The sequence below is a fragment of the Homo sapiens genome, chromosome 16 (genome assembly GCF_000001405.40).
Source record: "Homo sapiens chromosome 16, GRCh38.p14 Primary Assembly".
NCBI lineage: Eukaryota > Metazoa > Chordata > Mammalia > Primates > Hominidae > Homo > Homo sapiens.
In genome coordinates, this window is record NC_000016.10 from 29,299,941 (window position 1) to 29,424,905 (window position 124,965).

The 124,965-nt window shown below is 48.4% G+C and overlaps 1 protein-coding gene and 1 pseudogene across 5 annotated transcripts, besides 7 other annotated features; one reads left to right on the forward strand and one right to left on the reverse strand.

Annotated features, from left to right (window-relative positions):
- The first annotated feature begins 2,346 nt into the window (after positions 1-2,346).
- On the forward strand, positions 2,347-65,119 carry SNX29P2 (sorting nexin 29 pseudogene 2; annotated as a pseudogene). The gene is made up of 9 exons (NR_002939.3): positions 2,347-2,448; positions 12,410-12,649; positions 20,988-21,155; positions 26,407-26,543; positions 28,622-28,684; positions 55,847-56,028; positions 59,325-59,395; positions 61,310-61,555; positions 64,744-65,119. The product of NR_002939.3 is annotated as a sorting nexin 29 pseudogene 2 (transcript).
- Positions 13,254-13,962: an enhancer, noted in NCBI's record as "H3K4me1 hESC enhancer chr16:29324515-29325223 (GRCh37/hg19 assembly coordinates)". NCBI's record gives its function as "activates a minimal SCP1, AML or CMV promoter by ChIP-STARR-seq in primed H9 embryonic stem cells {active_cell/tissue: H9 hESC(primed)}" and the evidence as "EXISTENCE:reporter gene assay evidence [ECO:0000049][PMID:30033119]".
- Positions 19,656-20,156: an enhancer, noted in NCBI's record as "H3K4me1 hESC enhancer chr16:29330917-29331417 (GRCh37/hg19 assembly coordinates)". NCBI's record gives its function as "activates a minimal SCP1, AML or CMV promoter by ChIP-STARR-seq in naive H9 embryonic stem cells {active_cell/tissue: H9 hESC(naive)}" and the evidence as "EXISTENCE:reporter gene assay evidence [ECO:0000049][PMID:30033119]".
- Positions 28,606-29,467: an enhancer, noted in NCBI's record as "H3K4me1 hESC enhancer chr16:29339867-29340728 (GRCh37/hg19 assembly coordinates)". NCBI's record gives its function as "activates a minimal SCP1, AML or CMV promoter by ChIP-STARR-seq in naive H9 embryonic stem cells {active_cell/tissue: H9 hESC(naive)}" and the evidence as "EXISTENCE:reporter gene assay evidence [ECO:0000049][PMID:30033119]".
- Positions 29,468-30,329: an enhancer, noted in NCBI's record as "H3K4me1 hESC enhancer chr16:29340729-29341590 (GRCh37/hg19 assembly coordinates)". NCBI's record gives its function as "activates a minimal SCP1, AML or CMV promoter by ChIP-STARR-seq in naive H9 embryonic stem cells {active_cell/tissue: H9 hESC(naive)}" and the evidence as "EXISTENCE:reporter gene assay evidence [ECO:0000049][PMID:30033119]".
- Positions 35,733-35,782: an enhancer, noted in NCBI's record as "active region_10656". NCBI's record gives its function as "activates an Ori minimal core promoter by ATAC-STARR-seq in GM12878 lymphoblastoid cells {active_cell/tissue: GM12878}" and the evidence as "EXISTENCE:reporter gene assay evidence [ECO:0000049][PMID:35858748]".
- Positions 65,120-81,226: 16,107 nt separating the features above from the next.
- Positions 81,227-106,771, reverse strand: NPIPB11 (nuclear pore complex interacting protein family member B11). Of its 4 annotated transcripts, none has more exons than XM_047434577.1 (9): positions 103,743-103,862; positions 94,008-94,136; positions 90,309-90,408; positions 90,001-90,196; positions 85,855-85,915; positions 85,710-85,745; positions 83,907-84,349; positions 82,599-83,540; positions 81,229-82,220 (listed from the first exon to the last, which is right to left on the reverse strand). In XM_047434577.1, exons 1-9 carry the CDS (start codon positions 103,860-103,862, stop codon positions 81,506-81,508), a joined length of 2,742 nt encoding a protein of 913 aa, XP_047290533.1. In that variant the 3' UTR covers positions 81,229-81,505. The 4 variants fall into 4 exon arrangements, with proteins under 4 accessions (XP_047290532.1, XP_047290533.1, XP_047290534.1 ...); XM_047434578.1 differs by lacking the exon at positions 103,743-103,862 and adding an exon at positions 98,422-98,911; XM_047434576.1 differs by having other exon boundaries at positions 81,227-82,216; positions 82,334-84,349.
- Positions 81,992-82,613: an enhancer, noted in NCBI's record as "H3K4me1 hESC enhancer chr16:29393253-29393874 (GRCh37/hg19 assembly coordinates)". NCBI's record gives its function as "activates a minimal SCP1, AML or CMV promoter by ChIP-STARR-seq in primed H9 embryonic stem cells {active_cell/tissue: H9 hESC(primed)}" and the evidence as "EXISTENCE:reporter gene assay evidence [ECO:0000049][PMID:30033119]".
- Positions 82,614-83,233: an enhancer, noted in NCBI's record as "H3K4me1 hESC enhancer chr16:29393875-29394494 (GRCh37/hg19 assembly coordinates)". NCBI's record gives its function as "activates a minimal SCP1, AML or CMV promoter by ChIP-STARR-seq in primed H9 embryonic stem cells {active_cell/tissue: H9 hESC(primed)}" and the evidence as "EXISTENCE:reporter gene assay evidence [ECO:0000049][PMID:30033119]".
- Positions 106,772-124,965: the final 18,194 nt, after the last annotated feature.

The following is a 124,965-nucleotide window of genomic DNA, read 5'->3' on the forward strand; positions in this document are numbered from 1 at the left end:
AACTCTGACACATGCTACCACATGGACGGACCCTGAGGACCATCCTGCTCAATGAAATAAGCCAGACAAGAAAAGACAAAAACTGTCTAATGCCCGTGGTGTGAGGTCCCTAGAGCAGTGAGATTCACAGGGCTGGGAAGTTAGTCTTTAATGGAGACAGAGTTTCAGTTGGAAAGCTGAAGAGAGTTCTGTGGATGGTGGTGGTGATTGCACAATGCCGGAAACGTGTTTGATGCCACTGAACTGCTTACTCAGAAATGGCTAAAGTGGTAAATTTTATGTTACATGTATTTTACCACAATAAAAGATAAAAATATAAGTCTCATAAACATGGTGTTGCATGAAGTCACATGCTTCTGGTGTGACTGCACCAATAGAAGTTTCACAACAGATCAGTCCACCCTCTGCCTTCAGAAGACAGGCTGGTGTCCGGGCGGGGCCCCCGGGGAGGGCAGGCCGTGTCCTGATCCTGGATCAGGCTCTGGGTTCATGTGTGTGCTCTGTGTGAAAAGGCTGTGGGGGTGTGCTTGCTTGCTCATTTTTCTGTGTTTCTGTTATCCTTGGAAGAAGGTTTTAAAACTACAGAATTCAGTCCAATTCTGCTATTCAGTTATTAGAGTAAAGGACACTTCGTTCACCATAGCTTCATGGAGGACTCGCCGTATTGCCTTAGCCCTCACTCATGGCCATAGGATCCTGAGAACCTTCTCATGGACCTGACATGGTTCACAGATGGACACTGGCAAACATTGCTTATGGGGTAGAACTGGCCCCCAGGCAACAGCGGAGCTGTTTTACAAACAGCGTATACCCGCTTGGACACTCGCTCGCACACATGCCAACACTCTGATTTAAAAACTAAAAAGGAGCAAACTTGCCTTAAAGACAGAGTGAGTGTGTGGGAGGGGGTTTTCGGGAAGCCTGGGTGTCCCCACCCCCACGTCTGTGGGCTGGAAAGATAGGGCACAAATGCTCCCACGAGCTCTGCGACCTGGAAACGATTAATTAATTAGACAGTGGAGACGGGAGCCTGCCGCGCATTTGGCCTCTGCAGGCAGCTGCTTTTTTATGTCTTGCTGACAGTCCGAACGATCCTACATAAAATGGGGAGGGGCCGGCGAGCACCTGGGGAGGCTGAACAGTGGATCCCAGCAAGCACAGCCATCATGCAAAGACCCCAGCCTCCAGTGCTCTGCACTTTTACATGTAAAACATCACCAGAGACAAGAAAACATGTCTTTGGAGATTACCTGGGTTAGTTGGAGTCATGGGTGCTGAGTTAGCTGGAGTTAGCTGGGGTGACGGGTGCTGAGGAAGGCACCAAGAATCCAGTGCTCCTGAGATCCCCTCAGAGCCACAGCTCCTGCCGCCACCCACCTTCCGGGGCATTGATGGCGGGAGGGTGCCTGGAGTGGCTCGGGCCCTCACAGCATCCTTCCACCTCTGTCATCACCCCAAGAGGGAGGCGCGGCTTTCTCCTCATGACTAGAGTGGGTACACTGAGGCACTGAAAGACCAGGCTGGTGTCCAGGCTGCTGGCTCTGAATCCCATGCAGCTTCTAAACCGGTGTTTGTCACGAGCCTGATTTCCTCCTTCCCCCAAACCCCAAAGCCTCACAGGACCCTGGTTAGGGAAGGAAGTGTGGGGCTGGCAGCGTGGTCCTGACTCTTGTTGCGGCATGGTGGAGGGGATAAGACCCCCCCAGGAGGCGGGGCACAGGGGAACAGGGGAAGGTGTCTCCCCAGCCCCTGGCTCACACAGCCCAAGTGAGACACAGAGTCCTGTAAGATGGAGACCAAGGGGCTGGAAAACACGGGAACAGGCCCATAAAGTGCAGAGTCCATCCTGGGAGGCCGAGGCAGCGACCCCGGCAGGACCACAGTGCTGCAGTCCTTCCCCCAGCATGATGCCGCCTGGCACCCTCCAACCGGCTCCACATGGGCCAGCAAGTGGACACCCCTCTGGGGCACAGTGCAACGACCAAACAGAGTGATCCAGACTTAGATGCCATCCTGGGGGTGGGGGATGGGGTGAGAAAACGAGGCCCCTGCACAGGAGTCAAGGCCACAGAAAGCCAGATGGGCAGGTCCTGGGATGGCCAGGCCCCTGTGCGTGTAAGCGAGTGTGCAGAAAACCATCCAAGCACGCTCGCTGGATATGGAGTGGGGGTGCAGCAAGCAGTGGGGACTGGGAGGAAAGTCAGTGCATTTCAGACAAGTGCCATCAAGCGGGCCCCTCTCCTCCACGGGGCCTGGCAACTGCCCACCCTGGGGGGCTGCACCCTACTGGTTTCCCCAGCACCCCCACCGAGCACCTCAGCCTAAATGCCTGTGTGTGATTTGCAGAGTCCTCCGGAGGCTGAGAGCAAACGGCTGCACTAGGAACCCAGCAGTCAGACCGGCCCCCACCCTGGAGTGAACACATCGCCACTGCCAGGCATCGCAGGGGTAAGGAGCGGTTTTCTCTTCTCTTTAAAGCTTGATTTCACGTCATGTCCTGCCTTTTTCCTTATGTTTATTGTCACGGGCTGTATCGCATGAAGACAGTGCACGAGTTAGTACTGGAATCACAGCAGTGCATGGGTCAGTGCTGTGCCACACTGACACTTGGTCAGTACCATGCACAGTTAGTGCTGTGCCACGCTGACTCTCGGTCAGTACCATGTAGATATCAGTGCACGGTTAGTGCTGCGCCACGCTGACGCTCAGTCAGTACTATGTAGATATCATTAGTGCTGCGTCACACTGACTCTCGGTCAGTACCGTGTAGATATCATTAGTGCTGCATCACACTGACACTCGGTCAGTACCGTGTAGATATCAGTGCACGGTTAGTGCTGCGCCACGCTGACACTCGGTCAGTACCGTGTAGATATCAGTGCACGGTTAGTGCTGTGCCATGCTGACACTCGGTCAGTACCGTGTAGATATCAGTGCACGGTTAGTGCTGTGCCACAGTGACAGTCAGTATTGTGTAGATATCAGTGCACAGTTAGTGCTGCGCCATGCCGACACTTGGTCAGTACTGTGCTGATGTTGGTGCACAGATCAGTGCTGTGCCACACCAACACTTAGTCAGTACCTTGCACAGTTTAGTGCTGTACCACACCGATGCTTGGTCAGTACCGTGTTGATTTTCGTGCACGTGTTGATTTTCGTGCACGTGTTGGTGCTGTGCCACCCTGACGCTTGGTCAGTACTGTGCTGATGTTGGTGCACAGGTTAGTGCTGTGCCACACCAACGCTTCATCGGTACCATGTAGATATCAGTGCATGGGTTAGTGTTGTGCCACACTGACGCTTGGTCAGTACCATGCATGGGTTAGTGCTGTGCCACACCAATGCTTGGTCAGTACCATGTTGATTTTGTTGCACGTGTTGGTGCTGTGCCACCCTGATGCTTGGTCAGTCCCATGCCGATGTCAGCACACGGGTTGGTGCTGTGCCACCCTGATGCTTGGTCAGTACTGTGCTGATGTCGGTGCACAGGTTAGTGCTGTGCCACACCAACACTCAGTCAGTACCATGTAGATATCAGTGCATGGGTTAGTGTTGTGCCACGCTGACGCTTGGTCAGTACCATGCATGGGTTAGTGCTGTGCCACACCGATGCTTGGTCAGTACTGTGTCAATTTTGGCACACAGATTAGTGCTGGGCCATGCTGACGCTTGGTCAGTACTGTGCTGATGTTGGCTCACAGGTTAGTGCTGTGCCACACCAATGCTTTGTCAGTACCTTGTCAATTCTGGTGCATGGGTTAATGCTGCACCACACTGATGCTTGGTCAGTACTGTACTGATGTCGGTGCACAGGTTAGTGCTGTGCTATGCTGACACTTGGTCAGTACCATGCACGAGTTAGTGCTGTGCCACAATGATGCTTGGTCAGTACTGTGTCAATTTTGGTGCATGGATTAATGCTGTGCCACACTGATGCTTGGTCAGTACTGTGCTGATGTCGGTGCACAGGTTAGTGCTGTGTCTCATTGGAATAAGAAGGACAGTAGCTCCTGACTGTTGGAAGCAGGGAATAGTAGACTGTGTCTTCATTCTTGTTCTTGCCTTTTGTCCATAGTTTTGGTCTTGGTGTGCTCATGGCTTTGATTTGTACTTTAAAGTGTGTGGGGCCTCATCATTCAATGACTAAGCTGCCAGCTGGGTCAGAGAAACAAGTTGAGCGAAAATGGACCTAGCATGGGATCTGTTTGTCCATTAAGGGATTTAGTTAGATTCTTAATCAAGAGTTTAAATTTCTGCTGTGTATGCATTTGATAATTCTTACAAAATGTGACTGATCCTACACATAAAATGTTAGGTACTTCATTTCAGTGGGGGAAGGATTGTCGTTGAATTCTAACTGAATTATTGCCAGGAATTGGTCCCATGGACTTCCCAGTCAGTAGAATGACTTACGTGGTAGCTCTTGGTGATGCTGGTGAAGGCTGGTGAGGCACAGCTGGGAGAGTTGGGCAGCTGTGAGAGCTGTCAGCTGTGGCCATCCTGCAGCTGCTACTGGCACGCTGTGCTGACCTCGTTGTCCCAGACCTCGTTGTCCACAGAACGTCAGCCATGCACGTGGAAATAAGAACATGTAGCCACACTGCTGTGCGGATTTACGGACCTCACAATGTTAGCCGTGCACATGGAAATAAAAACATGTAGCCACCCTGTGCTGTGCAGATTCACAAACCTCGCAGTCCACAGAACACCAGCTATGCACGTGGAAAGGAGAATGTGTAGCCACGCTGTGCTGTGCAGAGTCACAGACCTCGCAGTCCATGGAATGCCATTCATGCACATGGAAAGAACATTTAGCTACAAACATGCCTCGAACATTTATTTACAGAATTCATCTTATGTAAGTGTTTTTAACATAAGCGCCGTATGTGTGAGGTAACAGGGAAACACTTTTTCATGGCAGTCCTGAGTTGATTGCTAATAAGAGTAGGACTGCAGAGAGAGGAGTGATCACAATAAAACCAAGGGAAGCGGGAGACAGCAGTTTGAGAACAGTCGCGGCTCTGAGTGCCACAGAGCAGCCAGAAGGGCAGTCTGGGGAAGTGAGTGGGGGTGATGGCGTCTCAGCAGCTTGGGTTGAGTTTCTGGATGCACAGCCTGTGCCCCAGGATGGAGGTGTCGGGAGCAGTCTTGACCCATGGCAATGTTGGTGCTGAGCAGTCAGGAGTTCACCCAGGCTCCTCCCCACCACCTCCCCCACCCTGAAAGACGCCCTTTCCATCCCTGCCCTGTGAGACCAGACACTTGGAGAGCAAACTTCTCAGGTGCTAGAGGCGCTCAGCTCTCCAGAGCTCGGCCGCCGATTGGTGTTGGACTTGGGTTCTCTGCGTGACCCGGAGGCGCAGGATCCTTTTAACTCGGTTAAATTATTTTTCACTTTAAGAAATGCTTAAGCATTACAGGCAAAATCTTTACAATAGAATTGTTGATGGAAAACAGCCCACTCAAAAAGACAAACAAAATAAAAGTAGGCCACACCAAAAAAGTATTTTGAAAGAAAATGGTAGTGTTCCATTTCTAAACTGAGGTCTCTGTAATGTGTAGCTTGTGGAATGTCAGTGTTACAGGTGTCTAAAATTCTCAAATACGATGTCACATAATCATAAAGTCCCTGATTTTAGAGCGAGGCCACCCTATCAGGAGCCCACCTGGTTTTCAAAGTTGTCCTCCAGAAGTGTGCACTTTTTGCTGTTCAGGGTACCCCCCTCTTCCTCTCCCCTCCCCTTTTAATCTTTCTGCTCCCCTTTTCCCATCCCAAATATTCATTAAGCATCCACTAGTACCTGATGGGAATGGAGGTTCTTTTGAAGCATCCGCATGTGACATCATAGACATCTAGCCAGCAGATGGCCAGAGTTGGCGTGTTTGGGACAAATGTTGCCTTACCTTTATAGGGTGTCCCTAGTCCCCAGGATCCTGGCATACCCCAACACATTATATTTTCTTGTGGGGCAAATAATTATGAGGAGCCCAACAGATAAAATGTCTCATGCATTCCACATAGAATTCTTATTCTCTACGTTGAATAGGAGAGATGAGTTATTGACAGTTATGTTTCATCACGTCCTGGTGCTGGAAGCATTTTGAGCCGTGATGTGTGTAACGACACAGCCCGGTGCTGCCTTTAGGTTTGAATTCTGTGTGGGTTTGCTCTGTGTTATCCATTGTTGGAACCATTTATTTCATTTTATGCAGAGTTGCTTTTGAAATTCATAAACAGCTTGAGTAAGCCTTTGCAAAAGCCGGATGAAAATTAATTTTTGGCATGGATGGCATATCTAACGTGAATCTGTTCTCTGAAGACTTACCTGGAGATGGTGAGGCTGACCTTGAACTGAACTGACATGGAGTTGGTTGTGTTGTGGAAATTAACACCACGCTATAAGGCTTTGAACAACCGTGCAGCCCAGTGACTCGCAAAGGATGGCCTTCTGATTTGTTCACTGTCCTGCTGGAGACGGAAATCCGGCATTCGTCGCCTCTGTGACTGCAGGGGACTAACGTGTGGAATCCCAGGGACAGGAACACTCTCAGCCATTGCCTGAAAAGTGACCCTGGAGCTGCGCTTCCCAGGATGTTCAAGGAGTGACCGTGGAGCTGCGCCTCCCAGGATGTTCATGGAAGTTAGGGCTTCGGTCTTGGACAACACAGATAACATTTATGGGAATTATTGTTTCATCTGTTCTTGGAAAGTCAGCATTCAAATGAAAGTAGGAGAGAGAGGGATCTTAAAAAGATTGTATTTCAATTATTGGTTAATTCCTTTCTATAGACTGCCTAAGAAAAAAGGATAAATTGATAACTATTCACTGTGGTGTGACAGTACAAATTCCAGGCTGGGAGTTTAAGTCATCGTTTTGTTCCCCTTTTTCCCCCCAGTAGGGAATTCTGAATGTACAAAAAGTTGAGTAATACAGCAAATTATATCAGGAAGCAGGTATGAGACAGTGCCTTCCATTTCAGTGTAGTAAAGGCATCATTTAAACTCGGAGTCTTTGAGGATTCTAGGAAGAGACACTAGAAATGTGTGAATCACTGGTTGTTAGTAGGCAGGGACTTCTCATGGCCTAGAGCGTTTGCCTCCATTCCCAGTCTGCCTCTCACTTGGCCTGCAACCTCGATCAGAGTCATTCATTTCTGCAGACATCTGAGCGCCTCTCCTGTGAGATGGATCATGGGCTGGCTCAGCTGCTGGGGTTACTGTGGGGACTGAGGAAATGAGGCCTCTGAAGAGACGGAGGTGTGGAATCAGGAGCCTGCCCAACAGGACGGGCCCTCCCTCAGTGCAGTGTGACGTGGGCCTGCCCCATGCCTAGTCCTTAGACTGCTGCCCGCACCCGTCAGAGCTCAGCAGGCCTTTGTGCTCTCCTGGTGCAGGAGGTGCCAGGAGTGGTGTCCTTCATGGTCTCTACACATGGGGCCCTCCTTGCACAGGTCAGAACCCCCTTGCCTCAGAACCTCCTTGCTAAGCAGGGCCCACCCCACAGCCTCTGATTGGTTGGGCCCGAGAATGAGCATTTTCAGGAAGTTCCCTGCCACTGCTGATGCTGCTGGTCTGAGAACATGCCTGAAAATCTCTAGTACTTAGAGGAGTGAGGTGGGAGTGATGTTGTCAACAGGAAATCCATGGACACAGGTGTGGATGGGAACCAGTAGACTGGGGTGGGTCAGCACTCATAATGTGGCTGTGCTGAGCAGGAAGCACAGGGTGTGGAGCTGTGAGCCACAAACACAGGCCAGCACAAACTGGGTCCTGCTGGACGCTCCAGGCGGGAGATTCCTGGGAGCACAGGCCAGGTGGCCTTTGGGTAACTCTGGTGGGGCAGAGTTTAGAGTCGGAGTCTCCTGCGGTGCTGAAAAAAGGCCAGGAAGAAGTGTTGAGGCCTGGACGAGGCCAGTGGTTGTGGAGGGAGGGTTCGTTGTGACCTGCGGTGCAGGAGGAGTCACCCAGAGCTGGGGCAGCTCCATGTGGGGTGGAGGGCGCGGCCAGCCTTGGTGCACTGGGTCTGGACATTTGCACACCGGCCTTCGGTGGGTCCTGAGCCTGCGAGAGGATGAGCTCAGTGGCTGCCCCGACATTGCCTTGAGGTGGAGCCTGGGGAGGACAGAGGTGGTGGGTGGCAGCCCCCCCAGGAGCTGGCTGTCACCCTAAGTCAGGGAGGTTCTTGGTGTGGGCATGGAGAGCCCACGTCATCCCTCCTGGAGGGTCTCAGTGACACTTTGACATGATTTTGACTCATGTTTGAAAAACAACTCTGAACTCTTATCCAGTGTTTACTTTAAAAATACTATCTCACCACAGAGAGCTCAGCTAAGTGTGTTTCAGCACTGTTATTTCCTGAGAGAGGCTGCAGGGATCTTTAGCAGCTTGGTGGCTACAGCTGAGAGCCCCTGCCCACCGTCCCCACACCATCTTCGCACTGGTCCTGCATCACCCACATCCCGGTGTGGGTGGGTGATGGTGGGGGAGGCCGGTGGCTCAGGATGCTGCTGCCCTTCCTGCTGCCTGCCTCGGGTCCTCTGCTTGTGATCTCCAGGTCCTAAGTCCAGCTTGGTGTCGCTGGAGACCACCCTCATGTACCCAGAGTTCCCATTAAATGAGCCTCAGTGCTGGGAACCCTGGGAAGTTTAAAGACAGTGGGCCTCATTGTGAGCCCTACTGACACCAGGCCCTTGGCTATTCCTGGATTACTGAGCAGCTCTGTAATCAGCTGCTCACCCCCTCTGCCCGTCCCTCTGCCCATGCCCCCTCAGCTCATGCCCTCTGCCTGTCCCCTCTGCCCATCCCTCTGCCCGTGTCCCCTCAGCTCATGCCCTCTGCCTGTCCCCTCTGCCTGTCCCTCTGCCTGTGCCCCCTCAGCTCGTGCCCTCTGCCCGTCCCCTCTGCCCATCCCTCTGCCTGTCCCTCTGCCCGTGCCCCCTCAGCTCATGCCCTCTGCCCGTCTCCTCTGCCTGTCCCCTCTGCCCATCCCTCTGCCCGTCCCTCTGCCTATGCTCCCTTAGCTCGTGCCCTCTGCCCATCCCCTCTGCCTGTGTCCTCTGCCCGTGCTCCCTCTGCCCATCCCTCTGCTTGTGCCCTCACCCTGTGCCCCTTCAGCTCATGCCCTCTGCCCGTCTCCTCTGTCCATCCCTCTGCCCATGCCCTCTGCCTATGCCCCCTCATCTTGTGCCCTCTGCCCATCTCTTCTGTCCATCCCTCTGCCCATGCCCTCTGCCTGTGCCTCCCTGCCTGTGCCCTCTGCCTGTGCCCCCTCAGCTCGTGCCCTCTGCCCGTCCCTCTGCCAGTCCCCTCTGCCTGTGCCAGTTCAGCTTGGACCACGCTGGGCGTGGGTGCCTGCTTTCTGCCCAGGTGACCGGGCCCTGCTCAGTTCTCCACCCTCCCCTGTCCCTCGTCTGCCTTACGTTCCCTGCTCTGGCCACGCTGGTTCCCTTACCTTCCTGGAGCATGTGGCCCCTCCTGGCCCAGGCTGGTCCTGCTTCCCACTCTGGAATGTTCTCTGGAGTTCTTCCCCTGGGTGGCTCCTTCCCGCTTCCCTGCTTGGGGTCACCCATTCTCGTCTGAGGTCAGCTCTACCCCTGCCTGTCTCCCTGTTCGCTTGCAGGCCACTGTCCCTGGCACTTGGGAGTCAGGAGGAGCGGGGCCAAGGTCTCGCGCTCCAGGAGCTACCAGGCAGCTGCCGCAGGGACTCAGGTACTCAGGTGCTCTTCTAGCGCCTCAGCGGCTTTCACTCCATTCGTGCTCCTTTACCTGGGGCTCTGTACCAGTGCTGCCAGGAGGCCTGGCTGGCCCGGGCTGGGAGCCCACATTGAGCAGCATCTGTGTGGGATCGAGGCTGATTCCCGCGGCCCCGGTTCACATTGGATGGCATCTGAGGGTGTCACCTTGGCCTGAGCCCAGCCCGGGTGTGGGAGTCTGGGAGACCTTGCAGTGGGACAGTTCCCATTTGCCAGCATGGGCCTCCGCAGCCTCTGCTTCCCAGCCACCAGGGGCCATAAGCAAATCTCTGCCCCTTGCCCAGGCCCCAAGGCAGAACATTTTAAAAAATCCTCCCTTCACAAGTACAGACACAGGGAAGGATTCAGCCCCTTAGGTTTAATCTGACCAGGAAATCTGTGGCATGGTTTAAGGTCAGCACAAGTGGGGAGCTGTGTCTGGGGCCTCCCGTCCATGCGGGAGAAGCATGCGGCGCTGGGAAATGCGTGGTGCAGGTGCCAATGCTCCAGAGCCGCCTCGGCCACTGTCCTCCCACATCTTGGGTTTCCCCTGCAGATTCCCATTTAGATCTTCAGTCCCATGGAGTCCATGACCATCTCTAGCCATGGTGTGACCAGCATGTGGCTTCAGATCTTGGAGACTGGACCACTCCTGCCTTGGCTCACACGTCCCCTCTGTTTCCCCTTCCCCTCCCCATGGCTTCCTTACTGGACTGCTGCTGACCAGGGCCTGTGCTGCTGTGTTCGATGACATTGACCTGTGACTCTGAGCAAGAGCTTAGATGCAGAGCTTTAGACCCAGCGCCAGGCCCTTGGGTGTCCCGTAAGGATTCGTAGATACATTCATAGAATCCCCGGAAGCTGGAGTCTCGTAGCTTTGCAGCTGCGGCCTTTAGACAGCTCTTGCCATGAGACTCCATCCATTAGTCTTGAGGTCACGTGTTTCCATTTTGCTCCTCATATACAGGTGGAATGTAATAGTGGCCGACTGACGGATGTTCTGAAAAAATGCACGTCTGAGCGTATGTTCCTAGCAGCATCCCTGTACTTCTGAACCACCTCTGAGCATCGATGCTTCTTAATCATCTCTGTCCTGAATTTCAAAAATTAGAGCTGTTTTCTATCCTTAGCTACAGCCAAGAGCCCAGCCACACTGCCCTGCCCCTGTGACAATGTGTGTTTGAAGACAGGGTGACCAGCCCTGCCCTGATATTTCATGGAAATCTTATATTTCAGGGAATGGGAGAGGCTGCCTGTGGAGGGAGCTGTGCACGCTAGGAGCACACGGCAGCCACAGGCTTCTCGGCTGTGCTCCAGGCTTACTGGCCCACGCTCCAAGCTTCCTGGCCCGGCAGGCAGGGCTGGCTGCCCTTGTAGGAGCCGGAAAGTCAATATTGGGATATTTCAGAATAAAGCTCACAGACGTTCTGAGGCAGCGTTGCCCAGGGTGGCATGACTGTAGCCAGCCCTGGGCCTTGGAGACTCTGGCAGAGCGTGGTGTCCCTCCTAGGTCCCGGCCCCTTGTGGGAGGTATTCAGGTTTCTACCTTTCCACAGGGGAGGACGTGCTGGGGGAGGGGAGACTCTGGCAGCCTCCCTTTGGTTCAACTTCAGGGTCAGAAGAGATTGTTTGGGAAGCTGCTGAGCTTCCAAGCAGGAGTGTGAGTTTTCCTGTTTATGATCATGTGTGGAGCTTTCTTCCGTCACATGGGGAGGCTTTGAAAAGGCAGCCTTTCACATACTGTACTTGGTCAACCTGAGGACAACCCGGAGATGCCGTTACACAGAGAAGGAGTCCATGGTTCAGAGAAGACTAGTGACTTGTGAAGGGTCAGCTAGGAAGCTGAGAGGCCACGCTTGGGTGGGAGGGAGGCAGAGAGGTGTGGAGGGGCTGGCGGGCATCATTGCCTGGGCAGGCAGGTGGGAAGTCCCACTCCATCATCACAGGAGTGTGCTTTGCAGGCAACCTCAGGCCACTCCAGGTGCCTGGCCACCCTGTCTCCTCCGTGTGGAGCATGGGCCTGTCCACGGGTCCTTGCTGTGGCCTCACTGACAGCAGAGAACATGGCGCATTCCCACACCTGAATGTGCTGCTCTGGGCGGCTGCATTGTAACTGCCCTGAGAATGCTGGCATCCGGGGCATGCTGTGACTTACACTGTGCAGAGGCAGGGACTGGCATTGTGTGCATGGGGGCGATGCCAAGCCGGCTGCTGATGCTAGAGCCCCTCACCTCTGCGTCTTTCTTGGTGGGAGTGGCTGGCCAGTGGGAGAGCATGGCTGGCAGTGAGGTGTGAGGGGCTCCAGGGAGGGTTCCGCTCTGCAGATGGCTGGGGCAGGTACCAACTGTGTGCAAGGATATCGGTATTGCTGGGGTCCCAGGTCCAGGATGAGCAGAGTGTGTGACCGTGTTGGCGCTCAGGTCCCAAGGCCCTGCAGCCCCACAGGCACCTGGCCGCTTCTGGGGGTGGTGGGATCGTTTCTGTTCCACATCAGTTCTTTCTTGGGCAGCAGTCGGAGGCTCCAGCGCTCTTGGTGACTGCATCACAAGTTAGGAGGGATTTGCCCAGCCCTGTGTGGAGCACCTTTCCCGGGTGTGTCTGAGCAGAGCGCTCTGCTGTCCTGAATGTGAGCTTATTTGAGCCTTGGCCATCTGAGGACCTGTCTTCTGTTTTTCAGAGGATTACCCCAATGGCACCTGGCTGGGCGACGAGAACAACCCCGAGATGCGGGTGCACTGCGCCATCATCCCCTCCGACATGCTGCACATCAGCACCAACTGCCGCACGGCCGAGGAGATGGTGCTCACGCTGCTGGACTACCTCTTCCACCGCGAGGTGCAGGCTGTGTCCAGCCTCTCGGGGCAGGGCAAGCACGGGAAGAAGCAGCTGGACCCGCTCACCATCTATGGCATCCGGTGTAAGTCGGGCCCCATCTTGGGGGACTGGGGTGTGCGGGGAGCTGGGTCAGGACCCACATTTCACTGCTGAGGGTGCTGGCATCAGTAGCACTGGCACGGGGCTGCGTTTCTCCAGGCGGTTTGAAATCTCAGCCCGAGGATCAGTGCTCGAGGGGATGGATGCCCGGTTGACCCTGATGTGCTCATTACTCATGGCATGCCTGTACCAAAATACCTCATATACCCCATCATATATATACCTACTGTGTACCCTTAGAAGGTAAAAAACTCCTCGCCTCCTGTCTGTAGGCCACTCTTGAGGAAGAGAGAGGAGGAGGAGAGCCAGGGCCTTCCCTGCTGTCCTGGCCACGCTGACCCAGGCCCCGCTGAGCCTCTCCTAAGTGGGTGGAGTGCCGCCTGCCTCCTTCCTTCTGAGAGGGCTGGGCCTCAGCAGCCATGCCAGGGCCTCAGCGCTGACCTGGCTGTGATGGGAGCCAGGAGAGCTCCAAAGCCTGATTTTCGTGCCCAGCCCGGCCTGTGATGTTTCCCTCCCCTCTGAAGAGCGGGACTTGCTCCAGGTGGCGATTGCGGTACTGCCCTTCAATGGCGTTTGATGGGCGCTCAGGTCCTCTTTGCCAGCGTCCATGGTCCATTTGCTCCACAGAGCCCGTCTGCTTCAGAAGCTGTCCTCCTGGCTTCTAACAAAGATGTAAAGTGAAGCAGCAGCAAACGCAAGAGACACGAGGCCCCTGGCGGGAGGGTGTGGGAGGGTACAGCAGCCTCCGGCAATCTGGGCTCTGGAGAGTTGCCTCAGGGGATCGTGAATGGAAATCTGATCTTGAAACAGGGCGAGCGAGGTGGAGCACTCAGCGTCCGGGATCTCAGCGTGCGGGGGGCCTCCGGGATCTCAGCGTGCGGGGGGCGTCCAGGATCTCAGCGTGCGGGGGGCATCCGGGATCTCAGCGTGTGGGGGCTGCTGTTCCAGCAGGAAAGAGCCTTGCTCCTCTGGGAAGCACGGTGTGGCCCGTGAGCCTCTGTCAAGAGCAGTGGGGGAGTGGAAGGGCTCAGCTGTTCCGTAGCTGCTGTGAAAATGGGGTCTGAGTAAGACTGGGGTGTCATGCTGACTGCAGGTTTTTCTGGAAGCTGCTGAGAGGTGGGTCCAGGTCCCACCCACGTGTGTGTGAGCAGGTCATGGCATCTTCCCATGTGCCATGTCTTGTTCCAGGCGTGTGTCCCAGCTGTCAGACACTGGCGGGCACCCATCCTGGACCCTGAGGGTAGTCTCAGATAACTGCCTGGGAGACCACATGTGGGGCCTCCTCACAGCTTCTCAGCGGTGGAGTAAAGCAGGTCACGAGGATCAGAGGGTCATGGGGCAGGGGTCACCCGCAGCCTTCTGAAGGGCCACATGGCAGATGTTTCAGGCTTTGCAGGCCCTGGGGTCTCTCTTCAACTGCTCAGCTCTGAAAGCAGCCACAGACGAGGTGTCACAGGAGTGTCAGGCTGGGCTACAGGTTGGAGGCGCAGCCTGGACAGAGAGGAGCGGGTGATCTTTGGAGAGGATGGTGGCATGTGGGATGAGCGTGCTGTGCTGTGTGGGGCAGTGGCATTCAGGGCTGGGCCCTGTTCCCAGGTGAGGAGTCCCTGCTCCTCCAGGGAGATGACAGGGGCCTTGGATGTGAAGCTGGAGGCCGGCTGGCTCTGCTTTGGAGACAGTGCCTTGGTATGTCAGGCTAAGGATTCGGGCTTTCAGGGCATTGGCTGCGATTGGTCTTTTTATTAATCGAGCACAGGGAATGTTCCAGTGAGGTGACAGGGGCATGGCAGGGCGATAGAGCAGAGCCCATGGCGGTGGGGTGGCTGTGTCTGTATTCAGCGAGTCCGTGTGGGGTGGTGGAAGGCACTGCGTGGGGCAGAATGGGGCAGGCCCCGATTCCCTGCATGTTGTGGCTATGAGTTGACCTTCCCTGCTGAGCTTCTCCTTGCTTGGGAAGTGCTGCCAACCTCGATGGGGGTCTGGAGGCCAGAGAGGGGAGTGGGAGCCTGGCATGGGCTACCACCCTCTCCCCTGGGCCCGCTGGCTTCAGGGCCATCCTCCAGACAGCTGAAGTCATTGGCTCTGTTCACCAGGCTGCTGGACCTCATGGCTTGGGGACCACTGGCCCTGCCTCCCCAGGCTCTGAGCTGGGCTCTGGAGCACGGTCCCCTGGCAGGGGCGTCCGCTAGCACCGTCATTCTGCTGGAAGTTCCTCCGGGGCGGGGGTCCTGGGCTTGCTCACAGCGCCCGGCCCCTTGGAGATGCCCAGTGAATTCTGGTCTCTAGAGCCGAGCTTTGGGAAGGTCATGGTGTGGCTGACCTTCAGGGTGACTTTGCATGAGGAAGGCTGGCCTGTCCACCGGGCCGTGTGGAGGGGCCTGGAGCAACTGCTGGGTATGGACCAGAGCTGGGCCTTCTCCCCCCACCTCAGGCCAGGCATGCCTGTGTGGCTCGTGCTTAGATGGAATTGCTGAAATGTTAAAAGCATGGCTTTACCTTTTCTCCCTGTGGCCCAGTTTCATTCTTATTGCTGATCGTTGCCCAAAAAACCAAAACAAATCAAATAAATACATGGACCAAACCTCCCAGGCCCCAGCTTGAACAGCGGCAGGAATGGAATTGGCCACATCACTGCATCTTACTCTCTGCTGTTGCTTCAGAGCCTGCAGTGATGCCTGTAGCCTCAGCAGTCAGAGGTCTGCGGCTGTCCTCACTCAACCCAGACAGCTCACGAGGGAGAAGATTTTGATTTAAGTTTCTCCTTATTTGTCAGCAGAAAGATTTTCTTTCTTTTTCTGGAGAAAAAAGTCTACATTTTGAAACACACAGTAGGTAAAGTCTCTAAGTACCACCTTCTCAAAATGAGGAAATGAGGTTATTGAAAGAGGGAGAGAGAGAAATTTGCTTTTTGGGGTGTTGGCTTTCTTAGGGTTCCCAAGGATTGGTGGACCCCCCGAATTTGGGCAGCTAACCAAATTTGTGTGTTTTATGCAAAAGTAGCATATCATTGCAACTTGGAAAACCTTGGAACATTTTCCTAAGGAATGTGCTCTCAGGACAGCAGCATTTGCCTGTTTTCTCTATGAAGAGAAATTGGTTTAGTTCTTAGGATTTCTATCCATGGCTTGCTCACGCCTCTGCTTGGACTGTGCATCCAAGCCGGTGACCCCGGATCTGAGGGCTTTTCTAAAGAATGCTGTCTAAGGCCATGCCACCCTGAACACACCCGATCTCATCTGATCTAAAGAATGCTGCTGTGGATGGCCGATCCCCATGAGACCTCCTAGCAGTTACAGAAAGACTGGATTCATTTGCACAAAGTAAAAAGTTATGCTTTCAGAGTTGCCCTGTCAGATGATTGTAGTTCTTTTCAAATCATTCACTCCAAGCGCAGGTGGTGTTTCCTAGCGGGAAGCAGCGGGGGCCACTTCACCCACACCTGTCCCTGTGAGTGCAGGTGTGCGACCTGGCCCCATTGTGTCTTGCAGGGTGCCTCAGGTTCCTGTGGCCACTGGGACAAAGCTCACAGCCTGGCTGGCTTAGAACACAGGCTTGTGTTCTCGTGCAGGTTTGGAGGCCAGATGCCTAGGATGAAGATGTGGGCAGGGCCACGCTGCCTGAGAAGGCCCTTTCCTTCTCCCAGCTTCTGGTGGTGGCCGCATCCCTCCAGTCTCTGCCCGCGTCCCCCATGGCTGTCTTCCCCCCGTGTCTCCCTCTGTGTCCCTCTCCTTACAACGACAGTCACTGGATTTGGAGCTCCCTCTCCTGCAGGATGACCTCATTACAACCTAAGGAATCACATCTGCAGAGACCCTAGTTCCCAGTCAGGTCACATTCTGGGGTCCTGGGCCAGGACATGAGTTTTGTGGGGACACTGTTCAGCCCAGTACACAGGACACGGGTGGTCAAGTGCTGTCTCTTCTCCAAGTTCTCTGTGAGGTGAAATGGTGAGGCTGACCTATATGTGTCCTTAAGGCAGAATGTGGACTCCACGCAGGGGTGGGTGTTTGTCTGTCTGTCTTGGGACATTGAGTGCCTCACGGTGACTGAAAGCTGGGAGGAAGGTGTGGTCAGTGTGGGCTCCAGGCAGAAAAGTGAGCAGAGCCTCCTTCTCAGCAGGTCACCCAGATGCTGTGACCTGGAGGTAGTCCTGCAGGTGGCTGTGAGGGGCTCTCTTGCTAACAGACTGAGGACAGGTGTCTCTCCATCATTTTTTCTCATAAAGGAATGAGTCAGCAGGCTTGAAGAAGGTGGCCGGCTTGGCCTGGAGGCTGCACATGTGAGGTGCACGGGGTGTGGGCTGTGCGTGCTTCCCCCGGGAGGGAGCATGTCAGCTGGCTTCCATCGGGCAGAGGCTTCGAGATGCCTTTTGTTTTTCTAGGCAGCGCTGTCACGTCGAGTCTGTAATTTGAAGAAATCAGTTGTTGGCACTCGGTTTTGTGCTGCCTTCCCTTGCACATGAGAGTGCGTTAGCAGGTGGTGCTCTTCATTCCTTTGTGACTAATAAAGCCACATGCCACCCACCAAGGCACAGGATGACAAGCCCTCCTGGCTCTCTTGTCTCGCTTCCCACAGTGCCTCTCATGGCCCCACAGATGGAGAGCTGGGAATCGGCTTGTGATTTGAACCACCAGAGTCAGTAACGGGGGTTCTGGAAAGTGGGAAGGCAACTAACGGTGTAATGGAGACTCTTTAGCTCTTTGGGGACTGCAGGACAGCTCGCCAGGAAAATAGAGGCGTGCACGGTGGCAGGGATGCTGCCTGGCTGAGCCTGGAAGGCAAGCCCGTCCTGGCCTTGAGGGGCCTCAGTGGGCATAGTGTAGGGATATGGCTGGGGAAAGCAGGGACTGAGGCCAGACAGGGTGTTCTCCTCCCAGGTGACGCCACGCTGTGGGGATCCCATGAGCCTCAGCAGCCGGATGCCGAGCACTTCTGTTCTCCTTGTGTCCTGGGCACTGCTCAGGGGGGAGACTTCTGCCTCGATTGAAGTCCGACTAGGCCTCCCAGAGCAGGGCCTGCGGGTGCCTTGGGCTGAGGGAGCTCAGGACAGCAGAGGCACGTGTGCGGGGCTGTGCGTGTTCTTCCCGTCTCCCTGAGCACCTCTCATGGGTTCCTAGGATCCAGTGAGGGCCGCTGCTTCTCCACCTGGTGGGCCCAGGAAGCTTGCACTTTAAGGCCGGTGTTCACTCCTAACTAGTAATTGGACTTGGACACATCACTTCTCCTTTTTCTGGCTTTTGCCTCAAAACCAAAGTGATGAGAGTAGTGACATTCCTACTTCATGAGGCTTTTTAAAAAAAGTCCATCAAATAACATGAGATCAAATGCTTAAAGTGGAAAATGGCAGTTAAATTCAAGGTGATCTTTTGATCCCATCATGATAGGATTTTTCCCACTCCCTGTTAAGTGCGGCTGCTCAGTGCTGTCAGAAAAGGTAAAGGAATCCGAGCCCCGAGGGCTGCCCAGAAGTGGGCGCTTGCCCCAGCTGCTGTCCAGTAGCATCTGCGGGCAGCACCTGCACCCATCTGTGCATTTTCAGATCCTCGCCCTCCTCACCCGCCGCGCTCTGCGGGCAGCACTTGGGCGGCTGGTCCATTCTCTGGATCTCCTTGGTGGCCGGCAGGGAGCATTCGCCCAGGCTGGGGCCTGGAGCGCAGACGGAAGGAATTAGATAATTTGATGTCTGAGGACAGTGGAAACTCGGTGGCGGGTAACCAGATGAATATATATTTTTTATTTAATAAGTATGAGTCAGGGTTTGAACTGGCAACTTAATTTTTACAAAGTTGAATTTAAATGTGAATGTTTTCACTCATTTCTCTTACCTATACACCTGGGTGTTTTAGATTTATCTTCTTTCCTGTTACTAACCCGTTTTTAAATTTTGTGTGGACTCATTCATCCTTCAAAGTCTATGGAATTTTTCTCCTGGAGTGTGAAGGTCGGAGGGTCACAGGAGGGCGGTTCTGAGGATGTTTCTTTTTATCGACTCGTGCTCCAAAGACGTTTTCCTGCTGGTGGGATGGCTGTTTCTTTCTTGCCTCCCGGTGGCAGCAGCTGGGCTGCTTTGTATCTAAAGTCAGTAGTTGGGCTCTCATGAAACTATTGAAGTGCAGTTTGAAAGCTGGGTTTTCCGGTAACTATGGTGCAACCTCTGGCAGCAGCTGGGCTCTCCTGTAAGGATTTCCTAGTGATTTTAATGGTTAGGTTCCCCCATGACCACAGCCAGCGGCTGGGTTCCTCTGTGAGTCACTAAAGTTGCTCAGCCTGGGGCTTCCTGAGGCGCCCCAGTCACCCAGCCAAGATCTGAGGGTGACTTGGAGTATTTTAGAGATGACCCGAGAATTGGAAGCCAAAGAGCGGCTGCTTCCTGTATGGCTTCTTTATGCATGAGGATGAAAATGTGCTGCCGAAACGACTTTAGGGTGTTCTTCCCTCTCATCCTACAAATCCCACTGTCCTGGCTGGTTTCTTTTTGTCTGTAGCACAGACAGGTTTGTTGTGATTATACAGAGAGTCAAAACGTGTCTCAAGTATCTACTGATAAGAAAGTCAAGAGGCATGTTTCCAAAACCCGAGGGACTTTTGATACCTAATAGAGTACTTAAAAAAACCCAAACACTTCTTTCTCTGTTTTAATTATTTCCACCATTTTAGTCTCAATGGGAACAGATTTTTAGGGTTTGGGCAGTAGAGTCCAAACTTGAGGCTCTTGGTAGTCAAAACAGGACGCTTTTCAGCTTAATCTTTTTATTACTACAATTTTGGATTCCATCCTGTATTTTCCTGTAAATTAGTGAAGTTGCATGAGCCAGCTAGAGAGGCCACTGCATTGAAGAGCCCTTCCCATCATGCCCAGATTCGTCATCGCTACAGGGATGGGGTCCTGTGGCCTAGTGGGAAGTGGCCAGGCATGCAGTGGGGCGCTGGCTCCATCCTGTCACCTGCTCCGCCGTGGCCTTCGGATCCTCAGTTTTCTCCCTGTTGAATACAGGGCATCTCTGGATGCTGCTCAGGGCGTGCTGAGAGCTCTCCGTAGCGCAGGTGGTAGAGACCTGGGGGTCCCAAGACAGTTCTCTGCGTGTGCACGGTGAGCCCCAGGAAGACAATGCACCTGGCTTTGGCCCCACAGTGAGAGTAGGTTGTGCCCACTCGGCTTGTGGTATAGGGACTCCAGGGATGAGGACACAGGCCCTGTCCGTAAGGAGTTTGTGCTCTAGTTGAGAAAGCACGATGGAGAGGCATTGGGAATGACATAAGCAAGCCCCGGACCTGAGCAGCGATGGGAGGGTGTGTTGCAGTCCGTTGTAATCACTATTTACACAGGAGCAGCCACTGTGCACCAGAATGTTCTGGGTGCCTGACATCCATGGGTGGACACAACAAAGGCCCGTGTTTATGAGGGGGACAGTAACAATACATACGTGAATTCTCCAAACTGTGTTTGCGAGGGGAACAGAATAACAATACATAACGTGAATTCTCCAAACTGTGTTTGTGAGGGGGACAGAGTAACAATACATACTTGAATTCTGCAAACTGTGTTTGCCAGGGGAACAGAATAACAATACACACGTGAATTCTCCAAACTGTGTTTGCCAGGGGAACAGAATAACAATACACACGTGAATTCTCCAAACTGTGTTTGCCAGGGGAACAGTAACAATACACACCTGAATTCTCGAAACTGTGTTTGTAAGGGGGACAGAGTAACAATACACACATGAATTCTCCAAATGCCAGAAGGTGGTCAGTGCTCTGACAAAACAAGTGGGAGGAGGGTGGGAGCCCAGGAGGGCGGGAGGGTCAGGTGGTTATCCAGGGGGATGGTGAAGCCAAGACATGAAGGAAGGGAAGGCGGTGGCCGAGCAGGTCTGAGTAGGCGGAGGACCAGCGAGTTCTGATCCAATTGTTGAGGTCCCTGATCTCACCCTCTGGGCATTCAGGACCTTAGGTGCTGCTGCGAGTTCAGGGCAGAGGGAAGTTGGAGCATGGAAGGTCTGGGAATCTTGTGAGCGCCCCAAGTGTGCACCTGGTATGGGCCGACCAAGTCAGAGGGATCAAGAACTTAAGTAAATGGAAAGAGTGTGTCATGACACCTTAGTGAGAATTTATATCTCGTGGGGAGCCCCGCCTGTGGGCCAGCTAAGCACCTTCTGTGCAGTGGGCCTTTCCAGACCCTTGCAGGAAGATGGGGCCGGCCTGGTGGGCTGGGGTGCCTGGGTGAGGCCTCTTCAGTGGGCCCTGACCCTGCAGCCAGGCAGCTCCTGGTGGCTGTCCCAAACAGGCCTCACCCCTTCTCCTTGGATGTGTCCTTCCAGGTCACCTTTTCTATAAATTTGGCATCACAGAATCTGACTGGTACCGAATCAAGCAGAGCATCGACTCCAAGTGCCGCACGGCGTGGCGGCGCAAGCAGTGGGGCCAGAGCCTGGTGGTCAAGAGCTTCTCGTGGAGAATGCCCAACTCATCCTCCTACTGCCCCTCAGGTAGGCCTCGTGCTGCAGGAGAGGCCGCCCTCCCCTGCTCGGGGCAGCTGGCCTGGTGGCACCCTCAGGGGCAGCCAGAGCGTGGCCGGCGGCTCCACCAATGGCCGGGAGCCGAGGCCAGAGGCTTGTGAGGTGCACACGGAGCAGTGGAGCTGCAGGACCTGTGCCTGGCCCTGTGCGCCCTTCACACAGACAGCCTCGGGCCTGCTCCAGGCTCCTCTGTGAGGGACAGAGGGCCTGTTGGGCCTCCTGGAAGTCTTCTGGATGGGGGCAAGGAGGCCGAGGCCTTTGTGTAGGGCTGCCGGCCATTGTATTCTCACGATTTGCCTGGTGACTCCGGGTGAGGAAGTGGGGTGGATTCTGAATTGTGCTTTATTTTTACTTTGAGTTCATGGCCTTAGTTGGATTTATCCACAAGATAATGGAAACAGTTCTCTTTGAGTTGCCTCTCAGGCATTGCTGGGGAGATTGTTCTCCTTGGAGAATTTTCACTAGGAATGACAATGTGACTTGATACTGCCTTTTACCCAAGACATCTCAAAATATTTTAATACGTATTTGAATGAAAACTATTCTCTTAAAGCTCCCCACAGTAGCTGCATTGGCAGTGACTCTTGGAACTTGAGCTCTGACTGGGGCTGGGGTCAGGATGCGAGGGCAGCTGTGGGCAGGGCCAGCTCTCCTATTCAGTGGAGTCTTTGTCGGCCGGAACCCTTTGTTCTGGAAGTCCTGGGAGTTACAGACCAGATCACCTGGAGTTCTCCCGGGGCCTCGTTCTTTCTGAACCGGACTTCAGGAAGTGGTTTTCCCGGGCTGTTTTGGTAGTTATCAGATACTCGGCCTCAGCTGCTGCCCAGGGGCTTGAGGATGGGAGGTGGCTGCCTGTAGTGGGCCACACAAGTTGTGTCCCTAAAGCAGCACTTTATTGAGTGACCTGTGTTGAAGAAGCTCTTCTATTCTAGGCCTTTCTACTACAATGAGGAATTCTGCCTTGGGACTTGAGAGAGGTAGCAGTCCTAGGGTGTGGGTTAGGGGCATTCACTGAAATACCATGTAGCAGCGTAACCTGTGGCTATTGAAATGTGGCTGTAGGAATATTGCTCATGACTTGACTTCTCTCTTGAATATTCATAGCTGGGCAGCAGAGAGCGATGTGAGGACTATACTTATGGCATGATACCATTTTTATTGCAAATATATAGGTATATGTGGAAGTTGATTAAAAATTTATGTGTGATCATTTTTACAGTGCCTATCTCTAGGTAGTAGGATAATTTTTATTTTTCCCTTTGTCTTTTATTGTAGTTTCTCAGTTATTTCCAATAAGCACTGCATTAGTTTTATAGTTGTAAAAAATGTTGTTTAAAAGTCAGGGAGCCCAGGCGTGGTGGCTCATGCCTGTAATCCCAGCACTTTGGGAGGCTGAGGCAAACTGATCACCTGAGGTCAGCAGTTCGAGATCAGCCTGGACAACATGGTGAAACCCTGTCTCTACTAAAAATACAAAAATTAGCCAGGTGTGGTGGCACATGCCTCTAATCCCAGCTACTCGGGAGGCTGAGGCAGGAGAATGGCGTGAACCTGGGAGGCGGAGCTTACAGTGAGCCGAGATCACGCCACTGCACTCCAGCCTGGGCTACAGAGCAAGACTCTGTCTCAAAAAAAAAAAAAAAAAAAAGTCAAGGAGAGGAGATTTCTGTCAGGCACAATTTCTGTCAGGCACAATTTCTGTCAGGCACAGTAGCAGGAACCAGATTGAATTCTCTTGCCATTGAAATCTGGACAAAAATCTGTGAATCGGCTGTCCTAAGACATTAGACAAGCAACAGCACAGGACCGTGATCCCGAGAGAAGGAACACGAGAGGAGGGGACAGGGAGATGCCAGGCAGAGATAGCTACATCACTGCATGGAGGAGATGGGTTGGAGTTGAGAGAGGCTGAGGCAGCAGAAAGTTGTGGAATCAAGTTCTTAAGAGCAGAGGGTTACACGGGGGCCATCTTGGGTGTTTGGGGGATTCCAAGGCAGGCATGAGCTCAATGGCTCCTAAGCTCACCCCAGGCTGGGTGGTGGTTGGATTCCCACTAGCCAGAGTCCTCAGTGATCAGTCACTGCACTAGCTGGCCATGCCTACTGGCAGGCTAAACTGTCCCTAGAATAAAGGCAGAGCTTAAGAGAGCCTGAGAAAGATCACATTGAATCACAAGTAACAACACTTTTAAAAGAAAGACAACAAAACCTAGACACCCAACAAAGTAAAATTCACAATCTCCAGTATCTAGTCCAGAGTACCAGGAAGCAGGAGATTGTGACCTATGATCAGAAAATCAGCAAATAGGAAGGGACCCTGTCTGGAATTAACTGACCAGGACATTGAAATCTATTAAAATTACATTCAGGAATTTAAAGGAAAAAAGGAACATAGCAAGGAGCGAAATAGAAGACATAAAAAAGAACCATATGGAACTCCTAGACTCGAAGAGCGAGGAGAGTTGTTGCCAGGCTTGCCTTCCATGTGTTTCGGGTACGTGCATTTGGTAAGGTTAGCGGTCTGCTTCATCCAATGGGGAATCAAAACCCAAGTTAAATGACTTGCCAGGACCTTAGTGAGCAAGAAGCTGCTGTTATATAACCTGACGACTGCCAGATATGTTGGCCTGCATCATTAGGATACCAGAATCTTGAAAGGGTAAATTTAGTGAGCTGAAATTTCATAGCTGGAAATGTAGACTAAGAGCATTTGCACAGTAGTAGACGGTGGTGTAACAGCATGTGAAGCTGAGTGTTTTGCTGGCTGCGCTGGTGTGCAGGAGCTTCCTCAGAGCCCTTGTGGTTGGAAGGTGCACTCTGGAGCACACCCATTCTTAGCTTGTCTACCCTGTGGCCCCAGTGGAGCGTTTTGGAGCTGCTGGGAGGAGCTGTCCAGGGACAGACTGTCATGGTGGCAGTGGGCTGGAAACTTGTCTTTGGGGAAACGGTTAGAAATTGAGATTTCACAAGGTTTGATAACGGTTAGATGCCTGGAGAAGCAGTGCATAAGTGAAGAATTAGGCTGGTTTTGTAGGTGCTAAGAGGGTCAGTGGAGGAAAAGCAGCTCCGCGGAGGTGGGCTTCAGCCCAGCTGGGATTTTGTCATTTTCTTCCTGGGGTGCACAAGGCTTGCTCGAGGACCTGTGGTGGTGAGTGCTCTGTAACTGCTCAGGCAGACAGGAAACCGCCATGGAGCACGCAGCACTGCCTGGCGGTGGTTGCTTTGGGACATGACCCATCACTGGAGGTGCTCAGGTGGAGTCAGGGTCTTTGGCTGGAGCCAAGCTCTCCACGTGCAGCATGCAGGTGGGCATGTTGAATCTCCTTTGAATCTCATGAATTTCAGATTCTGATTTAGTGTAGCTAGGCAATTTCTAGCATATTGCAAGTATCAACATTCTGTTATGTGGCTGGGCACAGTGGCTTACACCTATAATCCCAGCATTTTGGGAGGCCAAGGCAGGCGGATCATTTGAGGTCAGGAGTTCAAAACCAGCCTGGCCAACCTGGTGAAATCCCTTCTCTACAAAAAAATACAAAAAAAAGATTAGCCCAGCATGATGGTGGGTGCCTGTTATCCCAGCTACTTGGAAGGCTGAGGCAGGAGAATCGCTTGAACTTGGGAGGCGGAAGTTGCAGTGAGCCAAGGTCACACCACTACACTCCAGCCTGGGTGACAGAGCAAGACTCTGTCTCAAAAAAAAAAAAAAAAACCAACATTTTATTGTTACTTTAAAAAATGTATTCAGTGGAATCTATGTACTATGGCAATTTAATACCTACCATTAGCTATTGGTAAAAAATACATGGAAAGCTTTTCTCTCCCCTTCCCCTCTCTGCCCCTCCCCCTCCCCCTCTCCGCCCCTCCCCCTTCCCTCCCTCCTCCCCTCTCCCCTCCTCCCTTCCTCTCTCTTGCCCTCCCCTCTCTTGCCCCAACCCGTCCCTTCCCCTGCTCGCTCTGTTGCCTGGAGCTAAGTGCCATGGTGCCATCTCAGCTCACTGTAATCACCTACTCCCAGGTTCAAGTGATTCTCCTACTTCAGCCTCCCAAGTAGTTGTGACTACAGATGCATGCCGCCACACCTGGCTAATTTTTGTATTTTTAGTAGAGACAGGGTTCACCATGTTGGTCAGGCTGGTCTCGAACTCCTGACCTGAAGTGATCTTGCCTGCCTTGGCCTCCCAAAATACTGGGATTACAAGCGTGAGCCACCATGCCTGGCCTGCTTCTCTTTAATAATCAGAAATTTTATGTCTTTCATTTTTCTCCTTTCATTCATATCAACATTCTACTTCTCTCACAGAATTTCATCTTTCTGCTTCCCTCCCCAGTCCCCCCGAGATGGAGTCTTGCTCTGTTGCCCAGGCTGGAGTGTAGTGGTGCCATTTTGACTCATTACAACCTCCGCCTCCCAGGTTTAAGTGATTCTCCTGCCTCAGCCTCCTGAGTGCCTGGGATTACAGACCCCCACCACCACGCCTGTCTAATTTTTGTATTTTTAATAGAGATGGGGTTTCACCATGTTGGCCAGGCTGGTCTTGAACTCGTGACCTCAGGTGATCTGGCTGCCTTGGCCTCACAAAGTGCTGGGATTACAGGTGTGAGCCACCGTGCCCAGACTACATTTTTACGCTTAAAAGCTTTTTAAAATTAGTCATTATAATTCTCTGCAACAAAACTACGTGTATACATTGAAAATTAAAGTTTTTCTGCGCTCTTAATATTCTAAGAGTTTAAGAAAATTATGATTGAGACATCATTACAGTGAAAATTAATACACAGTACATCAAAGCAAATGTATCTCATTTTGATTAAACACAGCAAGTAAAATTTGTTGGAAATGTATCTTTAAGTGCGTGGATGAGACTTTTGCTCTATTAGTTTAATTACCCATGGACAAATATTGCCAGCCTGAAACAGCTTTTAATGTCCACTTTAAGAACTTCATTCATTTAAATAAGTTGGGGACTAGAAGGGGTTTTGTCATAGCATCACGCCACTCTCAGGCCCTTCTGCATTCCACGTCGGAAAACTCAGTTCCTAAGACTCACTCATAGTGACCTCTGCAGAAGAGTGGAGATGCAGTGAGTCGAGGAAAAATGAAGCATTTCCTCTTCTCTGCTGTGGGAGTCGAGAGTGAGGGACGGGGGTGCACACATGCTGCACAAGGCAATGCCTAAGAAACTTCTCGTTCACCCCGTTCACACCTGTTTCCTCCACAGAGCCGATGATGAGCACCCCACCTCCTGCCAGAGAGCTCCTGCAGCCACAGCTGCAGCCGCAGGCCCTGCACTACGCGCTGGCCAACGTGCAGCAGGTGCAGATCCACCAGATCGGAGAAGACGGACAGGTGCAAGTAGTACGTACCCTCTCCACCTCGCACCTTGGTAAAGGGGGCTGTGGGGTGGGCCACGGCGGGGCCATGGCGGCTTCCACCAGTTCCGCTGTGTTTCGGGAGCACAGTGATAGCTTGGGAGGAGGCACAAGGTTCCCATTTAAAGTAGAGGTCATCGTGGCCATGAGCTCTTAACATTTCACAGGTGGGGGCGGCTGCTGCAGAGCCTAGGGATTGAAGCACATGGTGGGGTGGGGCATTCAGTCAGCTCACCTCAGTCCTGCCAGCAGGCAGGCGGGCAGTCAGCTCCAAGGGTCAGGCCGTGCAGTGGTCCCTGCCCCAGCTCGTGCTCCTGGGAAGCAACGGAAATATTTCTCAGCTCAGAAGTGCAGGCGTCCTCTTACTGAGGGAAAGAGTAATTTCCTTCTAGGATCAGTGGCAAAAGCTTGAGGTCATTGTTCCCATGCAGCGTTTCCCTTGGAGTTACTCAGCACACCCAGGTTGGGCGGGCACTGTCCCAGCAGCAAGTCAATGTCCTGCCTTGCCCGTGCGGAGTTCTCTGTTGGGGTTTTGTGACCCAAGCTGTGGTCAGTCTGATGCGCCTAGGGGCTCGCTCCCGGGTGAAGTCCCTCTACAAACACCTCCTGGATTCTGTGGCACGAGAGTAGGGGGCGGCTGAGAAGAAGACTTTTCTGGAAGCTTTGCTGAGTGACTAGAAATTTTACATGTACCACTAGACCTAGCCTGTGTTTTTAGTGGCACCAGCCCCCTTGGGCCCTCTGAAGACAGGTCATCGTGTGCCTCCGTGTTACCAGGGCTTTCTCCTGGAAACAAGGTCCTCCACTATTGAGAGTGGGTCGTGGCTCTCATGTCAGTGTGGCTTCAGCGTGCTGTCTGGAAGAGGGAAGGCTTCCAGAAAATTCTGGGGCTTTTAGAGGGGGCATTCCCTTCCTCTTCCAAAGGAGATGAGACAGTTATGAATAGTGAATCTTATTTAATAAGCTTATTAATTTGTTTGACATTCACAATGGCAGTTCCTCTCATCTTGTTAGTAAGAAGTTCTTTGAAAGCGTTCCAGAGTAGATAACTTTGTCATAAGGCTTACATAGAACTTTCTACAGGAGTTTAAGATCCATTTCAACTAAGAGAGAATTTCAAATAAGATAAGGAGTATTCATTTCATTTACAGGTTTATAGGAAATATTTGTCTGCCCGTATGTATAAACAGTGGATTCTTTGATTTTTTTTGAATCACATTTGTTAGTGTTTCCTCAAACTGTTTAAATAGTCATATGAGTGTTTCTTTGATTTGAAAAACGTTGCCTGCCCTGTTGTGAGTGTAGGCACGCAAACAGCTCCCCTGCTTCAGCCACACACTGCTTGTGTAGCCTCCCAGCATCCCCAGAGAGCTGAACGTATCATTTGAAAAGAGGCGTCATTGTGATTTTCTATTTCCCCTCTTTTCTGTGTGTCATGCACATTTTAAAATTTACTTGTTTAGTAACATTTAAAGATGTATATATCTTTCCTGGGACCTATTGCTCCTTTGTGAAGTACTGGAACATGTTCTGTGTTACACAGTACCCCCCCTTACCCATGCTTCCACTTTCCTAGGTTTTAATTACCCACAGTCAACTGTGATCTGAAAATATTAGATGAGAAATTCCAGAAATAAACAATTTGTAAGTTTCAGATTGCATACTCTTCTGGGTAGTACCATGATGAAGTCTGGTCGTCCTGCTGTGTCCAGCCCGGGATGTGAGTCATTCCTTTGTCCAGCATGTCCAAGCTGTGTGGCACGTATGGGCAGGAAAAAGCATAGCATATACGGGGTTCAGCACCATCCACGGTTTCTGACGTCCACATGGTGGGGGGAGGGGGCGCTTCTTGAAACCCTCATGGATGAGGGGGACTACTGTGAACCAAAAGCTTAATTTAAAGAGGTGACCACAGACTATATTGCACTATTCAGGATTTAGTTATCTTTTTGAATTGTAAACAGATAATCAAGAACAAACATTCCGGAAGATGTTTCTTGTTTCCTTTGCTTTTTATTTTCTTCTGATGCTTCTTGGTGTCTTTTCTTACTGCGGATCCCACAGGGACACCTCCACATCGCCAAGGTGCCACAGGGGGAGCAAGTCCAGATCACGCAGGACAGCGAGGTGAGTCATCTCTCGCTGCAGCCCTGTCCCTGCAGGCACTGTGCCCGCATGCTCCCGACCTTCATCAGTGTCACAGTGTGAGGGCAGCAGGGAGCCCCCAGGATGGGGAACGTGGGCGAGGGCTGCAGGACTCCGCTTCCAGGGTGCACATAGTGGGCCTGCAGTCTCTGTGGCCTCACTGCCTCCCCCTCCTGTCCGTTGGTCTCCACAGCTTCTGGTCTGTCTTGGCAAAGATCTCCTGGGTAGATGTTTCTGCTCCTGGCTGGAAGTGCCCTCTGAGTACCCTTCTCTCCCTGTCTGGCCCTGCCCTTCCTGCCAGGGGAGGGCCCCAGTGTGGCCGAGATGGGGTCTGCCCCTGCACAGGTGACCTGACATACCCCCTCACCTGCCATGTGGCCCCAGCTTCCTGGTGGCCTCTACAGGATTAGTGCCGATTTCATAGGATGGTGGGGAATCCCACAAGGTGATGCTGCCAGTCCTGAGAGCTGGTCATAGCCCTGACGCACCTGCCGTGTCTGTGATTGTCTCAGTTTCTGGAGCTCTACCCAGCCACGCACTCAGAAGTGCGGGCTCAGCTGCTGTTGGGGTCTGGAATGTGAAGGCGGGAGTGACAGTCTGAGTTCTTGGAAAGCCGAGGCCGGCCGGTTGCGATGCTCCGTGTTTGCGTACCAGAGCAGGACTGTCTTCCGGGTGGCTGGTGACCGTCCTTCGACTCTGGGCTGTTTCCTGCAGCACAGGCAGCAGCAGGCACAGGGCACTAAGCAGCACACACGTGTTGTACTGAGTGACCGTGGTGCGCTCTGGGGGATGAGGAACATGGCTGTTTCTAGGTGGTGACAATGGCACCAGCTTTGTGTTTGGTGCATAGTAGTGTGTCGCTACGAAGATCTCAGGCTTCCCCACACACACCAGCAGCAGAGACTAGGAAGCCCAGGTGCTGAGGTCAAGGGGACTCATGGACATGTTGGCGTGCGAGGCCTCCCGGGAGCTCATGCTGGGTACAGGTGCTGTGGGGGAGCAGAGGAGAGAGAAGCCCTGCCTTCGGGGACTCACAGTGGGCACAGAGCCTCCTGCCCAAGTGCCCGTGAGCAAGACTGTGGACACATGCACGCCGTGGCACGTGGAGCACCAGGGACTTAGGTGTGTCTGCTGGCAGTGGCTTTAATTTGGACACCAGCAGTTCCCAGTGGGTTATCCTGAGAGGGGAGCACATGCATAAGGGTTCCAGGGGTGGAATGAGGATGAGGTGAAAGGGGAGGAATGAATTCATGTGGGGGCCATGAGCGACTGGGAATGAGTGGGCTCATCCACACAGCGACATGACCAGGTCACTAAGAAACATGTGGTCAGATGGATGGATGGAAGGAAGCACCAGGGCGGGGAGCAGGTAGGGGACGGTCCCAGGAGGCCAGAGTGTCCAGGAAGGGGCAGGGCCTGGTTCTGTGTCTGTGGGTGGGTCAGGGACCATCTCCCTGGAGATGTCGGGAGATGCGCCTGTCAGCTCAGCAAGGTCAGGTGCAGGAGTTGGGGGCCTGAGCGGCTGCGAGGTGCAGGATCCCAGCAGCACCTTCCAGTGCAGGAGCTGCCTTTGAGGGGCAGGGGAAGGTTTGCTTCTCAAGGCACAGACAGGTTGGGGCTGGGAGGCTAAGCTCACTGCCAGAGACCTCAGCCAGAGTTCTTGAATACCTGGAAGCCTATGAAGTTCGTCGGAATGCTTAATTTCCTTAGAGTCATTGAAAATGCAGGAAAATTGAAACAGCAGCAAAAGAAAAAAATCAACACACATTTGCTTTTTATAGTTTATGCTAAAAAATCTTGACTACTGGAATTTCAATTTTTTATTATTAGTTTTATCCTTCAGTTTTCAAAACTGAATCCATCTTGTATAGGTGATTGTCTTTCATTTTCATTAGGAATTGAATGCAGTAAGTTAGAAATTGCTAATAATACTAACGATGGCTTTGTGATAAGTGACAGTATGCAGTCTCCTCACCATAAATTCATACCATGTTCATTTAAAATTATTTTGTTAAAACAGGATATCTGCAAATAAACATTTAGCAGGGTCTAACAGACATAAAACAGTTCCTTTTTACAACAAATGAAAATGAATTTCTAACTGGAGAGCTCTTAGTAGCTCTGTGGTTGAGTGAGTTGGTTCCTTGCGTGCAGCCCGTGACCTGGCGTGGTGATGCCGCACAGCTCAGCAAGGCGTCCCCCTTTGGGGAAGCTGGGTGACATGCACATAGGACCTCTCTCTGCTACTTTCTGTACTTTTTGTGAGTCAGATTCTTTCAAAATAAAAAATGAAGTAAAAATGACATTTTCATTTGGGGTCAGGGTGGGGGAATGGGTACAGTGCTTTTTGAGTTGTTTGTTCACCTTTAAAATAATAAATAGTACCTAGAAATCTAAATATTTTGTTTTGGGGCTTTTGTTGCTACTGGAGGTTGAATTTTTGCAGAACTAGTGTTTTTCTTGTTATTCTCAAGTGGCCTGTGATGTGTCTTGGCGTGTTTGCCGTGTCTGCGGGTGTCTTGGTGTGTTTGCTGTGTCTGCGGGTGTCTTGGTTTGTTTCTACTCATGACCGTTCCTCCTCTTGTTCTTTGTAGGGCAACCTCCAGATCCATCACGTGGGGCAGGATGGTCAGCTGAGTGTCCCAGTCCCCATGCACATGCGGGCGTTGCGCTGCCAAGGGGTGGGGTTCTCAGGGGAGGGGGTGGGACGGTCAGGTGAGTGCCCTGGTCCCCATGTACATGTGGGCATTGTGCTGCTGAGGGGTGGGGCTCTCATGGGAAGGGGGCGGATGGTCAGGTGAGTGCCACAGTCCCCCTCTCACATATAGGCCATTGTGCTGCCAAGGAATGGGGGCTCTCATGGGAGGAAGCGAGGGTGCAAAGGCCTCTCAGTGTGAGCCCCAGAGCAGGACTGGCTTTCCTCACCATGGCAATGCACAGGCCTGGAAGGGGGAGGGCGGGGCTTGGGGGTTACATTTGCTGCTCCGTAGGATTTCAGCAGCTTTTGCATTATGGCGGAAACATGCCCTCCCACCCCCACCACCCCACCCCCTTCAGATGGTTATTTTCTGCACACGCATGTGTATGTTGATGGTGGTCATATTTGCACAGATAACTCTGTTAGAAAAAGGTGGTTTCGCTCCTGTGTATTGCCATCAAACTCACAAACTTGCCTGCTTTCTAATCCTTGACAAAAAGAGTGACCATTGGTTGAACACCCCAGTACGAATGGTCTTTACAAAATGATGTGCTCCGACGGTGCGGGTCCTGGGGAGGGTGTTGCTGTGCAGGACAGAGTCAACTCGCTGGTGGTTTTGAGGCTGTGTGTTCCTAGGTCCTGGTGAAGACCCTTTCTGTTCAGGAGATGGCTGTCACCTCTGGATCATTGAAGAATCTGGGTGATCTTCCCATTTCATAAAACAGAAGCTGGGAAGTTGACAGTGAGAACCATAAACAGAGCTCACTGTGTAGAAAGATAATACTAATTTTTCAAAACCACAGCGCACTGTCCTATGAGAAACCTGCATGCGTTCCCTTTGTCAAGGCCAGGCCCTGCAGATCTCTGACCCGACTGAGCCTGGGGCACCCCCAGAGTGAGGTGCTTTACACAGAGGGGGACAGAAGGGCATGTGCTCCCGTGGGCTTTCTGTTGACCCCTCAGAGGCACCTTGGGAGAAGGGCTGCAGACCCTCCGAAACTGGTTTATGTCAGAGTTTCTTAGTTGGAAAGTTTCATCTTAAAGATCAGCACGAGGTTTTCTCAGGTAGTCCTGCAGCATCGCTCGTCTGTAAGTATGAAATTGCTGCTCTGGAAAAGAGCCAAAGGAATGCGCAGCTTTTAAATCCACAGTTGTGGCCTTGCGCTCACTCCACTGGGGTAATGAGGCTGCGGTGGGCGCAGTGCAGGTCAGTTCTCTGCGCCTTTGTCCCCCGTGGTTCTCACGGTCACGGGGGCAGCAGAGGACAGGGCTCATAGCTGGCGGTCCGTCTTAGTTTTCTGCAACATAGTGGTTTATGGTTCTGCTGGTAGTGGAACTGTATCATAGTTGAAACGCTGCTGGACGTTTAATTCCTAGGAAAAGTAAGGCACGTCACCTTCGATATTCCCTTGTTCCTGTCTCTACCCCTGAACAAAATCCACTTGGAATTTTAAAGATAGAACCAGGCTTTTACACTGTATCACTGCAGTGCTTCTGTTTGTGATTGTAGACAGAATTCTCCCAACTCTACTGTGGGGACAGAGATTCCAGCTTTTCTCAGCAGGCATGGAGGCCCATTGGCTCCAGCACAGATCTGAGTTCAGGAAGGACTCAGGGCTGATGTCGGAGGAGTTGCTGTCTGGATTTCTCTGAACAAGATTCCGTTCTGGTGTCTCTCGTTCCTCCGTCACTGCTGCCGCCCCACGTGCCTTTGCACTGCAAGCAGGGTCGCAACTGCTGCTCATTCCCGCCTCTTCCGTGGCCCCTCCGAGTTCCCACTGTCTCTAAGTGGCCTCACCGCAGAATGAATAAAGCTGCCGTACTACCACTTTTTATGTGAAACAAATAATTTATAAATCACCTGTTTTTTTTTCCCCTTGTGAACTCTCATACGCTCCTGATTCCTATTATCGGTCACATTTCTGGGACCTCAAATCAAAGACGGCTTCAGGAGAGGCCGGTGCTGCACTCAGGGTAACGGGCGGAATCTTGGTACATGGCCCCTGCTTCTCTTGGGAAGGAAACTGCCGTGTGATTTAAAGAAACCACTGTGTTCAACTGAAGCTGCCTTTTCTGGTAAATCTGTGTAGTGAACCCCCTCGTTTTCCATTTGTGGAAATTCTTTTTTTTTTCCATCATTTGGCCAGTTCTCATTCCTGCTGAGCTACACCCTGCTCATGCAGGCTTTGTCCTCCGGGCTGGCCACACGTTTGGGAGACAGAAGGATGTTTCAGAAAGCACAGAGAAGCCCACTCGCCTCGATGTTGTTGACTGGGCTAAGAAGCCCCGAGCCGTGGGGGGGGTCACACAGCCCATTTGCTCTCCTCCCCGTCCCAGTGCCTACAGAAGCCCCGAGCCGTGGGGGGGGGGTCACACGGCTCATTCACTCTCCTCCCCGTCCCCGTGCCTACAGAAGCCCTGAGCCGTGGGGGCGGTCACATGGCCCATTCGCTCTCCTCCCCATCCCCATTGCCTACAGAAGCCCCGAGCAGTGTGGGGGTCACACGGCCCATTCCCTCTCCTCCCCACCCCCATGCCCACAGGAGGATAGTGCATGCAGGTCTAGGGCTCTCTCTTCTCCAGCCAGACTTGATCTCAGAAGCATCCTTCATGTGACACTGCAGATGGCTCAGCTCCCCGTCCTGTCCCAGAGGCCCTTGGCCTGCCCTGGTGTGAGCACTGGCTTGATTGATGGGAGACCCTGCAGCCCACGCTTGTTCCAGGTAGTTGGGGGAAGGCGAGGAACAGCACCCCAACCGGAGTAAGAGAACACAAAGAAATGGACGCGGCTGCTTTAAGTTCCTAGATCACTGAGGATTGGCTTAGTATTCCCTTCTGATTCCCTAGTTCCAACTAGGAGTGGTTATGTGGCAATAGACTCAGAATCTGACAGAGCAGCTAGAAATCCTCTTGGGAGGGTGGCCAGGCCTCCCCTCTTCCGGCCGTCCATTTTCCATCCTGGGGCCGGGGCCTGTGCCCTGCGCCCTGTGCCCCACATCCTGCACACCACCCCCTTTCCTTGTGCTGGGCTCACACTTGTTGCTGTTCTCCTCCTATTCCACTTCTGAGATGATTGTTGCTATTACTTCTTGTAGTTAATTGATTATTTTCAGAATTAGTGGACAGCTTCTCTGAAAATAGCCTCCATTCTTAGTTCCACGGAGGGAGGGATGTACGCTGTGCTTGTGGATTGCTGCTGGGGCGACGGGTTTGAGGCCACGTCTGCGGCCAGCAGCAATGTCAGTTCCAGGAGGGCCTTGGTGGCTGCGGTGCTGGGAAGCGCCATTGTGCTGCGTTGGTGTGACCCTGTGGCACCTGCTGCCAGGGGACCATTCTTTTTGAGTCATGTTTTCTTCAAATTAAATATTGAGAGATTCTAGTGACATCCCACAGTTGCCATTTGCTGTCTGAGTAGAAAATATGAAGAATCGCCTGATTTGAAGCTATGTGGTCAGTTTCATGTCCATAGCAGCCTTGCTTTTCTTCCTTGCTGAGAGATGGACTGCCCCGTCTCACGCTCTTTCTGCTGTTATGTCTCTGTCCGCTCTGATACTGAGGTTCCAGGAGGGCTGCCTTGGCCTCCTTTCCCTGTAGCCCACGACACCCGCATCCTCTGGCTTCTTTGCTGACAGTTGTGGTGTGCGCTTACATCTGGTGCTGGGTTGCAGGCAGGGTGGGACTCACAGCTGTTCGTTGACTCTGGGAGGGCTCCCCTGGCTGAGGCTGTCTGCTGACAGGTGCTCTGCAGGTGAGCATGAGCCTGCACTAAGGAATGCTGATTAGAGTCCATTTCAGGCCCTGTTGGGCACACTGGGAGTGCGCAAGAACCACAGAGCCTGAGAGACACAGTAGGAGGGTGGGAGATGCAGTAGGAGGGTGAGAGACGCAGTAGGAGCATGGGAGACACTGTAGGAGGGTGGGAGACACAGTAGGAGGGTGAGAGACACAGTAGGAGAGGTCGGGAGAGCCACCTGCACCAAGGCCTCAGGACAGCGAATGGCACAGCCATGGGGAGGGTGACTGCCTGTGCAAGGCCGGAGGCCATGGGCACCCAGGTCCAGTGAGGTCGGACGGAGCCCCCGGTGCTCAGCCTCCTGTGACCAGTGTTGGGGGGTAGCAGTAGCGGACGGTGCATCCCAAATGTGGGCAAGAAGTTTGGAAAGATTGGCAGAGCACCAGAGGCTTCATAAAGAGCCATTTGGGAAGACAAGGTTCGGGGGATGGTGGTGGGTGCGCAGGTGTGGGGACGCACTGGCTGCATGGTGCCCGCTTCCTCCTCCCCGAGCCGTGCTCTCCAGCGCTGTGTCTCAGCCTCCCCTCCAGGAGCGCTCACTTCCTCTCAGCTCTGGGCCCCTGTGGCCTCTGCTTTGCCAGCTGCCCAGCCGTGATGACTAGTTTCCACTCCAGTGCTATCTCTGTCTTTATTGTTCTTTTTGACCTCTAAGTGCACATGCTGTCGTGCCTCAGTGTTCCAGCATTGCTGACTGGGAGAGGGAAGAAGAGGTGAGGGAGAGGGAAGAAGAGGTGAAGGGCTTTCTTAGAACACTGACATTGAAATTGCAGCTGAATCTTTAAAAAAAATGTTTTGTGCTAGCTCACATCTGTAATCCCAGTACTTTGGGGAGGCTGAGGTGGGAGGATTGCTTGAGCCCAGGAGTTTGATGCCAGCCTGGGCAACATAGCGAGACCCTGTCTCTACAGAAAAAAAAAAATTAGCCACGTCTGGTGGCATGTGCTTGTAGTCCCAAGCTACTCATGAGGCTGAGGCAGGAGGATTGCTTGAGCCCAGGAGGCCCAGGCTGCGGTGAGCCATGATTGTGCCACTGCATTCCAGCCTGGGCAACAGAGCAAGACCCTGTCTCAAAATAAATGAAGTGTACAATTCAATGGTTTTTCAAAAAATTAAAATACTTAAAAAATTATTTGGAACCACTTTGGCTGGTTTCAAAGGTTGTGTATTATCTTTCCTCCTGAATAACAACTTTACATAAGAGTGGGCATTGAGGTCACTGTGGGAGGTGCCTAAGTTAGAGTCTCAGTCTCGGGCTTTGTAGAGCAGAGCCCCTGTGTGTGTGTGGACGTGTGCTGCCCTCCTCGCCTCCTGCCCTCCACCGTGTCCTCATCATGCACCTAATCTGCTGCCTTCCAGGGAAGCCAAATAGCCACTGCTGTTGGAGTTGAAATTAAAATGCAGTGGCTGGTTCTGGTCATGGCTCCAGGCATGGGTAGCTCCTTCGGGTGAGCTGCGTAGAGCTGAGCCTGGGTCTTTGGCTGTTTAGATGCATTTGTGGCTGTGTTCTGGGTGCTTCTTCGTTGAGAGTGGAGTTGTGGAGAAATGGCTCCTTCATCAGCTGACTACACTGTGCTGATTTCTTTTGTCCCTGCCTCACTGGGGGTGTGAGGCATCCGGGCAGCATTTTCCTTTACTGGACAATCCCCTAGTGTTGGCTTTGTTGCTCAGTGAGTATTTGAAATTAATTATTTGCTGCCCTGGGCATGAAGATCAAATGATATCATAGCAGAAATTTGGAATGATTTAAGTAGAGGTGTTATTGTATTGCCCATATGGTTAACTTAAGGGATTGCAGAATTGGTTTGAGTAGAGGACAGGCCTTGTATGGTAAATTAGACCAGAATCAGGGGCATCTGGAATTCCCTGAAATTCCCTGGAGCAGGGAGAGGCAGTCTGGTGTGCCAGCGATTCACAGAGCGAGAGAGTACATTCAAACAGATGGTGCCAGGAGTGTAAAATAATGTATTGTCTAAGGAATTTCAATTTTCAGTTAGTGGTAAGGATAATAAAATCTTTAATTTGGTGCAGATTTTCAGAAGATTCTGAAAAACAAAAAAAGCCCTTAAAAATTAAGAGTTGTAAGGATTGAAATTTGCAGGGAGGTGGATGACTTTATTTTTGAGTGCATTTTAAATGAAAATTGATGGGTTTTTTATGAGGTCATGGGAACTTTTGCATAAGGTGGATAGACCAGTTGGCCACTTCAGGGGGCTGACAGGGGAACCGCTGGTTGGTCATACCTGCATCTTGGTGCAGCTGCTTTGCTGCCGTGGGTACCCTGAGCCAGTGCTGCATGACCTGGGCAGACTCCCTATAAAGGCGAACTCGCATTCTGCGGCGATGCTGCCTCTGGAATGATGAGTGCATGCGAGCTGCATGGCTGGACTCTACCAGCATCTGCGCAAGCCACAGCAGGAAGCAGCTTTCCATCGCGGTTCTAGAACCCTCCTCTCTCACTCATGCGTGTGCACACACACAGTCGGAACAGGTCCACAGGACAACAGGCTACAGCGAGAAGGCAGCTTTCCATTGTGGTTCCAGAGCCCTCCTCCCTCGCTCACATGTGTACACTTACACGGTCCGAACAGGTCCACAGAATGGTATTACTGTGTGCTGATTGCATTAATATTTTTTATTCTGTTTTCTGTTCTGCTTTTCGTTTCTCTCCCTTTTTGTCTCTTTGAAAACTGGCTATGACACATTGCATTGATTTTGCAACCCACACTTCGAAAAATACTGGAATAGATGATCGCTAATGTCTCTTTCTTAAGAGTTTGTAGTTCTAAAAGTTGTAATTGCGTAGCTGGGACTATAGGTGTGCACCACTGCATCTGTGTAATTAAGTAATTTTTAAAAATTTACAACTATATAGGCTGGGCACGGTGGCTCACGCCTGTAATCCCAGCACTTTGGGAGGCCGAGGTGGGTGGATCACGAGGTCAGGAGATCGAGACCATGCTGGCTAACACAGTGAAACCCCTTCTCTACTAAAAATACAAAAAATTAGCCGGGTGTGGTGGTGGGCACCTGTAGTCCCAGCTACTCGGGAGGCTGAGGCAGGAGAATGGCTTGAACCCAGGAGGCAGAGCTTGCAGTGAGCTGAGATCATGGCACTGCACTCCAGCCTGGATGACAGAGCGAGACTCCGTCTCAAAAAAAAAAAATTTACAACTATATAAAGTTTACACTGCAAATATTAATATTCTTCCTCTCATATTTTGATAAATCAAAAGATAATTGTTCTTGAATTGGGAAGCTTTTTAAAAAATCACATTCAATCTAAGAAAAATGATTATAAATGTGCTAGTTAAAAAAATGTTTAGCGTGCTTCTCAGGGCTTTTCATCTAGATCAGGAAAATTAGGATTATCCATGTCACTTGGGCATTAGAGTGAAGTTTCCCTGCTTTTCATCTAGATCAGGAAAATTAGGATTATCCGTGTCACTTGGGCATTAGAGTGAAGTTTCCCTGCTTTTCATCTAGATCAGGAAAATTAGGATTATCCGTGTCACTTGGGCATTAGAATGAAGTTTTCCTGAGAACTGCAGTCAGGTTTTTGGCATGGCTGACCTTCTGTTGGTCATATGGTGGGCATGGAATGGAAGATGGCTCGATGTTTGCCGCGGCTGTCCATGCCCCTCTACGCCATCCACAAGCCTCTGACCGAGTTGTCCATGCATGCATTTGAGCGTTTCTTGCAGGAGAGGCCGGGGCCAAAGGAACGCTTCAGTTGCAGCTGGGCTGTGCCAAGGGGCCTCAGCAGGAGCAACCCTTGGGGGCCAGAGCCCAGGCTCTTCCAGCAACAGGAAGGACCTTTCTTCCCTCTGCAGCACCTGTCGAACATAACATGCTGGACTCCCTTGTTCATTCCCGGCAGAGAAGCGCTCCCCTCACCCCCCACAGAGCCCTGCTATGCCGGGCACTCAGACCAGCCAGGGGTGGGGGAGCCTGTGAGTAAAGTGGAGAATTGGAGGTGTGGTGCCACCCTGACCACAGCACCTTTCTTCTCCCTGAGGCCACCTCCTCAAATACTCTTCTTGGCCACAGATGAGGGCCCAGCTGTGGTTGGCAGATCTTTTGGGAGATAACTGGATGTGTGGGGTTGGGAGAGTTGCCATGGGTCCCAGTCTCAGGGCGGCCGCTCCCTCAGTGTCTGTCATCTTGGGATGCAGCAGTGTCGCTTCCTCGTGCTTCAGTGCCCTCTTCACTGCAGTGGGATGGCAGCAGCACCTGCTCAGGAAGTTGGTGGGTTTTGCTGGGTGCACACGGCCCACCTGACACTCACCAGCCTCTGGGCTGCCCTTGGCAGGTGCCGTCCACACTCCAGCACTCAGGGAAGGGTGGTGCAAATCCTGAAAAAATGACCACACAGACACTGGCACCCAGGTGGTGAGTAGGCAGGCTGTGGTCTGCAGACAGAAGCTTTACCCTGTATACGTACAAGGAGTAACAGCTGCTCATTTGAGTGAAGTCACTGGACTGCGGCCCTTAGAGCCTCCTGACGCGGAGGTGGGCCTTTCACTTCTGCCTTTTGCGTGTGTGTGTGTGTGTGTGTGTGTGTGTGTGTGTGTGATTTTAGAGATACTGTTTTAAAACTGTGTACTCAAAGCATTAGTTAATTAACTAGGAAGTTTTGTCTTGTGAAAATGATGACCAGGACTGAACCTTTTAAAACAGATCATCTGAACCTCATCGCTGTAAAGCAATCTGGACTACAAAGTTCATTCTTTCCGTGAATTAAATGGTTTGGTAAAGAAATACTGAGCGTAACATGGACGTGCTCTAGTGATCTTAGGGAGCTGTGAGCTCATGCAGTCTTGGGTGGGAGTTGGCATTGTTTATGTTCTTTTTTTAATTTTTTAAAAATGTTTTTAATTTTTATATTTTTGAGATGGAGTCTTGCTCTGTTGCCCAGGCTGGAGTGCAATGGCACCTTCTTGGCTCAATGCAACCTCCGCTTCCTAGGTTCAGGTGATTCTCCTGCCTCAGCCTCCCGAGTAGCTGGGATTACAGGTGCCCACCACCATGCCCGGCTAATTTGTGTATTTTTAGTAGAGACAGGTTTCACCATGTTGGCCAGGCTGGTCTCGAACTCCTGACCTTGTGATCTGCTCACTTCGGCCTTCCAAAGTGCTGGGATTATAGGTGTGAGCCACTGCGCCTGGCCTTGGTACTTGTGATATTTTGATACATGCCTAGAATGTGTAATGACTTTGAACAGATGTTTGCTTTTTTTTTTCTTTCTTTGAGCAGTCTCCCGGGGCTAGGGTAAGTTCAGAGAGGCTCCTAGATCTTTGTTTCTTGTTTATTTCACCAGTTAGTCATTTTCAGAAATGAATCAAAGATCTAGGAGCCTGAGCCTACTCTAGCCCCCAGAGACTGCCCAAAGAAAGAAAAAAAGAAGCAAAGATCTGTTGAAAGTCATTACACATTCTAGGCATGTATCAAAGTACCACAGGTACCCTATAAATATGTACAAATATTATGTATCAATAAAATAATTTTAATAATTTTTTTTAAAAAAAAGATCTGTTGGAGCCGGGCACGGTGACTCACATTTAGAATTGCTTGAACCCGGGAGGCGGAGGTTGCAGTGAGCCGAGATCATGCCACTGCACTCCAGCCTGGGTGACAGAGCGAGACTCCGTCTCACCAAAAAAAAAAAAACGATTCCTGTCCCTGTTGAATTTTCTGCCATGCTTCTGTGCTCCTTCAACAGCCAGGGACGGAGGGATCCAGTCTGAGAAAAGCCAGCATCAGGGACTACTTCAGTCCTCATAGAAATCACTGCCAATGGCTTTGGCCACCTCCTGTGTCCTGGATTATGTCTCTGCAGCTTCCCATCTCCCGGACGCCTCCTTGAGTCCCTGTGTATGAGTGATTTAGTGTTACAGGCTGGGTGAGGAGCTTTGCAGGGATTTAGCTTTTCTCAGGGCCACCTGCCCTCAGGCTTCCTGGGCCCTCATACTTCTTCTTGTTTATATCTTATCTGCCTTTGGGGGAATGACCTTAGAGGAATTGGTGTGAGTAAGCCATGAGGTTCTTGGTCCACCTCCATCCAGCCAAGGGCAGCTGGCAGCTGGGCACTTACATCCAGCAAGGCAGAAGCAACCCTGGCTTTGAAGTCAGACTGCTAGGGTGAGTCTGAATGGCCTCGGGGAAAGTTCCCTCTGAGCCTTCGTTTTTTTCACTTGTGAAGGCGATAGTCTCGCCTAGCTTGAGGGTTTGTCAGGGGGATTCAGTGAGAACCTCATTTGAAGCAGCTGCTTTAGTTCCTAACACCTAATAAATGTTTAACCACTTACCCTCCTCTCCCACCACCCTTTCAACTTTGAACCTCTTCCTCCATGTCATCCCTTCTTAAGGTGCTGACCTTTTGGCCACAAAGAATGGCTCTTTTTGTTCCCATCAGGACTAGAATTCTTATCTTTTTGTTGCTTGGCCCTGGTAATCAAAGAACCACCAACACATTTGCAAGGCATCTCCAGCCTTCTCGTTCTGGCCGCCCCTCTCTGTCTTAGGGAGAGTGCTATACTGGCATGGTGATGAGATGAACGAAAGGGCAGTCTCTGGCTGTTTTCTGCTGATGAGGATGTGCTGAGCAGCCTCCTGCAAATGAGAAGCAGGGAAAAGACCAAACTAGCTTAGCTCATTAGCTGGGCATGGTGGTGCCCACTTGTAATCGTAGCTACTTGGGAGGCTGAGGCAGGAGAATTGTTTGAACCTGGGAGACTGAGGTTGCAGTGTGCTGAGATCATGTCACTGCACTCCAGCCTGGGCGACAGAGCAAGATGCCATCTCAAAAAAAAAAAAAAAAAAAAAGACAAGCTTGCCTGCCTTTGTCTTACAGAACAAAGGACAGGAGATTCCACTTTACCCCCTCATCGTCATACCATATTCAGTTTTCTGTATATCCCACGATGTAGCATGCTTTTTTGAAAGCAGGACACCGTGTTTGTTTACTTTCTCTTGACGCCTAGCATAGTGTCTGCCACTACACAGGTTGTTCAATAAAATTATGTTCACTAAACAAATACATCTTGGTTGGAAGGAAGGGCATTATTCATTGCGTGCAGTACTGTATTTCATGGTTCCCGAGGTACCATATACCAGGATCACTACAGCTTGCTACAGGGAAAGTGATTAATTTTTAAGGAACAAAGCAAAAATTAATGAAAAGCGACCCAGAGCTCTACACAGACTTGGCTTGCTGTCTTTGTAGCCACTGGAAACCCAAGTAGCCAGTACAGAATACAGTATGGAAAAATGAATTATTTTCCATTCCACTTGGGAAAGGAGAAAGAACCACTGCTGTTATTGGCGTTTGATGCATTTGATGGCATGACCTTGGAATTTGATTTTTTTTTTTTTTAGATGGAGCCTCACTCTGTTGCCCAGTCTGGAGTGCAGTGGCATGATCTCAGCTCACTGCGACCTCTGCCTCCCAGGTGCAAGTGATTCTCCAGCCTCAGCCACCTGAGTAGCTGGGACTATAGGTGTGCGCCACCATGCCTGGCTAATTTTTGCATTTTTAGTAGCGATGGAGTTTCACCATGTTGGCCAGGCTGGTCTCGAACTCCTGACTTCAGGTAATCTGCCCATCTCGACTTCCCAAAGTGCTGGGATTACAGGCATGAGCCACCACGCCCGGCTGGAATTTGATGTTCTTTTAATCACTGATATATCATCATCAGGTTATAGATTGGCAGTCAATTACAAGGTGATCGGGGCCATTCAGAATATACCAGAGACACAGTTACTGTTGCTGAGCTGCCTGTAAAATTGAAGTCTAATCTTCCCTGTCTGTTCGGCAGCCTTGGGCATCGAGGATCTTCTGACTTTGAAACACTGGCTTCCCTTGCTTTCTGTGATGCCATAGCCTATTGGCACACTTTCTTCTTTTCTGATCCTTGTTGGCATATCACTTCCATACCCTCAAATATTATTCATCCTTGGATTCATTGTTGGCTCTTGTTTCTATGCATACTGTTTGGATTCCTTGGTGAAGTTGCTCTGTATGTGCCTGTTATTCTTAGTCATACCCACAGCCCAGAGCACTTCCTCGAACTCTGTCTCATGAATGTCTCTATTTGGTGTACAGCACGGGCTTGTCAGTCTCCAAAACTGAATTCTGATCTTCATCCATATGTGTTCCTGTGTTTCTTGCTTAGTAAATGGCTCTGCCCTTTACCCAGGTCCCCTGGACAGCTCTTGGGCTTCCTCCCAGCCTTCTCCTTCTCCCTTTCCTCTGCCCCAAAACCAGTCCCACAAAGAGCACTGTTTTCTGTCTCTCACATGGGTCCCTGAGCCACGCGCGGTTCCTCCATCGTCAGTGAGTTCTCTTCTTTCTCCCCGACTTGTGTTTTCCTGCCTTCAGTCTTGATCAGCTCTGACGCACTTTGCATATCACGGAGTGGTCTTCTTTAATTACCATCCCACTCCCCCACTTATTCCCCATAACCCCACTAACTTAAAGCTCTTCCGTGGGTCTCTTGTAGAATTGGGACAAAGTATCGAGTGCTTGATATGGCTTCTTGGGCTCTCTTCCCTGCTGGCTGTGTCTGTCTCTGTTCTACCTCTTATGCCGTGCCGTACGCCAGGGCTGACAGGCAGCGGCAGGTCCAACATCACAACTCTTTCATCCAGTTTGCAAATAAATGATGGCCTGAGTCCCACAAGCTCCCCTCCTGCCACACCCCTGCCTTGGGACTCTTGAGACCTCTCCATAATTCAGCAGCTAAAGCACTAATGCCAGATCCTGTGTGGGGCAGGGCCTTCAGTGCCACTGCCTGTGCTTTGCTTGGTGCCTCTCAGTAATTTAGATGATTCAGTTCTGTTTTTTTTTTGTTTTTTTTTTTTTTTTTTTGAGACAGTGTCTTGCTCTGTTGCCCAGGCTAGAGTGCAGTGGTGTGATCTCGGCTCATTGTAGCCTCTGCCTTCTGGGTTCAAGTGATTCTCATGTCTTGGCCTCCTGAGTAGCTGGCACTACAGGTGTGTACCACCATGCTGCCTAATTTTTGTATTTTTGGTAGAGATGGGGTTTCCTCATGTTGGCTAGGCTGGTCTCGAACTCCTGGCCTCATGTGATCCACCTGCCTCAGCCTCCCAAAGTGCTGGGATTACAGGCGTTAGCCGCTGTTCCTGGCCCAATCCTGTATTTTGAACAGCTCTCCTGGTTTCTATTGTCTTGAAACTCTTCAAGTCTGGCAGTTCTTTCCCTTCTGCTACCTTCCTTCCTTCCCCAGCTCTCACCCAAGCTCCTACTGGCCAAACTTCTATTCTCTCTTAAAAAAAAATATGGCCGGGCCTGGTGGCTCATGCCTGTAATCCCAGCACTTTGGGAGGCTGAGGCGGGCGGATCATGAGGTCAGGAGATCGAGACCATCCTAGCTAACACGGTGAAACCCATCTCTACTAAAAATACAAAAAATTAGCCGGGCGTGGTGGCGGGTGCCTATAGTCCCAGCTACTTGGGAGGCTGAGGCTGGAGAATGGCATGAACCCGGGAGGCAGAGCTTGCAGTGAGCCGAGATCGTGGCACTGCACTCCAGCCTGGGCAACAGAGTGAGACTCCATCTCAAAACAAAACAAAACAAAACGAACAAAAAAAATTGGTAAAATATACATAATGAAATTTACCATTTCAGCCATTTGAAGTGTACAATTCAGTGTGAGTGTACTTAATGTACATTCACATGTCATACAGTAATCATTACCACCATTCATCTCAGAACCTTTCCACTTTTACAAACCAAAACTGTGTACTCGTTAAACACTAACACTCACTCCCTCCAGACCCCTGCCCCTGGCAGCCAGCATTCTACTTTCTGCCTCAGTGCATTCTACTACTTTAGGTTCCTTGTGCCAATGGAATCATGCAATATTTGTTCTTTTTTTGTCTGGCTTTATTTAGCATAACATCTTCATGGATCGTCCGTGTTGTAGTATGTGTCAGAATTTCCTTCTTCTTCTTTTTTTTGATGGAGCCTTGCTCTGTTGCCCAGTTTGCTAGAGTACAGTAAGTAGCGCTATCTCAGCTCACCACAACCTCTGCCTCCTGGGTTCAAGTGATTCTCCTGCCTCAGCCTCCCAAGTAGCTGGGACTATAGGCAGGCGCCACCATGCCCGGCTAATTTTTGTATTTTTAGTAGAGACGTGGTTTCACTATGTTGGCCAGGCTGGTCTCGAACCCCTGACCTCGTGATCCACCTGCCTCGGCCTCCCAAAGTGCTGCAATTACAGGCATGAGCAACCGTGCCTGGCCCAGAATTTTCTTCTTTTTAAAGGCTGAACAATATTTTTGAGGGTATGTAGAGCCCATATTTTGTTTATTCCCATGACAGTTGGGTGTCTTCCACTTATGGGCTATTGCGAATGGTACTGCTGTGAATATGAAGATACAAATACTTGTTTTTTCCACTTTTAGTTCTTTTGGGGCATATACCCACAAGGACAGTGCTGGATCATATGGTAATTCTATGTTTAATTGTTTTTTAGAAACCATCAGAGGGTTTTCCATAGAGGCTATACCCTGTTGCATTCCCACTAGCAATGCACACGAGGTCCATTTTCTCCACCATCCTTCCACATCCTTGCCAACTCCACAGCCTTGCCAGTGCTGGCTTTTTATTTATTTTTTTGAGATAGAATCTCGCTTTGTCACCCAGGCTGGAGTGCAGCAGTGTGATCTTGGCTCACTGCAGCCTCCACCTCCCAGGTTCAAGTGATTCTCCTGCCTCAGCTTCCCAAGTAGCTGGGATTACAGGCATGCAACACTGTGCCTGGCTAATTTTTGTATTTTTAGTAGAGGCAGGGTTTCACCATGTTGGCCAGGCTGGTCTCGAGCTCCTGGCCTCAAGTGATCTACCTGCCTTGGCCTCCCAAAGTGCTGGAAGTACAGGCGTGAGCCACTGTGCTCGGCCAATGCTGCCTTTTTAAATTAGAGAAAAGGTATACAGCTTTAATTGTATACATGGGGAGAACCAGAGAGTGATTACCACCCCCTTTTTTCATATATATATATATATATATATATATATATATATATATATATATAGTAATTTTATTATTTTTTGTAGGGACAGTATCTTACTATCTTGCCCAGGCTGGTCTCGAATTCCTTGCCCTAAGTGATCCTCTCACCTTGGCCTCTCAAAGTGCTGGGATTACAGGCCTGAGCCACCGTGCCTGGCCTCCTTTTTTCTGTTTTCATAATTGCCATCTTAATGGGTGTGAAGTGGTATCTCATGTGGTTTTGTTCTCTTCTCTCTTGAAGTTTCAGAATTGTTTTCAAAAAGCCATTCATGAGCTCCCTACATGGTTCAGCTGGACTGTGCCCCTCCTATAGTCCTGAGTTCTTCTTCCATCAAACCTATATATGGAACTACTTGTTTTCTTTTTTCTTTTCTTTTTCTTTTTTTTTTTTTTTTGAGATGGAGTCTGCTCTGTTGCCCATGCTGGAGTGCAGTGGCGCAATCTTGGCCCACTGCAGCCTATGCCTCCTGGGTTCAAGTGATTCTCCTGCTTCAGCCTCCTGAGTAGCTGCGATTACAGGTGCACATCACCATGCCTGGCTAAGTTTTATATTTTTAGTAGAGACGGGGTTTCATCATATTGGGCAGGCTGGTCTCGAACTACTGACTTCAGGTGATCCGCCTGCCTTGGCCTCCCAAAGTGTTAGGATTACAGGCTCATCCTTGTAGCTCTAGTGTCTTGCAAGGTACCTGGCCACCTGCACAGTAGAGGCCACCAAAGGACTGCATTCAAAATAACCACTTGAAGACCCTGACTTCAGAACATGCTGCTCATTTTCCCGGGAAGCCAAACCCCTACTCTCAGTGGTCTGTATGCATCTTTAGTCAGTGGGAAGCGGTGATAATATACCCACAACTGTAAAGTGAGAGAGACCGACTTCCTTAATCTTCAGTGGGGATTTTTGAAAATGGTTGATTGCACTCAAAGCAGAATTTGTATTTTGCTTCATTGGGTCACCTTGGGCAACAATTTCATTTCTGTAGAAAATTAATTTTGGAGGAAGCTGCATGTGCCAGGGGAGCCCTGGGTCCATCCTTTTGATGGTGAGGGGAAGTCCAGTTCCTCACTCGCCCATCCCTGCTTTTGGTTCCCTGTTGGTGATTTTCTTTTGTATTCATGCACGTGCAAATCAGCTGCTTTTGGTAAGGGAAGCCTTGGAAGGATGTCTGCTAAAGGTGCAGAGAAAATGCAGAGCTCCGTTCAAGGTGAAAAAAGTGGTTGACAACTGGCAGAAAGAAGCTGGCCTTAAGGAGGAAGTCAGAAGCCAGGGTGCTGTACCCCTTGGGCTGTGTGTTATCCTGGGTCACTGGATCATGGGGATGTCCACAGGGTCCCTCGAGGGTGGGTTCTTGACACCCAGGGTGGCAGGGACCTGGGCCAGTGGCTATTTACTAAGGGGTATGAATGTGTCCCAGCATGTTAAGATCTAGTGGAGCTGGACTGATACCTATTGGCCGAATGTGACCTCTGCCTGTTTCAAAGGTGTTTAATCCTGATGTCTCATAAATTAAGACTCAGGCCTGTAATCCCAGCACTTTGGGAGGCCGAGGTGGGTGGATCACTTGAGGTCTGGAGTTCGAGACCAGCCTGGCCAACATGGTGAAACCCCGTCTCCATTAAAAATACAAAAATTAGCTGGGCATGGTGGTAGGCACCTGTAATTCCAGCTACTTGGGAGGCTGAGGCAGGAGAACTGCTTGAACCCAGGAGGCGGAGGTTGCAGTGAGCTGAGACCGTGCCCTGGCACTCCAGCATGGGCGACAGAGCAAGACTCCACCTCAAAAAAAAAAGTAAAAAAGACTCAGTTTGGCCTCTGAGTTGTCAGTTTTTAGATCACAGTTATCCAGCCTGAGTTCCGTGGGTCCTTTGCTTTGCTCCTTTCAGAATGTAAATGACTCTTCAGCTCATGATGGCGTATGCCCCTAAAAGGAAGTGAGATACAAGTTTTAGAAGTCCTTCTTAGAAATTTCCCATTTTTTTTTTTTTTTTAAATAAGAGACAGGGTCTTGCTCTGTTGCCAGGCTAGAGTGCAGTGGTGCAATCATGGCTCTCTGCAGCCTTGAACTTCCTGGCTCAAGCGATCCTCCCACTTCAGCCTCTCAAGTAGCTGGGACTGCACATGCATGCCACTGTGCCTGGTTAATTTATTTCCTACTCTTTAATAAAGGAGGTGGTATGCTGTAAACTCTTGTAGGATGCGGGTGTGTTATGCTGAGCCCTGGTTCTGGAAGGCAGTCTTGTGGCTAGTTGGAAGTTGGTAGAGTGACAGAGCTCAGCCCCTTTTTGGCACTCTGCTCTGCCAATCCATTTGTGCCTTGCAGTCAGGCTGGTTCAGTTTGGGATGTGACAGATTTGGGAGCACTTGTATTCACTGAGTTCTCAGGCTGGCACATGAGTGAACTTGGTTTACCTTTGTTCCTGGCATGGCTGATACCATGTGTGGCTGATTCTGTTAGAGTGTGCCCTCAGATTCATCCCTCTGTCTTCTTTGGCTTTGATAGAACCCAGATTTTGCTTGAGGCTGTGGTATGTACTCCTTTATCTCGGTGAGGGATTAAGCCAGTTTTGAGTTTTGTTCTTTGCTTTCTCTGCTCCCTTGTGATTTTCTGGGATTACTTGTTCTTTCCTGATAAAAGGGGCGATAAAGCTGGCTTCATCCCATTCCCTTTCTTCCTGCTCAATTGTAAATGAGATGCCCAGAGTTAGGACAGTCCTCTGGGACAGCGAGGTCAAAAGGTTGGAGGTTTTGGCCTGACATAGCCTTTGTATCACTGGCCTATTTCCAGACTAGCCCAGCTCCATGGGGTTGGATTTTCTTTGTGTGTGGGTTTTTTTGTTTTGTTTTGTTTTTAGAGACAGGGCCTTGCTCTGTTAACTAGGCTGGAGTGCAGTGGTGCAATCATAGCTCATTACAGCCTCAAACTCCTGGGGTCCAGCCATCCTCCTGCCTCCGCCTCCCAAGTAGCTGGGACTACAGGTGTGTGCCGCCACACTCGGCTCCTTGTAGTTGGGTTTTCTGTTTCCTTTCTTTAGAGATGGGTTCTTACTATGTTGCCCAGGCTGGTCTTGGGTTTTCTGTTTTTTTCTTTTTTTTGTTTTTTTTTGAGATGGAGTCTTGCTCCATTGCCCAGGCTGGAGTGCAGTGGCACCATCTCGGCTCACTGCCAGCTCCGCCTCCCAGATTCACACCATTCTCCTGCCTCTGCCTCCCAAGTAGCTGGGAGTACAGGCGCCCGCCACCACACCCGGCTAATTTTTTGTATTTTTAGTAGAGATGGCGTTTCACCGTGTTAGCCAGGATGGTCTCGATTTCCTGACCTCGTGATCCACCTGCCTCGGCCTCCCAAAGTGCTGGGATTACAGGCGTGAGCCACCGTGCCCGGCGGGTTTTCTGTTTTTTTGTTGTTGTTGTTGAGCAATGCATTGTTTTGGGGCAGTGTTGTCACATTGATGAGACACCCCTCACCCCCCATGGCTGTGGAGCACAGGTGTTGCTCAGCACCTGGTGTGTTCTTGGTCTTCTATAGATGATTGTCAGATGACTGAAGAACATGCCCTGTCTCACTGCATTATTTCCTGTGGTTGCAAATGATAGAAAATTCTTTAGATTGATTTAAGAAAAAAAAAGATGAAGAAAATTAATTTATTTATTGACTCAAGTATCTAAGAAATCATCTTGGAGTTGAGCTGGATTCAGGGGGCCTGCCTTCTCCCAAATCTGTCTCCATCTGTCATCCCTCAGCACCGCTTCTCTGTGGTTGGGTGTCTTTCCGGGTGGGGGGTCTCTACATGATGGGGTGGAAAATGGCCCCAAGTAGCTCCAGGTTTCCAGGATGATGAGAGATCCTACTTCTAGGACGGGGTCGGCACACTCCCTCCTTATGGGTCGTATTATAGGGTTTGTGAGCCATGCAATCTCCATCGCAGTGACTCAGCTCTGCCACTGGAGCAGAAACTCAGCCACAGACCATATGGGAGCAAATGGGTGTGGCTGCGTTCCAAGAACACTGTGCTTACAGAAACAGTTTGGAGGCCAAATTTGACCCCCAGGCCGTTGTTTGCTGACCTCAGCTTCTGGAGGAGACAAGGCCTCTTTTCTGGTGGCTCTGGTAGAACTTGTGCGAAGGGACCCTGTGGTCCAGGGCTGAGACTGGGGTGAGGTTAGTGACACACTCACTTTGGCCACAAAATTGAAGGCGGTACCAAAAAACTTATCAATCAAGATAAATACTATTTTTATGTAATATTAAAAAAAATGAAAGTTGCATATGCCATGGTTCCGGCCAGTTAATTGCCTGCCCTGGGTTAGCTGTCCACCCCTGCAGTAGGGGGAGGTTAGGATAGTGCTGAAGGATCCCAGTGGAATGTGTTTCCCATAGGAAAGAGGGGTGCTCTTACTAGAAGAAAGGGAAAGGGACCAGGCTCGGTGGCTTACGCCTGTAATCCCAGTGCTTTGGGAGGCCGATGCTGGATGATCATTTGATTCTAGGAGTTCAAGACCAGCTTGAGTAACATAGTAAGACCCTCGCCTCTACAGAAAAAAAAAAATTAGCCGTGTATGGTGGTGTACACCTGTAGTCCCAGCTACTCATGAGCCTGAAATGGGAAGATCGCTTGAGCCCAGGAGTTCAAGACTGCAGTGAACTATGATCGTGCCACTGTGCTCTAGCCTGGGTGACAGAGTGAGACCTTGTCCCCACCCCACCCCTCAAAAACAAAACAAAACAAAAAAAAACCCAAACAAGGAAAAGGAATGCTGTTTGGTGCACGTGTAGTAGTGATATTAATAGTTGGTTTTCATTGAGCACCAATTATATGCCAGGTATGTTAATAACTATGGCTAACATTTATTCACTGCATTTATTGGATACACTTTACATGTATTCCTTTTTCTCATTTTTCCCTCATAGCAATCCATACACATAGGTACTGTTCTCCCCACTGTACAGATGAAGAAAGTAGAGGACAAAATAAGTTTCCCAAGGTCACACAGTGCCTGAACTAGAATTTGGGACAAGGTTTTTGTCTTCCTTGTGGTCCCCAAGGTATGAATTCTTGGGCATCGGTGATAGTTAAGGCTTGATAGAAACTTTCCCAAAAGCCTGGTGCTGTTAGTCATCCTCTGTTAATAGGTGTCCCGGGGCAGCTGTTCTCAACACCCCTTCCTGGCACTTGTTCTTGTTGGCATTCGGCTTTCAGGTGTTTGGAGAACCAGAAGCCCTTGCCTGCTTTTTGACTTAACCCCATGTTTCAAAGCAGATCAATGTATATCCCTAAATTAAATTATGGACACCGCAGGCGCTAATTGGCAGGTGAGCTGCACTTTAAATAGACCACATTAATTCTGGCAGTGGAAGCGGAACCCTGCTGGGATAATTCTTATCATCAGCAGCATCACCCTGACAAGCTTTAAAAGGATTCTGTAGCAGTAAGCAATTTTGCAGAATTGAAAGGTGAAAACACACTTTAAAGCGTTCATGTAGATTCAAGGTCGGAGGGAGGTGACTGCATTTTTCAAGACAGGCTGCAAGTGAGAGTCACTTGACTGGAAATGTGATGGACGTACCGACAATGGTCTGGGGTATTTTGAAATACGTTGTTGGCCAGCTGGCCCAGGGCGTTGTTGTCGCCAGATTCCCCGTCCTGGTTTCTGAGTGAGGTGGAGAGTGGAAGGAAGGCTGTTTTGTACAGTTGTGTGGATTAGACTGATCGGATGAGCTTGGGAAGTGGATTAGTTTGACATTTAGGGATCGAGACAGAAGACAGTCTTGAGGGACCTGCCCTCTTGCTGGTTTTTGTTATTCCTGGGAAGTTTATTCTAAATGATCCCAGTGATTGGCTTGATCCACAAATACTTATGCACGCTCATACGGATGTATACATTTAGATGCTGCTAACACAAAAAGGAACCCACGCGAATGCCCTCTGCTGTGAAGGGAATTAATTATTAAGCAAATGCTGATTGGTCATCATGGACTGGGCACTGTGCTCGGTGCTTTCCTTCCCTTTCTAGTTACCCTAGTAACCCTGGGCGATTCTGCACTTTTGTGTTGATTTTATGGGAGAGGATTTTCAGGCTTAGCATGGTTGAGTGACTTGCTCAAGGTCATTTGGTTGAATGGACTTTTTCTCTGTTGTCCTGCCTGCTAGACTGGAAGCCCCTTAGGGACGAGTTCTTGTTGTCTCTAGCTGGTGACACATAGCCTAGCTCGGTTCACAGCTCCCAGGAAGAATGCAGTGGATCCTAGTGAAGTTGAATTGAAACATTAGAGTGAACTTAACTAGCCTGCCATGCAGTTTCTGGAGATGGGTGTACTTGCCTCCTTCTGGAAGGCAGGTTCAAAGCCTTTGTCATGTTTCAGAGGGGACTGTGAGCCTGTTTAGCTCCTAGATTGGAAGCCAGGTCCGACTGCAAAGACTCAGCTTCCCCCACTTGGAATATTAAACAGTTGTGAACGTGATCATTTTGAAGAAGGCCAAGTCCCCTCATTTTGCAGGGCAGTGTGATTTAGTGGTTTGCAGTGAGCTCTGGGGTCCCTTTCTGCCATACTGTTTACTAATTGTGTTGCTGGGTGAGTCGCTTCACTTGTCCTGGCTTCAGACCTTGTCTTTCACATGGAGATGGCCTTGGTTGTGATGATGTCAGATGTAAAGTGTTTACTGCAATGGCTGGTGCAAAGTTAATGCTCAGTAAATAGTAGTTGCTGTTGCTGCTGTTATTATTATTGCCAGCATGAAAAACTGTTAAAGAGCCAATGTTAAGTGAAGAAAATTGATCACAAAATTATGTATACACTAGCATTACAACTATGAAAATATCTGGGGTTGGGCATGGTGGCTCCCGACTGTAATCCTAGCATTTTGGGAATCTCAGGCAAGAGGATCGCTTGAAGCCAGGAGTTTGGTACTAGCCTGCACAACATAGCAGAATCTCATCTCTACAAATAAATAAAAATTAAAAAATTAGCTGGGCATGGGGGTGCGTGCCTGTGTCTCAGCTACATGGGAGGCCGAGACAGGAGGATCACTTGAGCCCAGGACGTTGAGGCTGCAGTGAGCTCCAGCCTGGGTGACAGAGGGAGAGGCCCTGTCTCAAAAATAAATAAATAATAATTAACTTAAAATGTATATAAAAAATTTTAAAAATCTGTGTACATGTGGATAAAAAGTGGTGGGATGTGAGGAGATACAAGTAGTTGTAGGAATGACTGTCTTATGGATAAAAACAAACTTTCTTAGGTTTCCCATAACGCCTTAAATCTGTTCCTATCCTCAGACTGAGTAATTTGACATGTGGAAATCTTTCCTAAGGAACTAGGAATGAGGACAATTATTTATGTATAGGGGTGTTCTTTACTGTACAGAGGGAAAGTTGGCCATGTGCCATGCCCTTAGCAGTATGGAAATAGTTGTTTTACTGGAAAGCCATCAAAAATCATCTTTGAAAGACTTTTAATTGTAATAGGAAAATGTTCATGCTCTAGACAAGAAAATAAATGAATCAGGATCCAAATTACACATACAAATATGTATGCGTATACACTCATACAATATGATGTGGTTTTATTTATTTATTTTTTGAGACAGAGTGGAGTGGAGTGGCGTGATCTTGGCTCTCTGCAACCTCCGCCTCCTGGGTTCAAGTGATTCTCCTGCCTCAGCCTCCCAAGTAGCTGGGACTACAGGCGTGCACCACCACGCCCAGCTAATTTTTGTATTTTTAGTGGAGACATGGTTTCACCATTTTGGCCAGGATGGTCTCGATCTCTTGACCTCGTGATCTGCCTGCCTTGGCCTCCCGAAGTGCTGGGATTACAGGCGTGAGCTACCACGCCAGCCTGTTTTTTTTTTTTGAGACAGAGTCTTGCTCTGTCGACCAGGCTGGAGTACAGTGGTGTGATCTCGGCTCACTGCAACCTCCGCCTCCTGGGTTCAAGTGATTCTCCTGCCTCAGCCTCCTGTGTAGCTGGAATTACAGGCACCTGCCACCATGCCTGGCTCATTATTGTATTTTTAGTAGAGATGGGGTTTCACCATGTTGGCCAGGCTGGTCTCGAACCCCTGACCTCAGATGATCCGCTCGCATCGGCCTCCCGGAGTGCTGGGATTACAGACATGAGCCACTGTGCCTGGCCTGATGTGTTCTTTTCTTCTGGCTGCTGTAACAAATTAATACACAATTGGTGGCTTTTAAACACTATAATTTATTCTCCCACAGTTCTGGAGGCCAGAAGTCCCCAATCCATTTCACTGGGCTAAAGTCAAGGTGACAGCAGGGCTGCTTCCTTCCAGAGGCTTCAGGGCCGAATCCGTTTCTGGCCCTTCCAGAGTCTGCTCGCTGCCCACCTTCCTTGGCTATGGCTGCCCCATTCTAGTCTTTGCTTCTCTGGCCACATCATGTCCTCCTCTTCTGTGTCAAGTTTCTCTCTGCCTGCCTCTTATGAAGATCTTGTGATTACATCAGCCTCACAGGGATTATGCAAGATAACCTCCCAGTTTCCAGATCCTAACACAGTTGCACAGACTCTTTTACTATATAAGGTAATATTCAGAGAATTCTGGAGCTTAGGACGTCGATATCTTTGAGGATTATAATTCAGCCTACAGCAAATGTTGATTTTATTATAAAAAAGAAAAGTGCAGTAAAAAAGACTGAAAATTCTTGAAAATGTCAATATTGGTCTTTTCTGGATGAGAGGTTTTAGAGTCATTTTTATTTTTGATATACTCTTCTGTATCTCCCACCTTTTTTTCTTATTTCATTATTGTTTTTGAGGCTGAGTCTTGTTCTGTCACCAGGCCAGAGTGCAGTGGTGCAATCTCAGCTCACTGCAACCTCCGTCTCCTGGTTTTAAGTGATTCTCCTGCCTCAGCCCGCCCGGTAGGTGGGATTACAGGTGTGCGCCACCATGCCCAGCTAATTTTTGCATTTTTAGTAGAGATGGGGTTTTACTGTGTTGGCCAGGCTGGTCTTGAACTCCGAGCCTCAAGTGATCCACCACATCAGCCTCCCAAGTGCTGCGATTACAGGCATGAGCCACCGTTCCCAGCCTCAATTTTTATTTTAGATTCAGGGGGTACATGTGCAGGTTTGTTACCTGGGTACATTGTGTGATGCCGAGGTTCAGGGCACGATTGAACCCATCTCCCAGGTAGTGAACATAGTACCTGGTAGGTAGTTTTTCCGTCCGTGCTCTCCTCCCTCTCTACTCTCTCTAGCAGCCCCCAGTGTCTGTTGTTTGCCATCTTTATGTCTGTGTGTACCCAGTGTTTAGCTTCCATTTATAAGTGAGACTATCCAATATTTCGTTTTCTATTTCTGTGTAATTCGCTTAGGATAATGGCCTCCAGTCATCCATGTTGCTGCATAGGACACAATTTTGTTCTTTTTCAAGGCTGCATAGTATTCCTTGTGTAAATGTACCACATTTTGTTTATCTAGTCCACTATTGATGAGTATCTGGGTTGATACCATGTCTTTGGTGTTATCTCCTACCTTTTCCATGCTAAGGGGATACTCTGTTACAATCTCCAACATCGCCTAGAGGCTTTGTGTGTTCCTCTCCCAGTGCTGAGTGCCCCAGGCCGAGTGCCAGGCACCTGTGCCCTCTCTCCGTAGAGCCCGTGTTCTGGTACTACGTGAAGGAGGTCCTCAACAAGCACGAGCTGCAAGCGCTTCTACTCCCTGCGCCACATCGCCTCAGACGTGGGCCGGGGCCGCACCTGGCTGCGCTGTGCCCTCAACGAACACTCCCTGGAGCGCTACCTGCACATGCTCCTGGCCGACCGCTGCAGGCTCAGGTACGTGGCCGGGATGGGACCTGGAATGGGATGGAGCAAGGGGTGAAGATCTTGGAGTCTGTAGTCAGACCACCTGGATTTTCATCCTAGTTCCCCGATCTGGGGCAAGTGGGCCTCCCTCTGACAGCTCCGGAGTGTTCTGCTGAGCTGTGGAGAAACTTGGGGGAGAATCATTGAGAGACTGCCTGTAATGGGCTCGGCATGGCACTTGCATACAGCCAGCTTGGATGTGGAGAGAGCTGTTGTCCTAGGACATAGCTTCCTCTTCACTTTCTGGATTTTTTTTTTTTTTTTTTTTTTTTTAAGACAGAGTCTTGCTTTGTTTCCCAAGTTGGAGTGCAGTGGCATGAACACGGGTCATTGTAGCCTGGACCACCCTGGCTCAAGCAATCCTCCCACCTCAGCCTCCTGACCAGCTAGGACCCTAAGTGTATGCCACCCTGCCTGGCTAATTTAAAAAATTGTTTTGTAGCGATGGGGTCTCAGTGTGTTGCCCAGGCTGGTCTCGAACTCCTAGGTTCAAGTAATCTTCCCGCCTCAGCCTCCCAAAGTGCTGGGATTACAGGTATGAGCTACCATGCCAGGTGCAGAATTTTAATTTGGGATTCTTGCATTCATTCAATCCCAAACTGAAAAAAACATGGAAATTTTATATTGGGGAAGGAAGTCATTTTTGTTTGTTTGTTTGTTTTTGAGACGGAGCCTCACTCTGTTGCCCAGGCTGGAGTGCACTGCTGCTATCTGGGCTCACTGCAACCTCCATCTCCCCAGTTCGAGTGATTCTCCTGCCTCAGCCTCCTGAGTAGCTGGGATTACAGGCGTGTACCACCATACCCAGCTGATTTTTTGTATTTTTAGTGCATACGGGGTTTAATCATGTTGGCCAGGCTGGTCTCAAACTCCAGACCTCAGGTGATCCACCCGCCTAGGCCTCCCAAAGTGCTGGGGTTACAGGCGTGAGCTACTGTGCCTGGCCGTGGCCATTACTTTTGCTCTGAGAATGGTGGACTAGACAAGTTGTTTTGTGTCCTTGAGTGATACGGAGTGACCCTGATGAATCCTGTTCTGGTTCCTTAAGTAACTTCCTGATCAGCACCGCCCAGATCTTCAACAGTGAAATTTCACTGAATTCAATAAGTGGGCAGCTTGTGAGTAGTGTGGCGTGTTCCCTTGATTTTATATCTTGCCCTGTGTTCCCTAGTTTAGGTCTCCTCTTCTGCTTTATCTACTGCTGTGGTCACCTCTCTACTGGTAATGTCTCAGATCTTCTGGGATTGTGCACTGGGGCTCTTAAAAATACCCTTAAAGTTCTCTGTTGCCTGTGGCTCCTTGTTCAATTGTATGGCAAGACTCTATGTGTCCAAAATGGGAGGGCTTGGGAGCCAGGAGGACTGACACTGACGACACCTGTGTACTGCTCACGGTCGGAGTTCGGAGGCTGAGAATGTCTGGACCTCTAGGGCATTAACCAGCTTTAGTTAAGGAAAACACACTCCTGTTTCTTTCTTTCCTTTTTTTGGAGAAGTCTCGCTTTTTTGCCTAGACTGGAGTGTAGTGGTGCAATCTTGGCTCACTGTAACCTCTGCCTCCTGGGTTCAAGCGATTCTCCTTGCCTCAGCCTCCCGAGTAGCTGGGTCTACCAGTGCCCACCACCATGCCTGGTTAATTTTTTGTATTTTTAGTAGAGACGGGTTTCACCGTGTTAGCCAGGATGGTCTCGATCTCCTGACCTCGTGATCCTCCCACCTCGGCCTCCCAAAGTGCTGGGATTACAGGTGTGAGCTACTGTGTCTGACCTACTCCTTTTTTTTGAAGTGAATTTCTGTGAAGCTCCTTCCAGCATATCATTTACGGGTAGTTCAGAGTTACATACTCAGTCTCAAAGTTGAAGTGACCAACAAGGAGAAGTCAGTCCAGCAGGTAAGAATCACAGTTGACTTTACCTGGATCACCAGCCACTTCCCCAGCTGGATGTTGGGAAAACACATTCATTTAGATGCGTGAAAACGGGCTCAGATTTTTAAAGGATTATGATTTTAGGAATCAGGTGCAGTCAGAATGTCAGCTTGAGCATGTGGTTTGTACGTCTACTAACATTTTCTGGGAAAGTATATTGGAAATGCTCCTCTTCTTTCTTTCTGTTAGTTGTATTCAGTCACTTCAGTGGCTAATTTTTCCAGTCTCTCACTCAACTACAGGTCATGTATCCCTGACTTTGCTTTAGTGAAATTGACTTTTTCCTTGATTAATTTAGAATTCAATGACCTGGCGGGGAAGTTATGGCATTGGGGATTTTTGGTTTCCATTGCTTAACATGAAGTCAGAGAGAGCTTGGAAGCTGGACTCGGGAGACCTGCTTTTAAGCCCTGGCTGGACCATTTATTGGCTAGATGACCTTGGACAGGCCCTGTGGGCTTCCTTGACACCCCTACCCCAACTGCCATCTAGATTTGTGGGGCATTTTTAGCCTCCTAGCCTTTTCCAAGGATAATGTGGGCTTTCAGGCCTGTAACCTAGGCAGGCATTATATTATTATTATTATTATTATTATTATTATTATTTTGAGGTGGAGTCTCGCTCTTTCGCCCAAGCTGGAGTACAGTGGCGCAATCTCTGCTTACCAAGCCTCTGGGTTCAAGCGACTCTCCTGCCTCAGCCTCCCGAGTAGCTGGGATTACAAGCACCTGCCACCATGCCCAGCTAATTTTTTATATTTTTAGTAGAGATGGGGTTTCACTGTGTTGGCCAGGCTGGTCTTGAACTCCTGACCTCTAGTGATCCTCCCACCCTGGCCTCCCAAAGTGCTGGGATTACAGGTGTGAGCCACCGTGCCTGGCCAAGGCAGGCATTATATTAAATGCCCTGGTTGATGAAGCCATAGAGGCTCTGTAATTTCTGTCTGAAATGGTCTCTTCTTGTATTAGGCAAATCAGGCGAGCCCTGTTGGCAGGCTTGGATTTCCTGTCTGTCTCTTGGGGACATTGCTTGAGTGGAAGTCACCCACCTGACTGCTCCGTTCTACTTTGCTGCTTTATAAATACATTTACATATCATGTCTATTTTAGTACTCTAAAGCTGAGGGTCGGGGGGGACCAGCGAGGAAGTTGTAGGATGTATGTGTTCAATCTTCTGTTTGTAACCAGAAGCTTTAAACCAGCAGAGACCTCAGACAAATCATATCCCTCCTGGGGTGACCAGGTGCAGATCTTCCAGGGAGCCGTCTAATGGAATTTCCTGGTTAATGGACACAGAGAACCACTGCTAAGAACGATTTCCTTTTCTCTTTCAATCTGCAGTACTTTTTATGAAGACTGGTCTTTTGTGATGGATGAAGAGAGGTCCAGTATGCTTCCTACCATGGCAGCAGGTAAGCCTGGCCCAGACCAGGGCGCCAGGCCTTGTGACACATGGCAGAGGGGCTGCCTTGGGGCAGTTCCACAGCGCCATGGAATGTTGTGATTCTTCTGTCCCTCAACAACTCAATGAGTCACTTGCTGCTGTCCTTCTTTTACTAGCACTGAATGTTGGTTTTTAAATTTTTATTTCTTTAAAGAGAGAGCCTCACTCTGTCACCCAGGCTGGAGTGCAGTGATGCAACCTCAGCTCACTGCAACCTCCGCCTCCTGGATTCAAGTCATTTTTCTATCTCAACCTTCCGAGAAGCTGGGATTACAGGCGCCTGCCACCACGCCCAGCTAATTTTTGTATTTTAATAGAGATAGAGTTTCACTATGCTGGTCAAGCTGGTCTCGAACTCTTGGGCTCAAGTGATCCACCCGCCTTGGCCTTCCAAAGCGTTGGGATTGCAGGTGTGAGCCACCATGCCCAACCACAGTGTTGGGTCCATTTATCTAGAATGTGAGACCCTGGCAGAGAAAGCGAAGATTTGAAGGTTTTTAGTTGGGCTTTGGAGATATAATATGCATTGCGGGGAATTGGAGGTGGGAGACCTATCTTTGAATCCTGGCTTTACTCCTTGCTACCTGGTGACCTGGGGCAGATGCCGTAAGCTTTGCTGCCTTTTCTTTCCTCTCTGTGAGGTGGGAATCATGCTGTCTCAGCAGTCATCTTCATGGGGCTGTGAGAGAATCATGTGAGATCAGGAGTCGCACACACGACGAATCAACATGGAGAGACCCTGGGTTGATGTTAGTCGGTGGACTGTTACATTGTTCACCCTTTGACTCAAAGGGTGAAAGGTGGAATCAGCTGGACTGAAGTGGGCAACTTGCTTCCTCTTTCCAAGTTCTTTGTTGCCTCCTTTTTGTTTTTCCTTGAAAATTTATACTAAACTCATATATCTGGGCTTATGTTAGTCCTGTCCATTGATGAGAAAAAGAATTTGACCATGATTTCCTTTGTAGATCATAAGATGCCCAGTGTAAGTTTCTGTCCACATTAATGATGATGATGTTACCAGTGCACATTTGATGGTTTATGGAGCTGAGTGTTTTGTGAGAGATTGCCTTTAATACTTACAATCCTGTGAGGAAGATAATATTGTCCCCATCTTACAGATAAGGCGACTGGAGTACAGGGAGATGATAAGTTGCTGGACCAAGGTCTTTTTTTTTTTTTGAGACGGAGTTTCACTCTTGTTGCCCAGGCTGGAGTGCAATGGCATGATCTTGGCTCACCACAACCTCTGCCTCCTGGGTTCAAGCGATTCTCCTGCTGCAGTCTCCTGAGTAGCTGGGATTATAGGCATGCACCACCACGCCTGGCTAATTTTGTAGTTTTAGTAGAGATGGGGTTTCTCCATGTTGGTCAGGCTGGTCTCGAACTCCCGACCTCAGGTGATCCGCCTGTCTCAGCCTCCCAAAGTGCTGGGATTACAGGTGTGAGCCACCATGCCCAGCCTGGATCAAGGTCTTGTAGCTAGTAGGTGGCAGTGCTGGGATTTACCCCCAGGCAGCCTGATCCCGGGACTTGTGCCTTTACCTCCTCCCAGTTGAATTCTTATTCATATTCATCTTCCTGGCTGTTAGGGAGAGAATGTGGCATGACTCAACTCCCATGATAACGGATGTCTGCTGACCCCAGTTTCATGGGAGGTTGTTTTTTTTTTTTTTTTGGAAGCCAAGTCTTGCTCTGTCACCCAGGCTGGAGTGCAGTGGCACGATCTCGGCTCCCTGCAACCTCTGTGTGGCAGGTATTTTTATACCTATTTAAGATCAACGTGTCTCCTCTTCTGTAATCTGTTGTCTGCAGCTGTCTTCTCTTATTGGTGGTATGACTGCCCATCAGCAAGCACTCCAGACTTTTCCCTTTTTTTGGACAGGTCCGAACTCCATACTCTTTGCGATTAACATTGACAACAAGGATTTGAACGGGCAGAGTAAGTTTGCTCCCACCGTTTCAGACCTCTTAAAGGAGTCAACGCAGAATGTGACCTTGCTGAAGGAGTCCACGCAAGGAGTGAGCAGCGTGTTCAGGGAGATCACAGCCTCCTCTGCCATCTCCATCCTCATCAAACCTGAACAGGAGACCGACCCCTTGCCCGTCGTGTCCAGGAATGTCAGTGCTGGTGAGTGGGAACTGGTGCTCGAGGCGGAGCAGAGGGAATCAGAATGTGGCTGATGGGGTGGACATACCTCATCATCTGAAAGTCATTCCAAGGGGAATGGAGTCCAGTGCACTTGCGTTTTCCATTTGTGTTTCTGTTTCTCATCCTCATTCACTCTGAAAGGGCTCTGATGGCCTTACCTAGATGTGAGAATTGCTGGGTGGAAAAATGAACAGCTCAACCAGAGCGAATGGAAAGTGAGGGTGTGAGAGACACCGGGAGCCAGATGACGTTGATCCTCATTCATTCATTCCTTTATTTGTTCCTTCATCGTATTCTGTGTGTTAGGCGGTGAGCCGAATAGGAAAGACAGATTGCCAGCAGGTAGCCTGCAGTCTCCTTTGGGATGGGTGTGGGTGGGTAGTTCATGACAAAATATATAATTTAGGATCCTTAGGATAAGAGGGATGAAAGCCAAGCATAGACTGCTATGGGGAACATCTGCCATTGGGCTTGCCTCTGATTGGGGATGGCATTTAAGGCCTCAGGAAAGAGAGGAGTTGTCAGGTTTGACTCTAGGCTCTGGGGAGGCAAAAGAGAGTTGATTCAGGCTGGGCATGGTGTCTCATGCCTGTAATCCTAGCACTTTGGGAGGCCGAGGCAGGAGGATCACTTGAGTTCAAGGGTTCTAGACCAGCCTGGGCAATGTAGTGAGACCCTGTCTCAATTTTTTAACTTTTTTTTTTTTTTTTTTTGAGACAGAGTCTCGCTCTATTGCCCGGGTTGGAGTGCAGTGGCATGATCTCAGCTCACTGCAACCTCCACCTCCTGGGTTCAAGCAATTCTCCTGCCTCAACCTCCCGAGTAGATGGGACTATAGGCATGTGCCAACATGCCTGGTTTCTTTTTGTATTTTTAGCAGAGACAGGGTTTCCCCATGTTGGCCAGGCTGGTCTTGAACTCCTGACCTCAGGTGATCTGCCTGCCCTGGCCTCTTAAAGTGCTAGGATTACAGGCGTGAGCCACTGTGTCCAGCCTGTTTTTAAAAAATTTTAATTAAAAAATTAAATATAAAAAAAGAAAGTTGATTCAGTTAAGATTAATTTGGTGAGAAGTTTTCAATACCCTTTGATTCCTTTGGGACATTAAGATGTTACTACAGCAAAATTGGAAATTTTGTTGTAGTATGTATGTGTATATATGTAGAGACAGGGTCTTGCCATGTTGCCCAGGCTGGTCTTGAACTCCTGGCCTCAAGTGATCCTCCTGCCTTGGCCTCCCAAAGTGCTGGGATTACAGGTGTGAGCCACTGCATCTGGTTGAAATTGGAAATTTTGGGCTTAAGTACTTAGTATTCTCAAATCTCTTAAACAAGGCAGTAACTGTGGCCATCCCTTTGGAATTATTGATGGTGACCCTGCATGAACCTTGTAGGAGATAGGGCTGTTGACAGCTTTGTGTAACAGACACTGAAATTTCTACACCCACAGGAGTAGCAGTCCCACCCATTTTTGGAACTGCTTTTGAGGTGATCTCAGAGTTGTGCTATACCAGTGAGGCCTCACCACATCACACATTGGTTTAGACAGATTGGGTTTTTGGAATTGGCTCAAAGTGTCTTACATCCAAGTGTGATGATTAAAATAGGGGCACAAAGTGTCTTCTGTGAGAGCTGGTCACTAAGGCAAGCTTGATTTCTTTTTCAGTTAGCATTTGCTATATAACAAGTGATTTAAAAATGTAGTGGCTTAAAACCACCGCAGTTCGTTACTTTTTTGTGTAGGTTGGCATGGTGGCTCTGCTGCTGGGCTCCTTCGGCTCACTCATGGGAGCTCGTGGTTAGATTGGAAGATCTAAGATGGCCCCATCCACATGTCTGGAATCAGTGCTGGGGCTGCTCAGATTCTACTCATGGACTCTCATCCTCCAGTCGGCTGAACTGGCTTCTTTATGTATGGGGTCAGGGCCACTGTCCAGGAGAGCAAAGGCAAAGCTGAGACCTTTTAACGCCTAGCTACTAGAACTCACACAGTGTTATTTCTGCCACTTTTTTTTTTTTTTTTTTTTTTTTGAGACAGAGTCTCGCTCTGTCACCCAGACTGGAGTGCAATGGCGCAGTCTCAGCTCACTGCAACCTCTGCCTCCCATGTTCAAGAAATTCTCCTGCCTCAGCCTCCCAAGTAGCTGGGATTACAGGCACCTGCCACCACGCCCAACTAATTTTTTTTTTTTTTTGTATTTTTAATAGAGACGGGGTTTCACCGTGTTTGCCAGGCTGGTCTTGAACTCCTGACCTCAGGTGATCCACCCGCCTTGACCTCCCAAAGTGCTGGGATTATAGGCATGAGCCACCGCACCCGGCCCTTTCTGCCACATTCTTTTGGTAAAAGCAGGGCATGGTGGCTCATGCCTATAATCCCAGCAATTTAGGAGGCTGAGGTGGGAGTATTGCTTGAGGCCAGGAGTTTTGAGACTAGCTTGGGAAGCACAGCAAGACCTCATCTCTACAAATAATAATAAAATTAGCTGGGTGTTGTGGCATGCACCTGTAGTCCCAGCTACTCGGGAGGCTGAGGGCAGAGGATTGTTTGATCCCAGGAATTTGAGGTTACAGTGAGCTATGATTGCACCAATATACTCCAGCCTGGGCAATAGAGCGAGATGCCCCAACTCTTAAAAAAAAAAAAAAAAAAAAAAGGCAGAGCACTACGCCAGCCAGATTCAAGAGGGTGCAGAAATAGACATCACCTCTGGCTGGGAGGAGCCACAAAGACCCATTGCAAAGGGGCATTGCACAGGAATGGCAGGAATTTGAGGCTGCTCAACACTTGACTACACCCCCCAGCTGGTTCTCCTGGTCTCATCTACCAGCTATGAGAATATTTTCCAAAGTGAAGCATTGAAGATCATTTTGGTAATGGTAGCATCCTTCACATCAAAGTGACTGCTTGGAAGGAACAGTTTCAAGGTGTGCTCTGTGGTGTGTTTATTTAAATCAGTGGGAGAGGCCTGCATCCATTCTGCTCAATCTTCTGTACACAGATTTTCACTGAGGATTTTAAAAAGTCTGAATTCATGTTACAGTGTATTTCTCACTAGAATAGTATTTTCCACAACCTGGAAGTGAGTTGGTTTCATCATCCTTTTGTCTTGCCTACTTTTTCTTATACTGTATCTTTTCTTTTTTTTCTTTTTTTTTTTTTTGCCAGATGCCAAATGCAAAAAGGAGCGGAAGAAGAAAAAGCAAGTGACCAACATTATCTCATTTGATGATGAGGAAGATGAGCAGAACTCTGGGGACATGTTTAAAAAGACACCTGGGGCAGGGGAGAGCTCAGAGGACAACTCCGACCACTCCTCTGTCAATATCATGTCCGCCTTTGAAAGCCCCTTCGGGCCAAACTCCAATGGAAGTCAGAGCAGCAACTCGTGGAAAATTGATTCCCTGTCTTTGAACAGGGAGTTTGGGTACCAGAAGCTTGATGTGAAAAGCATCGATGATGAAGATGTGGATGAAAACGAAGATGACGTGTATGGAAACTCATCAGGACGGAAGCACAGGGGCCACTCAGAGTCGCCCGAGAAGTAAGTTCCCCTCACGCTTCTGTGTGTGTGTGTGTGTGTGTGTGTGTGTGTGTGTGTTTGTATGTAAGATGGAGTCTCACCGTCCCCCAGGCTGGAGTGCCGTGGCGTGATCTCAGCTCACTGCAACCTCCACCTCCCGGGTTCAAGCGATTCTCCTGCCTCAGCCTCCCGAGTAGCTGGGATTGCAGGCACCTGACACCACACCCAGCTAATTTTTGTATTTTTAGTAGAGATGGGGTTTCACCATATTGGCCAGGCTGGTCTCAAACTCCTGACCTCAAGTGATCCGCCTGCCTTGGCCTCCCAAAGTGCTAGGTTTACAGGCATGAGCCACCAAGCCCAGCCTCCCCTTGTGCTTTTAATGAGGGGGTTAAGTTCACCGTTTTCTCTTTCTATGGTATTGGGTGAAATAGGTCTGCAAGTTTTATATTTGCCCAGGGTATCATTCATTCTTCAGGTGTTGATTTAGGAGTGTTATTTGGAAGGAGTGTTATTTGCTCTTCCCTTGAGAACTGAAAGAGGGGAAGAGAGTACATTTGAGGGCACTTAATACAAAGTTAATGTCAGAATGTGTGCCTTGAAATTCTTGCTTTATACATACATCTGTAATTTTCATTTCACAGGGTTCACAGGGTTTCACAGTCTGATGAGACTGTGCCTGTTATTGTTTTTTATTTTTACTCTGGATTTTCCTTGCATCTGACTTGCCACTAGCACAGGAAGCTCAGGACGAAGGCAGCGTTAGGAGAATAGTTGTGGTATGGTGACTTCTGTGTTTATCTGCAGGGGTGTGAATAGCTGTAATATCCACTGCACCTGCTGCCTTAACAGTGGAGTTGGCCAGGCGCAGTGGCTCACACCTGTAATCCCAGCACTTTGGGACACCAAGTTGGGTGGGTCATCTGAGGTCAGGAGTTTGAGACCAGCCTGACCAATATGGTGAAACCCCTTCTCTACTAAAAAAATACAAAATTAGCCAGGCATGGTGGTGCATGCCTGTAACTCCAGATACTTGGGATGCTGAGGCAGGAGAATCGCTTGAATATGGGAGGCAGAGCCAAGATGACACCATTGCACTCCAGCCTGGGCAACAAGAGAGAAGGTCCTTCTCAAAAAAAAAAAAAAAAAAATTCCCAAAATACCCCAAATAAGCTAGTTACCTCTTAGGCTTTGTGGTGCACAGTGCCCTCCTAATCATGACTACTGCAAAATCCAGTCCATTAAAGTGTAAAATGAGGCCAGGTGCAGTGGTTCATGCCTGTAATCCCAGCACTTTGGGAGGCTGAGTTGGGAGGATTGCTTAAGGCCAGGAGTTTGATACCAGCCTGGGCAACATAGCAAGAACTCCGTCTCTACAAAAAAATAAAAAGTGTAAAATGAATATACAGAAATGTATCTCTCTATTTGACCTAAATCTTATGGATCGCACCATTGCACTCCAGCCTGGGCAACAAGAGTGAAACTCCGTCTCAAAAATAAAAAATAAAAAAAACATTAAACTTCAAGTCCGGGTGCAGTGGCTCACACCCGTAATCCCAGCACTTCAGGAAGCTGAGGGGGGTAGATCACTTGAGGTCAGGAGTTTGAGACCAGCCTGGCCAACATGGTGAAACCCCATCTCTACTAAAACTACAAAATTAGTCAGGCATAGTGGCAGGCACCTGTAATCCCAGCTACTGGGGAGGCTGAAGCAGGAGAATCACTTGAACCCAGGAGGTGGAGGTTGCAGTGAGCCGAGATCACACCATTGCATTCCAGCCTGGGTGATAGAGCAAAGCTCCATCTCAAAAAATTAAAATAAATAAAATAAAATAATAAAATAAATTAAACTTCAGAAGGAAAGAGAGTTGTAGCCTTGATTCCTTTTTTCCCAAGACACTCCTTGAGGCCTATGCAAATTTTCCCAACTCCTCAGCAGTCACAGCTAAGTGGGCCAAAGCAAGGGCTAGTGGAAGGAGTGATCGCAGACCCCATGACACCCTTCACACAGAGCCATAGATGACTACTCAACTTACGGTCACGTCACCATGGGAGAGTCACCAAACAGCATCTCTCTCTGAAATGTCAACATCTATACACCCATCTAGTGTCTGGTTTAGGGTGGAAATGTGGGTGTAAGAAAAGTAATTTAGAGGTAATTACTGGCAGCTGAGGGGAGGAGACTGTTCCTCACCCAGCCTTGGGTTAGTGGAGATTTGGTGCAATGGACAAAAACAGAGGTTTTGATTTGGAGGCGAAGAAAGGGGGCAATGGCTCCAGAGGCCAAGAGCAGAGAAGGACAGCCAGGAAGTGGGCTGAGCATGGTGGACTCAGGAGATGGGGAGCCCCATCTTGGGATGCCTCAGAGACATTGTGGAGGGGGCCTGGTTTTCCTTTTTGAACATTTTTTATTGTTATTATTAATTAATTTATTTATTTATTTTTTATTTTTATTATTATTTTTTGAGATGGAGTCTCACTCTGTCATCCAGGCTGGAGTGCAGTGGCATGATCTTGGCTCACTGCAACCTCCGACTCCTACGTTCAAGCAATTCTTCTGCCTCAGCCTCCCGAGTAGCTGGGACTACAGGTGCACGTCACCACACCCAGCTAATTTTTGTATTTTTAGTAGAGACGGGGTTTCACCATATTGGCCAGGCTGGTCTTGAACTCCTGACCTCGTGATCCACCTGCCTCGGCCTCTCAAAGTGCTGGGATTACAGGCATGAACTACCGCACCCGGCCCTTTTCTTTTTTTCTTTGAGACAGAGTTTCACTCTTGTTGCCCAGGTTGGAGTGCAATGGCACAATCTCAGCTCACCGCAACCTCCACCTCTTGGGTTCAAGCGATTCTCCTGCCTCAGCCTCTTGAGTAGCTGGAATTACAGGCATGTGCCACCATGCCCGGCTAATTTTGTATTTTTGTAGTAGAGACGGGTTTCTCCATGTTTGTCAGGCTGGTCTCAAACTCCTGACCTCAGGTGATCTGCCCGCCTCAGCCTCCCAAAGTGCTTGGATTACAGGGGTGAGCCACTGTGCCTGGCCTACAAACTGGTCTATCAGCAAGGTCTTTATGACCTGTATCTTGTGCCAACCTCCTGTCTCATCCTGTGACTTAGAATGCCTTAACCTCCTGGGAATGCAGCCAAGCAGGTCTTAGCCTTATTTTACCCAGCCCCTATTCAAGATAGAGTCGCTCAGGTTCAAATGCCTCTGACACTCCTGCCTCAGCCTTTGAGACAGCTGGGACTATAGGCACACACCACCAGGCCTGGCTAATGTCTTCATTTCTATTTTGTAGGGACAGGGTCTTGCTATGTTGCCCAGACTAGTCTCAAACTCCTGGCCTCAAGCCATCCTCCCACTACAGCCTTGTAGAGTGCTGGGATTACAGGCATGAGCCACCACGCCAGGCCTTGGTTTTTCTTAGTATGTGGGCTAAAGTCATTCAATGTTGATGGTAAAGGAAAATGGGGCCGGGCACCGTGGCTCACACCTATAATCCTAGCACTTTGGGAGGCCCAGGGGGGCGGATCACCTGAGGTCAGGAATTCAAGACCAGCCTGGCCAACATGTCAAAACCCCATCTCTGCTAAAAATACAAAAATTAGCTGAACACGTTGGCTCATTCCTGTCATCCCAGCACTTTGGGAGGCCGAGCTGGGTGGATCACTTGAGGTCAGGGGTTTGAGACCAGCCTGGCTAACATGTACTAAAACTACAAACATTAGCCGGGCACAATGGTGGCTGCCTGTAATCCCAGCTACTCAGGAGGCTGAGACAGGAAAATCACTTGAACCCGGGAGGCGGAGGTTGTAGTGAGCCAAGATCGCACCACTGCACTCCAGCCTGGGCGACAATATAATAATAATAATTATTTTTTTTTGACAGAGACAAAAAATAATAATGATACTTTTTTTAAAAAAAGGAAAATGGGAGGTGATTGTAGAAGGTAGAGGATTTGGAGTGATAGTTCATTACAATTGTAATAAGGACCACAAGATGCTAAGAGTAATGAGATGTAGCGGACGTCTGCTATTTTTGCCTGTTCAGCATCCACTCGTTCTGCTTTGTGTGATAGCACCCCAAGCTTCCTTTGAACCAGTCCTTCCTTCAGCGGAGGCCGACCCCACCCCTTCGCTCTGTGGGGTGGCCACATGACCCAGGTCTAGCCAATCAGCACATTCCATCCCGGAGCAGCAGCTGTGTGCCCCTAGCCCAAGCTAGGCTGCTCCTGGCTTTGTGTACCTATTAGGGGAAAATGTGTTCTCTTTTCACTGCAGTTGCTAAGCATGTGGGATGTAAGCCTGGACTTGCTGGTGGCTGCCTTTGCCACCGCTTAGGGAGATTCTGGCCAGGCATGAAGCCGGCACAGAGTAAATGAAGCAGGGCCAGGAGATGAGGAGAGATGGATTCTGATTGCATTATATGAGTACTAGGATCTGTGTCTGAAATCCAAATGGCTTTTTCTTTTCTTTTCTTTTCTTTCTTTTTAGAAACGGAGCACACTCTGTCACCCAGGCTGGAGTGCAATGGCACGATCTCAGCTCACTACAACCTCTGCCTCCCGGGTTCAAGTGATTCTACTGCCTCAGCCTCCCGTGTAGCTGGGATTACAGGCGCGCACCAACACACCCGACTAATTTTTGTATTTTTAGTAAAGACAGGGTTTCACCATGTTGGCCAGGCTGGTCTTGCACTCCTGACCTCACGTGATCTGCCCCACCTTGGCCTCCCAAAGTGCTGGGATTACAGGTGTGAACCACTGCGCCCAGCCCCAAGTGGCTTTTTCAATTACATGAGCCAACATATTCTCACAAGTCCATTCGAGTTTGGTGTCTGTTACTTGCAAATAAGGGAGTTCTGATTGGTTCCCAGTGAAACCTCATCTGTAAGACCTCTGAGCCACCAGTATCCACGGGGCTTGTCCTATAACAGCTCCTGTGCAATCCAGTAACCTTGAACACTGGAAGCCACTGAGCCCTTCTGTGAGTAGATGCACACCTCTGAGGCTAAGATTACTGGTGTACTCATTGGGACCAGTTTGGTCTCAGTGACTGAAAACTCAACCCAAACTTGTTCATTTGGAAAGGAAAAGTCAACCAGGCACAGTGGCTCATGCCTGTAGTTCCAGCACTTTGGGAGGCTGAGGTGGACAGATCGCTTGAGCCCAGGGGTTCAAGACCAACCTGGGCAACATAGCAAAACCCTGCCTCTACAAAAAAAAAAAAAAATTCTTTTTTTTTCGAGACAGAGTCTCGCACTGTCGCCCAGGCTGGAGTGCAGTGGTGCAATCTTGGCTCACTGCAATCTCTGCCTCCCGGGCTCAAGCGATTCTCCTGCCTCAGCCTCCCGAGTAGTTGGACTACAGGCGTGCACCAACAGGGCCAGCCAATTTTTGTATTTTTAGTAGAGACAGGGTTTCACAATGTTGGCCAGGATGGTCTCGATTTCTTGACCTCGTGATCTGCCTGCCTCGGCTTCCCAAAGTGCCGGGATTACAGGCGTGAGCCACCGGTGCCTGGCCTCTACAAAAAATATTTTAAATTAGCAGGCATGATGGTGCATGCCTGTAGTCCCAAATGGGCAAAGTTGTTCTCTGATTGGCTGAGGTCTTTGTCACCTGCTCCACCCCTGAGCTGGAGCCCCACCCAAAGTAATTGACTGAAAGGGGGTGTTCTCCAGTGGGAAATTAGGTAAGGTTTACATTATTTGGCCCTAACTCTTCACCCTTCCCCCTACCCATGCCCTTGGCCATGTAATTTTGCAGTGCCCTCCTGTCACAGGCAGGATGACCTGATGCCTCTTTTTTCTTTTTTGAGATGGAGTCTCACTCTGTCGCCCAGGCTGGAGTGCAATGGTGCAATCTCAGCTCTCTGCAACCTCCACTTCCTGGGTTCAAGAGATTCTCCTGCCTCAGCCTCCTAAGTAGCTGGGATTACAGGCGCCTGCCACCACACCCAGCTAATTTTTGCATTTTTAGTAGAGAAAGGGTTTCGCCATGTTGGCCAGGCTGGTCTTGAACTCCTGACTTCAGGTGATCCTCCTCGCCTGCCTTGCCTCCCAAAGTGCTGGGATTACAGGCATAAGCCACCACGCCCGGCCCTGCCTCTTGAGCTGGGGAGTTCAAGACCAGCCTGGGCAACATAATGAGATTTCAGCTCTATTAAAAATAATAATAATTAAAAAAAAAAAGAATGGCCCTACCTTTCACTGGCAGGGAAGGGTGGAGGGCCCTCCTGTCATCTCCAAATCATAGTACTGTCCCCACCAGCCATAGCTGATCATTTTAGGAGTGGTTCCAAGGAGTCCCAAGCTGGGCCCATTACAGCCTCTCCTGGAGGGTTACAATTGGATGAGAAGCCAATCGATATCCTCTATAATTAAAAATATAAGAACTTAGGAGTCATGGGGCAGCTGTGTTTAGTTGAAAGCCTAGAGAAGCAGAGAGAGTCCATGTGTTTGTTACTTACGGTAATGCTGGCTGCTGGAACAGATAAGCCCCGAAATCTCTGTGGCTTAACATCACAGAAGTTTATTACCTGCTCAGATAACAGTCTAAGGCAGATGTGCCACATGGCGATTCAGGGACTGCTACCTTGTGGTTCTGCTGTCTCTCGGGGCCTCGGCTGGTAGATAGCAAACAATGCAGACAGGAGAAGACAGATCCATGATCTTAACCATCTCAGCCCCAGACAGGGGACCGCGTCATTTCCACCCACCTTCCATCAGCAAGAACCAGTCACATGAGCACATCTAACAGCAATGAAGGCTGGGAAATACATGCCCAGGAAGGGAGGAATCAGTTTCTTTGCAGAGGAGAGAGGGAACAGAAGAGAGGGAAAGGGGGAAAATAGAGAGACGGAGGGAGAGAAAGAGAGAAGAACTAATGAGCACAGAACTAAGAAAGCCCAGGCACAGTGGCTCACATCAGTAATTCTAGGGCCTTGGGAGGCAAGACAAGAGAATCACTTGAGGCCATGAGTTCAAGGGCAGCCTAGGCAACATAGTGGGACCCTATCTCCACAAAAATAATAATATTATTATTATTAAATAAAATAAAAGGAAGAGACAGCCATGAAGATAACTAGCTGAGGCCAGGTACAGTGGCTCATGCCTATAATCCCAACACTTTGGGAGGTTGAGGTGGACAGATTGCTTGAGGTCAGAAGTTCCAGACCAGACTGAACAACATAGCAAAACCCCATCCCTACTAAAAATACAAAAATTAGCTGGGCGTGGTGGCAGGCACCTGTAGTCCCAGCTACTCGGGAGGCTGAGGCAGGAGAATCACCTGAACCTGGGAGGCGGAGGATGCAGTGCGCTGAGATCATGCCACTGCACTCCAGCCTGGGTGACAGAGCGAGACCCTGTCTCAAAAAAAAAAAAAATCACCTGGCTTGTTAAAACAGATTCCTGGACCCCACCCCAGAATTTGATTCAGGTTGGGAGTGAGGCCTGTGAATTTGCATTTCTAGCAAATTCCCAGGTGATGCTCATGCCGCTGGTCCCAAACCACACTGTGAAGTGCCAGTTCCAGACTAGGAGACTCCAAAGAGACACTGGAGCCAACCACAATGTGCAAACCTGATTGGGTCCTGATTTGGAAATTAAACATCTTTAAAATGCATTCAGGGAATAATTGGGTTCATTTGAACGTGGACTCAATATTAGAAAATTTCTATTGATTTTCTTGGGTAGGGTGGTGACATGTGGCTGGCTATAAGGGAAGATGTCTTTATTTTTAGGAGATTCACATTGAAGTCATTATAGGGGTCAAGTGACATGATATCTACAGCTAACTTTTATTTCACTTATTTATTATTATTATTATTTTAGAGACAGGGTCTTGCTCTGTCACCCAGGCTGGAGTGCAGTGGCATGATCGTAGCTCACTGCAGCCTCAAACTCCTGAGATCAAGCGATCCTCCTGCCTCAGCCTCTCCAATAGCTGGGACTACAGGCCCACACCACCATGCCTGGCTTACAACTAACTTTTAAATGTTGGCCAGGCGCAGTGGCTCACGCCTGAAATCCAAGCACTTTGGGAGGCCGAGGCAGGCGGATCACTTGAGGTCAGGAGTTCAAGACCAGCCTCGCCAACATGATGAAACCTCGTCTCTACAAAAAATACAAAAAATTAGCTGGGCATGGTGGCAGGTGCCTATAATTCCAGCTACTCAAGAGGCTGAGGCAGGAGGATCACTTGAACCCAGGAGGCGGAGGTTGCAGTGGGCCAAGATCATGCCACTGCACTCCAGCCTGAGCATTAGAGCGAGACTCCATCTCAAATAAATAAATTAATTAACATTTCAGCAAAATACACACATGCACACAGACAAAGAAAATATGACAAAATGGTAATTATTGAATTTCAGGATAGGTGTATGAGTGACAATTATACCACTTTTTCAACTCTTCTATGTTTAGATGCTTTAAATATTTAAAGCTAGGGGCTGGGTGCAGTAGCTCATGCTTGTAATCATCATATTTTGAGGGGCTGAGGTGGGAGCATAGCTTGAGCCCAGCAGTTCGAGGCTGCAGTGAGCTATGATCACACCACTGCCCTCCGGGCTGGGCAGCAGAGCAAGACCCTGTCTCAAAAAAATATAAAATAAAATGAAATAAATCTGGGGAGCACGTGGGGGAGGGACTAGTGCATCACAGCCTAATTGAACGAGCAGGAGACTGCCATGGGATGAGGCCAGGCCCAACTGTGTCAGTCCCTCTGGGTCATTCTAAGGACTTCGGATTCTATCCTGAATGCATGAGGAAACCCTTGAAGGCCTTAAGCAGAGAGTGACATGGTCTGATTTTCTTTTAAGCTGTAGCTTTGTTTTTGAGATGGGGTCTTGCTAAATTGCCCAGGCTAGTCTCGAACTCCTGGGCTCAAGTGATTCTCCTGCCCCAGCCTCCCAAGTAGCTGAGATTACAGATAAGTGCCACCACGCCCAGCTAATTTTTGTATTTTTAGTAGAGACGGGGTTTCACCATGTTGGCCAGACTGGTCTCAAACTCCTGACCTCAAGTGATTCGCTTGCCTCAGCTTCCCAAAGTGCTGGGATGACAGGTGAGAGCCACTGTGCCCAGCCAATTGTACATTTTTAAATAACTCAAAGAGTGTAATTGAATTGTTTGTAACACAAAGGATAAATGCTTGATGTAATGGATCCCCATTTACCCTGATGTGATTATTATGCATTGCATGCCTGTATTAAAACATCTCATGCACCCCATACATATATATGCCTACTATCTACCCACAAAAATTAAAAAATGAAAACATTATCCTTTTGATGCTTGGCCACATGGAGGACACAGCAAACGGTTCATGGCCAAGCACAAGAGAGCCACTAATGTCTGCACCAGGAAGGGATAATTATCCAATTATAACCCAGAGGCAGCCTCTGGTGTCAATAGCTGATTGTTCTGAACAAGTCCAGATTCTATGCTTCCCCAAAGCTGTGTGAAATTTAAAAATTCATAATCATTGGCAAATGATAATCGTAATACACATGCCAAGGCACTACCCAGACCAAGGAAATCCAATTCCCTTGGCACCAGGATCAAATCCAAGATCCCCAGGGGATTCTTTCTTTCTTTATTTTGAGACGGATTCTGCTCTGTCACCCAGGCTAGAGTGCAGTGACGCAATCTCAGCTCACTGCAACCTCCACTTCCGGGTTCAAGCACTTCTCCTGCCTCAGCCTCCTGAGTAGCTGGGATTACAGGCACCCGCCACCACGCCTGGCTAATTCTGTATTTCTAGTAGAGACGGAGTTTTAGCACGTTGGCTAGGCTAGTCTCGAACTCCTGGTCTCAGGTGATCTGCCCACCTAAGCCTCCCGAAGTGCTGGGATCACAGGCGTGAGCCACCACACCTGGCCTCAGGGGATTCTTGATTGCAGCCAGGCAGAGCCTGCAGTCCCAGGGTGGGGAGTTCCAGCAGACCTATGAAGGACTGGCTCCAGGGTCCCTGAGCACAAGGTTGCAAGGCCATGTTGTCACACTCTGGACCTCTTGTTTGTTTGTTTGTTTTTTGAGACGGAGTCTCGCTCTTTCGCCCAGGACGGACTGCAGTGGCACGATCTCGGCTCACTGCAAGCTCCGCCTCCTGGGTTCATGCCATTCTCATGCCTCAGCCTCCTGAGTAGCTGGGACTACAGGCGCCCGCCACCGCGCCCAGCTAAATTTTTTGTATTTTTAGTAGAGACGGGGTTTCACCATGTTAGCCAGGATGGTCTCGATCTCCTGACCTCGTGATCCACTTGTCTAAGCCTCCCGAAGTGCTGGGATTACAGACGTGAGCCACTGCGCCCAGCCAACAGATAGGTACAGTCTTTATCTGTTCGTGTGGCTATAAGAAAGTACCAGAGACTGGGTTATTTATAAAAAATGGAAATTTTGGCCAGGCACAGTGGCTCACGCCTTTAATCCCAGCATGCTGGGAGGCCAGGGCAGGTGGATCGTGTGACCTTAGGAGTTCGAGATCAGCCTGGGCAACATGACGAAACCCTATCTGTACAACGCTAAGAAAAAAAAAAAAAAGCAGGGTGTGGTGGTGCATACCTGTAATCCCAGCTACTCGGGAGGCTGAGGTGGGAGAATCACTTGAACCCAGGAGGCAGAGGTTGCAGTGAGCTGAGATCGTGCCACTGCACTCCAGCCGAGGTGACAGAGACCCTGTCTCATACAAACAAACAAACAAAACCCAGAAATTTCTTTCTCACAGTTCTGGAGGCTAGGAAGGCCAAGATTAAGTTACCAGCAGGTTGGTATCTGGTGAGGGCATGGTGGCCATTTCCAATATGGCACCTTGCTGCTATGTCCTCCCGGGGGGACCAGTGCTGTGTCTTCAAGTGACAGAGGGATGTAAGGGCAATGAAAGGGCCTAGCTCGTTCCTGCCAACCTTTTTATGAGGTTACTAATCCCATGCCCTCATGACTTAATGATGCCCCACCTCTTAATACTACCAGACTGGTGGTTAAGTTTTAACATATGAATCTTGGGGAACACATTCAGACCACAGCAGATATATTGTAGAAAAGAATAGTCCGTAAATTCCCAGCAGTAACACTTCGCATATTTTGCCTCTTATTACTTGGAGTATACTGTGTTTCATATGGCTTTTTAAACTTTGTAAAAACTGCAGCAAGTGCCTGATTACTTAGGGCTTCTTTATCTAGTGACAGACTATTTAGTCCATTAATTTTGTGCTGTACAACAGGAAAGAGAAAGAAAATGACTTCTGCAGAGACTGAATCATCTTTATGTCCTCTATGGTAGTTGGCACTTAGTAGATATTAAATAAAAAACAGGCTGGGCAAGATGGCTCATGCCTGTAATCCCAGTACTTCGGGAGGCTGAAGCAGGTGGATCACTTGAGCTCAGGAGTTCAAGACCAGCCTGGGCAACATGGTAAAATCCTATCTCTACAAAAACTATAAAAAGTAGCGGGATGTGGTGGCATGTGCCCATAGACCCAGCTACTTGGAAGGCTGAAGTGGGAGGATTGCTTGAGCCCGGGGGGTGGAAGTTGGACTGAGCCAAGGTCCAGCTCCAGCCTGGGCCACAGAGGGAGACCCTGTCTCAAAACAAACAAACAAACAAATCTCTTTAACTCCCAAAATGGAAAGTTCTCCAAGATATATGTTAAGTGATTAAAAAAAAAAAAAAAAAAAGGGCCAGCCTGGCATGCTGGCTCATGCCTGTAATCCCAGCACTTTGGGAGGCCGAGGAAGGCAGATCACCTGACGTCAGGAGTTCGAGACTAGCCTGACCAACATGGGGAAACCCCGTCTCTACTAAAAATACAAAATTAGCCAGGTGCGGTGGCGCATGCCTGTAATCCCAGCTACTCGGGAGGCTGAGGAGGAGAATCGCTTGAACCCAGGAGGCGGAGGCTGTGGTGAACCGAGATAGCACCACTGCACTCCAGCCTAGGCAACAAGAGCGAAACTCCATCTCAAAAAAAAAAAAAAAAAAAAAAAAGGAAACCGCATCTCTACTAACAATACAAAAATTAGCTGGGCAAGGAGCTAGGTGATTATAGTACCAGCTACTCAAGAGGCTGATGCAGGAGAATCACTAAACCGCATCTCTACTAAAAATACAAAACTTAGCCAGGCAAGGAGCTGGGTGACTATAGTACCAGCTACTCAAGAGGCTGATGCAGGAGAAACACTTGAACCCGGGAGGCGGAGTTTGCAGTGAGTTGAGATTGCACCACTGCATTCCAACCTGGGCAACAGTGCGAGACCCTGTCTCAAAAGAAAAAAATAATATAAAGTGACCAGGTGTGGTGACTCACACCTGTTATCCCACCACTTTGGGTGGAAGCAGGAGGATCACTGGAGCCCAGGAGTTTGAAACCAGCCTAGGCAACATAGTGAGACCCTGTCTCTATATTAAACACACACACACATGCACACACACACACACACACACACAAAGGCAGCCAGACTATGCACTAGGAACTGCCCTGGGAATCCCTTTGCGTTCTCACAACAATCCCATTTCACAGATGAAGAAACCAAGGCACAGAAATATTAAGTAATGTGTCCAGGTGCGGTGGCTCACGCCTATAATCCCAGTACTTTGGGAGGCTGAGGCAGGCAGATCACGAGGTCAGGAGTTCGAGACCATCCTGGCCAACATGGTGAAACCCTGTCTCTACTAAAAATACAAAAATTAGCTGGATGTGGTGGCAGGTTCCTGTAATTCCAGCTACTCAGGAAGCTGAGGCAGGAGAATTGCTTGAACCCGGGAGGCGGAGGTTGCAGTGAGCCGAGATCACACCACTGCACTCCAGCCTGGGTGACAGAGCAAAACTCCGTCTGAAAAAAAAAAAAAAAAAGAAGAAGAAGAAATACTAAGTAACTTGTCTGAGGCCACTTAGTTACCAAGACGTGGGAGCTGGGACTTGAACCCAGGCAGTCTGCAGTCTGACTGGATTCATGCCTGCAGCCTCTGCACTCCTGCTACTTACTGTGTGAGAAGCGCCTGTTCTGTGGAAGGTTGTGGGCTGAGATCTTTCCATGAGTTCCACTCATTTACCCCCAAGGCTGTTCTTAAAGGCAGGCATGACAGTTATGCCCATTTTACAGATGCGGCCCTGAGGCTCACAAGGGCACGCCACTCGCCCATTTCCACAAAGCTATAGCTCGTTAGCGGAGGGCAGAATTCGGCCGCCTCTCCCCTAGCTCGAAGGCTGTGATTGACACAGAGGTTTTTGTTGTTGTTGCTGTTGTTTGTTCTTTTTTCTTTTTTTTTTTTTTTGAGACAGGGTCTTGCTCTGTCATCCCGGCTGGAGTGCAGTGGTGCGATCTCAGCTCACTGCAAACTGCCTCCAAGATGCAAATGATTCTCATGCCTCAGCCTCCCAAGTAGCTGGAATTACAGGTGTGCACTACCACGCCCAGCTGTTTTTTGTAGAGATGGGGTTAGTAGAGATTTGTTTAATAGAGATGGGGTTTCACCATGGTCTCTACTAAACCCTGTCTCTACTAAAAATACAAAAATTACCCAGACGTGGTGGCACATGCCTGTAGTCCCAGCTACTCAAGAGGCTGAGGCAGGAGAATCACTTGAACCTGGGAGGTGGAGGTTGCAGTGACCCAAAATCATGCACTCTAGCCTGGGGTCTCGCTTTTGCCCAGGTTAGAGTGCAGTGGCACAATCACAGTGGCTCACTGCAGCCTCAAACTCCTGGGCTGAAGGGAATCCTCCCACCTCAGCCTCCCAAGTAGTTAGGACTATAGGCATGTGCCATCCTGGCGAGTTAATTTTTTGTGTGTTTTTATTCTCTCGAGACAGAGTCTTGCTCTGTTGCTCAGGCTGGACTGCAATGGCGTGATCTTGGCTCACCGCAACCTCCACCTCCGGGGTTCAAGCAATTCTCCTACCTCAGCCTCCCGAGTAGCTGGGATTACAGGTGCGTGCCACCATGCCTGGCTAATTTTGTATGTTTAGTAGAGACAGGGTTTCGCCGTGTTGGTCAGGCTGCTCTCGAACTCCTGACCTCGTGATCCACCTGCCTCGGCCTCTCAAAGTGTTGGGATTACAGGCATGAGCCACTGAGCCTGGCCTGGTGAGCTAATTTTTAAATTTGTTATAGAGACAAGAGAGACAAGAGTCTCTCTTATGTTGCCCAGGCTGGTCTCGATCCCCTGGCCTCAAGTGATCCTCCCACCTCAGCCTCCCAAAGTGCTGGGATTACAGATGGGTGTCACCGCACCTGGCCTCCGAGGAGGATTTCATTATAAACCTGCCCTGAAGGGAGGGAATCCAATTTTACGAGAGGGTGTAGCCTGGTGAGGCCTGGATGACCTCCGGAGGCAGGGGCTTGTGCCTGGGCTGAGGCCTAAGGGACAATGGGCAGACATGAAGTTGCCCCAGGCAGAGGGTACAGTGTGGGCAAAGTCAGGAAGTGGCAGGGCTTGGATCACTCCAGGAAGAGAGAGGAGTCATGTGTCACAGGAGCTCGAGACCCAGAGAGTGAGGCAGGCAGGCAGGGACCAAGCTTGGGCACAGCCAGGAAGGCAGGACAGGGCATGGTGGGGCCAATGGAATCATTACCCAAGACGGGCATTTTCAGGGAAACAGCTTAGATAAGGCCAGGCATACAGTAGCTCCCACCTGTAATCCCAGCATTTGGGGAGGCTGAGGTAGGAGGACTGCTTGAGCCTGGGAGTTCAAGACCAGCCTAGGCAACATAGACCCCATATCCACAAAAAATTTAAAAAAGGAGTTTGTGTTCCTGTAGTAGCATACTTGGGAAGTTGAGGTGGCAGTATCACTTGAGCCCGGGAGTTCAAGGCTAAAGTGAGCTGATTGAGCCATTGCACCCCAGCCTGAGCGACAGAGAGATATGCTGTCTCAAAGGAAATACAAATTAAAAAACCAGCCGGGCATGCTGGCGTGTGCCTGTAGTCTCAGCTACTTGGGACACTGAAGTGGAAGGATCGCTTGAGCCCAGGAGTTCAAGGCTGCCGTGAGCTATGATTGTGCCTCTGCAGTCCAGCCTGGGCGACTGCAGACTGCAGGACTTTTTTAAAGACCCTGTCTCTTAAAAAAAAAAAAATCTTAGATAAGAGGATGCTGTGCCTCCCTGGGGGTCTTCAGTCACCCATGGTCCTGGCAAGAGAGGAGGGCCAGGAGAGAGCTTCACCCACCTGCTGTCCTGCCCATGTGACATCCGCAGGTGCTGCCATGGCCACGACTGTTGTTACACTCGAGCTGAGGAGGCCGGCTGCAGCCCCAAGACAGAGCGCTACTCCTGGCAGTGCGTCAATCAGAGCGTCCTGTGCGATGAGTCCCCAGCAGCACCATGCCACCCACCCCGAGTATCCCCTGGGCACCCTGGCATAGCCAGATGACTTCCGTGCCCCTGTTGCAATAACCACTGCTTCCAAGTCTCTGTAGACCACCCCTTGGGTATATCTCATGTAAGTGATATTTATTTTATTTATATTTTTTGAGTCAGAGTCTCACTCTGTCACCCAGGCTAGAGTGTGCTGACGTGATCTTGGCTCACTACAACCTCTGTCTCCTGGGTTCAAGCGATTCTCATGCCTCAGCCTCCCAAGTGGCTAGGACTACAGACATGCACCATCACGCCCAGCTAATTTTTGTATGTTTTTCAGTAGAGGTGGGGTTTCACCAAGTTGGCCGGGCTGGTCTCAAACTCCCCACCTCAAGTGGTCTGCCCGCCTCGGCCTCCCAAAGTGCTGGGATTACAGGCATGAGCCATGGTGTCTGGCCCTAATGTGAGTGATCTTTAACACTGAGCACTTGAAAAAGAAAACCCTGAAGAAACCTAATTATTCGATGTCTGGACGACAAGGAAGAAGATAGAAATGGCATCAGATAATAAACAGTGTAAATGTTTGTTTATCAGAAAGGGGCTGGTGGTCGGGACAAGTAGGAGGATCGCTTGAGTCCAGGAGTGCATCTCTACAAAAAAGTTAAAGGATTTTTTAACATTGGCCAGGCGTGGTGGCACACATCTGTGATCCCAGCTACTTGGGAGGCTGAGGCAGGAGGATTGCTTGAAGCCCAGGAGGTTGAGGCTGCAGTGAGCTGTGATCGAGCCACTGCACTCCAGCCTGGGTGACACAGCAAAATCCAGTCTCAAAAAAAATAATAATAATATTTTACATAACCAACCACTTCTAAAGATTAAAAAAAAACCCCTATGATTAAAAACCTCAGGTCCCTCAGGCAATCATACCAGATATCGAAACAAAGCAATAACATAAGGACTGCAGTATTTATTTTATTTTTATATTATTTATTTATTCTTTGTTAGTTTTTGGAGTGTGGGTTTTGTTTTGTTTTTTGAATTTTTTATTTTGTTCTACTCGGTTTTATTCTTATTGCTCAGGCTTGAGTGCACTGGCCTCTTCTCAGCTCAACCTCCGCCTCTTGGGTTCGGGTGATGATGGTTCCACGTCAGCGGCCCTCCGCCTCTTGGGTTTGCGTGACGGTTCCACATCACCGACCCTCCGCCTCTTGGGTTCGGGTGATGATGGTTCCACGTCAGCGGCCCTCCGCCTCTTGGGTTTGCGTGACGGTTCCACGTCACCGACCCTCCGCCTCTTGGGTTCGGGAGGTGGTTCCATCTCAGCCGCCCTCTGCCTCTTGGGTTTGCGTGGTTTTTCTGCCTCAGCCTCCTGAGTAGCTAAGGGAGGTGTCTTGAGATTATCATCGGCTGAGGGTGGAAGCGGCCCCCGCAGACGCTCGGCAGGTGTCTTGATATTATCATCTGCTGAGGTTGGAGCTGAGGGTGGAAGGGGAGTGAGCTGACGCTCGGAAGGTGTCTTGAGATTATCATCCGCTGAGGGTGGAAGCGGCCCCCGCAGACGCTCGGCAGGTGTCTTGATATTATCATCTGCTGAGGGTGGAGCTGAGGGTGGAAGGGGAGTGAGCTGACGCTCGGAAGGTGTCTTGAGATTATCATCGGCTGAGGGTGGAAGCGGCCCCCGCAGACGCTCGGCAGGTGTCTTGATATTATCATCTGCTGAGGGTGGAGCTGAGGGTGGAAGGGGAGTGAGCTGACGTTTGGAAGGTGTCTTGAGATTATCATCGGCTGAGGGTGGAAGCGGCCCCCGCAGACGCTCGGCAGGTGTCTTGATATTATCATCTGCTGAGGGTGGAGCTGAGGGTGGAAGGGGAGTGAGCTGACGTTTGGAAGGTGTCTTGAGATTATCATCCGCTGAGGGTGGAAGCGGAACCCACAGACGCTCCCCGCAGACGCTCGGCAGGTGTCTTGATATTATCATCTGCTGAGGGTGGAGCTGAGGGTGGAAGGGGAGTGAGCTGACGCTCGGAAGGTGTCTTGAGATTATCATCGGCTGAGGGTGGAAGCGGCCCCCGCAGACGCTCGGCAGGTGTCTTGATATTATCATCTGCTGAGGGTGGAGCTGAGGGTGGAAGGGGAGTGAGCTGACGCTCGGAAGGTGTCTTGAGATTATCATCGGCTGAGGGTGGAAGCGGCCCCCGCAGACGCTCGGCAGGTGTCTTGATATTATCATCTGCTGAGGGTGGAGCTGAGGGTGGAAGGGGAGTGAGCTGACGCTCGGAAGGTGTCTTGAGATTATCATCGGCTGAGGGTGGAAGCGGCCCCCGCAGACGCTCGGCAGGTGTCTTGATATTATCATCTGCTGAGGGTGGAGCTGAGGGTGGAAGGGGAGTGAGCTGACGCTCGGAAGGTGTCTTGAGATTATCATCGGCTGAGGGTGGAAGCGGCCCCCGCAGACGCTCGGCAGGTGTCTTGATATTATCATCTGCTGAGGGTGGAGCTGAGGGTGGAAGGGGAGTGAGCTGACGCTCGGAAGGTGTCTTGAGATTATCATCGGCTGAGGGTGGAAGCGGCCCCCGCAGACGCTCGGCAGGTGTCTTGATATTATCATCTGCTGAGGGTGGAGCTGAGGGTGGAAGGGGAGTGAGCTGACGCTCGGAAGGTGTCTTGAGATTATCATCCGCTGACGGTGGAAGCGGAACCCGCAGATGCTCAGCAGGTATCTTGATATTATCATCTGCTGAGGGTGGAGCTGAGGGTGGAAGGGGAGTGAGCTGACGCTCGGAAGGTCTCTTGAGATTATCATCCGCTGAGGGTGGAAGCGGAACTGCAGATGCTCGGCAGGTGTCTTGATATTATCATCTGCTGAGGGTGGAGCTGAGGGTGGAAGGGGAGTGAGCTGACGCTCGGAAGGTGTCTTGAGATTATCATCCGCTGAGGGTGGAAGCGGCCCCCGCAGATGCTCGGCAGTTGTCTTGATATTATCATCTGCTGAGGGTGGAGCTGAGGGTGGAAGGGGAGTGAGCTGACGCTCAGAAGGTGTCTTGAGATTATCATCCGCTGAGGGTGGAAGCGGCCCCCGCAGATGCTCGGCAGGTGTCTTGATATTATCATCTGCTGAGGGTGGAGCTGAGGGTGGAAGGGGAGTGAGCTGACGCTCAGAAGGTGTCTTGAGATTATCATCGGCTGAGGGTGGAAGCGGCCCCCGCAGACGCTCGGCAGGTGTCTTGATATTATCATCTGCTGAGGGTGGAGCTGAGGGTGGAAGGGGAGTGAGCTGACGCTCAGAAGGTGTCTTGAGATTATCATCCGCTGAGGGTGGAAGCGGCCCCCGCAGATGCTCGGCAGGTGTCTTGATATTATCATCTGCTGAGGGTGGAGCTGAGGGTGGAAGGGGAGTGAGCTGACGCTCAGAAGGTGTCTTGAGATTATCATCCGCTGAGGGTGGAAGCGGCCCCCGCAGACGCTCGGCAGTTGTCTTGATATTATCATCTGCTGAGGGTGGAGCTGAGGGTGGAAGGGGAGTGAGCTGACGCTCGGAAGGTGTCTTGAGATTATCATCCGCTGAGGGTGGAAGGGGATGGAGCAGACACTCGGCACGTGTCTTGAGATTATCATCCGCTGAGGGTGGAGCTGAGGGTGGAGCTGAGGGTGGAAGGGGAGTGAGCAGACACTCGGGAGGTGTCTTGAGATTATCATCCGCTGAGGGTGGAAGGGGAGTGAGCAGACACTCGGGAGGTGTCTTGAGATTATCATCCGCTGAGGGTGGAAGGGGAGTGAGCAGACACTCGAGAGGTGTCTTGAGGCTCAGGGAGTTATCAGTTATACAATGTTGTTGAGTTGGAGGAGGTGGCTGGTGGCCCATCCTGTTTTTTAAAGTTTCAGCTGTGAGGTAGGGCCAGTAGGGCAATCCTGAAGAATGACGATGCTCCGCTGCCGCCATTCTGACCTGTAGGGCCAAAGGAGGGAATGTTTTCACACATATTCATTTGATGGACAAAATTACCGCCACCAACACAGTCTGCACCTTCTGTTGCTGGTGATAGATTTTTGCACCTTTCCATCCTCCAGGTTTCAAAATAGCAGTATCAGTGTCATAATATCACCCTTCCACTGAGTACTGCCGACAGCTGGAGGGTAAAGGAAAGTCATTGGGACACACTGTTGTCTCCACATGCCACTGTGTCTGTCTGCAAATGTAGGCAGGCTGGGGTCCTGCCCCAGGGAAGACAGAGTCATAACAGAGTAATAAAGAAGCATGTTTGAGACACAGGAGTGTCTATGTCTATCCTCATTCCTCCCTCACAGCCATCACCAGAGCATGTTTCTTGCACCAGGTCAACAGACAGTAAGAGACAGTAAGAGAGGCATGAAAAGCCCACTGTCCACACATGTTGCAGCTTCTTTTTGGAGAATGTTTTCCAGGCCTTTTATGTTCTGTCTCTGATTCTCAGAACTCTGCAAGGTCAGTGTGACCACCCTGCTCCAAATCTAAGAAAACAGAGGTTTCCAGAGGAAGGAGAAATTGTGCCCAGGGTCACACAGCTTGCAAGAGGCAGAGTGGAAGTTGATTCCAGCTCTGCCTGCAGGACCCTCTCATTTCCCCTCTGTTTCCCTTCTTGACAAAGGATCTTCTTCACTCTGGAGGTGCCACCCATGAGAACAAAGAGCTCTGGAGAGATGTGGATTCCTGAAGAGCTGCAGGGGAACTGGGAGAGGGTTTTCTGACAGAACAATCTCACCTCAAGAAGTCACTTAGGCATGGCTGTAATATTTCTTTTCACTCCCAGGTAATACCAAATTGTAAGTGCACTAGGACATAAAGAATACTTTTGTCCATGGAAAAATGAGGTGGGAATTCTAAACAAAGCAAGTTTTAAAACTGTGTTTCACTTCAAGTGTACAAGTCCCATCACGTGTAATCATAGGACTCGGCAGCTTTTGAAGGTACAGAGGCCACACAAGAACCAGCTTAGCTGAGCATCATTTAAGGCCTTCATTTGGAATTGTCCCTGTGGGTAATAAGTTACATTCACTCTTCACTAGTTTACAGTCAGGGCCCATCTGCTATTACAAATACGGAACCTCTGACACTTAGAATATTAGATCAGGGGCCCCACTGGGTGGGGATGAAGGTGTTTTTGCGCAACACGGTTACCAACAGGGATGGGACTGTGATGCTTGTAGGCAGCCTTTCTCTCTGCCATCTCCCTCTGCAGGGCTTGAGCACAGAGCTGTAGGGAGAAAAATGTATCCATGTCCTGACCTGGCAGACTATGTCCAAAAGCAAGGAAAACAAGCAAACTTACCCAGTTGCAAAGAGCCTTTCTTGCAGAAGGGGGGATCTGAAAAAGCCAACACATGAGAAATTGAATGTTGAGAGAGTCTAAGGGCCGTGGCATCATCTGCATCAGCACTGAACTATCCTGCAACTGCAGGGAGGAAGCTCCTTACTTTGCATTTGTGGTAGTCCTCTGCCCGCCGCCGCAACTCTTGCGCACGTTGAAACATTTTCCTATGGATTACAATCACTTTCATCAGATAAAGCACCACTTTCAGGATGATTTTAAATAATCTGCCATGTTTCTGTTATCCTCACAACTGTACCCTTACACAATCTATCTCTACCTAGAAAACGTATTTCAGATGGCTATAAGAGTACAGTCTGAGCCGGTCACGGTGGCTGACGCCTGTAATCCCAGCACTCTGGGAGGGCGGGGCAGATGGATCACGAGGTCAGGAGATTGAGACCATTGTGGCTAATATGGTGAAACCCCTTCTCTACTAAAAATACAAAAAATTAGCCAGGCGTGGTGGCAGGCACCTGTAATCCCAGCTACTCGGGAGGCTGAGGCAGGGGAATCACTTGAACCTGGGAGGCGGAGGTTGCAGTGAGCCAAGATCACGTCATTGCACTCCAGCCTGGGTGACACAGCGAGACTCCATCTCAGAAAAACAAAAACAAAAACAAAAAAACTGTACAGTCTGATCCAAACTGTTGCTGTATTGATTCCTCCTCTTGCTTACTGCCTGCTGACTTCTGAGATGATAGTTTCCTTCCCCATTCTCAGTACATCCCTAATTCATCCTTCATTGAGCATCTTTTATCATAAAGCTGTATTCTCTTTGTATTAATATCCTTACCGTGTTTCACAGGGCAGAAACAGCTGGGCTTATAAACAGGCATAGTCCTTTTGAAGGATGTGGTTGATCCTACAACAACACACTTTCCTAAGGATGACAACAACTCACCCCACCCCTAGAATGGCTGGTATGAACCGAGTTTCCACATAGTCTAGCTGGCAATGGGGTCAGGAGACGTTTTGCTACTTCACATCTTTTGGTCACTGGTAAATATTAAGGTACTTTGTTTTCTGTTTTGTGAACTCTCTCTCGCTCTCTCTCACGATATGTCTTCTGACCGTTTGTTTCTATTTCTGCATTTACTGGGTCTAAATACTGTACAAAGGTTAAAAACAACACTCCAATGGGCGTTTCCCAGGAGGGTGGGGTTCAGTTTCTGAACTCACTTGTAGGTGTGTATTTCTTTCATATCCAATTTCCCATTTTCCTCTGCCTCTGATACCTGCCTCTCCTTTTCTGCATGCTCACATTCTTTCACGCTTAGTTTCCTCAGATTAGAAGGGAGAGAAATGCACACACATGATCCACCAGCCCGTGTGGGATTCCCTCTGCCCTTCTGGCATCTGAAGGCTGTGATTCAAAGATCCCCCCTGCAACCTTCCCACAAATGAACCAACTGATTCTCACAACCGAAGGGAGAATTGACACCTCCCATTGAGGGACAAAAAAAAGTCACACTCTGGCCTGCTGGCAAGTCACCTGTCATTTCCAGCTCATCTTCATAGTTCCATAGTTAGTCCTATTCTTTAGTAAATATAAAGACTATTAAAAGCTTCTATGAGGTGCACTATGTGTGTCTCTGGGGTCAGTCTTGTGCTTGACACAGCGAAAGCTCATTTTAGTTCAGTGTGAAAAACCAGACCTCACCAATTCATCACAACTAACTCCATCGGAAGCAGAGGATTGCTCCTCATCTGACTCCTCCTGTGTGAGACCTGATTCTCAGTCAGAGGCTGATGCCAGAACTGAGACCATCAGCCATAGAGAGATCCTTCCAGAATAACCCCGCAGTTCACTACTGCACTTTGCCATGATTCAGGACTGGAACTCTTGTCATCGACTTTAAAGATCCTGGTTGAGAGAAAAGGCAATCTGAATGCTGGGCGCATCTATTGAATTAGAAATGATCGGAATGGCTCCTAAGTCAGGGTGTTATGTCCTGAAAATAGGTGACAACGGCAAACCATCCACCCTGGTGTTGACTGACTTTAACAAGGTTCAGTTCACAGAGATTGAGGGCAGAAAAAGGAAACGGCCTAAAAAGGGTAAGTTTGCTGTGTTGCCCTCACACCACTTGATTCATGGTCCTGATCCTAAGGATCTCACCTGATACTTGGTTTTATAGGAAGGATGTGTAAAATTCCCAGAACGCTAGGAAACAGGGGCGAAAACACTTCAAAGAGAAAGTTAATGAACTTGTTTCTGACCACAAGGCATCCTTCAGCACATGCTGTCTGGAGTGGCCTCAAACAAGGAGTGTGTGGTGTGGTGCTGAGAATGCAATGGGAGCAGGGTCCTGTCCCCACGCTAAAGAAGCTCACAGCTTAATGCAAATGAGAAGCCAGTGAGGACATCACTACTCCTGCTGTGCACTTGGGAACTAGAAACACAAAACCTGACTCTGGAGGGAAGCTAAGGAAGCATTCTACTCTTGAGTTGACATAAGTGCATCTGAAGCTTCTGATCTCCGATGAGAACAATGGGGGACACCAAACAGAATATAAAACCCATGATTGAATACATCAAATTGCTAACATGGCAGTAAACAGACATGAGGTGAAGATGGAGAAGAAGGAAACCCAGGACGAAAGTCAGCCTCGCATTTGGAACCCATTTCCCTGAGTTTCATTGCTGAATTCCAGAAGGAACTACTGAGATGCAAAGAAGCACAGCAGCTTTTGCACACATGCGTGGGATTAGATGGAAAACAAGTGGATTGAGGGTCTGCCAATGAAAGCGACCCATACTGAAGTCCACTGGCTCTGGTTGAGACCCAGAAGAGTCATGCATCAGAATAAAGGTGGACAGGAAATACCCTGGCCTTTGTAGGGACTGAGCCTGCACCGACGACCTCAATTGCAGCCTGTATGGAGGACCCCTGACCATCCCCCAGAAGTAGACTCCCATCTCTTCTGCAGCAAGATAACATGCTACTAGGCCTCAATTCATTGCTAAACATTTTTTAACAAGTATCTCACATTTAACAAAAAAAGATCAGTCATATGGCAGCAAAATACAATGTCATATGACCAAAACATGAAAGACTGTGAAAATGAATCTGGAGGTGACCCAAGCATTGAATTCAACAATCCAGGCTGGGTGCGGTGGCTCACACTGGGAGGCTGAGGTAGGCAGATCACCTGAGGTCAGGAGTTCAAGACTAGCCTGGCCAACATGGTGAACCCGTCTCTACTAAAAATACAAAAATTGGGCCGGGCACGGTGGCTCACGCCTGTAATCCCAGCACATTGGGAGGCCGAGGTGTGCGGATCATGATGTCAGGAGTTCTAGACCAGCTTGGCCAATATGGTGAAACCCCGCCTCTACTAAAAATACAAAAATTATCCGGGCATGGTGGCATATGTCTGTAGTCCCAGCTACTCAAGAGGCTGAGAGATAAGAATCGCTTGAACCTGGGAGGTGGAGGTTGCAGTGAGCCAAGATCATGCCACTGCACTCTAGCCTGGGTGACAGAGTGAGACTCTGTCTCAAAAAAAAAAAAAAAAAAAAATTGGTCAAATGTGGTGGCACACAGCTGTAATCCAAGCTACTCGGGAGGCTGAGGCAGAATTGCTTCAAACTGGGAGGCAGAGGTTGCAGTGAGCCAAGACTGCACCATAGCACTCCAGCCTGGGCGACAGAGCGTGACTCTATCTCAAAATTAAAAAAAAAAAAAAAAAAAAAAAAGGCTGGCTGTGGTGGCTCACGCCTCTAATCCCAGCACTTTGGGAGGCTGAGGCAGGTGGATTACCTGAGGTCAGAAGTTCGAGACCAGCCTGGACAACATGGTGAAACCCCATCTCTAGTAAAAATACAAAAATTAGCTGGGCGTGATGGTGGGCACCTGTAATCCCAGCTACTTGGGAGGCTGAGGCAGGAGAATTGCTTGAACCCAAAAGGCAGTGAGCTGAGATTGTGCCATTGCACTACAGCCTGGGCAACAACAGCAAAGCTCCATCTCAGGAAAAAAAAAAAAAAAAAAAAAAAAAAAAAAGAGAAAGGAAAACCAATGCCAGTACTAGCAACTCCTCTTCCCCCGAAAAAATTACAAACAAGAATGTAGGAAGGGAAAGGAATTATACAGCTTAAACTAATGAAGCAGAAAGGACAAACTCAATTTTGAACCTACTGAATTTGCCACAAATATTGTAGAAAATATTCTCAAGGACTTTACAGTTGTCTACTTTGATTGGCACATGGTTCCTACAACAGTATTTGTGTCAAGGCACATCTTACTGTTTTCTGGCGGTCTTCCTCTTTCCATTGATTTTGTCATGACGGTTGATTTTCGTTGTCACCTTCCTCTTACGGATTTTAGCTCTAACTTTTGTTTCCACATGCCTCCGTAGAGTAATGACGTCTTTCAGGCCAATTTTATTTCCTCGAAAGGAAGAAACTCTTTTCTTTGTGTGCATACAAATGGACCTCAGCCCTTGGTGAGAGTGAGGAGAGGAGAAGGTGAGAAACCTGAGGGCAAGAAGCTGTTCTTTCCCTTTCCAGGGCAAACTCATTTCCACACTATGCGGATTCCAACAGAGCCATACCTTCCTGTCTACGGCGGTTGGACCTCCAGGCTCTCTGCTGTACATCCGTGGATCCATCATGTCCATTTCGAGACCAGAAGATAGTCTTCAGGAGAGACACCTAGGAAATAATAATATAAGAATGACGGCTGGGCACGGTGGCTCATGCGTATAATCCCAGTACTTCGGGAAGCTGAGGCAGGTGGATCACGGGGTCAGGAGCAAGACCAGCCTGGCCAAGATGGTGAAACCCCATCTCTACTAAAAATACAAAAATTAGCCGGGCATGGCAGCGGGCGCCTGTAATCCAAGCTACTCGGGAGGCTGAGGCAGAGAACCGTTTGAAGCTGGGAGGCGGAGGTTGCAGTGAGCCGAGATCACACCACTGCACTCCAGCCTGAGCGACAGAATGAGACTCTGTCACATACACACACACACACACAAGAATGACATGAGGCTGGCACAGTGGCTCACTCCTGTAATCCCAGCACTTTGGGAGGCTGAGGCAGGCGGATCACCTGAGGTCGGGAGTTTGAGACCAGCCTCACCAACATGGAGAAACACTGTCTCTGCTAAAAATACAAAATTAGCCAGGCATGGTGGTGCATGCCTGTAATCCCAGCTAGTCGGGAGGTTGAGGCAGGATAATCACTTGAACCCAGCAGGAAAAGGTTGTGGTGAGCTGAGATTGTGCCATTGCACTCCAACCTGGGCAACAAAATTGAAACTGTCTCAAAAAAAAAAAAAAAAAAAAAAATAGGCCACCTGCGGTAGCTCATGCCTGTAATCCCAACACTTTGGGAGGCCGACGCGGGTGAATCACAAGGTCAAGAGATGGAGACCATCCTGGGCAACATGGTGAAACCCCGTCTCTACTAAAAATACAAAAATTAGCTGAGCATGGTGATGCACGCCTGTAGTCCCAGCTACTCGGGAGGCTGAGGCAGGAGAACTGCTTGAACCCAGGAGGCAGAGGTTGCAGTGAGCCAAGATCCCACCACTGCACTCCAGCCTGGTGACAGAGTGAGACTCCGTCTCAAAAAAAAAAAAAAAAATGACATGAATATACTTCACACAACTGAACTGTACACTTCAACACGGTTAGATGGTAATTATCATCTTATAAGTATTTTACCACAGGTTAACATGTTTCACAACTTGAAAAGGAAGTAATTACCTTCAGCTCTCTGAGTTCTAGAATTTGTAACATTTCACCCCCTGCTCCTTCCTGATCTGCACTGGAGCATCTTCCTTCTGTCCCTGCTCTACTCAGAGTTCACTTTCCCTTCCCTCACATCAGCTTCATTGAGGCTGGTTTGAACTTAACGCAAAACATTCTCACTAATGACTGAATTCCCACCAAGATTTCCATATTATCACAGTATGCTTTTAATCTTCTAAGACATTAAATATTTCTTCTCATCATAGCGAAAATGCAATGCAAATCCCATCTCAGATGTCGGTCAGATACCTATGAATCTCCTGAGGTAGTCATTGAAATGACTTTTTTCTTGAGATGGAGTGTCACTCTCAACCATGCTGAAGTGCAGTGGCGCTACCTTGGCTCACGGCAGCCTCCACCTCCCAGATTCAAGCGATTCTTGTGCCTCGGCCTCCCAAGTAGCTGGGATTACAGGTGCCTGCTACCATGCCTGGCTAATTTTTGTCTTTTTAGTAGAGATGGGGTTTCACCATGTTGGCCCATCTGGTCTTGAACTCCTGACCTCAAGTCATCCACCTGCCTCAGCCTCCCAAAGTGCTGGGATTACAGGCATGAGCCACCACACCTGGCCTGAAATAATCTTTCAAATTCTTTGTAGAATTTGTTTTTTCCTGATTTCTGCACATAGGATAAAAAAAAAATCATGTACTAGGATTTCGAGAGAAGCAATGGGTAATCTAAAAAGATGAAAAGAGCAACCACGTCAATCCCACAGCTACTGCTAGATTTCATAGGAAAGGTAGCTGGCCCAGTTTGGAGCTAGGAGAAATGTCAAACACATGAAGAAATGACAAGCAAGGAAATGCCATCATGCATGAATGCTTCATGGCACCCATGATGTCCCTGCTTAGGAGGTAATGGTATAGATGACTAGATGACAAGGACAAAGATGAGAGGTGCGAAGTTGTCCAAGTCCAACAGCTCAACTGAACTTTCCTAAGTGGAATTGTTAAAAAGTGGTAAATTTAAAAACTTCCCCTGGCTCACGTGGTGGCTCACGCTTGTAATCCCAGCACTTTGGGAGGCTGAGGCGGGTGGATCATTTGAGGTCGGGTTTTGAGACTAGCCTGGCCAACATGGTAAAACCCCGACTCTACTAAAAATACAAAAATTTGCTGGGCATGGTGGTGGGCACCTGTAATCCCAGCTACTTGAGAGGCTGAGGCAGGGGAATCGCTTGAAGCCAGGAGGTGGAGGTTGCAGTGAGCCGAGGTCACACCATTATACTCCAGCCTGGGCAACAGAAGGAGACTCGTCTTCGGGGTGAGAAAAGAAAAAAAAAAAAGAAAAAAGCTTCCTCCAATTTATACCGAAAATTCTCTGTTCAGGACTAAGTGGCATAGAGAATGTTAAATGTGCCTAGATATCTTCATAACTCATATATTTTCTGTTTTCTACATATCTTGAAAGGCAGTGCCAAATGACGTGTAATTATCTAGGTGGTAAAACTGAAACATACTTCCTCTTCCCTTGAATATAAAAAAGCATTGTGGTATTAGTACTTTTATCTTGGATCATTGTTCAGAAGGAGGTTCAGCCCCCAGACAACCACATTTTTACTGTCATGAATGGCAAGACAAAATGTAGAGCTCAACTTACCCAAAGGAAAAAAGGCTCAAAAGACAAATTATGGTACAACTTAGCAGCCAAATTCTTACCAAGTACAGACTTTTGACATACTGATCTCTCTCCAGTTCCAAGTCGGAACATGCACTTTGAATGATGTCATTCAAAATTACCCTGCCCAGACACACTTTTCATTGATTCTCTTGGAGGGCAGTTCTAAGAGTCTCTGGGGCTTTCTCTGCATCATGAGACGCAGAGCAGTTCTGCCCTTCACCTTCCGGCAGTTTGTCACCTCGTCCCTATGACCTCAGAGGAACTTTGTCTCAGGCCAATTGTTTGTTCCTTGGCCTCTTTCATTTCCCCTAAAAATCATTTGCTGCCCCTCTAAATGGCCTACATCTCCATCTATCTCCCTCTCCCCTCAGAAGAGGGTGCTCTTTAAGCATCAACCACCCGGCAGTTCTAGCAGTCTCATTTTTCAGCTGGTTCCCATGTTTATGCCTGTTCTATGTTTTTCTTTTCCTGTTAAGCTGTCTGTTGTCAGCTCATTTCTGCAGTGAATCTTCAGAGAGGAGATTGGAAGCTTTCCTTCCACCCATACGATAGAACTATAAAGCAGAAGAGTTTAGAAAGAATTTCCTATTTAAGTGACGAAACCTCATACTCCATTTGTGATAAATAGCACAAAGGTTAAAAAAACTTATTTTTGACCAAAAGCTCTGTTGACATTCTATTAAACAAACAGTGACCTATTTAATTTTCATAACGCAAATGGCAGATATTTTCATAATTCTTATGCTAATAAATCATTTCCCTGATTTTTTGGGTAAAACCACATATTCATAATGAAGTCCAGAAATGTGAATTGTTTTATATAATTTATTCTTATTTGTGATTACAAGTATACCTCTACAGAAAGTTAGTATACTCACCCAAAGGTAAACTATCCAGAGGGTAATGACAACTTTATAACTTGTCGGAAACGCAATAATAATATGTAACCAAGGACTTCCACCAAAGTCAGTCCCACGATGATGATGGTCAGCCAGAGTATTGATAACCTGGAATAATAATAGTTGAAATAATGAAAAGGTCAATGACACTGACAATATTTCACTCAGAAAGAATCATCCTTAGAAACCGTCAACCTCCTCCAAAAGGTAACCACATCCCTCAGATATCACCGTGGGATTCCACTGCTACAAAAAAGAACAGAAGTTAGAAGTCACATGTTTTTCAGATGGCTGGTAGTGTTTTCAGGCACTGCAAATGTGGGGTGTTGTCTTTCTTGGTATAAAGCAGGGATATCCAATCTTTTGACTTCCCTGCCTATATTAAAAGAAGCAAAGTTGTCTTGAGCCACACATAACATACACAAACACTAACAATAGCTGATGATCTAAAAAAAAACCTCTTTTTTTTTTTTTTTTTTGAGACAGAGTTCCGCTCCACTCAGTCGCCCAGGCTGGAGTGAAGTGGTGCAATCTTGGCTCACTACAACCTCCAGCTCCTGGGCTCAAGCCATTCTCCTGCCTCAGCCTCCCGAGTAGCTGAGATTACAGGTCTCTGCCACCATGCCCGACTCATTTTTGTATTTTTAGTAGAGATGAGGTTTCACCATGTTGGCCAGTCTGGCCTTGAACTCCTGACAGGCGATCTGCCTGCCTCAGCCTCCCAAAGTGCTGGGATTACAGGTGTGAGCCACCGTGCCCAGCCATTTTTTTGTTTTTGTTTTTGTTTGTTTTTTTGAGATGGGGTCTCACTCTGTCACCCAGGCTGGAGTGCAGTGGTGTGCTCTCGGCTCACTGCAACCTCTGCCTCTCAGGTTCAAGTGATTCTCCTGCCTCAGCCTCCTGAGTAGCTGGGAGTACAGGTGCCTGACAGTGCACTCAGCAAATTTTTGTATTTTTTGTGGAGATGGGGTTTTGCCATGTTGGTCAGGGTGGTCTCGAACTCCTGACCTCAGGTAATCTGCCCGCCTCAGCCTCCCAAAGTGCTGGGATTACAGGCATGAGCCACTGTACCTGGCCAAAATCTCCTAATGTTTTAAGAAAGTTTACAAATTTGTGTTGAACTGCATTCAAAACTGTCCTGGGCCACATGCAGCCCGTCACTCATGGCTAAGACAAGCTAAGTATAAAGTAATTATCTTTTCTTTTTGTTTGGAGACAAAGTCTTGCTCTGTCACCCAGGCTAGATTGCAGTGGCATGATCTCAGCTCACTGCAACCTCCGCCTCCCGGGTTCAAGCGATTCTCCTGCCTCAGCTACTGAGTAACTGGGATTACAGGCGCCTGCCACCGCACTCGGCTAATTTTTGTATTTTGAGTAGAAACAGGGTTTCACCATCTTGGCCAGGCTGGTCTCCAACTCGTGACCTCTTGATCCACCTGCCTCGGCCTCCCAAAGTGCTGGGAATACAGGTGTGAGCCACTGCACCTGGCCAGTAGTTATCTTTTCTTTAAAGTTATTTACTTGTTTTTTAAATTGATGTATAACATTGGATGCATTTATTATATATCACATGGTAAAAGAATCCCTCTAAATAATACTTCTCTCTTGGATTATATGAATCTTTGTCATTTAAAGCTCAGCATAAGTAAAAAAAAAAAAAAATACAATGAAGAGATTACTTCATTCACAAATAAGTATCAAATTTTAGTGCTTAAAAATTAACAAGGTGGGCCGGGCGTGGTGGCTCACGCCTGCAATCCCAGCACTTTGGGAAGCCGAGGTGGGTGGACCACGAGATCAGGAGATTGAGACCATCCTAGCTAACACGGTGAAACCCATCTCTACTAAAAATACAAAAAATTAGCAGGGCATGGTGGCACGCGCCTATAGTTCCAGCTACTTGGGAGGCTGAGGCAGAAGAATCACTTGAACCCGGGAGGCAGAGGTTGCAGTGAGCCGAGATTGCACCACTGCACTTCAGCCTGGGTGACAGAGCGAGACTCTGTCTCAAAAAAAAAAAAAAAATTACCAAGGTGGAGATCATGAAAATGGCATGAATAGTGTGGGATTTCTCTAAGATTGTTGATATTAATTCCATTAGACTCTTATGTGAGTGAAGACGAAGACTTCCCCTGAGTAAGTTCAGACAGCTTGTGATAACATTTCTACGTCGATTCCTCAGGATTTAACTATATATTCTTGAAAACATCTCAATTTTAAATGTTTCTTTCAAGATGGTGAATTAAACAGAGATAGCCCTTCAACAGGTGGAACTCAGCATATGCTGAGTCTGAAATGGAAATGATGAAGTTAGAGAACCATACAACAATGGTAATGATTTCAGAAACATGGTGTTGAGCAGAACAAAGCAGACACAAAAGAGTACCTATGGCATGGCATGCATCTGTATACGCGAAATTCCAGAATAAGCAAGCTAACCTATGATAAGAAAGAGACTGGCTGGGAAGACTGAGAGTTCACTTTCTGGGGTGACATAATAGTGTAGATCTTGGCTGGGCACGGTGGTTCACGCCTGTAATCCCAACGCTTTGGGAGGCCGAGGCGGGCGGATCACCTGAGGTCAGGAGTTCAAAACCAGCCTGACCAACATGGAGAAACCCTATCTCTACTAAAAATACAAAATTAGCTGGGAGTGGTGGCACATGTCTGTAATCCCAGCCACCCGGGAGGCTGAGGCAGGAGAATCGCTCAAACCTGGGAAGCAGAGGTTGCGGTGAGCTGATATTGCCCCATTGCACTCCAGCCTGGGCAACAAGGGAGAAACTGTCTCAAAAAAATAAATAAATAAATAAAATAATGTAGATCTTGAAAGGGGGTCGGTTTATGCTGGTGTATGTACTTTCCAAAGTTAGTAAACTTACACTTAAGGTTATATATTTTGGCCAGGCGCGGTGGCTCACGCCTGTAATCCCAGCACTGGGAGGCTGAGGCAGGCGGATCACGAGGTCAAGAGATGGAGACTATCCTGGCGAACATGGTGAAACCCCGTCTCTACTAAAAACACAAAAATTAGCCAGGCGTGGTGGTCTACTAAAAATACAAAAATTAGCCAGGCGTTGTAATCTGAGCTACTCAGGAGGCTGAGGCAGGACAATTGCTTGAACCCCGGAAGCGGAGGTTGCAGTGAGCCGAGATCTTGCCACTGCACTCCAGCCTGGGCGACAGAGTGAGACTCTGTCTAAAAAAAAAAAAAAGTCATCAAACCAGATGACACAAATCAAATGACATTTCACTTTGTTTTGGTCCACTTTGTTTGTTAGAGACAAGAGTGCAGCGGGGCCATCTCGGCTCACTGCAACGTCCAGCTCCTGGGCCCAAGCGATCCTCCCACCTCAGCCTCTCCAGTAACTGGGATAACAGGTACGCACCACCAGGCCCGACTAATCTTTTTTGGAATTTTTTGTAGAGATGGGGTTTCGCCATGATGCCCTGGCTAGTCTTCAACGCCTGGACTCAAGTGATCTGCCCACCTCGGCCCCCTAAAGTGCTGGGATTACAGGCCTGAGCTGTGTAATTTCATGCCGCGTGACACAGCCCAGTAAAAAGGAAGAAACCCCGAGGGTCCAGCGTCTACTCACACGGATGCACTGATGGCTGATAAATTCCAGCAGGAGCCCAAAGAGGAGCCAAAAGAGCATCCACCGCCCCCGCATGTCCTGGTCCTTTCAGGGCGCCCTGAGGCGTCCAGGACAGAGGTGGAGGTGGCTTAGGGCAGGGGGGAGGGAAGGGGACGGGGACCGGGCCCGGATCTGAGTTGGGGAGGGGGAGGGGAGGGGGAGGGGGAAGGGAAGGGGAGGGGAAGGGGGGAAGTAAGGGAAGGGAAAGGAGGAGAAGGGGGCTGTTGGGCACCTGGAGGAGGAGAAGAAGAAAGGGGTCTGGGAAAGGATCCGGTTCAAATTAAGTTCTCAAGCGCTGGTGGAAGGTTTAGCTACAGGTCACGGAGAAGATCAGGGAAGCAACAGGACACGCGGGGCAAGGGAGCGTGAGGCTTAGGAGCAATTAGAGGGAGACAAAAAGGTTCTGCTATCCGCCAAACCTTCTTCGGTCTGGGCCCTCCCTTAGCAAACCTGGGGCTTTATACTCCCTCTCCACCAATCCCTGATGACCCCGGTGGTGCCTCACAATGGACAATGCCAAGTAGCGCCCGCATCATTCCAATGACCCCTCCCCCATCTCAGTCTCCCACACTCCTCGCAAGGACAGGTCCTCTCTGGAACCTTCACAAACCTGATTTCTGGTCCTCCCCAACCAGCTCCCTGTCCCTGCTTCTGGGCGCTCCTTCCTTCCTGAGCTCCCAGGGTTCCTCAAGGTCACTTTTGGCGACAAAACATAAAAAACAAATGATGGCAGGATGGCAGGAAGAACCTCATACCCAAGCAGAGTGCCAGGTTTTACAGCCTCCGCTCAGCCATTCATATCCTAAGCAACAAAACATCAGCAGGGTGCGGAAGGTCCCGATAGTAAACCATCTCCATCACATCCATGTAGCCATCCGTCCATCAACCTGTATCTCAGGAACAAATGTAGATACATTCATTTTAAGCATGCATGGTACATTTACAAAAATTAACCTGACTTATTTTGTTCCAGCAAATCTCAATATATTTGAGAGCAATCAAATCACACAGCATGTTTCTGATCATGTAACTGTGCTAGAAGTCAATGATTAAAAGCTAATTCAAAATTATTATTTGCTTGGAAATTCAAAGTGCCCTTATAAGACATAAACATAAGAAAGAATCCAAAATGAAACAAGATTGCCTTTCAACTCAATGATAAGATCATAACATGGCAATAAAATGTCTCCCTCTGGCCTGGGAATTCCTCTTTGTGGCACAAGGTTGTGTGATCTCAAATCCCCCCTAACCCACCTAGACATTTTAACATCCGAAACCGAGTGATGATGTCCTTATCTATAATCATCTTACTGCCTGTGTGTGTGGACTTTAAATTCTGAACCCAAATGAGGGGGAGAAAACCAAGTTGACCTTCATGATTGACCTCTCAGGGATGTCCAAGGAATCTGTGCATTTCAAGAAACAAAGTTCATCAGCTTCTCTCCTAAGGTATTTGCCCACAATACCCAGAGGGCTTGGCAGCATCATGTGTGATGGGTGGGGAGCTCCAAGCAGGTGGGCAGGACCCAGGGGTCTGGTGACCAGGACAGACCCCCACTGTCCATCACCTTTCCTGGCCCTGTCCTCAGTTAAACTTCCCACAGGGCTTCTGCCCGATCACACAGAGTGTGCCCAAACTCACTCAGGCCTCTGGCAGCTGAAAACCACTGCTTTAAATCCCTTTACCATTTACTATGACATAAGGTTATTGTAAACAGGAAATATTCTATTGATGCTACAAATGGAAAGCCAATGCCTTTACCATAAATAGAAAAACAACCCTAAGAAACAAGCAAAACAAAAACAAAACAGGGGCTGGGTGTGGTGGCTCACGCCTGTAATCCCAGCACTTTGGGAGGCCGAGGTGGGTGGATCACAAGGTCAGGAGTTCCAGACCAGCCTGGCCAATATGGTGAAACCCTGTCTCTAATAAAATACAAAAATTAGCCGGGTGTGGTGGTGGGCGCCTTAGTCCCACCTACTTGGGAGGCTGAGGCAGGAGAATAGTTTGAACCCAGGAGGCAGAGTCTGCAGTGAGCCGAGATTGCACCACTGCACTCCAGCCTAGGAGACAGAGCGAGACTCTGTCTCAAAAACAGCAACAACTACAAACAAACAAAAAACAGGGTTAACAAAACTATGGAATTCAATTCTATTTATATGCTGCAGCCATGTTCCAGCCCTAGATTTGGCTGGGCATGGTGGCTCACGCCTGTAATCCCAGCACTTTGGGAGGCTGAGGCAGGCGCATCACGAGGTTAGGAGTTCGAGACCAGCCTGACCAACATGGTGAAACCCCGTCTCTACTAAAAATACAAAAATTAGCCAGGCACGGTGGCACCCGCCTGTAATCCCAGCTACTCAGGAGACTGAGGCAGGACAATCCCTTGAACCCAGGAGGTGGAGGTTGCAGTGAGCCGAGATCGTGCCATTCCACTCCAGCCTGGGTGACAGAATGGAATGAGACTCTGTCTCAAAAAAAAAGAAGCCCTCGGATTTCGGTTGTGTTGGTTGTAAAAGGAGAGACCAAGTAAGTGGGGGTTGAAGTCAGATTAGACCAAAAGTGAATGGCAGAGAGTACTATAATGTCCATGAAGGGTTGCTAGAGTCACCGTGATCATAGCCCAAGCAGAGACAGGGAAAGGAAGATGTGAGCAGAGTTTGGGGTCTCGAACAATGGAGGTTATTCGTGCAGCCCAGGAAAGGCTCCCCAAAGCCAGGATCAACCTCCCTTGCAGGGGGTCCCTCATGGAGGCATGGCCAGGCACCTTAGATTTGAGACCAGCTATGTTGCTGCTGACCAGCTGTGTGACCCTGGGCTGGTTTCCTTCCATACAATGGGAGTGCCAATGGCTGCATGCATGCAAAGACCGTCTGAGGATAGGAGGAAGCAATCTGTTGAGCACCCGTGTACCTGAGTGTCATCACCTCCCAAGGGCATCTTTCGTTCCAGAGCTGGCACCTTGGAAGGCCCTTGGTCACTGAAGGCAGTGATGATGGTAACAGCAGTAAATCATCATTTACGGCTGATGAGGGAAGGCCAGGGGTAGGGCTCCTAGGTCCTGGATAAGAATGAGGGTCTGGGCACTCCTGGGGACAGCTGAGTGGTAGGACTCCTGGGTCCCCAGGGGGCAGGTCCATCTTCAGTGGCATTGGGCCTAGGCTGGGATGCTGAGTTATCCACTGGAGCATCAGCAGTACAGGCAGGCACAGAGGCAGTGGTTCCATCGGAGGTGGCAGGTGTAGGATCATCTGGTGAGCAAGTAGAGTCACCAAGTCTGGCTGACCACTACCCCCACTACCCCCACTATCCCCACAGACGATTCCCTGTCCCTTGCCTCATGCTCCGGCAGGGTACAGGCTCGCACCTGGGGCCTCATGGAGCATCTCTCTAAGACCTCTGTGTCCTGGTCATTGAATGGGCACTTGAGTCACCCAGGGCCATTGGAACAAAGAGGAAGAATCAGGCCCCACGATGTTTTGGGAGAGTGTTTAGCACAATACATGCACGACACGGGGGCACTGTCAGTGTGGGAGCAATAGTTTACAACCTCCAGCCCTAATCTGAGCACTCTTGAACCTGTGCAATCTGAAAGGAACAGGAGACTTGCAGGAAAAATAGTGCCTGGATTTAACTTAAAGGAACTAAAATGTTGGAATTTTTACTCTTGATATCCTTCCAGATCAACTCTCTCAATGTTCCCATCCTCAAAACTATCATCTGGGGTAACTGAGGCAGTCAGAGATTTACTGACTCAATGTCACTCAGTTGATTCTGAGTTCACTGCTGATTACATCTGACCAAACTGCTTTTTCTGAAGTCTACTCTGTTTCATCATGCTGGTGATGATTTTGTGCAGCTCTGGGACAAACTCCACCTGGCTGAGGATAAAGCAAATCTGCGGTGACTTAGTCCTCCTGTCATTTCCCATCAGTTCCCCACTCTCCTCCTCTGCCCCTCCACAGTCTCCCATGTAGGCTGACACCATATGACAGCCTTAATGGAGTCCACCGAGTATTTCAGGTTCTCTCCTGGGCCACTTGAAAGTGGATGTACCCATGGGATTTGCTTTGACCCAAGAGATGTGAGTGGAAGTGAAGTGTGTCACCTCGAGGCAAGAGTTGGGAGCCATTGAGACTGGCCACCCTCTCCTTCATCTCTTAGAGCAGCTGACAGCTCCCATATGGAGGCTGCTCCTTTATTCTCGTGGCAGGATGAGGGCATGTGGGGCACAGGGCACAGGAGAGCCATGGAGGATGTGCAGCATGGGCAAGAAAAGAGCCTTCAGTGGTGTACATTTCCACCGTTTGGGGCTGTTTCTTACCTACAGTGATACCTAGCCCATCCTAGCAGGCATGCACCATCTACCCCACACTCTGTGATGCAGACTAGCCTGCCGTCAGAACATGAACTGGTGGTCAGACACACGTAGGTTTCAGTTCCAGCTCTGCCTCTTATTGACTGTAACCTCAGGCTTAACTTTCAGTCTCTGGGCCTCAGTTTCAACTCTGTAAAATGAGGTGGCTATACCATCTCAGGTTGCAGAGAGAATTAAATGAAATATAAGTGCATGTAGAGCATTGAACCCAGGGCCTGGCACACACAGTGAGTACTCAATGTTAGCCATGTAGCTTCATAATGCATACTGATTGTCAATATTCAGACAATCCAGTAAAGTATTACCAAAAATAAAAGTAAACTTATTTGCATATGTATTCTTTCAATCTTTATTTTTAAACAGGGTAAAACTATGCATATTCTTTCATAGCCAGTGTTTTTCTCTTCATAGTATATTGTTAAAATAATTTTATCTTGGACCGGGTGCAGTGGCTCACACCTATAGTCCCAGCACTTTGGGAGGCCACGGTGGGCAGATTACGAGGTCAGGAGTTGACACGAGCCTGGCCAATATGGTGAAACCCCATCTCTACTAAGAATACAAAAATTAGCTGGGCATGATGGTGCACACACCTGTAGTCCCAGCTACTCAGAGGCTGAGGCAGAGGAATTGCTTGAACCCGGGAGACGGAGGTTGCAGTGAGCCAAGATTGTGCCACTGCACTCCAGCCTGGGCGACAGAGTGAAACTCTGTCTCTCTCTCTCTCTCTCTCTCTCTCTGTGTGTGTGTGTGTGTGTGTGTGTGTGTGTGTGTGTGTGTATCTCTATATAAATCTCAAAAATAAAAGATCATTTTTGAGATTATCATTTTAAAAGACAAGATAATGTTCAACTTAATGACTAATTTAATTATTACTATTGGACTTTTTGTAGACTAAACAGAGCATTCAAAACAAATGAAGGAGAATAAAAAATATGTATTACATGTTGTAAAATAAATGTGATGTGGTTAATTCTTTTATTCAAAATTATAGAACATATATATGTACTATAGAATGTATTTATTATGAGTCATGTTAAAAAGTAGTTTAGAAGCTGTTGATTTGAATTTCCTTTTCAAATTTTGCAGGATAATTTTTTTTTTTTTTTTTTGACAGAGTCTCGCTCTGTCGCACAGTCTGGAGTGCAATGGCGTGATCTCGGCCCACTAAAACCTCCACCTCCTGAATCTAAGCAATTCTCCTGTCTCAGCCTCCTGAGTAGCTGGGACTACAGGCTCACACCACCATGCCCGGCTAATTTTTGTATTTTTAGTAGGGACGAGGTTTTGCCATATTGGTCAGGCTGGTCTTGAAGTCCTGGCCTCAGGTGATCCACCAGCCTCAGCCTCCCAAAATGCTGGGATTACAGGCATGAGTCACCATGCCCAGCCTAAACTTGGCAAGATAATAAATAACCTTTTTAAGTGTCGTTGGGCACTTGTCTGGTTGTTTTTCTTTAGGTTACCATGCCAGCAATGATTCCTTTTGAGTTTCTGACAGAAGATAGTGGTTTTCATCCAAATAAGTCAACTACTCTACCCCATCCCTAAGCCACTTGTATGGAAAGAAAAAGAGGAAGAAGCCAGTACTGTGACTGCGTAAGCTTCCCCCAGCATCACCCGCTATGAGATGTGTGGCAGCTGAGACCCGGGAACTGCTCAAGGGCACCAGGCCCCATCTGTCTGCACTCACTCACCTTCCTCAGGTACTCGCATGGGCATGTCACTGACTTTACGTGCTGCTGCAGCTCCTTGGTGAGCTGGCCCTGGTCATGGGACAGGAACTGTGGGGTCAGGACAATAGAGAGCTTCACCATTTGCAGAATGAGAACAGGGGCTCATGATGAGTGCCAACCTATTAGATAATTTAAAAAAAAAGTGTTGAATGAGTGGAAAAACAAGGTGATGTTTGAGTCTATAGTGGTCAAGGGCTTCAGAAAAGGACAGAACCAAGTTCAAATTCCTGTACTTTGAATTTCTACTTCATGCCATGCAAAATTACTTTACCCCTTTTAACCTCAGTTTTCTTCTGTGTGAAACAGGAACAATAGTTTCATTCGTCATTCAGTTTCTCTCAAGGTTTCACGAGATCATACCTATAAAACATCCAAGTCATTTAAATGTATCATCATTTCTGTCATAATTAGTGGGATCCATTTCACTATTATTGGATATACAGTTCTGTGCCTGAAACCTACAAAAAAAGAAAATGTTAAGTCTAAAAAGCATTAGTGATTTCTCATTTTTATATTACTAATTATAACCCTATTTAATCACACAAGGCCTTGTCCGTGGCAGGTGCTCAATAAACACTTGTCGAATCAATGCATGTGGGCTCCGGAGCCACACTGTTTAGATTCTATTCTGCCTCCACCACTTATCAGCTGTGTGATCTGGGTAAGATAATTCACCTCTTTATGTCTGCACTTCCCTCTCCATAAACTATATATAATGAGAATCCTTAGCTCATTCGGTTGTGGTGAGGGGTGAATGATTTGGCACACAGGAGGGGCTTGTTAAACATTAGCTGTGATGATCTCCTTCCAAATCTTCATTTTCAGAGCCACAGATGAGGCCACAGTGCAACCAGGTGACCTTAGAGTGTAAGTACACATGATCGCCAGCTATGCTCTGTCTCCACCATAGGTCCAAGACTGGGTAGTTCCGGCCTGGAGGTTTCTGCTGCATCTGCCTTCTCAGTGCTCACCTAAGGGCTTTTGTATTTTCCTCCTCGCATCCCCACAGATGGGGTTCAGGCTGCCGGACACAGCTGGGTGATGCCAGGGCAGTGGTCACCTGTGCCAGCCCTGTGAGGTAGCTGGAGGATCATTGTTCCTTCCTTCTCGGGCTCTGGGCAGATGCCAGGGCTGGGGTGACCCATGCCCTCAAGTTTCTTGCTTTGGTGGGCCACATTTTCCCTTGGCAAAGAGGGTAAAGGTCACAGGATGCCAGAGAGCTGTGACTTCTCTGTGCCCTGGGCCCAAACTATGAAGACCTGACACACTATGCTAAAAGTCCAAGGCTGGGTGCTCCCCAGAGCTTCTTGCCTCACCGCTTCTGCTGAGGGAGGAATGAATACTATGTCCTCCCAGAGCTTTGGGAGCTTGTAGCAAGCAGCCTCCCCAGCACAAAATCTCTTGGAAACCTCTAACTGTGTCTGAAACATTAGTGCAAATGTTGCATCATATTTCCCATATGTCCGCATGTTTTAGGAAAAAACCCTCAATTTCCTAAATATGCAAGAAAAATCGATATTGTAGGACAATGTGACTTTTTAAAAAATGTTATTTAAAAATCTTCCCCACCTCCTTTTCTGCCCTCCAAGACTGCCAAATACTTGTTGAACAAATATTATTAAAAGCCTACTACGTGCCAGCCATGATTCATGGTCTTGGGGACACAGCAGAGAACAAACTGACAGGATTCCTCTCTTATGCAACTCACATTCTTATACGATAATGATAAGGGTTAACATTAATTAAGCCGTCACCACGTGTTAGTCACGGTGCAGTCATTCCCACACATTATTACACTTAAACCTGCTAGCAAGCTTGCAAGGTAGTTAGTTGTTTTTCCTTTAAAAACTGAGTCTCGGAATGATGAAGCACTCTGTCCAATGTCACACGGCTAGTAAGTGTGGAGACCTTGCATCCAATCAATGCCCGTCTCATTCTAAAGGCCATGTTATGTGTTCTCCAGCCCATGGAGAATAATTTTAACACAGTCAATGAAATTTCTACACAACAATGTTCTTGTTTCAAGTCCAAGAATGCCTCCTACACCTCCTATAATACTGGCTTTCTGGTGAGTAAAGATGGCATTCTCATGTGTAATCAGGTGGCAAATGGAGATATGACCAAAGTAACCATCTGCCTACACTCATAACCCTGTACACACTCTTCCTGTGTCGATTCAATTCAAGTACCCCTTTTGATCACTTAGCAAATCTGACCTTTAAAAGGGTTAAGGTTTTTATATCCATGTAAGTTTCTGTATTGCTTTGGAAGTCTCTGGTTAAATTAATACTCTTTTAATAGTGACCTGTGATTCTGTTTTGATCAAGTGTTTTCAAACTTGACGTCTTTGATGGGTTTCTCCAGTGTCAAAATCCTAAATCAAGTCTTTTTGGCTTAAAACTAACTTTGGGATTTTTTCAGCTGCATCCCTTGGGGAGTCTAAAGAATGTATCTCTCATCTTGTAGAGGTATTAAGTGATTCGATTTATTTGGTAGATTAAATGGGCAGGCATTGTCAAATGTGGCGATACTGCATGGGAGGGCACTGTCAAGTGAGGTGACATTAGATCTCATCTCAGTTATATTTATGGGTATGTTGTTGATATACGTGTTCCAAAAATTGCATACATTTATACAAATTTAATATGATTTGTAATTTTGATAGTTATGCTAAATGTTTGCTAAAGTTATATTTGTATAAACACGTCATGAATGGCTGGGCACCGTCACTCATGCCTGTAATCCCAGCACTTTGGGAGACAAAGGCAGGTGGATCACCTGAGGTCGGGAGTTCCAGACCAGCCTAATAGAGTGAAACCCTGTCTCCACTAAAAATACAAAAATTAGCCATGCCTGGTGGCACATGCCTGTAGTCTCAGCTACTCGGGAGGCTGAGACAGGAGAATTGCTTGAACCCAGGAGGCGGAGGTTGCAGTGAGCCGAGATCATGCCACTGCACTCCCGCCTGGGTGACAGAGGTAGAATCTAACTAAAAAAAAAAAAAAAAGTTATTAATTATTTCTGAAGATTGTATGAAATTTATAAAAGTCTGGTGGCCCTGATATGATGCTGCCAGTCATGATTCTGATTACTGTCTTAAAATGCTGCACGTAAGTAATTAAATTTCCTTGTGAACTGGGAAGTTTCATCAGACTTCTATCATAACTATTGTTTCCATCATCCACAGTTACTATTTTGAATTCTTCTCTAAAAATATTTGTAATTGGCAATAGTCCAAATTTTCTTTTGTTTTCTTTCCTGTTTTTGAGACACAGTCTGGCTCTGTTGCCTAAGCTGGAGTGCAGTGGTGGGATCTCGGCTCACTGCAAGCTCCGCCTCCCGGGTTCACACCATTCTCCTGCCTCAGCCTCCCAAGTAGCTGGGACTACAGGTGCCTGCCACCACGTCCAGCCAATTTTTTGTATTTTTAGTAGAGACAGGGTTTCACTGTGTTAGCCAGGATGGTCTCAATCTCCTGATCTCGTGATCTCTGCGCCTCGGCCTCCCAAAGTGCTGGGATTACAGGTGTGAGCCACCGTGCCCAGCCTAATTTTTGCATTTTTAGTAGAGAGGAGGTTTCACCATGTTGGCCAGGATTGTCTCCATCTCCTGACCTTGTAATCCACCTGCCTCGGCCTCCCAAAGTGCTGGGATTACAGGCGTGAGCCACTGCAACTGACTTTTTTTCTTTTCCTTTTTTTTTTGTTTTTTGAGACAGAGACTCACTCTGTCACCCAGGCTGGAGTGCAGTGGCATGATTTCGGCTCATTGCAACCTCCACCTCCTGAGTTCAAACAATTATCCTGCCTCATCCTTCAGAGTACCTGGGATTACAGGTGTGTGCCACCGTGCCCGGCTCATTTTTGTATTCTTAGTAGAGACGGCATTTCGCCATGTTGGCCAGGCTGGTCTCAAACTCCTGGCCTCAACTGATCCACTCTCATTGGCCTTCCAAGGTGCTGGGATTATAGGCGTGAGCCACTACAACTGGCTCAGTAAATACATTTTTTATTATCAAAAAAGAGCAGTGTATGGTTGGCATATTCTGTGTAGAATGTATTTTATTGATGTCTCCTATTTTTATAATTTGCGAGTTAAGTACTTTTTAATTAATGCTTTTTAGTTTTGGGCAGATTCAGTTGACTAAAGCACCTCATTTCCCCGATACATGAAATAAAATATTTGGCTTCTTTTCCAATTTCACACTGATGTTATTTTGTGAAAATCAGTGCTTTAAGATAAATCTTTATACGTTAAGGTAAACATGAGAAACTTGATCTAATATTTAATATTTATTCAGTTCTACACTTTATTAACTTGTACACCAGCAGATTTAAACATTATGTAACTATCTCAAGAAGTTTCACTTGGATGTAATGCTTCACGCTTGTAATCCCAGCACTTTAGGAGGCTGAGGTGGGAGGACTGCTTAAGGCAAGGAGTCTGAGACCAGTCTGGGCAATACAGCAAGATCCCATCTCTATTTTAAAGAAAAGTTTCACTTTGGGAGGCCAAGGCGGGTGGATCACAAGGTCAGGAGATCGAGACCATCCTGGCTAACATAGTAAAACCCCATCTCTACTAAAAATATAAAAAATTAGCCAGGCGTGGTGGTGGGCGCCTGTAGTCCCAACTACTCGGGAGGCTGAGGCAGAAGAATGGCGTGAACCCAGGAGGCAGAGCTTGCAGTGAGCTGAGATTGCGCCACTGCACTCCAGCCTGGGCGACAGAGTGACACTCCGTCTCAAAAAAAAAAAAAAAAAAGTTTCAGCAAATTCCATCTAAGAATTCCACCACAGTTCTGTTGTCTCCAATGTCATCTTCCACAGATTTCAAGTTGTGAAGCCCTGAACTGTTAATTTATCTTGAGAATGTATATTTAAGCTTAATTTAAGACTATATACCTAAAAATTGAGCATATAATTTCTATAATTTATTTATGTAAGTTTCTGTAAGTCATAAGTATGTGGTTTCCAAGGGTATAATTTATCTGAATGTAATAGGCATTAATATATTTTACATTATTGGGACCATAGTACAGAAATTTCTAAATGGTTTGTAAAATAACTTGTTATTTGTGTTGTTGTAAAAGCAGTTAATACAATGGAAAAACTTGTAAGAAGAAGATACAGTTTAACATCAAAAAGTTTACCCAAGGTAATTATGAGTACTACACCTGGCAAAACTTCACAGAAGCTGTGGTATCACTTTTACGATGGAAGAATAGTGTTTGCATTTTGTGTAAAAGTACTTGCGGCTGGGCGTGGTGGCTCATGTCCCAGTGCTTTGGGAGGCGAAGGCCGGTGGATCATCTGAGCCCAGGAGTTTGAGACCAGCCTAGGCAATGTGGCAAGAGCCTGTCTCTCCAAAACCTACAACAATTAGCCAAGCATGGTGGTGTGAGCCTGTAGTCCCAGCTACTTGGGAGACTCACGCTGGAGGATCTCTCGAGCCCAGGAGGCAGAAGATGAATAAATAAATGGATGCAACTGAATGGGATGAGGTCTCTCTTGAAGGAGAGAGCAAAAGAGATTTAAATAGTAACAATTATAATAAGGCTGGGCGCGGTAGCTCACGCTTGTAATCCCAGAACTTTGGGAGGCCAAGGCAGGTGGATCGGTTGAGGTCAGGAGTTCAAGACCAGCATGGCCAACACGGTGAAACCCTGTCTCTATTAAAAATACAAAATTAGCCGGACATGGTAGTGCGTGCCTGTGGTCTCGGCTACTCAGGTGGCTGAGACAGGAGAATCGCTTGAACCTGGGAGGCACAGGTTGTAGTGAGCCGATAAATATAAAAAGTATTAGAGTACTAACAGAGGAAAGTTTCCACTGATCACCTTTTAGCTTTAAATAATACAGAAGCATTTGCCCAGTTTACCTGTAATTAAAAATCATGCATCATTCACGATTTATATCTTTTTTGTTTGTACAAAAATGAATACAAGTTATTCTCTTTTATCTGTATTGTGATTGGTTTGGTGAGAGGGAATTAGGCCACTTGAGAGTTTGTGTGTGTTTAAAATTTTCTGGCCAGGCGCGGTGGCTCATGCCTGTAATCCCAGCACTTTGGGAGGCCAAGGCAGGCGGATCACTTGAGCTCAGGAGTTCGAGACCAAATTGGGCAACATGGTGAAACCCTATCTCTACAAAAAATACAAGAATTAGCTGAGTGCCATGGCTTGCGCCTGTCCTCCCAGTTCCTTGGGGGGCTGAGGCAGTAGGATCGCTCAAGCCCAGGAGGTGGAGGTTGCAGTGAGCCGAGATCATGCCACTGCACTCCAGGAAGGGCAACAGAGCAAGACTCTGTCTAAAAAAAAAAAAAAAGAAAGAAAAGAAAATTAACTTTGGTATTTCAGGTTGTATTTAAATGGGGACTTAACATGAACTATGTTCATAACAGTTGACCAAATTAAGTGTAGATCGTCTCTTTAATAAAGAGATCATCTGGAACTGCAATTTCTAACTCATACATCATTGCTAGAAACCTTATTTGTTTACTGTTTCTCTTCCAAGGACCATCAGTCATCCTTTAAAATTCATTTGAAGCTCTGAAAAGATATTTTTTGTTACATGGGCAATTTACTTTTAGTACAGTAAAATGTTATGTGAATTTCTACAGCATGTTTGCCAAAATGAATTGTATCTAGAATACGCTTAATATATTCTGGAGGCAGCTTTCATTTGAAATTAGGTTCATCTTCTGAGAGTATGAAAAAGTTAATGGGTTTTTGTGCCTGAAGATTTTGATGTTGCATTTGGCTACATTTAATCCACTTTCACCCATAAGTTTTAGCATCTAAAAAAATGAAATCACTGCTAATGCAATTAAAATGCATTATGAAATGCATTTCTGTCCAGGCTGGAGTGCAGTGGCACAATCTCGGCTCACTGCAAGCTCCGCCTCCCTGGTTCACACCATTCTCCTGCCTCAGCCTCCCTAGTAGCTGAGACTACATGTGCCCGCCACCACGCCCGGCTAATTTTTTTTTTTTTTTTTAATGAGGCGGAGTCTCGCTCTGTTGACCAGGCTGGAGTGCAATGGCATGATCCTGGCTCACTGCAACCTCTGCTTCCTGGGTTCAAGTGATTCTCCTGCCTTGCTGGGATGACAGACGTGCACCACAATGTCCGGCTAATTTTGTATGTTTAGTAGAGACATGGCTTCACCATACTGGCCAGGCTGGTCTTGAACTTCTGACCTCAGGTGATCCCACCTTGGCCTCCCAAAGTGCTGGGATTACAGGCATGAGCCACTGTGCCCAGCTTAAGATCTCTGTTTTAATGTTAATGCTGGTCAGTTGTGTCTGGATTCCAGAGGGAGGAAGGTAGAATGAGGCATGTTGACACCTCCCCTTCCCATCATGACCTAAGCTGGTCTTTTCAGTTTACTTTTGAATGTCCTTGCTCAACAGGAAGGGTCCATTCAGTCGGATTGGGTGGCTTAGAATTTTATTTTTGGTTTACATCTCAACTGTCACAGCAGCCGGGCGCGGTGGCTTCACACCTGTAATCCCAGCACATTGGGAGGCTGAGGCAGGGGTATCACCTGAGGTCAGGAGTTCTAGACCAGCCTGACCAACATGGAGAAACCCCCGTCTCTACTAAAAATACAAAATTACCCGGGCGTGGTGGTACATGCCTGTAATCCCAGCTACTCGGGAGGCTGAGGCAGGAGAATCGCTTGAACCTCGGAGGTGGAGGTTGTGGTGAGCTGAGATCGTGCCACTGCACTCCAGCCTGGGCAACAAGAGCGAAAATCTGTCTCAAATAAATAAATAAATAAATAAACTATCACAGCATAAAGTAGGAGGAATATTTCGTTACTGTCTATTTAAACTGGTTAATGCAGAAAGGAAGTCTGGAAATTCCAGTTTTAAAGTAAAATTTTGGACATTGTAGGATTGATTATTTGGCATAGTTGTGATGTTTGTTCCTGCATTATGGTTTTGTTGGCAGGGCAGCCTTTAAGGACCTGTATATTTTCTTCTAGACTCTATATATTCCCTGTGAGTATTAGTTGTATGGTCAAACTGGCAAATTTTACCATAGGTATAAATAATAGAGAATGTGGAAGAATAGTGAATAGTGTCAGAGATAGTTAAAAGTCCATACAATAGTAGAGAAGGTAATAAGTAATAGTGGCTTGGACTAAATATTTGTTGAATAAATGTTTTAAAAAACAGGCTACCTACAATTTGTGTTGAAGATATGAATGAATGAAGTTTCCACACCCTTATGTGGAGTCCTGATAAGTAAGCAACAATAAGGAAGGGTCCCCAGGTTGGGGAGAGCCCCAAGTTGAGAACAATAATGAACAATTACTGTATGAACAATTGTTAGAGACAGCTAATCACAAACAACCTGCGGGCACAATGACCTCATTCCACACGTAGCACCCTTCAGCAGGACCCTATAAAACTTTCCTCCAGCCCCTGCCTCTTTGCAGGTAGCCCCTTCTCTGCTGAGCTGCCCACTGCAACATATTTTCATAATTTCTCTAATAAATCTGCCCTTCTTTACCTACAACTATCTTGGTAAATGGCTTTACCACCTGCAAAACTGACCCTAGGTTGTTGCTACCCGATATGGTTTGGCTGCGTCCCCACCCAAATTTCATCTTGAATTGTAGTTCCCATAATCCCCATGTGTCGTGGGAGGGACCTGGTAGGAGGTAATCAAATCATGGGAGCAGGTTTTTCCCATACTGTTCTCGTGATAGTGAATACATCTCACTAAATCTGATGGTTTTATAAAGGGCAGTTTCCCTGCACGTGCTCTCTTGCCTGCTGCCATGGAAGACATACCTTTTTGCTCCTTCTTTGCCTTCCACCATGATTCTGAGGCCTCTCCAGCCTTGTGGAACTGTGAGTACATTAAACCTCTTTTTCTTTATAAATTACCCAGTTTCGAGTATTTCTTCATAGCAGTATGAAAAGTAACTAATACACTACCCGAGACACCTTAGGAGATTTGTAATAGCTGTAATGCCAGGTCCACCATATTTTTAGCATAAAGCAAATGTTCATGCATGATATGACTGCACAGGCTTTCTTTCAGCTGGAGCCATAGCAACTCAAGTAGTAACCCTATCTTAGTCTGATTAAAAGTAAATATTAGTCTGGGCATGGTGGGACATGCCTGTAATCCCAGTACTTTGGGAGGCTGAGACAGAAGGATTGCTTGAGCCCAGGAGTTTGAGACCAGCCTGGGCAACATGGAAAAACACCGTCTCTACAAAAAATACAAAAATTAGCTGAGCGTGGTGGCACACACCTGTAGTCCCAGCACCTTGGGAGGGTGAGGCAGGAGGATCTCTTGAACCCAGGAGGTGGAAGCCGCAGTGGGCAGTGATCATGTCAGAGGTGTGTGAACCAGAGCAACTCCATCTTAAATAGGAGCCGGGAAAAGTGAGGCTGAAACTACTGGGCTGCATTCCCTGATGGTTAAGGCATTCTAAGTCACAGGATGACATAGAAGGTCAGCACAAAATACCAGTCATAAAGACCTTGCTGATAAAACAGGTTGCAGTGAAGGAGCTGGCCAAAACCCACCAAAACCAAAATGGAGACAAGACTGACCTCCCATCATCCTCCCTGCTACACTCCTACCAGCACCATGACAGTTTACAAATGCCACGGCAACATCAAGAAGTTACCCTATATGGTCTAAAAAGAGGAGGCATGAAAAATCCACTCCTTGTTTAGCATATCATCAAGAAATAACCATAAAAATGGGCAACCAGCAGCCCTCACGGCTGCTCTGTCTATGGGGTAGCCATTCTTTTATTCCTTTACTTTCTCTCTTTTTTTTTTGAGATGGAGTCTCCCTCTGTCACCCAGGCTGGAGTGCAGTGGGGCGATCTCGGCTTACTGCAAGCTTCGCCTCCCGGGTTCATCCCATTCTCCTGCCTCAGCCTCCAGAGTAGGTGGGACTACAGGCGCCCGCCACCACACTTGGCTAATTTTTTTGTATTTTTAGTAGAGATGAGGTTTCACCGTGTTAACCAGGATGGTCTTGATCTCCTGACCTCGTGATCCACCTGTCTCAGCCTCCCAAAGTGCTGGGATTACAGGAGTGAGCCACCGTGCCCCTCCTCCTTTACTTTATTAATAAACTTGCTTTCACTTCACACTGTGGCATCACCCTAAATTCTTTCTTGCACAAGATCCAAGAACCCTCTCTTGGGGTCTAGATTGGGACCCCTTTCCTGTAACTATCATGCTACTGCACTCCAGCCTGGGCAACAGAGCAAGGCCCTGTCTCAAAAAAAAAAAAAAAAAAAAAAAAAGGAACATGACTTAATACATTCATTTTGGAGGGTAAGTCTCTCAAAATAGGCCTTTCACTGGGGGAAAATGGTAAAAATACTCCCTGGTAATTCAAGAATTGGAGACTCCTGAGATGCTGCTCATATTAGCTGAACACTTATCAATACTTCACTTTTTTCCATATATACTCAAGGAACAAGTGCTATTTAAAGTGTTTCACTCCACTGTGCTAGGTGCAAGACTATAAAGAGGTGAGGATCAACACTTTTATGAAAACCAGTGTCATTCTGGATATAGTTTCAGATGCTAGTGCAAAGGAAGCTCTTGGTATACGGAAAAAGTATTCAACAATAAATTAGGCATGGTTGCTTCCATTTTCTGCCTCACATACTTTTTTTTTCGTGGTTAAAGTGATATAATGTCTATGATATTTTAGATTGGCAGTTGCAAACTAGTGGTCCTCAGCGTGCTTTTTATGACACCTACAAGGTTTGAAGACTTTGATTTCATATTAAAAATCTGGGTTTCAGGCTGGGTGTGGTGTTGCATGCCTGTAATCCCAGCACTTTGGGAGGCTGAGGCAGGAGAATCGCTTGAACCAGGGAGGTGGAGGTTGCAGTGAGCCAAGATCGGGCCACTGCACTCAAGCTTAGGCAATAGAGCAAGACTCCATCTCAAAAAATGAATAAATAAGTAAATAAAATCTGGGTTTCAGGCCAGGTGTGGTGGTGCATTCCTGCAATCCCAGCACTTTGGGAGGCTGAGATGGGCAGACAGCTTGACCTCAGGAATTCCAGACTAGCCTGGGCAACATGGCGAAACCCCATGTCTACAAATAATACAAAAAAATTAGCTGGGTGTAGTGGAGTGTGCCTGTAATCCCAGCAACGTGGGAGGCTGAAGTGAGAGGATTGCTTGAGCCTGGGAGGTTGATGTTACAGTGAGCTGAGATCGCCCTCCTACACTCCAACCTGGGCAACAGAGCCAGACCTTGTCTTAAAAAAAAAAAAAAAAAAAAAATTCTGGGTTTCTGGCATCTCAAAAAAAAAAAAAAAAAAGGAAAGGTCAGGGCACATGGCTGCTACAGTCCTCTATTAGCAATGTGCCACAGCAGGGGTCCCTGACCCCTGGGCCATGGACATGTACTGGTCTGTGGCCTGTTAGGAACTGGGCCACAGAGCAGGAGGTGAATGGTGGGTAACAATTGAAGCTTCGTCTGTATTTCTGGCTGCTCCCCATTGCTTGCATTGCTGCCTGAGCTCTGCCTCCTGTCAGATCAGCAGCATCATTAGATTCTTACAGGAGCATGAACCCTGTTGTGAATTGCACACACGAGGGATCCAGGTTGCATATTCCTTATGAGAATCTAATTCCTGATGATTTGTGGTGGAACAGTTTCATCCCAAGACCATTACCATCCTGCGCCCCATCCCTTGCCGCCTGTGGAAAAATTGTCTTCCACAAAGCCGGTCCCTGGTGCCAAAAATGTTGGGGACTGCTGTGCTTTAGAATCTGCCATGAATCTGCAGCCTCTATTATATAGCTCCCTATAGACTTTGCTTCCTACCGTCTTACGTTCTGCCTTATAGGCATTTGAGTTTGCAGCCCTTGTTTTTGTTAGTATGTTATGCTGGTGACATTGACCAAATTGACCACACATTAATGATAAGCTTAGTTGGTGATGACCTCAACGGAATAACGTGACATAAGTATTGTGACAATACTTCTTGCATGTATCTGCAGGTGGAATTGTAAACCTGGTGGTCCGAGATGGTCTAATTCCATCTTCCTATGTATCTCCTTATATTAATAGTGGTAACATTTGTGATGGTGATTCAGCATTTCAATGCCTCTTCTCATGGCAACAACAAACGTTTTCCTTCTGAATCAACATTAACCTAGATGTTACTGTGGATCAAAATTAGACTCTACATTTTCAACCACAGAAATACTGGGCAGTAAAAATTTTTCTTAATATTGATTGTCTACATAGGTTGTGTAATTAGCATGTGTTTACAGTTCTATGATTTCTGCGTGGCTGCTACAGAGCTGGAGGGGGTAAAGCAACAGTGTTTTCTCAGTTGTGCGAGCAGCATTACATTATAATAAATAGGTAATATTAAACTGGGCTGATGAGAGTTGCAAAAGACTACTTTAATGTTCATATGGAACCAAAAAAGAGCCCACATTGCCAAGACAATCCTAAGCCCAATGAACAAAGCTGGAGGCATCATGCTACCTGACTTCAAACTATACTACAAGGCTACAGTAACCAAAACAGCCTGGTACTGCTACCGAAACAGACATATAGACCAATGGAACAGAACAGAGCCCTCAGAAATAATACCACACATCTACAACCATCTGATCTTTGACAAACCTGACAAAAACAAGAAATGCAGAAAGGATTCCCTACTTAATAAATAGTGCTGGGAAAACTGGCTAGCCCTATGTAGAAAGCTGAAACTGGATCCCTTCCTTACACCTTATACAAAAATTAATTCAAGATGGATTAAAGACTTAAATGTTAGACCTAAAGCCGTAAAAACCCTAGAAGAAAACCTAGGCAATACTATTCAGGACATAGGGATGGGCAAGGACTTCATGTCTAAAACACCAAAAGCAATGGCAACAGAAGCCAAAACTGACAAATGGGTTCTAATTAAACTAAAGAGCTTCTGCACAGCAAAAGAAACTAGGATCAGTGTGAACAGGCAACCTACAGAATGGGAGAAAATTTTTGCCATCTACTTGTCTGACAAAAGGCTAATATCCAGAATCTACAAAGACCACCAACAAATTTACAAGAAAAAAAACAAACCCCATCAAAAAGTGGGCAAAGCATATGAACAGACACTTCTCAAAAGAAGACATTTATGCAGCCAACAGACACATGAAAAAATGCTCATCATCACTGGCCATCAGAGAAATGCAAATCAAAACCACAATGAGATATCATCTCACACCAGTTAGAATGGCGATCATTAAAAAGTCAGGAAACAACAGGTGCTGGAGAGGATGTGGAGAAATAGGAACACTTTTACACGGTTGGTGGGACTGTAAACTGGTTCAACCATTGTGGAAAACAGTGTGGCGATTCCTCAGGGATCTAGAACTAGAAATACCATTTGACCCAGCCATCCCATTACTGGATACATACCCAAAGCATTATAAATCATGCTGCTATAAAGACACATGCACACATATGTTTATCGCGGCAATATTCACGATAGCGAAGACTTGGAACCAACACAAATGTCCATCAATGATAGACTGGATTAAGAAAATGTGGCACAGATACACCATGGAGTACTATGCAGCCATAAAAAAGGATGAGTTCATGTCCTTTGTAGAGACATGGATGAAGCTGGAAACGATCACTCTCAGCAAACTATCACAAGGACAAAAAACCAAACACCGCATGTTCTCACTCACAGATGGGAACTGAACAATGAGAACACTTGGACACAGGAAGGGGAACATCACACACTGGGGCCTCTTGTGTGGTGGGGGAGGGGGAAGGGATAGCAGTAGGAGATACACCTAATGTAAATGACGAGTTAATGGGTGCAGTACACCAACATGGCACATGTATACATATGTAACAAACCTGCACATTGTGTACATGTACCCTATAACTTAAAGTATAATTTTAAAAAATAAGTAAATAAATAAATAAAAAAAGAAACAATTGCTGGCTTTGCAATTCTCTTTCCTCCAAAATCGCCAAGGCCTCAATTTACTCATTGCTGAAAAAGGACGACTCTGTATATTTTTAAATGAAGAGTGTTGTTTTTACCTAAATCACTCTGGCCTGGTATATGACAACATAAAAAAACTCAAGGATAGAGTCCAAAAACTTGCCAACCAAGCAAATAATTATGCTGAACCCCCTTGGGCACTCTCTTAATTGGATGTCCTGGGTCCTCCCAATTCTTAGTCCTTTAATACCTGTTTTTCTCCTTCTCTTATTCGGACCGTGTGTCTTCTGTTTAGTTTCTCAATTCATACAAAACCGTATCCAGGCCATCACCAATAATTCTATATGACAAATGCTCCTTCTAACAACCCCACAGTATCAGCCCTTACCCCAAAATCTTTCTTCAGTTGAATCTCTCCCACTGTAGGTTCCCAGGCCGCCCCTAATCCCGCTCGAAGCAGCCCTGAGAAACATCGCCCATTATCTCTCCACATCACCCCCAAAAATTTTCGCCACCCCAACACTTTACCACTATTTTGTTTTATTTTTCTTATTAACATAAGAAGACAGGAATGTCAGGCCTCTGAGTCCAAGCTAAGCCATCATATCCCAGTGACCTGCACGTATACATCCAGATGGCCTGAAGCAACTGAAGATCCACAGAAGTGAAAACAGCCTTAACTGAAGACATTCCACCATTGTCATTTGTTTCTGCCCCACCCTAACTGATCAATGTACTTTGTAATCTGCCCCACTCTTAAGAAGGTTCTTTATCATCTCCCCCACCCTTAAGAAGTTTCTTTGCAATTCTCCTCACCCTTGACAATGTACTTTATGAGATCCACCTCCTGCCCCCAAAACACTGCTCTTAACTCCACCGCCTATCCCAAAACCTATAAGAACCAGTGATAATCACACCACCCTTTGCTGACTCCTTTTTTGGACTCAGCCCGCCTGTACCCAGGTGAAATAAACAGCCATGTTGCTCACACAAAGCATGTTTGGTGGTCTCTTCACACAGACACGTGAGACGGGAGTTCGAGACCGGCCTGGCCAATCTGGTGAAACTCTATGTCTCTACTAAAAATACAAAAATTAGCTGGGCATGGTGGCGGGCACCTGTAATCCCAGCTACTCGGGAAGCTGAGGCACAAAAATTGCTTGAACCCAGGAGGCAGAGTTTGCAGTGAGCCAAGATCACACTGTCAGGCCTCTGAGCCCAAGCCAAGCCATTGCATCCCCTGTGACTTGCACGTATACATCCAGATGGCCTGAAGTAACTGAAGATCCACACAAGAAGTAAAAATAGCCTTAACTGATGACATTCCACCATTGTGATTTGTTTCTGCCCCACCCTAACTCTTCAATGTACTTTGTAATCTCCCCCACCCTTAAGAAGGTACTTTGTAATCTCCCCAACCCTTAAGAAGGTTCTTTGTAATTCTCCCCACCCTTGAGAATGTACTTTGTGAGATCCACCCCTGCCTGCAAACATGGCTCTTCACCCCCTATCCCAAAACCTGTAAGAACTAATGATAATCCACCACCCTTTGCTGACTCTCTTTTCGGACTCAGCCCGCCTGCACCCAGGTGAAATAAACAGCCATGTTGCTCACACAAAGCCTATTTGGTGGTCTCTTCACACGGACGCGCATGAAACACACGACTGCACTTCAGGCTGGGCGACAGAGCTAGATTCCATCTCAAAAAAAATAAAATAAAAAGGAGTCACCTCCCCCGAGAGGCCTCTGGACCACCCCATCTGAGCAGGCCACTCTTCCTTCTCTATCTTACCATCTTGTTTCTGTCCCAGTAGTTAGGGCTACCTCCAGTAATCCTATTTGTCCCTTTACTGTTTAGTGTGTCTCGCTTGACTAGAAGCTCCATGAAAGCAGAGACCCTACCTGCCTCCTTCGCCACTAGACCCCCAGGGCCTGGTATGTGGTGATCGCTCAGGGCCCATTTTCTTCCTTTCCTCCTCCTCCAAGGGTGGGGAAAGAGCATCAGAAGGTCTAGGTGGCCCCAGGCCCAAACAATGCTCCTTTAAAAGGAAACCAGATTGTTACAAAGGTCAGAGGCTGAAAAGTTATTTCCGCCTTTTATCCCTCTAAATTCTTCACTTCCTGAAAAAACAAACAAACAAAAAAAGCCACTGAGGGCCCTTGGACTAAATCCAGGCCTGAGTTGCTGGGCAGAGGTCAGTCTTGTCCAGACATGGGAAAAAAATAACTCGAGTCAGACAGGTGGGTCACCACAGAACGAATCCAGCCTGCAAATGGCCTGTGCAATCTTCAGCTCTGTCCAGACCTGCCTCCCTCTGGGGATGCCTTTAAAGGTGATGAATGATCTGGATGAATGGGCTTAGAGGATAAGAGGGAAAAACAAATATCACAGGTCAAATCGTTATTTGTCTTCAAGTTTAACACCGTCTACTGGACTAAAAGATGTCCAAAGAATAGTTGTTCAACTATGTAAATTCCTTTTTTTTTTTTTTTTTTTTTTGAGACAGAGTCTCGCTCTGTTGCCCAGGCTGGAGTGCAATGGTATGATCTTGGCTCACTGTAAGCAACCTCTGCTCCTGGGCTCAAACCATTCTCCTGCCTCAGCTTCCCAAGTAGCTGGGACTACAGGCATGTGCCTCCACGCTCAGCTAATTTTAGTATTGTTAGGAGAGACAGGGTTTCACCATGTTGACCAGGCTGGTCTCGAACTCCTCACCTCAGGTGATCCACCTGCCTCAGCATCCCAGAGTGCTGGGATTACAGGCATGAGCCACAGTGCCCGGCCAACTACATAAATTCCTAACAACGTATCTCCAGAAAGTATAGGCACAACAGCACATGCAGTCATTCCTGTAATTAAGTGCTCCGGGAGGCCAAGGCAAGAAGATCCCTTGAGCCCAGGAGTTTGAGACCAGCCTGGACAACATAGCAAGACTGTGTCTCTACAAAATATACAAAAATTGGGCTGGGGATGATGGCTCACGCCTGTAGGCCCAGCACTTTGGGAGACCAAGGCAGGAAGATCGATTGAACTCAGGAGCTCGGGACCAGCCTGGACAACGTAACGAGACCCAGTCTCTACTAAAACTCAAGAAAATTAGCCAGACGTGGTTGCATGTGCCTGTAGTCCCAGCACTTTGGGAGGCCAAGGTGGGTGGATCACCTGAGGTCAGGAGGTCGAGACCAGCCTGGCCAACATGATGAAGTCTCGTCCCTACTAAAAATACAAAAATTAGCCAGGAACGGTGGCACACACCTGTAGTCCCAGCTACTTGGGAGGCTGAGGCAGGAGAATGGATTGAACCCAGGAGGCAGAGGTTGCAGTGAGCCGAGATGGCACCATTGCACTCCAGCCTGGGCAACAGAACAAGACTCCATCAAAAAAAAAAAAAAAGAAAAGAAAGAAAGAAGAAAATTAGCCAGGTGTGGTTGCATGCACCTGTAGTCCCAGCACTTTGGGAGGCCAAGGCAGGAGGATCAATCAAGGCTAGGAGTTTGAGACTGCAGAAGGAAACCCTGTCTCTAAAAACAAGGTCCAGCTAAAATCAGGGTCCAGCTCCACCACAAGCGCAGCTCCAGGGGCTGTTGAGTTTTGCCTCTACCATTCCAAGTAGTCTCTGCTCCAGACCAAGTCCCACCATCTGGCAGTCATGTCAGTCCAACCACAGTCATATCAGGGCACTTCCAGGTTCTTTCATTGAGTGCCCCTTGAGGAGGCTGGAGGAGAGGCCAATGACATTTGCACTTGAGACTCCAGAGTCTAGATTTATAACCACTATGTTACGGCTGCCAGAGTGGCTGCAAGGACACTTCTTTCATTCATTCATTTACAATACATGTAGCATCTGCTGTGTGCCAGATGCCATTCTAGGTTCTAGGGAAACAAGGCAGAGCCCCTGTTTTCCAGGGCATCCACATTCTAGGAAAGACTGCTACCAGCCTGGCGTGGTGGCTCATGCCTGTAATCCCAGTACTTTGGGAGGCCGAGGTGGGCGGATCACTTGATGTCAGGAGTTCAAGACCAGCCAACATAGTGAAACCCCGTTTCTACTAAAAGTACAAAAATCAGCTGGGCATGGTGGCACGTGCCTGTAGTCCCAGCTACTCAGGAAGCTAAGGCAGGAGAATCGCTTGAACCTGGGAGGCAGAGGTTGTGGTGAGCCGAGATCATGCTACTGCACTCCAGCCTGGGCAACAGAGTGAGACTACATCAAAAAAAAAAAATAGTAATAAAATAAAGACTGCTACTAAACAATAAAATAACCAAACCAGATAGATGACTTCAGGTGGTGGTAAGAGCTTTGAAAGAATAAGCAAGGTAACTAACTGGTCAGAGGAAGGGAGATGGGTGCATTCCCTCAGATAGACCGCCCCAGAGGTCTGCCTCTCTGACATGACATTTGAGCAGAGACCCAACAGGAAAAGGAAGAGACTGCTCTATGGCCAGGCACGGTGGCTCACACCTGTAATCCCAGCACTTTGGGAGGCCCAGGCGGGCGGATCACGAGGTCAGGAGATCGAGACCATCCTGGCTAAGACGGTGAAACCCTGTCTCTACTAAAAATACAAAAAAATTAGCCGGGCTTGGTGGATGCCTGTAGTCCCAGCTACTCGGGAGGCTGAGGCAGGAGAATGGCGTGAACCTAGGAGACGGAGCTTGCAGTGAGCCGAGATCACGCCACTGCACTTCAGCCTGGGCGACAGAGTGAGACTCCATCTCAAAGAAAAAAAAAAAAAAAGAACAAAGAGGAGTCCAGGCGAAGAGAACAGCAGATGCAAAGGCCCTGAGGCAGAAACAATCTTGGTATGCTGGAGGAATAGGAAGGCAGCCAGTGCAGCTGGAGCAGGATAGGTTAAGAGAGGATCAAAGTGATGAGGGCCTGGAAAGAGGGGCTGGGGTCGAATCAACAGATCCTGTTGGTTGCAATGGAAGAGCCTGGAGTTTATTCTCAGAGCAGTGAGAAGCCACTGGAAAGTTGTTTTTTGTTTTTCTGTTTTTGAGACAGAGTCTAGCTCTGTCACCCAGGCAGACTGCAGTGGTGCAATCTCGGCTCACTGTAACCTCTGCCTCCCAGGTTCAAGCGATTCTCCTGCCTCAGGCTCCCCAGTAGCTGGGATTACGGGCACATGCCACCACACCCATCTAATTTTTTTTTTTTTTTTTTTTTTTGAGACAGAGTCTCTGTCACCCAGGCTGGAGTGCAGTGGCGCAATCTCAGCTCACTGCAACCTCCACCTCCCTGGTTCAAGCAATTCTCCTGCCTCAGCCTCCCGAGTAGCTGGGACTACAGGTGCATGCCATCATACCTGGCTAATTTTTTGTGTTTTTAGTAGAGACAGGATTTCACCACGTTAGCCAGGATGGTCTCGATTTCCTGACCTTGTGATCTGCCCACCACGGCCTCCCAAAGTGCTGGGATTACAGGCGTGAGCCACCGTGCCTGGCCAGCCACCGGAAAGTTTTATGTAAGCAGGGGAGTGATCTGTTTTATCATTTAGAAGGATACACACCTCTTCTTCTTTTTTTAGAGACAGGGTCTAGTTCTGTCACCCAGGCTGGAGCCCAGTGGCACAATCATAGCTTACTGTAACCTCAAACTCCTGGGCTCAAGTGATCCTCCTGCCTCAGCATCCCAAACTGCTGGATTACAGGCATGAGTCAAACACGCCTGGTCACACTTCTCATCCAGACCTCATTTGTCCACCTCCCCCATCCCCCGCCCCACCCCACGGTCTGTCCTATAACGCCCACACAACAGGTCACTGTTTAGAAAGTGCTACAAAGTTACAAACACAGTCCCTTCTGAGCCTCCCACCAATGTTGGTGGGTACAAGGTCAAAAAAAAAAAATCTCATTTATGTAAGGGGCATAGGAGACTTTTTAGTTAGAGGGCCCAATTATAGTCCTCCTGAAAAGATGCCAAAAGTCCCCTTAAACACTTAGCAGCTAAGATTCAAGAAAGATGAATCTCACATTCTTTGTATGGGAAATGAGGAACTTGACATCTTCAATATAATGGATTCCACTAAAATAAGATGATGATCAATAGGAACCAACTAAAAAAATACTTGACTAGCTGTTATTGAAAGGCTGAAATTCAGCTGACATAAGCAGTAATATTGAGCTAGAAAATAATTCGCGTTGAATTCAGCCCAACTTTTGTTTTCTGATTTGGGTCTCTTCTAAATTTTTTTTTTCTTCTGGACATTGGGAACAATCCAATTTGAAGGCCTCAATGCCCAAATCTACACTCTTGTTTTATTCTATATCCTTGGTTTCTTTTTTTTTTTTGAGATGGAGTCTCACTCTGTCACCCAGGCTGGAGTGCAGTGGCGTGATCTTGGCTCAATGCAAGATCCGCCTCCCGGGTTCATGCCATTCTCCTGCTGCAGCCTCCCGAGTAGTTGGGACTACAGATGCCCGCCCCCATGCCCAGCTAATTTTTTTGTATTTTTAGTAGAGACGGGGTTTCTCCGTGTTATCCAGGATGGTCTTGATCTCCTGACCTCGTGATCCACCCGCCTCAGCATCTCAAAGTGCTGGGATTACAGGCGTTAGCCACCGTGCCCGGCCCACACCTAGGTGATTTTTAAAATTCTTCTAGTAGAGACAGGGTCTCACTATGTCGGGTCGCCGTGTTTGATGTCAGTTTTCCCTGCCAGAATCTACAATCTCCTTGATCACCATTATATCCCAACGTAGAGCTCAGTACCTGGTACAAAGCACATTTGATCAATACTTGCTGAATAAAGAAATAAAAATGAAGAGGCACTCCAGCCTGGGCAACAGAGTGAGATGGTCTCAAAAAAAAAAAAAAAAACGACTGGAAAGGAGATGAGGGTACTTGTGAAGCCATATTATATGACACGCTCTGTGCTAGGACTTTTATATACCTTGTCTCATCTCTTCATCTCATATAATCCTTACAAGTATCTCAAAAGTGGGGAAATCCCCATATAACTGAAGACGAAGGCAGTTCAGAAGTTCACTGATTTGCCCTAAGGTTCCTCAATTTGCAAACGTCAGGCCAATGATCCAACCCCAGGTATGTTTGGCAGTGAAGGACCAGTTGAGTCATAGCTGCAAGTAACCACCCTGCAGTGGTCCCTATCTTGGCCGTTAGCTTACATTGACATTTAACACTCAAATTTACTCAGTAACACCAGCTATCATGTTTTCCACTAAAACTCCACAGCATTCTGGCAACTTTT

Bases quoted from the DNA above. Each gene is read 5' to 3' on its own strand.
- NPIPB11 (NM_001310137.5), bottom strand. From the start codon at position 103,862: ATGGTGAAGCTCTCTATTGTCCTGACCCCACAGTTCCTGTCCCATGAC. The intron at 90,197-90,308 runs GTATGGCTCTGT...ACTCTCACCAAG, and splicing joins CAACCGCCGTAGACAGGAAG to GGCTGAGGTCCATTTGTATG. The intron at 85,916-90,000 runs GTAAGATGTGCC...TGTAATCCATAG, and splicing joins AGGAAGACCGCCAGAAAACA to GAAAATGTTTCAACGTGCGC.